Source organism: Oncorhynchus mykiss, chromosome 2 (assembly GCF_013265735.2).
Source record: "Oncorhynchus mykiss isolate Arlee chromosome 2, USDA_OmykA_1.1, whole genome shotgun sequence".
Lineage (NCBI taxonomy): Eukaryota > Metazoa > Chordata > Actinopteri > Salmoniformes > Salmonidae > Oncorhynchus > Oncorhynchus mykiss.
Genome location: NC_048566.1, coordinates 64,462,791 through 64,569,352, shown reverse-complemented (window position 1 = coordinate 64,569,352; position 106,562 = coordinate 64,462,791). Strand labels below are relative to the sequence as shown.

At 43.2% G+C, this 106,562-nt stretch overlaps 3 protein-coding genes across 14 annotated transcripts in view; all 3 read left to right on the top strand.

Annotated features, from left to right (window-relative positions):
• Nucleotides 1-28,961: 28,961 nt before the first annotated feature.
• Nucleotides 28,962-40,279, top strand: wu:fa25f02 (cell wall protein DAN4). Of its 5 annotated transcripts, XM_036952982.1 has the most exons (6): nt 28,978-29,169; nt 30,438-30,495; nt 30,634-30,771; nt 31,783-32,018; nt 38,232-38,357; nt 38,559-40,279. In XM_036952982.1, exons 4-6 carry the CDS (start codon nt 31,880-31,882, stop codon nt 39,497-39,499), a joined length of 1,206 nt encoding a protein of 401 aa, XP_036808877.1. In that variant the 5' UTR covers nt 28,978-29,169; nt 30,438-30,495; nt 30,634-30,771; nt 31,783-31,879; the 3' UTR covers nt 39,500-40,279. The 5 variants fall into 5 exon arrangements, with proteins under 5 accessions (XP_021423884.1, XP_036808877.1, XP_021423902.1 ...); XM_021568227.2 differs by lacking the exon at nt 30,438-30,495; XM_021568209.2 differs by lacking the exons at nt 30,438-30,495; nt 30,634-30,771 and having other exon boundaries at nt 28,962-29,169.
• A 2,692-nt stretch (nt 40,280-42,971) lies between these two features.
• Nucleotides 42,972-94,051, top strand: lrp5 (low density lipoprotein receptor-related protein 5). Of its 2 annotated transcripts, none has more exons than XM_036952969.1 (24): nt 42,972-43,255; nt 47,886-48,080; nt 48,329-48,545; nt 53,170-53,367; nt 57,213-57,409; nt 58,297-58,428; nt 60,867-61,263; nt 61,540-61,711; nt 81,751-81,967; nt 82,174-82,463; nt 82,664-82,890; nt 83,489-83,673; nt 85,456-85,779; nt 86,503-86,699; nt 86,992-87,206; nt 88,853-89,043; nt 89,868-90,077; nt 90,234-90,359; nt 90,485-90,721; nt 90,888-90,998; nt 91,149-91,388; nt 91,536-91,678; nt 91,882-91,979; nt 92,095-92,356. In XM_036952969.1, exons 1-24 carry the CDS (start codon nt 43,171-43,173, stop codon nt 92,354-92,356), a joined length of 4,866 nt encoding a protein of 1,621 aa, XP_036808864.1. In that variant the 5' UTR covers nt 42,972-43,170. The 2 variants fall into 2 exon arrangements, with proteins under 2 accessions (XP_036808864.1, XP_036808861.1); XM_036952966.1 differs by having other exon boundaries at nt 42,984-43,255; nt 91,149-91,397; nt 92,095-94,051.
• Nucleotides 94,052-99,519: 5,468 nt separating this feature from the next.
• Nucleotides 99,520-106,562, top strand: part of ppp6r3 (protein phosphatase 6, regulatory subunit 3) — an 18,532-nt gene continuing 11,489 nt past the window's right edge. For 4 of the 7 annotated variants that reach the window (XM_021568158.2, XM_021568149.2, XM_021568140.2 and 1 more), the window contains exons 1-7: nt 99,773-99,940; nt 103,742-103,891; nt 104,024-104,257; nt 104,522-104,708; nt 104,841-104,978; nt 105,071-105,136; nt 105,217-105,329. In XM_021568158.2, coding sequence (XP_021423833.1) covers nt 104,031-104,257; nt 104,522-104,708; nt 104,841-104,978; nt 105,071-105,136; nt 105,217-105,329 — 731 coding nt within the window. In that variant the 5' untranslated portion in view covers nt 99,773-99,940; nt 103,742-103,891; nt 104,024-104,030. Of the gene's footprint in view, nt 99,941-103,741; nt 103,892-104,023; nt 104,258-104,521; nt 104,709-104,840; nt 104,979-105,070; nt 105,137-105,216; nt 105,330-106,562 lie in introns of all 7 variants that reach the window. The other 3 variants (XM_021568187.2, XM_021568177.2, XM_021568168.2) reach the window with 3 other exon arrangements.

Here is a 106,562-nt window from a genome sequence, read left to right as displayed (position 1 = left end):
CACCTCCACTCTACCTGACACCCTAGACCCACTCCAATTTGCTTACCGCCCCAATAGGTCCACAGATGACGCAATTGCAAATACACTGCACACTGCTCTAACCCATCTGGACAAGAGGAATATCTATGTGAGAATGCTGTTCATCGACTACAGCTCAGCATTTAACACCATAGTACCCTCCAAACTCGTCATCAAGCTCGAGACCCCGGGTCTCGACCCCGCCCTGTGCAACTGGGTACTGGACTTCCTGACGGGCCGCCCCCAGGTGGTGAGAGTAGGTAACAACATCTCCATCCCGCTGATCCTCAACACTGGGGCTCCACAAGGGTGCGTTCTGAGCCCTCTCCTGTACTCCCTGTTCACCCACGACTGTGTGGCCATGCACGCCTCCAACTCAATCATCAAGTTTGCGGACGACACTACAGTGGTAGGCTTGATTACCAACAATGACGAGACGGCCTACAGGGAGGAGGTGAGGGCCCTCGGTGTGTGGTGTCAGGAAAATAACCTCACACTCAACGTCAACAAAACAAAGGAGATGATCGTGGACTTCAGGAAACAGCAGAGGGAGCACGCCCCTATCCACATCAACGGGACAGTAGTGGAGAGGATAGTAAATTTGAAGTTCCTCGGTGTACACATCACGGACAAACTGAAATAGTCCACCCACACAGACAGCGTTGTGAAGAAATTAGGCTCGTCACCAAAAGCACTCACAAACTTTTACAGATGCACAATCGAGAGCATCCTGTCGGGCTGTATCACCGCCTGGTACGGCAACTGCTCCACCCACAACCGTAAGGCTCTCCAGAGGGTAGTGAGGTCTGCACAACGCATCACCACAGGCAAATTACCTGCCCTCCAGGACACCTACACCACCCGATGTCACAGGAAGGCCATAAAGATCATTAAGGACAACAACCACCCGAGCCACTGCCTGTTCACCCCGCTATCATCCAGAAGGCACTGGTATCGAACAGTGCCATGTGAGTTTCTGTGTACTTCTGAAGGTACGTTGTGTACCCGTCACAGTTTAATATGAACCCCTTTTAACGCCACCCAACACAGGATTTAATGTTCGAGCACACAACCAACACAGAAGACCAGGACAGGTAAGTATACTCAAGGTAAGTTTTATTTTAAATTCGTGGGCATAACATGGATCAGACCCCGTTACCCCACCTCCCACAGCAGACTGCACGATTTCCAGGACTTTTTCGACACAGAGCTTCCCCTCAGGTAGGTTACCCTCCCCCTTAATCCCTCAGGTAAGTAGCAGGCATGTGAAAGTGACCCTGCAACACACAGAATTATTCTGATACAGCACTGCAACAATATGGTAAAAAGCACTAAAAATCTCACTCACACTGAATTATTCTGATATGGCACAGCAACAATAGTTATTCGAAGGGAAGGCACTGCAAACAATAATGTGAAAGGCACTACAATTTCACTCTAGTGCTGCACACAATATGGGACCAACCCTTGGCCGTGCTCTACTCCGCCAACCCCTCTAAAGGACCCTCTACTGCCAATGGACAAAACAGGCAGGGAGAAAGCCAGCAACATATAAAGAGGCTGGGGATAGGTTATTGATGTCTTTTCTTTTTTTTTTACCCCAATTTCATAGTATCCAATTTGTAGTAGTTACAGTCTTGTCTCATTGCTGCAACTCCCTTTCGGACTCAGGAGAGGCGAAGGTCGAGAGCCATGAGTTCTCAGAAACACAACCCAACCAAGCCGCACTGCTTCTTGACACAATGCACATCCAACCTGGAAGTCAGCCGCACCAATGTCTCGGAGGAAACACCGTACACCTGGCAACCTGGTCAGCGTGCACTGCGCCCTGCCCGCCACAGGAGTCGCTAGTGCGCGACGAGACAAGGATATCCCTGCCGGCCAAACTCTCCCTAACCCGGACGACGCTGGGCCAATTGTGCGCCACCCCATGGGCCTCCCGGGCGCGGCCGACTGCGACAGAGCCTGGGCTCGAACCCAGAGTCTCTGGTGGCGCAGCAGCCTTGGACCACTGCGCCACCCGGGAGGCCCCTGGTTATTGATTTCTAGGGCCCAGCGAGAACCATATCCCCACAAAAATAAAATGCATGTCTATGTCTGGAGACTTTTATCTCCCTCACCAACTTTAAACATCTACTATCTGAGCAGCTAACCGATCGCTGCAGCTGTACATAGTCCATCGGTAAATAGCCCACCCAATTTACCTACCTCATCCCCATACTGTTTTTATTTATTTACTTTTCTGCTCTTTTGCACACCAGTATCTCTACCTGCACATGACCATTTGATCATTTCACTCCAGTGTTAATCTACTAAATTGTAATTATTTGCCTACCTCCTCATGCCTTTTGCACACAATGTATATAGACTCCTTTTTTATTTTTCTACTGTGTTATTGACTTGTTTATTGTTTACTCCATGTGTAACTCTGTGTTGTTGTCTGTTCACACTGCTATGCTTTATCTTGGCCAGGTCGCAGTTGTAAATGAGAACTTGTTCTCAACTAGCCTACCTGGTTAAATAAAGGTGAAATAAAAAAATAAATATCCAGATCTGTACAGTTCCCTGTCCTGGAATGTGCCCTGTCTGAGACTCTGCTCGGTGACGTCACCGATAGCCCTCCGGTGCTGAACGGGTGGGAGACAGACGCCAGGGAAACCTGCCGACATTAGTGGCTTTCAGTGGCATGGCAAAATGGCCGAGAGAGAGAGTAGTGTAAGGGGATCACAGGAAGAATCACGTCCCTTACTTGGCGGAGCTAAAGCTACTAGATGTGCATTGTACCAATGCCCCTCTCGGTCCTCTGCTCTCGGATCACCACTCGGCTCCGCAGCCCCAGTTCGTCGTCAGCCCGGCCGCCCACTTCCTCACTCAAATTCGTCAGTAAGACTTCTCATCCTGCAGACAATGGTCCAGTGCAATCACAGCAAACACCCAAGACATGGCAACTTATATAGGGGCCCAATCCCAACGGAGAGACATTCTCCGCTCAAGTCCCAGCAGACAAACAACAAAGAATGGGGCTTTTGAAGGAAATGACAGCCAATCCTCAGCTACCTGTATGATTAGCTAACTCCCTGAAGGTGTGTCTGATCACACCAGTTCCGCCACCCACTTATCCACTGATCTACCAATCCATCTCGTGACATATCTTAGACCTTTTTTACATACCAGGGAACAACACTGTACGAAAACCATACTCTTATTTTTGAGAGTATTTGGATATATGTTCTTGGTAAAACATAATATATATATATTTATATTTATATAAATAACATCTGGAGGCACTGCTAAGCCATTAAGGCACACGAGACCAAGTTTAAATCCAGAGAAAATGTATGAACACTTGGGGCTTGATTCTATCATATCTGCGCTAACGGACTCCTCTATAGCGGTTGTTTCGGAGGTGGAACTGCATTAGAGCAGACAAATCTACAAGTGTCTCCCGACATTATACCTGAAGCGGAAAATGCCATTAGCTGCACGAAGCTGCATTAAGTGAAATCCAATGCAGCCTGGTTTAAAAGTTGGAACACTGTAATGTGATCTACACCTCGATAAGACTGATAGAAATCCACATTATTTTCTTATATTGTAGTGGTAACCTACATGGTAACACTTCCTTGTAAGTGGTCCTTATTACATGTGTAATTACACTGTAACAAGAATTGCAGTTAACTGTAACAACTCATAGTTACAATGCAATAACAAGATGTACCTGGTTGTAATTCAAATCAAATCAAATCAAATTTTATTTGTCACATACACATGGTTAGCAGATGTTAATGCGAGTGTAGCGAAATGCTTGTGCTTCTAGTTCCGACAATGCAGTAATAACCAACAAGTAATCTAACTAACAATTCCAAAACTACTGTCTTGTACACAGTGTAAGGGGATAAAGAATATGTACATAAGGATATATGAATGAGTGATGGTACAGAGCAGCATAGGCAAGATACAGTAGATGGTATCGAGTACAGTATATACATATGAGATGAGTATGTAAACAAAGTGGCATAGTTAAAGTGGCTAGTGATACATGTATTACATAAGGATACAGTCGATGATATAGAGTACAGTATATACGTATGCCTATGAGATGAATAATGTAGGGTAAGTAACATTATATAAGGTAGCATTGTTTAAAGTGGCTAGTGATATATTTACATCATTTCCCATCAATTCCCATTATTAAAGTGGCTGGAGTTGAGTCAGTGTCAGTGTGTTGGCAGCAGCCACTCAATGTTAGTGGTGGCTGTTTAACAGTCTGATGGCCTTGAGATAGAAGCTGTTTTTCAGTCTCTCGGTCCCAGCTTTGATGCACCTGTACTGACCTCGCCTTCTGGATTATAGCGGGGTGAACAGGCAGTGGCTCGGGTGGTTGATGTCCTTGATGATCTTTATGGCCTTCCTGTGACATCGGGTGGTGTAGGTGTCCTGGAGGGCAGGTAGTTTGCAACTTTCAACAACAAATTGGCAACTAAAAATCATAAATCCGTCCACACTGACCTTGTTCTCGACCCTGTTCTTTGTGAATTGTCACATGAAATCAGTGTCAACACAAGGGGACATACTGCGCATATGGGAAGACATGCCTTAATTTTTTGTCATTATGCCTTAATAAATAATTGCACCAATGCAAAAGTGTGCAAAGCTGTCATCAAGGCAAAAGGGTGGCTACTATGAAAAATCTAAAATATATTTTGATTTGTTTAACCTTTTTTGGTTACTACATGATTCCATATGTGTTATTTCATAGTTGCGATGTCTTCACTATTATTCTACAATGTAGAAAATAGTCAAAATAAAGGAAAACCCTTGAATGAGTGTGTATCCAAACTTTTGACTGGTACTGTATATACAGTGCCTTGCGAAAGTATTCGGCCCCCTTGAACTTTGCGACCTTTTGCCACATTTCAGGCTTCAAACATAAAGATATAAAACTGTATTTTTTTGTGAAGAATCAACAACAAGTGGGACACAATCATGAAGTGGAACGACATTTATTGGATATTTCACACTTTTTTAACAAATCAAAAACTGAAAATTGGGCGTGCAAAATTATTCAGCCCCCTTAAGTTAATACTTTGTAGCGCCACCTTTTGCTGCGATTACAGCTGTAAGTCGCTTGGGGTATGTCTCTATCAGTTTTGCACATCGAGAGACTGACATTTTTTCCCATTCCTCCTTGCAAAACAGCTCGAGCTCAGTGAGGTTGGATGGAGAGCATTTGTGAACAGCAGTTTTCAGTTTCTCACAGATTCTCGATTGGATTCAGGTCTGGACTTTGACTTGGCCATTCTAACACCTGGATATGTTTATTTTTGAACCATTCCATTGTAGATTTTGCTTTATGTTTTGGGTCATTGTCTTGTTGGAAGACAAATCTCCATCCCAGTCTCAGGTCTTTTGCAGACTCCATCAGGTTTTCTTCCAGAATGGTCCTGTATTTGGCTCCATCCATCTTCCCATCAATTTTAACCATCTTCCCTGTCCCTGCTGAAGAAAAGCAGGCCCAAACCATGATGCTGCCACCACCATGTTTGACAGTGGTGGTGGTGTGTTCAGGGTGATGAGCTGTGTTGCTTTTACGCCAAACATAACGTTTTGCATTGTTGCCAAAAAGTTCAATTTTGGTTTAATCTGACCAGAGCACCTTCTTCCACATGTTTGGTGTGTCTCCCAGGTGGCTTGTGGCAAACTTTAAACAACACTTTTTATGGATATCTTTAAGAAATGGCTTTCTTTTTGCCACTCTTCCATAAAGGCCAGATTTGTGCAATATACGACTGATTGTTGTCCTATGGACAGAGTCTCCCACCTCAGCTGTAGATCTCTGCAGTTCATCCAGAGTGATCATGGGCCTCTTGGCTGCATCTCTGATCAGTCTTCTCCTTGTATGAGCTGAAAGTTTAGAGGGACGGCCAGGTCTTGGTAGATTTGCAGTGGTCTGATACTCCTTCCATTTCAATATTATCGCTTGCACAGTGCTCCTTGGGATGTTTAAAGCTTGGGAAATCTTTTTGTATCCAAATCCGGCTTTAAACTTCTTCACAACAGTATCTCGGACCTGCCTGGTGTGTTCCTTGTTCTTCATGATGCTCTCTGCACTTTTAACGGACCTCTGAGACTATCACAGTGCAGGTGCATTTATACGGAGACTTGATTACACACAGGTGGATTGTATTTATCATCATTAGTCATTTAGGTCAACATTGGATCATTCAGAGATCCTCACTGAACTTCTGGAGAGAGTTTGCTGCACTGAAAGTAAAGGGGCTGAATAATTTTGCACGCCCAATTTTTCAGTTTTTGATTTGTTAAAAAAGTTTGAAATATCCAATAAATGTCGTTCCACTTCATGATTGTGTCCCACTTGTTGTTGATTCTTCACAAAAAATACAGTTTTATATCTTTATGTTTGAAGCCTGAAATGTGGCAAAAGGTCGCAAAGTTCAAGGCGGCCAAATACTTTCGCAATGCACTGTATAATGTTGTTTGTGCTGAAAATAGTGTGTTGGGATTCTATCGGCAGTGGTGTAAACTAAAGTACCAGTACTTAAAGATGCACTCCAGGATCTTGGATAATTGGATACCTAACATATTATACGAATTGCACAACAAACAAACAACAACAAAAATACTTTTTTATCTAACCGCTCTCTCAATTATATGTTTTGCAGGACGTAACATATCATATGAAATGGATGATATAGTACACAAAAAATGGGGACCACTTTTGGCTCATGAGCATCAATTTTAAAACTAGCTGAAATTATACAAAAGTTTGAGAGTGCATCTTCAAGTAATTATTTTGTTGGTATATGTACTTTACTTTCCTATTTATATTTTTGACAACTTTTACTTTAACTCCACTACATTTCTATAGAAAATAATGTACTTTTTACTCCATACATTTTCCCTGACACCCATAAGTACTCATTACATTTCGAATGCTTAGCAGGAAAGGAAAATGGTCTAATTCACATACTTATCAAGAGAACATCCCTGGTTATCCCTACTACCTCTGATCTGGCATTTGTTGGAGTGTGCCCCTGGCTCTCCATAAATTAGAAAACAAGAAAATTGTGCCGTCTGGTTTGGTTGAATGTGAAATTATTTATACTGGGTGACTAACTTTTAATTCAGTCATTTTCTATTAAGGTAGCTTTACTTTTCCTCAAGAATGACAATTGGGTGATTTTTCCTCCACTGGCTATCGGTACACTATAATTACAAGTACCCCTCAAGATACACTTCATTTTAACTAGCAAATCCTGTGTAACACCTAGTAATTACATGGTACTTAGGTAAACATTACATGTACTATGCTTTACAATAGTGTCTTATTCCACATCTGGGATGACACTCGTATTAAATAGATCTGTTTTTGTAAGCTTTACCATGTTAACCCAGATGATACACTTTATTTTGGGGGCAAGTGCTAACAAAGTTGACTGGAGATATATTTTGAAGAGGGCACATTCATGGGTAAGTCTTTAGAGCCTACTGAGCATAGGCTATAATCTCTCAGACACACAGTGGATCAACAAGGGATGCCAACCTTTGTCACAGTTGTTAATGAATCGGATGCAGCTGAGAAGAAGCAAAAGTTGGTAAATTTAGTAGAAACCTGCCCATTTGTAACAAGCATGGTAACACGCATTCGTTGTTACACTTCTGTAATTACAGACCGCAATTACTACCAGGTACATCTTGTTATTACATTGTAACTATGAGTTGTTACAGTTAACTACAATTCTTGTTACAGTGTAATTACACATGTAATAAGGACCACTTACAAGGAAGTGTTACCATGTAGGTAATTCTTGCCAATAAATCTGTGGCCGATCTCTGCCATGGCCTCAGCCCTGGTGAACAAAGCAGGACATTCAGGTTGATGTCATCTAAGTGTGCTAACCAAAGTTGAGGTCAATTTCAGGTACAGTTAATTAAAAAAAGAAACCTAATTCCTAATTATCCTGACTACAGTATGATGTTGTATATTTACTGAAAATACAGTTCAGCTGTAGAAGTCCATTAAAAGTTGTTTTCACTATGTTCACCCCAACCCGGTAGCCGGTAACTTACTATAAAATTCCAAGAACATGTGAAAACGTGTTTTTTGAACACTTCACATGTGACTGCGTGTTTTTGAAACACAAACGTGCAATACATGTATTATCGCTGTTCAGCTAAAATATGATCACGTGAAAGTGTTCCAAAATCACATGTTTTTTCTGTAAGGGGTGTGAACGCAGTCAAGAGCATTGGAGTGTGGTACATCGGAAAACGCTTACAGAAGGTCTATTGCTTTATGAGAATTCTTTCCTGTATGACTCTGCACATTTAATCTAACCACTCTCTCGACCTTTGATATCTTTAAAGATAGATACCCATATCTATCTTTGTATCACAGGAAGATCCTATAAGATCCTATATATCTACTGATGTACACACATTTTCTGTTCAAATATTGTCTGTACACTCCATTATTTGTATATATATATATATATATACATATGTCCAGTGCCTTTAGAAAGTATTCACACCCCTTGACTTTTTAAAAATGTTGTTGTGTTACAGCCTGTTTTTAAAATGGTTTAAATTGAGATTTTGTGTCACTGTCCTAAACACAATACATAATGTCAAAGTGGAATTATGTTTACACTGTCACGCCCTGATCTTAGTATTTTGTGTTTTCTTTATTAATTTAGTCAGGCCAGGGTGTGACATGGGTTTTGTATGTGGTGTGTTTTGTCTTGGGGTTTTTGTTAGGTATTGGGTTTCTAGCATAGTCTATGGCTGTCTGGAGTGGTTCTCAATCAGAGGCAGGTGTTTATCGTTGTCTCTGATTGGGAACCATATTTAGGCAGCCATATTCTTTGAGTGTTTTGTGGGTGATTGTTCCTGTCTCTGTGTTTTGCACCAGACAGGGCTGTTTTTGGTTTTCCACGTTTGTTGTTTTGTAGTGTTCGTGTTTATCCTTTTTGTTATTAAACATGAATCAATATAATCACACTGCTTTTTGGTCCGCCTCTACTTCACCACAAGAAGACCGTTACATACACATTTTTACAAATGAATAAAAAGGAAAAGCTGAATTGTCTCGAATCAATAAGGATTCAATCTATTTGTTGTGGCAGTCATAAGTAAGTTCAGGAGTAAAAATGTGCTTAACAAGTAACATAATAAATTGAATGGACTCACTCTGTGTGCAATAGCAGCATTTAACATGACTTTTTAATGACTACCTCATCTCTGTACCCCACACATCTGTGAGGTCCCTCAGTCGAGCAGTGTATTTCAAACACAGATTCAACCACAAAGACCAGGGAGGTTTTCAAGTCCCTCACAAAGAAGGGCACCTCTAACTAGATGGGTAAAAAAATAAAAGCAGATATTGAATATTCCTTTGAGCATGGTGAAGTTATTCATTACTCTTTGTATGGTGTATCAATACATCCAGTCAATTCACCGATGCAGACATCCTTCCTAACTCAGTTTCCAGTGAGGAAGAAAACAGCACAGTTTAATACCAAGTTTAAAACCCGTGATTGGAGAAATCTGAGGATGGATCAACAACATTGTAGTTACTCCACAATACTAACCTAATTGACAGAGTGAAAAGGGGTAAAAGAAGCCTGTACATAATACAAATATTCCAAAACATGCATCCTGTTTGCAATAAGGCACTATAGTAAAACTGCAAAAAATGTGGCAATGTGTTGGATTTGCCCCAAACATAACACAACACATCACTGAGTGGTGGTGGCTGCATCATGTTATGGGTATGCTTGTCATCGGCACGGACTAGGGAGCTTTTTAGGATAAAAAAAATTGAATAGAGCTAAGCACAGGAAAAATCCTAGAGGAAAACCTGGTTCAGTCCGTTTTCCAACAGACACTGGGAAACAAAGTCACCTTTTAGCAGGACAACAACCTAAAACACAAGGCCAAATATACACTGGAGTTGCCTAGTTGCAGTTTTGATTTAAATCGACTTAAATCTATGGCAAGACTTGAAAATGGCTGTCTAGCAATAATCAACAACCAACTCAACAGAGCTTTTGTAAGTGTGTGAACTGTCGGCAGAGAAGTCAGACGCAGGAGAGAAATAACTGTTTCCAACGGCGCAGTTTATTTACAAAAAAAACACTGGAAAACAGAATAAAAATCAATGGGTAACATAACCCGACGCACACCAGTACAGACATACACATACACTTACAATAAACAATCACCGACAAGGACATGAGGGGAAACAGAGGGTTAAATACACAACATGAAATTAATGGGATTGGAACCAGGTGTGATGGAAGACAAGACAAAACCAATGGAAAATGAAAAATGGATCAGTGATGGCTAGAAGGTCGGAGACGTCGACCGCCGAGCACCGCCAGAACAAAGAGAGGGACCAACTTCGGCTGTAACGGTTTTCTTGATGAGAAGGAGAGTCGGACCAAAATGCGGCGTGTCTATTGCAATCCATGTTTAATGAAGTAACACACTAAACACAAACACTATCAAAACAATAAACTTAACGAAAACCGAAACAGCCTATACTTGTGTAACCTAACACAGAACAATGACATCAGGACACTAAGGACAATCACCCACGACAAACTCAAAGAATATGGCTGCCTAAATATGGTTCCCAATCAGAGACAACGATAAACACCTGCCTCTGATTGAGAACCACTTCAGACAGCCATAGACTTAGCTAGAACACCCCACTAGCTACAATCCCCATACATACACACCACATACAAAAACCCATGCCACACCCTGGCCTGACAAAATACTTTGACCAGGGTGTGACATCGGCGGAAGTCGTGACAGCTTTAAGAATTCTAAAAAGAATAATGGGTAAATGTTGCACTGTCCAGGTGTGCAAAACTCTTACCCAGAAAGACTCAAGGTTGTAATTGCTGCCAAAGGTGGTTCTAACATGTATTGACTCAGGGGTGTGAATACTCATGAAAATGAGATATTTCTGTATTTAATTTTTAATAAACTTTGATTTAATACGAAGATATGGTGGGAAGATATGTACAGTATCAGTGCTACATGAGATTAGACATTTACCTTTCAAAATAAACCTTTAACATATTTTATTTTGGGAAGGGATTTGACCTGGTCATAAGGTATGGGCTTTCAGATCATGGAAACGGTTTCTCAAGTTACGTAAATGCCTATAATTCTCTGGAACCTTAGGCCAAATGAGGTCAAAGCTGGATAAAATGTGAAAACCCTATTGCCCTCCTCCCTCCCCACCCTGAAACAGTGTATTCGTACATAGAAGGCGAGGGGAATATTTTCCACAATGTTACTCTTTACTGCTTGTTGTCAAGGGAAATCTGTATGGAAGATGTAAGGTCTGACGTTCAAATTCCGTATTATCTTAAAAAGCAACAGGGACCTGACTGGGTGAAAAGGCACTGCAGCACTAAATGATGTGCTAATGATGAGCTATGACATCATCTCTTTCAATGTAGCACTCAGCTGTATACATCCAAAGGTCTGAGGATGATGGTTTATATTTTGTCCAGTATATGTAATGACTTTCAAAAAAACCTGTACACACATCAAAGTGTTGCTGAATAACAATCCTTAAAGTTAGCTGTAGAGTTTCGCAATCACATACATACACACATACTCAAACGCCATTAATTAGAGTAAGCAAAAGTAAAAACATGAAATGTATCATACAGTCCCTATCTTCATAGGTGCCAACTGACACCATTTGCAGACGTTTGGCACTGGGAGTGAAGGCGGTCCCCCTCAGATAGACGTGGACAGGAACAATGCTGTCAGAGTTTGATGCTCTGTTCCCAAGCGATTAAATGTACTTACAAACTATTGAGAAATGCCACTATCAGTACAACGACTGCACAGCCACTGACTACAGCACTGATTGCCCTTGTTTGGGTAACAGACTGGACCAAAATGTGGTCATTGCGTCAAATTGCTATGTTTCTAATAGCCATTTGCAGTAAACTACTTTGGCTGTTGCCCTTAGCCTGCCAGGAGCTCAATAACAAATAGCCTCTAATACAACCGTAGTGTTACGGTGCGTGAATGAGGACCCAAAAGCGAATTAACGTAAACAGAGCTTCTTTAATAACAAACAAACGTAGGCTCAGATGGACCGGCAGATTCCGACAGGACAGGACAAGGTTGCAGCAAACATGACGATAGTCTGGTTCAGGCATGAATAACACAAACAAGAATCCGACAAAGACAGAAACAAAAACAGAGAGAGATATAGAGGACTAATCAGAGGGAAAAAGGGAACAGGTGGGAAAAGGGGTGACGAGGTAGTTAGGAGGAGACAAGGAACAGCTGGGGGAAAGAGGGGGAGAAAAGGTAACCTAATAACGACCAGCAGAGGGAGACAGGGTGAAGGGAAAGGACAGAAACAAGACACAACATGACAATACATGACAGTACCCCCCCACTCACCGAGCGTCTCCTGGCGCACTCGAGGAGGAAACCTGGCGGCAACGGAGGAAATCATCGATCAGCGCACGGTCCAGCACGTCCCGAGAGGGAACCCAACTCCTCTCCTCAGGACCGTACCCCTCCCAATCTACTAGGTACTGATGACCACGGCCCCGAGGACGCATGTCCAAAATCCTACGGACCCTGTAGATGGGTGCGCCCTCGACAAGGATGGGGGGGGGGGGGGGGGGGGGAAGACGAGCGGGGGCGCGAAGAACGGGCTTGACACAGGAGACATGGAAGACCGGGTGGACGCGACGAAGATATCGCGGAAGAAGAAGTCGAACTGCGACAGGATTAATGATCTGGGAAATACGGAACGGACCAATGAACCGCGGGGTCAACTTGCGAGAAGCGGTCTTAAGGGGAAGGTTCTGAGTGGAGAGCCAAACTCTCTGACCGCGACAATATCTAGGACTCTTAGTTCTACGCTTATTAGCAGCCCTCACAGTCTGCGCCCTATAACGGCAAAGTGCAGACCTGACCCTCTTCCAGGTGCGCTCGCAACGTTGGACAAAAGCCTGAGCGGAGGGGACGCTGGACTCGGCGAACTGAGATGAGAACAGCGGAGGCTGGTACCCGAGGCTACTCTGAAAAGGAGATAGCCCGGTCGCAGACGAAGGAAGCGAGTTGTGGGCGTATTCTGCCCAGGGGAGCTGTTCTGACCAAGACGCAGGGTTGCGAAAAGAAAGACTGCGTAAGATGCGACCAATAGTCTGATTGGCCCGTTCTGCTTGACCGTTAGACTGGGGGTGAAAGCCGGAAGAGAGACTGACGGAAGCCCCAATCAAACGGCAAAACTCCCTCCAAAATTGAGACGTGAATTGCGGACCTCTGTCCGAAACGACGTCTGACGGAAGGCCATGAATTCTGAAAACATTCTCGATGATGATTTGTGCCGTCTCTTTAGCAGAAGGAAGCTTAGCAAGGGGAATAAAATGAGCCGCCTTAGAGAACCTGTCGACAACCGTAAGAATAACAGTCTTCCCCGCTGACGAAGGCAGTCCGGTGACAAAATCTAAGGCGATGTGAGACCACGGTCGAGAGGGAATGGGAAGCGGCCTGAGACGGCCGGCAGGAGGGGAGTTACCGGACTTAGTCTGCGCGCAGACCGAACAAGCAGCCACGAAGCGACGCGTGTCATGCTCCCGGGTGGGCCACCAAAAACGCTGGCGAATGGAAGCAAGCGTACCCCGAACGCCAGGGTGGCCGGCTAACTTGGCAGAGTGAGCCCACTGAAGAACGGCCAGACGAGTAGGAACGGGAACGAAAAGAAGGTTCCTGGGACAAGCGCGCGGCGACGGAGTTTGAGTGAGTGCTTGCTTTACCTGCCTCTCAATTCCCCAGACAGTCAACCCGACAACACGCCCCTCAGGGAGAATCCCCTCGGGGTCAGTGGAGGCTACTGAAGAACTGAAGAGACGAGATAAAGCATCAGGCTTGGTGTTCTTAAAGCCCGGACGATAAGAAATCACGAACTCGAAACGAGCGAAAAACAGCGCCCAGCGCGCCTGACGCGCATTAAGTCGTTTGGCAGAACGGATGTACTCCAGGTTCCTATGGTCAGTCCAAACGACAAAAGGAACGGTCGCCCCCTCCAACCACTGTCGCCATTCGCCTAGGGCTAAGCGGATGGCGAGCAGTTCGCGGTTTCCCACATCATAGTTACGTTCCGACGGCGACAGGCGATGAGAAAAATACGCGCAAGGGTGGACCTTGTCGTCAGAGAGGGAGCGCTGAGAAAGAATGGCTCCCACGCCCACCTCTGACGCGTCAACCTCGACAACGAACTGTCTAGTGACGTCAGGTGTAACAAGGATAGGTGCGGATGTAAAACGATTCTTGAGGAGATCAAAAGCTCCCTGGGCGGAAACGGACCACTTAAAGCACGTCTTGACAGAAGTAAGGGCTGTGAGAGGGGCTGCCACCTGACCGAAATTACGGATGAAACGACGATAGAAGTTCGCGAAGCCGAGAAAGCGCTGCAGCTCGACGCGTGACCTAGGGACGGGCCAATCAATGACAGCTTGGACCTTAGCGGGATCCATCTTAATGCCTTCAGCGGAAATAACAGAACCGAGAAATGTGACGGAGGAGGCATGAAAAGAGCACTTCTCAGCCTTCACAAAAAGACAATTCTCTAAAAGCTGGCTGTGCCTTAATAGACTCTGGGGCGGAGGGCTGTTTTATGGACGAGACCTGGGCTCGGGAACATGACATTCCTCTCAGACAGTTAAGGGAGTCCACGGCCTTGTTCGCCCTGGATGGTAGTCCTCTCCCCAGGATTCAGCGTGAGACGCTACCTTTAACCCTCACTGTTTCTGGTAATCATAGCGAAACCATTTCTTTTTTAATTTTTCGTTCACCTTTTACACCTGTTGTTTTGGGCCATCCCTGGCTAGTTTGTCATAATCCTTCCATTAATTGGTCTAGTAATTCTATCCTCTCCTGGAACGTCTCTTGTCATGTGAAATGTTTAATGTCTGCTATCCCTCCTGTTTCCTCTGTCTCTTCTTCACAGGAGGAGCCTGGTGATTTGACAGGGGTGCCGGAGGAATATCACGATCTGCATAGGCTCAGCACCCGAGCTGCATAGGCTCAGCACCCGAGCCGGCAGAGGAAGATGGTAGTGATGCGGAGAGGGGGGCAACGGAGAACGCGAGCTCCTTTCCACGAGCTCGGTGACGAAGATCAACCAGTCGCTCAATGCGAATAGCGAGTTCAATCAAGGAATCCACGCTGGAAGGAACCTCCCGGGAGAGAATCTCATCCTTTACCTCTGCGCGGAGACCCTCCAGAAAACGAGCGAGCAAAGCCGGCTCGTTCCAGCCACTGGAGGCAGCAAGAGTGCGAAACTCAATAGAGTAGTCTGTTATGGATCGATTACCTTGACATAGGGAAGACAGGACCCTGGAAGCCTCCTCCCCAAAAACAGATCGATCAAAAACCCGTATCATCTCCTCCTTAAAGTCCTGATACTGGTTAGTACACTCAGCCCTTGCCTCCCAGATTGCCGTGCCCCACTCACGAGCCCGTCCAGTAAGGAGAGATATGACGTAGGCGACACGAGCAGTGCTCCTGGAGTAAGTGTTGGGCTGGAGAGAAAACACAATATCACACTGGGTGAGGAACAAGCGGCATTCAGTGGGCTCCCCAGAGTAACACGGCGGGTTATTGATTCTGGGCTCCGGAGATTCGAAAGCCCTGGAAGTGGCCGGTGGATCGAGGCGGAGATGGTGAACCTGTTCTGTGAGGTTGGAGACTTGGGTGGCCAGGGTCTCAACGGCATGTCGAGCAGCAGACAATTCCTGCTTGTGTCTGCCTAGCATCGCTCCCTGGATCTCGACGGCTGAGTGGAGAGGATCCGAAGTCGCTGGGTCCATTCTTGGTCGGATTCTTCTGTTACGGTGCGTGAATGAGGACCCAAAAGCGAATTAACGTAAACAGAGCTTCTTTAATAACAAACAAACGTAGGCTCAGATGGACCGGCAGATTCCGACAGGACAGGACAAGGTTGCAGCAAACATGACGATAGTCTGGTTCAGGCATGAATAACACAAACAAGAATCCGACAAAGACAGAAACAAAAACAGAGAGAGATATAGAGGACTAATCAGAGGGAAAAAGGGAACAGGTGGGAAAAGGGGTGACGAGGTAGTTAGGAGGAGACAAGGAACAGCTGGGGGAAAGAGGGGGAGAAAAGGTAACCTAATAACGACCAGCAGAGGGAGACAGGGTGAAGGGAAAGGACAGAAACAAGACACAACATGACAATACATGACACGTAGGTCATCCATTAGACCTGCTGTAGCCCAGAATGTGGCTCGAGCAAAGCTACGCTTCAGTTGATTACAATTACACCCATGCCGTATGAAAACGTGTGTTTAACAACATCAATGCTGCATTGTCAATGATGTTTCATCAATCATGATAAAATATTTTAAAAGTATGTTCCATTCCCAGTAACAACATTTCTGTCTGAATTTTCATGGGCTGCTTTGTTCACATATTGCACAACATGTTCATGTTAATATAAGATCAACTTAATTGTAAGCAAAGAGAAGCTTGGCAATTTGATGTTGATGTTACCAGAGGATTTCAGAGGAAGGCCCAAGAAATTGTCAAACACTCCAGCCACCAAAGCCATAGACTGTTCTCTCTGCTACCGCACAGCAAGTCGTACCAGTGCACCAAGTCTGGAACCAACAACACCCTGAACAGCTTCTACTCCCAAGCCATAAGTCTGCTAAACAAGGCTGCTAAATAGCCAACCAAATGGCTACCCGGGCTACCTGCATTGACCCTTTTTTGAACAAACTCTCTTGCACTGACTCTATGCACACACACTCACACATACTTACACTGACAACCCAACTCACACACACACACACACACACACACACACACACACACACACACACACACACACACACACACACACACACACACACACTCACACACACACACACACACACACACGTTCATACTACATACGTCCACACAAAAAGTTTTTATAAAAATGTCTCTCCAATTTCGTCGCTATAACTCCCCAACGGGTCTCATCGCTATAACTCCCCAACGGGCTCGGGAGATGAATGTCGAGTCATGCAATGTCCAAAACATGACCCGCCAAACCGCACTTCTTAACACCAGCCAGCTTAACCCGGAAGCCAGCCGCACCAATGTGTCGAAGGAAACACTGTTCAATTGACAACCGATGTCAGCCTGCAGGCACCCAGCCCTCCACAAGGAGTCGCTAGAGAGCGATGAGCCAAGTAAATCCCCCCGACCAAACCCTCCACTGACCCGGACGTTGCTGGGTTATTTGTGCGCCGCCCTATGGGACTCTTGATCACGGCCGGTTGTGATACAGCCCGGGATCAAACCGGGGCTGTAGTGACGCCTGTAGCACTGCGATGCAGTGCCTTGGACCGTTGCTCCACTCTGGTGCCCCTACGCCCACACAAACTTAACATGTGCACACAGGCATACTGGCGCCACTCCCACTCTTTCCCACTCACCACATACACTGCTGCTACTGCTCCACATACTGTATGCTGCTGCTACAGCTCAGTATATGACCTATCCTGTTGCTGAGTCACTTTACCCCTACCTATATGTACATAGTCTCCTCAATTACCTTGTACCCCTGCACATCGACTCAGTACTGCTACTCCCTATATATCCATGTTATTTTTACTCCTTAATTATTCATTATTCACTGTGTATTTATTCCTCGTGTCACTATTTCTATTTTATTTGATATTTCTTTATCTTTAGCTCTGCATTGTTGGAAAAGGACCCGTAAGTAAGCATTTCACTGTTAGTTTTAAACCTGTTGTTTACGAAGCATGTGACAAATAACATTTTATTTAATTTGATGATTTGACCAATATGGCTATTGCGAAGGAATTCTAGAAGCTTCATGTTCTCCACTGCAGATACTGTTAAGGATGGGGCATCTGACCATCCCTTGAGAAACAGAAAACACTCTAGAAAGTTCATTGGCATCATTTTTGCAAAAGGGACATTTGCTTACGCACATAACCAGAAGACAATGAATATAAAAGAGAGACATAGTAGATGTTTGTCATTCAACAAAGATTTCTGTAAGGCACTGTGACCTTTGACGCACTAAAGGTTTTATGGCTTTCTGGAACTTGAATTTGTTGTCCAGTAATGTGATACTGACTGTATAATGCAGCAGCATCACACCTGGTCTTATCATCACAATGCTCTAGCTGCGCATGTACCAGACAGGCTAAAGAGGTGTGTCAAGGTCCACATCTGTTCTGCACGATTTCAGCAATGAAAAGCCAAGGCCAAGAGGCTCAACAGCATATATAACTAAATAACTGAACTTTGCAACCCTTGTTTTATTATCTCGACCATGAGTTCAAAAACAAGCAGCTATGTTCTTCTTTCAAAAGTGTGAAAACAGTATGAGCAGTGTACTTTTTACTAATTCACTTTACCAAATTGGTGTTCTGTTAGCCCTCCTTATTATCCCTGGTTACTGTAAATTGTATAGTGATCACTGAACAGTAGATACAGTATATATACTCAACTCCTGATAAATGCAATGTCTTGGGACGCTAGTGGATGTAAGCACTAAATTGGAGCATGCAGATATCCAAAGTAATTATAAAGAATGTTCTAGAATTGACAGGACATACAGTGCCTTCAGGAAATATTCATAACCCTTGACTTATTCCACATTTTGTTGTGTTACAGACTGAATTCAAAATGGATAAAATTGACGTTTTAATAACATAATAACAAAGTGAAAACATGTTTTTAGAAATGTTTGCAAATTGATTGAAAATTAGAATACAGAAATATCGAATTTTCAGATCTTGCCATAGATTTTCAAGTAGTTTTATGTCAAAACTGTAACTCGGCCAATCAGGAACATTCACTGTCATCTTGGTAAGCAACTCCAGTGTATATTTGGCCTTGTGTTTTAGATTATTGTCCTGCCGAAAGGTGAATTCCTCTCCCAGTGCCTGAACCAGGTTTTTCTCTACGATTTTGCCTGTGCTTAGCTCCATTCCATTTATTTTTTTATCCTGAAAAACTCCTCAGTCCTTAATGATTACAGGCATACCCATTGCATAATGCAGCCACCACTATGCTTGAAAATATGGAGAGTGGTACTCAATACTGTGTTTTATTGGATTTGTCCCAAACATAGCACGTTGTATTCAGGACAAAAAAAGTTAACTGTTTTGCCACATTTTTTGCAGTATTACTTTAGTGCCTTATTGCAAACAGGATGAATGTTTTTAAATATTTGTATTCTGTACAGGCTTCCTTCTTTTCACTCTGCTATTTAGGTTAGTATTGTGAAATAACTACAATGTTGCTGATCCATCCTTAGTTTTATTCTATCACAGCCAATAAACTCTGTAACTGTTTTAAAGTTAAGTGGCATTGTGAAATTCTTGAGCGGTTTCCTTCCTCTCCGGCAACTGAGTTAGGAAGGAGGCCTGTATCTTTGTAGTGACGGGGTGTATTGATGCACCATCCAAAGAGTGAGTCCATGCAGCTTATTATGTGACTTGTTAAGCAAATGTTTACTCCTTAACTTTTTTTAGTCTTGTCATAACAAAGGGCTTGAACACTTATTGTTTCAAGACATTTCAGCTTTTCATTTTTTTATTTTTTTTAAACATTTCTAAAAACAGTTTTCCACTTTGACATTATGGGTTAATGTCTGTAGGCCAGTGAAGAAACAAACTCAATTCAATCCATTTTAAGTCCAGGCTGCAACACAACAAAATGTGGAAAAGGTCAAGGGGTGTGAATACTTTCTGAAGGCACTGTAGGTTATAATCTTCATTGAGTTATTCACCATTTGAATATTACCTTTCTACATTAAAACCTCTACGGGATCGGTGTCCACCCCGCGGGACGGTTGAGCTAACGTAGGCTAATGTGATTAGCATGAGGTTGTAAATAACAAGACCATTTTCCAGGACATAGACATATCTGATATGGGCAGAAAACTTTAATTATTGTTAATCTAACTGCACTGTCCAATTTACAGTAGTTATTACAGTAAAAGAATGCAATGCTATTGTTTGAGGAGAGTGACAGTTAGTGACAGTTAACTTGGAAATGTATTAATAAACCAATTAGGAACATTTGGGCAGTCTTGATAGTGGCCAAAATCTAAATTGCGCCTAACCTGGAGTAGAACATTATGGCCTTTCTCTTGCATTTCAAAGATGATAGAAAAAAAATAAACACATCTTTTTTTTCTTTGCATTATCTTTTACCAGATCTAATGTGTTATGTTCTCCTACATTAATTTCACATTTACACAAACTTCAAAGTGTTTCCTTTCAAATGGTATCAAGAATATTAATATCCTTGCTTCAGGGTCCTGAGCTACAGGCAGTTAGATTTTTTAGTCTTTATCAACTGTCTCTCCAGAAAGTTAATCTCCTGTTTTGCATAATGGTGACAGACTATTGGGGGTATATTGAAGATTAAACAGCTATGAATATCAATGCAATATTATCTACAAGTAATATTTATTATAAAATGGCACTGAATAGTGACACCAGTAGACAATTGCAGTTGATACAGTTAGACAATAGTTACATTTTTAATTAAACCAATGCAGCACCTTGATACTGACTGGTGTTTTTGGTATTTTTAGAAAACTGTAGAAATTTGTTTTTTAAATCACTCTTACAATTGTTCCAGTATGCCAGAACTTTATTTATGAAACATTGGTTAGACTTTATTATGATAATAATAGATTACACTTGTGTAATATCACACTGTAATTAAATGAAACAGAAGGTTACAAAACATCAAGTTGCCTAACGTAGTGGGGCCTAGCTTTAGTATTTGTGTAAAGACATCTCCAATTAATTTAATTTGTACTTTTACAAATGAAACCGAGTAGGAGGAGTAACATTTCTGTCTGCTGGACATTACACATTCTTAAGGCTTTTGCACCACCTGGTGGGATTTGAAGCTTTCTGCACAGAACCCAATTATGTGTCATCAATTATCAATCAGTGCCATTGAGTAAACTAAACATTTTCTTTTAACTAAATTGTAGCTGAAAATTGTATTTTTGTTGCAAACAGATTAGGCTGTGTGAAGTCATTTCACTTTGTTTGTTTTCTGGTTGGAAGCTCTCAGCATTCAGCTCAGAGTTACGTCCACCATCCCAAGTTTAGTTCATATTTCTTTAATTCAACTAGAAAATGTTTATTTTCTGATTATTCAAGTTTTTGACAGACATCTACCAATTGCTTTGCAATGACTCCGTGTTACAAATTATGTCTTCTATTGATTTTGCAGCATACTCTGGCATACCCTTGAGGTTTGGAAACACTGTTACTACCGATAAATCCACAATAATTGATCATTTCAATAAGCATTTTTCTACTGCTGGGCATGCTTTCCATCTGGATACCCCAACCCCGGTCAACAGCCCTGCGCTCCCCACAGCAAATCGCCCAAACCTCCCCCACTTCTCCTTCACCCAAATCCAGATGGCTGATGTTCTGAAATAGCTGCAAAGTCTGGAGCCCTACAAATCAGCCGGGCTAGACAATCTGGACCCTCTCTTTCTAAAATTATCTGATGACCTGATGACCTCGGCAGCTTTCTCTTTGCTCGCACACTCTTTTTCAGTTCTGCCCACATATTTTCTATAGGATTTAGGTCAGGGCTTTGTGATGGCCACTCCAATACCTTGACTTTGTTGTCCTTCAGCCATTTTGCCACAACTTTGGAAGTATGCCTGGGGTCATTGTCCATTTGGAAGACCCGTTTGCGACCAAGCTTTAACTTCGTGACTGATGTCTTGAGATGTTGCTTCAATATATCCACATAATTTTCCTTCCTCGTGATGCTATCTATTTTGTGAAGAGCACCAGTCCCTCCTGCAGCAAAGTACCCCCACAACATGATGCTGCCACCCCCGTGCTTCACGGTTGGGATGGTGTTCTTTGGTTTGCAAGCCTCCCCCTTTTTCCTCCAAACACAACAATGGTCATTATGGCCAAACAGTTAAATTTTTGTTTCATCATACCAGAGGACATTTGTCCAAAAAGTACGATCTGGCATTTTTATGGCAGTGGCTTCTTCCTTGCTGAGCAGCCTTTCAGGTTATGTCGATATAGGACTCGTTTTACTGTGGATATAGATACTTTTGTACCTGTTTGCTCCAGCATCTTCATAAGGTCCTTTGCTGTTGTTCTGGGATTGATTTGCACTTTTCGTACCAAAGTACGTTCATCTCTAGGAGACAGAACGCGTCTCCTTCCTGAGCGGTATGACGGCTGCGTGGTCCTATGGTGTTTATACTTGCGTACTATTGTTTGTACAGATGAACATGGTACCTTCAGGCATTTGGAAATTCCTCCCAAAGATGAACCAGACTTGTGGAGGTCTACCATTTTTTTTCTGAGGTCTTGGCTGATATCTTTAAATGTATTTGGCTAAGGTGTATGTAAACTTCCGACTTGAACTGTATAATGCTTTACATTTAACCTTTATTTAACTAGAAAACTCAGTTAAGAACAAATTCTTATTTACAATGACGGCCTACCCCAGCCAAACCCGGACAACGCTGGGCCAATTGTGCACCGCCCTATGGGACTCCCAATCACAGCCGGATGTGATACAGCCTGGAATCAAACCAGGAACTGTAGTGATGCCTCTTGCACTGAGATGTGGTGCCTTGGACCGCTGCGCCACTCGGGAGCCCTCAAGCTGTTTAATCAGCTTCTTGATATGCCACACCTGTCAGGTGAATGGATTATCTTGGCGAAGGAGAAATGCTCACTAACAGGAATGTAAACAAATTTGTGCACAAGCCTTTTGTGTGCATGGAAAATTTCTTGGATTTTTTATTTCAGCTCATGAAACATGGGACCAACAGTTTACATGTTGTGTATATATTTTTGTTCAGTGTACAAAGAAATTTCAATTGAAAAACACAACATAAAGCTAGTTTGCTCTCATTCCAGTTTCAATTTGAAGTGATTGTGTTTGCTGTCTAGTTGGCTACCTATCTCTTCTGAACAGTGGCATGGCGAGAGAACAAATGTTCGATGCCAGGCGAAAATGCACATCATTAGCTCATTGTTATGGATGTATTCCCCCCAAAATCACTAGCAAGCAATCAAGGGATAAGAACACTGCCAGCCATCATGGCAACAGAATATTTACAATGAACGACTGGGTCGCAAGTATATAGATTTACAACAAAAAGTCTTAACAACTGGATTGCGTCTCTGGCAACCGAACCGATAGACTGACGGACCAGCCGGCTTGGGTAGCAACCCTAGATTTGTGTCGGGACTGTACAGTTCATTGGGAAAGTATTCAGACCCCTTGACTTTTTCCACATTTTGTTATGTTGCAGCCGTTTTCTTTTCTTTCTGTTAAAATTATCAATCTACACACAATACCCCATAATGACAAAGGGAAAACAGGTTTTTAGAATTTTTTTGCAAATGTATTAAAAATAAAAACAGAAATACCTTATTTACTTAAGTATTCAGACTCTTTGCTAAGAGTGTCGAAATTAAGGTAAGTTGTATCCTGTTTCTATAGGTCATCCTTGAGATGTTTCTGCAACTTGATTGGAGTCCACCTGTGGCAAATTCAATTGATTGGACATGATTTGGAAATGCACACACCTGTCTATGTAAGATCCCAAAGTTAACCGTGCATGTCAGAGCAAAAAGCCATGAGGTCAAAGGAATTGTCCGTAGAGCTCCGGGACAGAAATGTGTCAAGGGACAGATCTGGGGAAGGGTACCAAAAAAATTCTGCAGGATTTTATTTATTTATTTCACCTTTATTTAACCAGGTAGGCAAGTTGAGAACAAGTTCTCATTTACAATTGCGACCTGGCCAAGATAAAGCAAAGCAGTTCGACACATACAACGACACAGAGTTACACATGGAGTAAAACAAACATACAGTCAATAATACAGTATAAACAAGTCTATATACGATGTGAGCAAATTAGGTGAGATAAGGGAGGTAAAAGGCAAAAAGGCCATGGTGGCAAAGTAAATAAAATATAGCAAGTAAAACACTGGAATGGTAGATTTGCAATGGGAGAATGTGCAAAGTAGAAATAAAAACAATGGGGTGCAAAGGAGCAAAATAAATAAATAAATTAAATACAGTAGGGAAATAGGTAGTTGTTTGGGCTAAATTATAGGTGGGCTATGTACAGGTGCAGTAATCTGTGAGCTGCTCTGACAGTTGGTGCTTAAAGCTAGTGAGGGAGATAAGTGTTTCCAGTTTCAGAGATTTTTGTAGTTCGTTCCAGTCATTGGCAGCAGAGAACTGGAAGGAGAGGCGGCCAAAGAAAGAATTGGTTTTGGGGGTGACTAGAGAGATATACCTGCTGGAGCGTGTGCTACAGGTGGGAGATGCAATGGTGACCAGCGAGCTGAGATAAGGGGGGACTTTACCTAGCAGGGTCTTGTAGATGACATGGAGCCAGTGGGTTTGGCAACGAGAATGAAGCGAGGGCCAGCCAACGAGAGCGTACAGGTCGCAATGGTGGGTAGTATATGGGGCTTTGGTGACAAAACGGATTGCACTGTGATAGACTGCATCCAATTTGTTGAGTAGGGTATTGGAGGCTATTTTATAAATGACATCGCCAAAGTCGAGGATTGGTAGGATGGTCAGTTTTACAAGGGTATGTTTGGCAGCATGAGTGAAGGATGCTTTGTTGCGAAATAGGAAGCCAATTCTAGATTTAACTTTGGATTGGAGATGTTTGATATGGGTCTGGAAGGAGAGTTTACAGTCTAACCAGACACCTAAGTATTTGTAGTTGTCCACGTATTCTAAGTCAGAGCCGTCCAGAGTAGTAATGTTGGACAGGCGGGTAGGTACAGGTAGCGATCGGTTGAAGAGCATGCATTTAGTTTTACTTGTATTTAAGAGCAATTGGAGGCCACGGAAGGAGAGTTGTCATCTCATATTCATCTCATATGCATACGTATATACTGTACTCTATATCATCGACTGTATCCTTATGTAATTCATGTATCACTAGCCACTTTAAACTATGCCACTTTGTTTACATACTCATCTCATTTGTACATACTGTACTCGATACCATCTACTGTATCTTGCCTATGCTGCTCTGTACCATCACTCATTCATATATCCTTATGTACATATTCTTTATCCCCTTACACTGTGTACAAGACAGTAGTTTTGGAATTGTTAGTTAGATTACTTGTTATTACTGCATTGTCGGAACTAGAAGCACAAGCATTTCGCTACACTCGCATTAACATCTGCTAACCATGTGTATGTGACAAATAAAATTTGATTTGATTTGATTTGGCATTGAAGCTTGCCTGGAGGGTTGTTAACACAGTGTCCAAAGAAGGGCCAGAAGTATACAGAATGGTGTCGTCTGCATAGTGGTGGATCAGAGACTCACCAGCAACAAGAGCGACCTCATTGATGTATACAGAGAAGAGAGTCGGTCCAAGAATTGAACCCTGTGGCACCCCCATAGAGACTGCCAGAGGTCCGGACAGCAGACCCTCCGATTTGACACACTGAACTCTATCAGAGAAGTAGTTGGTGAACCAGGCGAGGCAATCATTTGAGAAACCAAGGCTGTCGAGTCTGCCGATGAGGATGTGGTGATTGACAGAGTTGAAAGCCTTGGCCAGATCAATGAATACAGCTGCACAGTAATGTTTCTTATCGATGGCGGTTAAGATATCATTTAGGACCTTGAGCGTGGCTGAGGTGCACCCATGACCAGCTCTGAAACCAGATTGCATAGCAGAGAAGGTATGGTGAGATTCGAAATGGTCGCTAATCTGTTTGTTGACTTGGCTTTCGAAGACCTTAGAAAGGCATGGTAGGATAGATATAGGTCTGTAGCAGTTTGGGTCAAGAGTGTCACCCCCTTTGAAGAGGGGGATGACCGCAGCTGCTTTCCAATCTTTGGGAATCTCAGACGACACGAAAGAGAGGTTGAACAGGCTAGTAATAGGGGTGGCAACAATTTTGGCAGATCATTTTAGAAAGAAAGGGTCCAGATTGTCTAGCCCGGCTGATTTGTAGGGGTCCAGATTTTTTTGAAGGTCGCTAAGAACACAGTGGCCTCCATCATTCTTAAATGGGAAAAGTTTGGAACCACCAAGACTCATCCTAGAGCTGGCCGCCCGGCCAAACTGAGCAATCCTCTGTGGATATGGGAGAACCTTCCAGAAGGACAACCATCTCTCCAGCACTCTACCAATCAGGCCTTTATGGTAGAGTGGCCAGACATAACTACTCCTCAGTAAAAGGCACATGACAGCTCGCTTGGAGTTTGCCAAAAGGCAACTAAAGGACTCTCAGACCATAAGAAACAAGATTCTCTGGTCTGATGAAACCAAGCTTGAAATCTTTAGCCTAAATTCCAAGCGCAATGTCTGGAGGAGACCTGGTACCATCCCTACGGTGAATCATGGTGGTGGCAGCATCATGTTGTGGGGATGTTTTTCAGTGACAGGGACTGGGAGACTAAGGAGGATCGAGGGAAAGATGAACGGAGCAAAGAATAGAAAGATCCTTGATGAAAACCTACTCCAGAGCGCTTAGGACCTCAGACTGGTGTGAAGGTTCACCTTCCATCATTACAACTACCCTAAGCACACAGCCAAGACAACCTAGGAGTGGCTTCGGGACACGTCTCAGAATGTCCTTGAGTTGCCCAGCCAGATTCCAGACTTGAACCCGATCGAACATCTCTGGAGAGACCTGGAAATAAATTCAGCAAAAAAAGGAATGTCCCATTTTCAGGACCCTGTCTTTCAAAGATAATTTGCAAAAATCCAAATAACTTCACAGATCTTCATTGTAAAGGGTTTAAACACTGTTTCTCATGCTTACAAAAATGAATAAACATGCACCTGTGGAACGGTCGTTAAGACCCTCACAGCTTACAGATGGTAGGCAATTAAGGTCACAGTTATAAAAACTTAGGACACTAAAGAGGCCTTTCTACTGACTCTGAAAAACACCAGAAGAAAGATGCCCAGGGTCCCTGCTCATCTGCGTGAACGTGCCTTAGGCATGCTGCAAGGAGGCATGAGGACTGCAGATGTGGCCAGGGCAATAAACTGCAATGTCCGTACTGTGAGATACCTAAGACAGCGCTACAGGGAGACAGGACGGAGAGCTGTTGCCATCGTCCTCGCAGTGGCAGACCATGTGTAACAACACCTGCACGGGATCGGTACATCTGAACATCACACCTGAGGGACAGGTACAGGATGGCAACAATAACTGCCCGAGTTACACCAGGAATTCACATTTCCTCCATCGGTGCTCAGACTGTCAGCAATAGGCTGAGAGAGGCTGGACTGAAGGCTTGTAGGCCTGTTGTAAGACAGGTCCTCACCAGACATCACCGGCAACAACGTCGCCTATAGGCACAAACCCACTGTCGCTGGACCGGACTGGCAAAAAATGCTCTTTACTGACGAGTCGTGGTTTTGTCTCACCAGGGGTGATGGTCGGGTTTGCGTTTATCGTTGAAAGAATGAGCCTTACACCGAGGCCTCTGGAGCAGGGTCGATTTGGAGGTAGAGGGTCCGTCATGGTCTGGGGTGGTGGGTCAAAACATCATCGGACTGAGCTTGTTGTCATTGCAGGCAATATCAACGCTGCACGTTACAGGGAAGACATCCTCCTTCCTCATGTGCTACCCTTCCTGCAGGCTCATCTTGACATGACCCTCCAGCATGACAATGCCACCAGCCATACTGCTCATTCTTTGTGTGATTTCCTGCAAGACAGGAATGTCAGCATTCTGCCATGGCCAGCGAAGAGCCCGGATCTCAATCCCATTGAGCACGTCTGGGACTTGTTGGATCAGAGGGTGAGGGCTAGGGCCATTCCCCCCAGAAATGTCCGGGAACTTGCAGGTGCGTTGGTGGAAGAGTGGGGTAACATCTCACAGCAAGAACTGGCAAGTCTGGTGCAGTCCACGAGGAGGAGATGCACTGCAGTACTTAATGCAGCTGGTGGCCACACCAGATACTGACTGTTACTTTTGATTTTGACCCCCCCCCCCCCCCCCCCCCTTTGTTCAGTGATACATTTCTGATTGTCAAGTCAGTGGAACTTGTTCAGTTTATGTCTCAGTTGTTGAATCTTGTTTATGTAATTTTGTTTGACCTTTTGTTCTATTGACATTTCCTTGTATATATATTCCTTATATATATATATATCAATAAAAAAAATATGTTGATCCATGATTTCGACTGGTAAAATATGATAAAATATGTCAATCTCTTCCTGACACGTTCATTTTCATTAGGACAGTGAAGATCGAATTTCAATATTGAAACAATGTTGCAAAAGTCGAGAGACAGACAGCAACATTTGTACAAACCCCTGTTGTTGCAAACCAAATGTTAGGCTAGAAGCAAGGCGAAATAATGTCTAGACAATTTTTACAGTGGAGACCAAGTTAATGATTTCAAGATGATTATTTTGAGTCAGGTTTATCATGCTAAACTGTTTTTTTAGTATGGCTTAGAACGCTTCTCAACCAATCGCAATGCTTGTTTTGACCAACCCGCTGTAGACATATATTGGCATATTTATGTTATTGAAAGCCTACTCGTGAAGTGCGCGTGTGCAATAAGTCAATTCGCCCTTGCACTCCTACTAAACAATAAAAAAAAATTGGAAACTTTGGCAAAGGGTATAGTCTACCAAACTTAGTCCACTCTGTTCGCAATAGATTTTAGTTTTGGGAACAGAAAACTGTATTGTGATCAATTATTTCATCGATGAGAGCATTTGCAGAATGTCGGCCAAAATTCCATCTCGTTCCATCTTCTCCCACTGCCGGCAACTGGGCTTCCCCTCACCGCCATATTTGGTAGTGAGTGGACGCCAGGCGGATGCTTCACAGTTATACATCCGGTGAAATGTCTTTATCATTGTTCTCATCTATGAGGTTAATGGCTAGCTAAATAGTATGTGTTGGGAAGGAGGATGTGTTTGACTGCGTGTCATGACATAGCTTTTTAGCCCATACGTAGATCGTTAACTACTACGGTGTTAGCTACAAGAACAGAAGTTGGCTAAAAGTTGTGCATTTAGCCTCCTCCTGCCTGGGTGAGTGAGTTGGTCTTTGGCTAACGTTAGCTAGATGGCCGCTAGCTACTACGTTAAAACTAGGTAGCAAATAGTGGGGGTAGTGGCTAGACTACCTACGGTGGTTTTGATGGTATCTATCCTGATTTGCAAACTGTTGCCGGTCTAGAAACGCTGGCCTGTTAGCTACACAATCAGACACATGGACAGCTAGTACAACACAGTGAAACTGTCTCTTAATTTCAGTAGCGTAACTACAACCAAAAGGTGAAGTTAATTGTAGGAAGCACAATGTTGTTAGCTAGCTAATAACTAACTCCATAACTGTTGGCTTCTAGCTAAGTTAGCAGCTATCAAAATGACTGGGGGAAGAGGTCTGAAGACAGATATTTGTTGAGTGTTCAGGAAACTGTTCTAGAAAATATTAGATCAAATACTTCTCAGATACAGGAGCTTGTAAATTCAATTAGACTTTATTACAAAAGTAACAGAAGCTGAGCAATTCCATGGAACAACTGCCTTATTCTTAGTGCTGGGCTTTTATACAGTTTTACCCTTACATAACATTGTCACTCCACTTTACGAATAATGTTGTCTTACTTAGTTTCCATTCTCTTATTGGTTCAGATATTGGGGCATATATTCTATTGGGGGTGTGACATGCATACCCCTTAGCTAATGTTCCTGTCCAAAGGTCTTTACAAGTTCAGGCTGATGTTGTCTGTGTGATTAACTCATGTGCGTGTCCAGTATCCTTCACCTGATCAGATATAGCCCAGACCAGTCACGTCTTGTTAGTTTACCTTGCCTCATCTACACAGATTCTGCTTACGTTTTGTTTTTACATGTCCAATGGTGGATTCTATGTTGATCCAGCTTTGTACACTCACATGGGCTTCAGCCTTCATTCTGCTTACACATGTCTAATATTTAAACTTATATTGATTATTATTTCTACTTCAAAGAGAACAGTATAGGTACTGAGAATCATCAGATGACTGGAAAATCTCCTACAAAACAAATATAGCTAGCTAGCGTGGTTTGATGATGGGATGTTAAGGTTAAACCATATTGCCAATGCTCATTGGTAATAAATACACAAAGCCAGACTTCCCTGGTGTTTTTCATACACATGTAACTAGTTAACTACTCTGTAAACTGTCCATTTGTGCAATGAAAGTTGGGTGGAGAATAGAGTGGAGTGAAATCTGTTCATCACATGATCACCACGTTGGCACGCATACAGTGGACTATGGCAATTTGTTCAGCTAAGTGGTGTTTACATTTAGGGCAGAGCCAACAAGAGGTCTGAAAAGGTGTAACCATTATATCTTAAGGACAGCAATGGTGAGAGATTTTGTTTCTTGTAGAATGTATGCATGTTCCTTTTCTGGGTGTTTGACAATGGTATGATATTTGGGTTGGCTTCTTACTACTGTATAACATGATACAGAATAGTCAACTGTCATCTTACTCTATAAACAGTGAGTGTCCTCAAGGATTTAACAATATTCTGGAATGCTAAAACCGCTGTGAGGGCCACGGAATTGTTGAACAACTGAATTTTATACAACACCGCATTCCAGCCGGTGTCTATACCACAAATGACCTCCGGCTAAATCTGTGAGTTAAAGTGCCTTTTTACTGTTCCATCTCACTGCGCAATCCACTGTCTCATCAGCCCAGCCAGGCAATTTATAAACTTGATCTCCACTATAAAAAGCATCTAGACATTATCACATTTTATTTTAGACTAACATTTAGTTTTCAACAGTGGAGATTTGTATTAACCTTGTATTGCTGTAATGATCGAGACAGACAAGCAGACAGCGTTTCTTAGGCAGTCAATCATGAATCAACTGGCATAATTTTAATGGATATATACAAAGAAATGAAAATAAGTCAAAACGAAGTGCAGGTAGTTTGCAGTCTTTTCAGCTTCAGTTTGAAGTGATTGTGTTAGCTAGCTCCTCTGAACAACAGTGTCTTGACGAGTGAGCACATTTTCTATGCCAGGGGAAATAGCGCCTTCATCATTAGCTCATTGTTATGGATGTATCCAAATATACGTGTATGATAGCCTATTTATGGTATCAGAATTGTGATGGTATCAGAAATAACTACGCTGCCCAGTACAATGGTGAAATATGTGTTCTGCTACAAGCATCTATCCCTCTGTCTATTCTTTGTTAACTAGGCTAGATCGAAAAATCATTATACATATCCTCAGATGTTACATGAAACTTGAACTATATCATCAATTTGTAACAGGCAATATAATTTTAAAACAGTTGTATGTTTTGTAGTAATCCCGCTAGATGCTGCTCATGAGTCAAACTTGCAATTGGTCTCTAAACAGCTCATGGCACAGACATTGGCTACCTGGAGCCAGAATCAAACATGTTTTTGTCTTTTTCGCTACAAATGTGAAACTTCACAATTCATTATTTTAATGGCAATGCGTGTCTTGAATAACATTGAGATGGAAGTGATCCATCAACCATGGCTTTATGGAAGATAAAAGTACAACATTAAAATGCAAACACGTCTGTAAATTATATGCAATTCTATGGGATGATGACGGCTGCAAATATCTTTAATAAGACCTTTTTCAATTTCTGTGCCCTCCTGTAGATGTTAGAGCTGTGATGGTGGTGTGTCCCCTGCCTTCATTGTGACTCGTGTCCACCACCTTCCTCTCCCTGCCCAGTGTGTGTGCCACCATTTCACCATGACCCTGCATCTTCTCCTCGTCCTGTCCCCTGTCCTTGGGCTGCTGGTGCTACCTTGTCTGTCATCCCATGTGGCCAGCCAGTTCAGCATTGTGGCCAGCCAGACAATGACAGAGCAAACCCATTGCTCTGAAGCATGTAAGTTTTGAATCAGAAAATCAACAAATCAGGTGTGTTGCCACAGGTGAAAAGTGAAAACACACACAAATACTATATCTTTGCTCCAACTCTATTTGACTGAAAACATATCAAATATGTTCTGGTTGTGGAATGTACACCAGTCCACTAAAGCTCACCAATGTTTGATACATTGTCTTACTACTTCTCGTATAAACGTTAGTCACTCATAACCTGAAGGAAGCTCTTATAGAAAAAGATAAGCTGCATGCTACCTACCTACCTACATCTCAAAGCTTACCTCTTGGATAAAGCAGGAACACTGCCGATATGGGAGTAGCCATAACGTTATTTTTTTCCCCCCAAATCACATCTTTCTACTGAAGGACATATAATTTTAAAGCAACCATGTGTTTCAGATTTAAGATGAAAGGGATTCTTAGGCCTTGCTGTGTTGTGTATGTGCCTGGCGCTGCTTTGGAGAGCCTTACCCCATGAGTGTAAAGGCTGCATTTACATAGACAGCCAAATTCAATGTATTTTTTCCACTAATTTGTGTTTTGCCCAATCACATCTCTTTAAATCAGATATTTTTTGGATCTTATTGTTCAAAAGACCAATTAATGGGGGAAAAAGATCAGAATTGGGCTGCCTGTGTAAACGCAGCCTTTGTCATGACAGGTTCTTCTTTAAATTAGATCTTACAATACTTCTTGCTGCACCACCTGGTCAGATTTATGCAGCAAATGCATCGCTACATATAACCCAAAGGCAGTTATCTCCATGGGAGGAGTTAGTTGTAACTGGCCCAGCCTTCTTTCAGTTACACCACATGATCCACCCTAAACACGCGACAGGGTTTCCGAGAGGCAATGTGGGTTTGAAAAGTAGTAGGGCATGAAAACAAGGTCGCCATTACCATCTGGAAGCATGTAATGTGTGGTATGACAGAGAGCTATAAATACATAATCATTTAGCATTCCAGCTTAGAGACCTGTATGTTTGGGACACGTCATGCCCCTAGCATAGGGTGACCTCCTAGTAACTTAAGAGGAAGGGGAGGGAGGGGCCATCTGCAACATTGATATTCTTACCCCCTCTCCCTGCTTTCCTCAACTTCCAACTCTCCACACTCTTTTCCCGTCCCATTTGGAACAGCTGGGGAATCATTAAAAACACAACGCATCTGGCCTTCCAGTTAGTTTGCCATCACTGACCAGGAATGGCTCTCTAGGACAAACTTTTTTTCTCTCTCTTCTTGCTCGATCATCATTTCACCTGAAGTTTTTAACCACAAAGGAGTTTTGATTCCTCGGCGCCTAGCAGCAGCTTTAAAATAAAGCAGGAGAGGAGACAGACTTGAGGTCGCACAACTCGCTCTGCCTCCTCTCACATTGACTCCCCGGTGGGGCCGGCTCCTCTCCTCGGTGCAGGCCCAGGGCCGCCTCCGCTCTTCTGCTTTTCCCCACCTGTTATCCTCATCAGTAGGTCTGCTCTGCAGTGGGAAGAGAGCCATCAGGCGTGCACGGCTGGATGTTGAGGCAGAGGTGTGTAACTGAGAGGATAGCTCCAGCACACGAGTTTGGAAGGGATCAAAGGAGGCGTAAACAGGCCTGTTTTTCTCCCATCTGTTTCTGTAATGGATCCCAGATCTCCTGATAAACACGGACGGTGGTTGCTGAGACTGTTTTTACTCTATTTTTCAGTACTACTCTTATTTCATTTCACGCTGACAACCTTAGTCCCTGTGGTGAACATTTTTTTTAAGGAATTCCCAGGCGTTTTTGCGGCAACCTTTTGGGAGACATGTTTGGATAACTCCTGAAGTGTTATTTGTTGACCAGCTATATTTATGTTGCCTGCATAACTATGCTCTTGGTATGTTCCATTCTTCAGTCTTGAGTTAATATACAGTACCAGTCAAAAGTTTAGACAAGCTTACTCATTCCAGGGTTTTTCTTTATTGACTATTTTCAACATTGTAGAATAATACTTAAGACATCATAACTATGAAATAATACAAATGGAATCATTTGTAAAAGACCAAGTCCGTATTATGGAAAGAACAACTTAAATAAGCAAAGAGGAATGACAAGTCCATCACTACTTTAAGACATGGTCAGTCAATACGGAACATTTGAAGAACTTTGAAAGTTTCTTCAAGTGCAGTTGCAAAAACCATCAAGCGCTATGATGAAACTGGCTCTCATGAGAACCGCCACATGAAAGGAAGACCCAGAGTTACCTCTGCTGCAGAGGATAAGTTTGTTAGTTACCAGTTTTGTAGGGATTCATATGTTGATGATGTAAATAATATTTGCTGGTCTGGTGTGTGATGAGGAGCAACCAGACGCTGCACATGACTCACTTATGAAACTACTTATTCCAGTTACTAATTAGCACGCACCCATTTAAGAAAATTACTGTAAAAACTGTTAAATCCCCTTGTATTGATGAGGAATTGTATGGTTGTGAGGGATGAGGCAAAAGGTATGGCAATTAAGTCTGGCAGCTTTGGGGCACCTTCAATTAAATTTAGGGGGGAAAAAAGCTAACTTGGCTCCTTCATTCATTTAATCAGATGGCTCATTCATCACAAAGCCCACTGATTTTGCAAACTACTTTTATGACTTTTTCATTGGCATGGTAAGCAAACGTAGGGATGACATGACAGCAACAAACGCTGACATTACACATCCAAGTATATCGGACCAAATTCTGAATGACAAGAAATGTACTTTTTCATTCTGTAAAGTCAGTGAGGAAGAGGTGAAGAAAAAAATTGTCTTTCAACAATGACAAGCCACCGGGGTCTGACAATCTGGATGGAAAATTACTGAGGATGATAGCAGATGATATTACCACTCCTATTTGCCTTGTCTTCATTTTAAGCCTACTATAGAGCATGTGCCCTCGGGCCTGGAGGGAAGCAAAAGTAATTCCCCTACCCAAGAATAGTAAAGCCCCCTTTACTGGCTCAAATAGCTGACCAATCAGCCTGTTACTAACCCTTACTATCTTCTGGGGAAAAAACTTGTTTAACCAGATACAATGCTATTTCACAGTAAACAAATTGACGACAGAATTTCAGCATGCTTATAGGGGAGGACACTAAACAAGCACAGCACTTACACAAATGACTGATGGAAGGAGAGAAATTGATGATAAAATAATGGGGGGGCTGTCTTGTTAGACTTCAGTGCAGCTTTGGACATTATCGATCATAGTCTGCTGCTGAAAAGACGTATGTGTTATGACTATACACCCCCTGCTATAATGTGGATAAAGAGTTACTTGTCTAACAGAACACAGAGGGTGTTCTTTTAATGGAAGCCTCTCAAATATAATCCAGTTAGAATCAGGAATTCCCCAGGGTAGCTATTTAGGCCCCTTGCTTTAAAAACATTTTTTTTTACTAATGACATGCCACTGACTTTGAGTAAAGCCAGAGTGTCTATATATGCGGATGACTCAACACTATACATGTCAGCTACTATAGTGACTGAAATGACTGCAACACTCAACAAAGAGCTGCAGTTAGTTTCATAGTGGGTAGCAAGGAATTAGTTAGCCCTAAATATTTCTAAAACTTAAAGCATTGTATTTGGAACAAAACACTCACTAAATCTTGTAATAAATAATGTGGTAATTTAGCAAGTTTAGATGACTGAACTGCTTGGAGTAACCCTAGATTGTAAACTGTCATGGTCAAAGCATATTGATGCAGTAGTAGCAAAGATGGGGACAAGTCTATCAATAATAGTGCAATGCTATGCCTTCTTAACGACATCAACAAGGCAGGTCCTTCAGGCCCTAGTTTTGTCACACCTTGACTACTGTTCAGTCGTGTGGTCAGGTGCCACAAAAAAGGACTTAAGAAAATTGCAATTGGCTCAGAACAGGGCAGCACGGCTGGCCCTTGGATGTACACAGAGAGCTAATATTAATAATATGCATGTCAATGTCTCCTGGCTGAAAGTCAAGGAGAGATTGACTTCATCACTACTTTTATTTATGAGAGGTATTGACATGTTGAATGCACCGAGCTGACTGTCTAAACTACTGGCTCACAGCTTGGACACCCATGCACACCCCACAAGACATGTCACAAGAGGTCTCTTCACAGTCCCCAAGTCCAGAACAGACTATGAGAGGCACAAAAGAAATCAGCCAAGACCTTCAGAATTTTTTGTTGTTGACCTGAAGTCAATCTGGTTCATCCTTAGGAGCAATTTCCAAACGCCTGAAGGTACCAGGTTCATCTGTACAAACAATAGTACGCAAGTATAAACACCATGGGACCAGGCGGCCATCATACCGCTCAGGAAGGAGACGCATTCTGTCTCCTAGAGATGAGCGTACTTTGGTGAGAAAAGTGCAAATCAATCCCAGAACAACAGCAAAGGACCTTGTGAAGATGCTGGAGGAAATGGGTACAAAAGTATCTCTATCCACAGTAAAACTAATCCTATATCGACATAACCCGAAAGGCTGCTTGCACTTAACAAAATAGATGGCATCATGAGGAAGCACAATGATGTCGATATATTGAAGCAATTTCAAGACATCAGTCAGGAAGTTAAAGCTTGGTCGCAAATGGGTCTTCCAAATGGACAATGACCCCAAGCATTCTTCCAAAGTTGTGGCAAAATGGCTTAAGGACAACAAAGTCAAGGTATTGGAGTGGCCATCACAAAGCCCTGACCTCAATCCCATAGAAAATGTGTGGGTAGAACTGAAATTGTGTGTGAGCAAGGAGGCCTAAAAACCTGACTCAGTTACACCATCTCTGTTAGGAGGAATGGGCCAACATTCACCCAACTTATTGTGGGAAGCTTGTGGAAGGCTACCTGAAATGTTTGACCCAAGTTAAACAATTTAAAGGCAAAGCTACCAAATACTAATTGAGTGTATGTGAACTTCTGACCCACTAGGAATGTGATGATGGAAGTAAAAGCTGAAATAAATCATTCTCTCTGATATTATTCTGACATTTCTTAAAATAATGTGGTGATCCTAACTGACCTAAGACGGGGAATTTTTACTAGGATTAAGTGTCAGGAATTGTTAAACTGAGTTTAAATGTACTTGGCTAAGGTGTATGTAAACTTCTGACTTCAACTGTATGTGGTGGAGTAGGGGCCTGAGGGCACACAGTGTGTTGTGAAATCTGTGAACGTATTGTAATGTTTTTAAAATTGTATAAACTGCCTTAATTTTGCTGTACCCCAGGAAGAGCAGCTGCTGCTTTGGCAGGAACTAATGGGGATCCATAATAAATTCAAATACCATTCTCAGAAATTCCAGCCCAAATAAATGCTTCACAGAGTTCAAGTTACAGACGCATCTCAACATCAACTGTTCAGAGGAGACTGCATGAATCAGGCCTTCATGGCAGAATTGCTGCAAAGAAACCACTACTAAATTACACCAATAAGAAGAAGAGACTTGTTTGGGCCAAGAAACACGAGCAATGGACCTCAGACCGGTGGAAATCGGTCCTTTGGTCTGATGAGTCCAAATTTGAGATATTTGGTTCCAACCGCCGTGTCTTCGTGAGACGCAGAGTAGGTGAACGGATGATCTCCACGTGTGTGGTTCCCACCATGAAGCATGGAGGAGGAGGTGTGGGGGTGCTTTGCCGATGACACTGTCAGTGATTTATTTAGAATTCAAGGCACACTTAACCAGCATGGCTACCACAGCATTCTGCAGCGATACACCATCCCATCTGGTTTGCGCTATTATTTGTTTTTCAACAGGACAATGACCCAACACACCTCCAGGCTGTGTAAGTGCTATTTGACCAAGAAGGAGCGTGATGAAGTGCTGCATCAGATGACCTGGCCTCCACAATCACCCGACCTCAACCCCAATTGAGATGGTTTGGGAGGAGTTGGACTGCAGAGTGAAGGAAAAACAGCCAACAAGTGCTCAGCATATGTAGAAACTCCTTCAAGGAAAGGTATTCCTCATGATGCTGGTTGAGAGAATGCCAAGCGTGTGTAAAGCTGTCAAGGCGACTTTGATGAATCTCAAATATAAAATAAATGTTTGTTTAACTTTTTTTTTTTTTTTTTTTTGGTCACTACATGATTCCATATGTGTTATTTTATAGTTTTGATGTCTTCACTGTTCCACAATGTAGAAAATAGTCAAACTCATAGGTGTGTCAACTTTTGACTGGTACAATTTCTGGCTTAATTACATTTTTTTGTGTGTTTTATTCCACAGGCTCACTCAATATGACATGTGATCATGCTGTCTTTTGGAAAGAGAAGTCCACCTGCTTTTTCTTGACATGTCCAAATTGCACCAACTGTAGCAGTATTGCCGTCGCTGACCTGATAAGGGAACACGGTGTGTACACAATGCTTGGGTGGATAATGTTTATTAGCTTCTTATTACCAATATTAATATTTTTTTGTTGATTAATCTAGTTACTGAATCTTTTGGTTTCCAAGGGTTGTAAATTAACCATCAATTTTGTGATCGAAATGCATGTCGTGTAATGCCTTTACATTTGTCACAGTATTTTAAATCTGTTTTTCCGCCCCCCAGAAACAGACATCAGTGTTTTTAAGAGAGACGCTAAACATGTCCCTCAGTCTTCAAGTTCCGTAACTCCGTCAGAAAGCCAACATAAGAACCCTACTGCGCATAAATTGACAGTCAGCAATAATGCCAATCAAACTACACAAACCTCTGCCCTCAATGAGACCGGCTCTACCTCACAGCACAGCGATGCTGGTCAGGCTCCAACTGCTGGAGACTCTCCTGATGTCTTAACTGCATCTATCATGAATGCAGCACCTTTGGCAGCTCCCAAGAATGACACAGCAACTACACTATCTGAGACATCCCACAAGTCAAAGGTCCAAAGTCCAGTAACCACCACAGCCACTTCAGTAAAGCTGGAATCTACTACTGTTATGACTCCACTAGCCATCACACAGATAATGACAATAACGGAATCAGAAACCACAGCAACCACCACTATGACTACTACCACCACAACAGCAATGCCATCTACTACCAATACCACCACAACACAACCAACTACCACCAAAACAACAATACCAACAACTGCCACCACAATAAAAACAACAGCATTACCGTCAACTACCACTCCAAAAACAACCACCACCGCAGACACGCCTACAGATGAGGAGAAGAAGCCGTCACCAACCATTCCGGAGGCCCCCAGCTCTCAAGCTACCTCCGGAAACGCCATGGTTCCTTCAACCGCCACTGCTGAGGTCAGCACAAAAAGGCTGGACGAAGACACCAACAGAGCCATTATAGATGTTGTTGCCGGCGAGATTCTGACTCGCCAGTTGGTGGACACAAGCGCTCTATTGGCTGTTCTGTTGTTTGGCCTCCTCTTCTTCCTAGTTACAGTTGTTCTCTTCCTCACACAGGCCTATAAGAGTTACAGGAGGAAAGACTACAACCAGGTGGACTATCTCATCAATGGAATGTATTCTGATTCAGGCGTTTAAAAGTGATAGTTGAGTGTTTACATTTCAACATGGTTCGGTTATTTCTATTTTTACATTTTCTTTATCGGAAATGGTTCATAACATACATGAGTTAAGAGATTGTCAATGTTGCAGCAGCCTTTGCCCTAGTATTGTGTAACATTTCTGTCTTAAAGGTACTCCAGCATACAGAGATTGTTCAAATATAAGTTGCCCCTGCTGTTGTATCACCACATTGGTTTGTTAGTCCTATATTTCTATGTCTTACATTTCTATGCAGATTAGTATTCCACCTCAAACCAATAGGATTATGGCCATAGACTTGTGTTCTGTTTTTTTAAATGGTGAATATCATTCTGAGTTCTGTGGAAAAGGGGCTGAAAAGGTTTATTGATGTAGCTTTATTTACATCTCTGGTATTTCATTTATTGTACATTTTTCACTTGTATGTATCCATTGCTTTGTGTACGTTTTTGTAAATTTTTTTCATGCTATTTTCCTTTGTTCACGACTTGCATGTTTCCTTTGTTTACCATTCCTGTCCTTGGATAAGATTGAAGGCCAAAATGATCACTGAAGCACATTAACGTTAAAGCCAAGGGAATTGTCTAGCCATTTATGAACTCCATTCCATGACGAAGAAGAAGGAACGGTTATATGATAACCAAGAGACTTTCCAATGTGGAGGAACTTCTGTCAAGGTTGGAAACGGGTCTGAAGGCCTGTTATGTGCCAATTTAAATCTTACTAATGTGCTATATGATGTTATTTCCAGTAAAGAAAACAATTAAGAATTAAATTGATTTTTCTTTCAACCCCCCCCCCCCCCCCCCCCCCCACAAAAAAAGTTCTGTAATGTCAGTAAGGATTAATCAGCGCTTCAGTGAGATGCATTAGTAGTCTTTGATTCTCTCAACTCTTGTAAGACTCTTGACATGTCTGCACGACTGTGTATATGCTGTGTTTCAGGGAGAGATTCAATGTGTTTTTAGAAGGGCATATCAATCAGCTGGGGGTGTAACAACAGTAATAGCTTCCTGGGAATATGATGCACATGTAATGTGTGTTTTTGTAGCGAAGGTCTGGACTAGGAATTAATTGGCAGAGAAGAAAATGAGCGTGGAGGTGGTCCGACACATTTACAAAGCACACGCCAGGGCAGCATTTATTTTGAGGGGGGAAAAAGCTGAAAAGGGAGAACATGGATTCCATTAGAGTAACATTTAGGAGAGAACTGCCTTGAGGTGCCAAAGGTTGTTAAGTTATGTTTCTCGTTTGCTTCTCTGCTGACTTCTCTCTTCATGCCAATGCTTTCTAAAAGTTCTTGTTCCAACAACCGTTACTGTGGACTTTATCCCCGTTCCCCACACAGTTTTCCAGTGAAAGTCCTGGTCCACACAGGGTCTAGTTTCTCAATTTCAGAGAATATTTGGCAATAAAACAGCCTTTTTGCCTCATGCAACGTCACTGCCAAAGAACATTGCTTTTAGTAGAAAAATAACTAACAATTGGTTACTATAGTATCTGCCATACCCCAATATATTGCTGCCAATATGCATATATTTGGTTTACTTCAGTGTTTGGGAATGTTGTATTTGCTCTAGTTGTGGGTGTTTTGTTCTCAGTATTGCGCTGTAACTGTCAAATCAGAGAGCTCAGGAAATCAGAGCCTCCAGTACATGCGTCTGCAATATCTGCAATATGAATACCTGGTAAGAAGCTGGTAGCTAGGGGTTTAGTGATAAGCTCACTGACATGAAGCCTTTTGTTTTGAGAGGGCCTGTCCCTCATGGACTTCATTACTGTGTGAGGGGTATTTGTTACACTGAGGCGTGGGTATATTACTGCAAACCCAATATTTATAAGCAACAAAGACCAATGGAAAGGCAGATTTTTTTTATTTGTGGATAGGGCCCAGTGGATCAAAGGGAATGCCACAGGCTATATGGTGCAGGTGACTGTAAAGGCAGGTTTCATTACAGCATATTTCTCTGGGCTGGGAATGGTTTCCTGCCTCACTCACACGCACTGAGAGGGACATATGCTTCTACTTTCCCTCTTTCGAGTTCAGGCCAGTTGGAGAACCTTAGCATTCAACCAGAGGAGTGCTTTTTCTGCCAGGTCTATGGCCTAATCCTGTTTGCAATGCCTGGAGTCTTGTGAAAGAGCGAAGAGCAAATGGTTTCTCATAAAAGTACTTTTCTGTTATTGCATTATATATAATATGGAGAACATGGGTAGAAGTAACCTAGTAGTGACCAAGTGCGTGTGCCTTGTTCAAAATGCCTTGTTTACATTCTGCGGCCTCAGACACATTATGGGCTAAGTGCAGTGTCAGCTAAGCAAATCAAAGTCCAACGTGCATTTGGAGACTGATAGAGATAGATATAGATAATATAGGTTAATCTAATAGTAAAGGGTTATTCATGCCAAATATCCTCTGTGCTGATGCAGTATAGCCTACTGGCCATTTTCTGTAAGGAAGTGTATACCCTTCTATAGCCTACTTTTCTTGAGGAGCAGATGTTGTAGATAAATCATCCTGCACTGGACCAAGATGGACTCACTTTGTCACTGATGTTTTGACATCCACTGTAGCCTACACAATATATTTTACAGGTCAAAATTATTCTCACTGTCACATACAAATGTACTACATTATCTTTGATTCTAAGCCTAAAAACACCAATCATTTCAATACGAGCTATGTTTGTATGCTACAGATATTTGACGGACACTTTATAGAAACATAGCTTGTTATGGAAGTATATTTATTGGAGCTGTCAGGTGATTTAAAAAAAAATCTAGTTTTAAATTACAAAGACTGTTAAATCACCAGGAAATCAGCTCAAAGTGGTTTTAATGTAGGAAATTTGTACCCAATTATTCCCATGCATATATAGAGAAGCATTATGTGATCACATCCAAATGTAATCAAGATTTGAAATTATGTTTTGTACTATATCTGTTTGCGCTTCTTGCGGTCAATATGCAGTACACATTATTTATAATTATGTTCCTGGTGGGCTCCCGACCTGCCGATCAAGAAAACTGAATGTAATTGGGCACCCCTGGCACAAAGCACAGATGATCCATTACATGGAGCAGATACTCCAGTGTACACTGTAACAATGAAAATAAACGTCTTCAGAAATGGAAGGCAGTCGGGAGGCAAGATCAGGTGGGACCATTCTAGCCAATGAGAGGGCAGATACGCTTGTGAACAACAGACACAAGTCCGATATAAGGTGTTCTTTCTCAAAGTTGCCGGGATGTCAAGTGTCCTACTTATATCAGTACAATTGTAAGAAACTACGCATTACGAAACTTATGTTCGATCAAATAAGCCACACGTTGCAAATAAGCAATTACATTTTTTGTCAGCCAAATTCGGCATTCATTGACCTCCATACCAAAACTCCTCGCTTGGTGAGAGGAAAAAACGCCACCTGCTAGAGAAGATAGATATTGTGCCCAGTTACTCCTCTCGCTTTGCCTCTTCCTCTCTGCATAAAGTAACTGTATGTCTAGTGACGTCATCTAATTTCCGTTTCCATTCTCGTCAGTGCCTCTGCCTATTAAGGCAGACTGGAGTAGCTTTCCAACAAGAGTATAAAAAGTATCGATTAAGACTCCAGCTCGAATTTTTAACTTTCTTTTGCACAAATAACCCGAATAATGGAGTCGGGGTTATGGAATTAAAGCCACGACCACTAGCAATGGACGTTCTCCTTGTGGAATTACTGTTTTATAGCAGCTTGCTCTCTCTGGTTCGTGGTAAGTAGCGTGTTTCTGCTTGGACTCTGCAAAGTTCTGGGAAGCAATGTGGCTATAGCTACGTGATATGTGAATGTATCTCGCTAGAGGTCGGTAGTTATAGTAGCCATAAGTTTATATTTTAATATTTTAGAGTTTAATAGACTCTAGCATGTCTTGGCGTGTATTTTCTTTTAAATATTATACGTTTGAGTCTTTTCTTTCCAAGTTGGATACTGACTGTGTGGCAAGACAATCGCAGGAGTTCACTCAAGCCGAAACTGTCTCTTGCTTTCAAAATGTATCAGCAATAGTGAAACGTTCAAAACCCAAAATATGAAATTAGACATTTTTATTTTGCCCAACTTTACTTAATTAGTGAGGGGAACTGCAAAAGTTCATTTTAGAGCCTATACTCCGAGGCCTCAATGTACTGCGATTGATCGCCGGTGTCGGGTGTCATTTGGGAGTCCTTGATTTTCTGCTTGTAAGTGCGAGAAAGTTTGTGGGAAAGTGAAGGACAAGTTGTTTCTCTTTTTTTTTTTCAAAAACTTTTTGAAGTAGCTAACCACAAATACCCAATGAGATGGGTGAGACAGTTTTTCTGATGGTGCCCAAAAAAATCCTTAACCAATGAATAGGAAAACACATTTTGTAAGATCGTCAAACCACTAACAAAATGCATTTGACCATTTTACTGACATATTTTTGTAAATACTAGAAATTACACACAAACATCTCCTAAAAGTCTACAAGTGGGTTTAGTTCTATAGATGTTATTGTTTTGTGTGTACGTTATTAGCCAGCTGTTTCCAATAGGTTGACTAGGGCTGAATGGACTATATATAGATTAAATTATTAGTTCACCTTTTATCGAATATAGGCTGGCTATGCCTAGAAATAAATCAATACAATATTTCTGTATGCAGTTTAGCTTGATTGTACACAATTAGAGTTTGAAAGAAGTAGACAATCTTTTTGGGTTTTATGGCCATTCTTTTAAATGGAAAATGGCAGAATAATGCCCACTTAATTTTAAAAATCATTTTCCCCAGCATTGATTTGGGCAAGTTATCATATACAGTGCCTTCAGAATGTATTCACACCCCTTGACTTTTTCCACATTTTGTTGTTTTACAGCCTGAATTGAACATGTATTAAATTCAGTGCGCCACTTTTTTATTTGTATAAAAAGAGACTGAATGGAGCTAAGCACAGGTAAATTCCTAGAGGAAAACCTGGTTGTCTGCTTTCCAACATGAATGCAACATGAGTCTTCTACTTTGACATTATAGTATTTTGTGTTGATGACAATTGAAATCCATTTGACAATTAAATCTAAGAGGTGTGAATACTTTATGAAGGCACTGTAATCCTATATTACCCTCTGACTAGTGTCAATCAAAAATAAACTCATTATTTTATGTATGATTGTATTCAGTTAAACTACGCTCGCATTATACATCCAAGGTAAGATTCAGCCCTTTAGTCACTTCAGTGTTTAAAATGTAAAAACTAAGTTTGACCATGTTCAGTAACTGTTGCTTTCTTGTGACTGCATATCATAAATCAATCCCTTCAGATCTATTTTTCCAATAGATCTCAGTTTTGGCTAATTGTTCTGCTGTGAAAATAAAGCCTTGCAGTGTATGGGAAGATTTGCACGACTTGAGGCGTGAATGTTATTCCATTCCATGGGTGAAGAATGTAGTCTATAGATTTCATCTTTTTCACACATCAGTTTTAGAAATATGAGTAGGTTATTTGTTTAATTTCAGCTGGGGATGTGGAGAGGACGTTTAGCTGAAGTCTGTACACTGTAACAGGCAGTCTAGATTCCCCATGGGTCCCCCACTCCCTTTTCCTTAACACCTACTCTTCCTCACAACCTCAGACACCACACACAGCACAGCACTCTGATAAGGCTTTGGAGCCAGGGAGCTGTTCTTCCTCCCAACCAGAACAAGAAAATAAGTGGGAGGGAATCACTTCTCAAGCTGAGCACAGTGCTAGAGCAATGGAGGCTTTCTGCCTTCCTTCCTTTCAGGACACTTCTGAAGCTCGTAGAGTAGACACCCCCTTCCCTTCACCCCCTGTCTCTCCTCCCAGTGGAGGGCCAGCTAATCCTGGTGACAAGCTCAGACTCCTCAGCTGTTCCTTTGTGCTTCCTCTTCCACAAACGATCCAGGTGTTCCTAACTCACCCCCTTTTCAAATGACTGACTGGAAAAGCTGGTATGATGCAATGTTGATAAGTCATTTGAACTGGCAGAGAGAAATGGCAGGGCAGCTATTGACTTAGTTAGACTTACTAAGAAATAGGTTTAGGTTTTTTGGACCCTGTGCAAAAGTAAAACAGAGCAGACTCTGGTATGCATCTTATCCCAAGCTGTGTGCCCTTGAGCAGAATTGAGTTACTTATTCAGGTAGTAAGTAGCCTATCTGATAGGCTGTACTTTCCTCTCTCTTTGAGACATCTTTTTTTTTTAAAGCTTTAAGTGTAAATTTCATGTGAGGTAGTGCATTTTAAGTTTCTGAACCCTATATTTTTATATACCCAGTCATAATTTCTCTCTTCACGGTGGGCCCATCTTCGGAGAGTGCATTTCTCCTGAGTGCCAGAGCTTTCATTGTGTGTTTTCAAGGAAGTTTCCAGGTTCCTCCTGCTGTTTTATACAGATGGAAAGTTCTTCATTGAGTGTTGCTGAGAAAGAAAATGAAATACTGTCGAGGGGCGACAGAAACATAAGCTTTGAAGATGGACCTGAATAGGGACTAGCACTATAGTGTTTTTGTTTAGGGTCAGCCATTTTGATATAAACTAGCCTTCCAGTGTATAGAGTTGCTGATTGCCTCACCGGCAATATATTTTTCATGGTGGTTAAACTATATCCTTATAGCTACATCCCCTAATGAAAATGTGGCCTATAGGCTGTTCGTTTCTATGTCTGTATTAGCTGGCTTGATAATCCAACTGTTGGAGCCACTTGACCATGATGATAGGCAAATAAGGAACCACATTCTTGTCAGTGAAGGATCGTGCCTGGGAGCCAGTCATGGATGTTTAGGAAAGAGCTGGCATTGTTTGGTAGACTGGCTTCTGGCCCTGCCTCTTGGGATTGTGCATTTGGGGCAGAGACCTAGAGCGACTGCTTTGCAGCATGTGGAGTGGACAGGCCTCTGCTCAGATCTCATAAAAAGTGCAGCTGTTGAGTTTTGTAATCCCCACTGTTATGTATCCACTGGGGGCTGAGGTGTCAAGAATCCTCCCTGATGGCTTTTGGTGGTCCCTCTCGCTCTCTCTCTGGGCCTCCACATTCTGCTATCTTTTTAGGAATGCCTTTGGATTACCAATGGGGCGTATTTGTTTTCAACACTCCAATGTCCAATACACACGGCCACTTACTTCCAAGCTACATCCTTGAGATCTCATAAGTATGTAGTCTGCTTGTTGTATGCCACATGTTGACTAGGCCTAGTTTCTAGAGACTTTCTCTGATTGTGGCATTTTTGTAGCCGAGTTCTCCGTACCTTTAGGCAGTGATAGTGTTCTGTTCCTCTCCAGGTCACAACTCTATTGACCTATGAACCTTGTGATTCAGGGAAAGAGAGACACACTTGGCCTTATGGGATAATTAGGCTGTGACTTGTGGCTTTAAAGCTTCTTCATCTTTATTTCTCCACTAGTACCAGTGTGATAGCCATCTTCTGTATTTCTCACTGCACATAACCTTTCTTAGACCATGATTTTATGTTGGACATGTAGGCCTAGATATGGGGAGGACGGGGTAGAAACTAAAGTATGAGGTCTCCCATCACATTTAAATGTGTAGCTCATCTCAGTTCATTTGCCTCACAGCCCTTTTGTAGTCAATGAGGAGTTGTGTTCTGAGGATGTGTAGACAGGCAGTAAATTGTGGTTAGTCTGGGTTTTAATCCTGTTCAGGGGGAGGAAGTTCTCCTTAGCAGCAACAAGCTGATGTCCACGGCAGCTTCACAACAGCTCCAACATGGTCTATGATTAGTCGGTTAGGCCTACAGGTTTGGACTGAAGGTTAAACAAGTGAAACAAGGGAAAGTTGGAACATGTTTTGACAACGTTTTATGTAAAACATTGCTGACGGAGGCATCTTTTTATTATATTTTTTATTTAACCTTTATTTAACTAGGTAGTTCAGTTAAGAACAAATTCTTATTTATAGTGACGGTCTACTGGGGAACAGTGGGTTAACTGCCTTGTTCAGGGGCAGAACAACAGATTTTTACCTTGTCATCGCTGGGATTTGATCCAGCAACCTTTCGGTTTCTGGCCCAATGCTCTAACCACTAGGCTACCTCTCTCCTCTCCGCAAGCATTGTCAGTGCTTTCTGCCAGTGATGACATCAGTCTGTGTGTATGCATCCAATGCCCCCATCCCAATCAGCAGTCACTGAGTCACCACTTGCTTACTGGGTGGCACATTATGCAATCCAGCTTTTGCTATTGGCTTTCACTCTCCTTGTGGAATATGTAACTTGATTCTAAACATAACTAACATGAAAGGTCATGGGCTTCTCTTCGTCACATTTCAACCTAAATGAGAGTAGGGTGTAATGGCTGTGTACCTTAGTTTTTTTTTTTTTTTTTTTAAATATCTTTTCATTTTCCTCAGGATCTCCCTTGCTGCTGTTTGCTAACCGGCGGGATGTGAGGCTGGTGGAGGTGGGGAGGCCAGAGTCGGCGGTGGTGGTCAGTGATCTGGAGGATGCTGCTGCCGTGGACTTCCTCTACTCTGAAGGACTCATCTTCTGGACCGACGTCAGCGAGGAGGCCATCAAGCAAACCTACTACAATCAGTCCACCCACTGTAAGCGTTACAGCGCCGCATGCCAGTTAGGGACTTATGTTGTGTTCTCTTCCATTTGTAAGTGTTTTTAAGTTGGTTGCAAATATAATTAAGCATTTAATATATTCTGCAAAGCATAGATGAACTGGAAAAAAGATACAACCTAAGCTAAATCTAGCTAATCGCACAAGAATGTCACTATTAATGGAGGGATGTTGATAAGTGTAGACCTAAGTGTTCCCACTGAAATATTGGCATTTTGTTTCTAGCTGTGAAAGAGGCCATGGGGACAGGGCAGACTGTTGTCGTGTCGGGCCTCGACTCCCCCGACGGACTGGCTTGTGATTGGTTGGGCCGTAAACTATACTGGACCGACTCGGAGACCAACCGCATTGAAGTAGCCAACCTGGATGGCACCTCTCGGAAAGTGCTCTTCTGGTTAGACCTGGACCAGCCCCGGGCCATCGCCCTGAACCCAGCCCACCGGTGAGTCTCTGGCCTGACCTCGTTCTCTCCCCTGACTGGGACATGGTTCAGGGTGGGTTCCTGGGTCATGTATCCGCACTAGCCTCCCCTTCCCTCCATGTGTATTTCTGGTTCATACATGCATCCGTTGGTTGAAGAGCGAGGGTGGAAAACCTTTTCAGTTGGGTCTGTTTCCTGTTGTGTTGCGTAGATCCTCTGGAGTTGACCCCTTTTCTCTCATAGGGCACTGTTTCTAATTCTATGTCAGGGACTAAGGTTGTGTATCCGTTGTTAGCATTGTTGAGTCAGTGAAATTCCACCTCAGTCAGTGGAAATTAATGCAGGAATACCTTTTTAGTTGATGGATTTAGTGCAATTCAGTGCTATTTTTGAATGTGTATGGCTTATTAACATTTGGACTTTAAACCCCAATAACCTGTTTTTTTTTTTTTAAATAATATATTTTTAACTCTTTAGCATAGCGATATAAAAACTAAAACAGATTATGGTGTCAAGAGTTTAACTCTCTGTACAAAGTTGGCTTCATACAGTTCAAATAAATATATCACTGAAATACTGTACGATAAACCAAGTAAGATTTGAGTTATTCGTTTGTTGAATTCTTTCTCTGAAAGACATTTGTTCATCTTGAAGAAGCACAAAAACACAATACATTAGCCATTTTTAGGTTCTTGCAGTCTTTCTGTTTTGAGATCTCTCCTTTTGAGTACAGCTCCTGCCGCCTTCAGTAGTGTTTTTTTTGGGGTGGAATAGTGGGGCCCGGGAGAGAGGGAAGGTGTTCAGTCCTTGGTAGGCCAGGATCCAGTTATAGCCTAGTTCAGCTAGCGCTGGTGGATTGTGTGTTTAAGCTAACATATATTTTGATTTGCACAACGTTTACTTACTGTGATGAGCTGAGGTGGTGCCGGGTGGAAGGCTGTTCTCAACCACATCACCTAATATGAGATCATTATTTAGAGGTGCCATTTATGTCCCATGTTGATACGGATTGATTATTAGTTTAGAAGCAACTCTAGATTAAACTTTTTTTATTTCACAAATACTATCAATTATATGTATACCTAATAACCATTTATGCATAATAGGCTGTCTTGAATGTGTCTCAAATGCGAGTTGACATGTGTTGCTTTCCCTTCTGTCCTTGCTTTGCCCTCATGAGGCTAAGAGTTTAATTCCTAGACAGCACAGCCATTGTTCTTCATGCTCTTTGTTCAACCAATAACTTAATTCTAGTGGAGGTATAGGAGCAGGGAAGCTCTTAATTGTGAAAAATGTGCTAGCTGAGTTTGGCACCATTGGCAAACTAATATGTTAGGTCTCTGGGGAGGGGTGGGGGGGGGGGGGGGGGGGGGGGGGGATGTTCACGCTTGGTCTCCCTGCTGGCATTAGGTTTAAGAGTTTCCGATGGTGGGTGACATGCTTGCTGTCGTACCACATGCTAAATGAATGAATAATCGGGCTTCTCCAAACTCCCGTTTCCTGACGCCTTAATTGTATTTTCTACCCGGCTGGACAAAGGAATGCTGTTTTATGGCTGTTCACCGTGTCAGTTGGTGCACAGTGTTACATTCTAATCAGCTACTGGGTCCCTGACACGTAGGCGATCCATTCTGGCACAAATCTACATGTCAGACTTTTCCTATCAAAAGACATGGAATTTAAAAAAGATCTTTGCTTTTATTGGCTCTTGTTGGAACGTGATGTCTGAGAGTTAGTTGCTCGTACAGTATATCCATTTTTGGGGGTGTTTAGAATGCAAGTGAAACCCACAAGGTGCTCTGCTCTCACAGGGCCTAGAGTTAAGGAATTCACATCATCCTGACTAATGCGCGTCAGGGGGGCTCTGGGAACATGGAGCTATCCCTAATGTTACAGAAGTATACCAAACACTATGACCCTCCCATTCCTGGACCTTTGGACCTTTCTTGATTCACACACTAAACTGTTGAATGTGGAAAAACCCAGCAGTGTTGCAGTTTGACACAAACCGGTGCGCCTGGCACACATACTATCATACCTAGTTCAAAGGCACCTAAATATTCTGTGTTGCCCATTTATCCTTTGCGTGGCACACATACACAATTCATGTCTCGAGTCTTAAAAATCCTTCTTTCACTTGGTCAGTCTGTCATGGAAACGGCAGTTAATGTTTTGTATACTCAGTGTATCTGCTTTCTAGCTGACCTTGTACAACACTGGAACAACACCGATGTTATTGACCCAAAACTGACCTCTGAGTGTCTGTCTTCTTATTGCGAGTAGCCTATGAGTAGTAGTAAGACAGTCTACCACACCCAATACTTTCTCTAGCCAGTTTGTTAAATGGAAAAACAGAGTAAGCCATAGACCAGGACAACCGGGAAACCTGGAGGCAGCTCATACATTGTTCATAAAATTCTGCATGTTTGTGCCAGGTTATTTTACAACAGTTTTTCAGTTCTAACACCATTTTGATTCTGTCCATTTTAACATGCGCTACACGGCCAAAAGTATGTGGACACCCCTTCATATTTGTGGATTCTGCTTTTTCAGGCACACCCGTTAGTGACAGTTGTTTAAAATTGAGCACACAGCCATGCAAACTCCATAGGTGGCAGAATGGCCTTACTGAAGAGCTCCGTGACTTTCAACGTGGCAGCGTCATAGGATGCCACCTTTCCAACAAGTCAGTTGGTAATTTCTGCCCCAGCTGTAAGTGCTGTTATTGTGAAGTGGAAACGTCTAGGAACAACAATGGCTCAGCCGCAAAGTGGTAGGCCACACAAGCTCACAGAAAGGGGCTGCAGAGTGCTGATGCATGTAAAAATTGTCTGTCCTCTGTTGCAGCACTCACTACAGAGTTCCAAACTTCCTCTGGAAGCAGCGTCAGCACGAGCTGTTCGTCGGCAGCTTTATGAAATGGGTTTCCATGGCCAAGCAGCCGCCAGAAGCCTAAGATCACCATGCGCGTCGGCTGGAGTGATTTAAAGCTCACCGCAATTGGACTCAGGAGCAGTGGAAACGTGTCCTCTGGAGTGATGAATCACGCTTAACCATCTGGCAGTCTGACAGATAAGTCTGGGTTGGTGGATGCCAGAAGAATGCTACCTGCCCGATTGTATAGTGCCAACTGTCAAGCTTGGTGGAGGAGGAATAATGGCCTGGGGCTGTTTTTCATGGTTTGGGCTATGCCCCTTAGTGCCAGTGAAGTGAAATCTGAATGCTACAGCATAGAATTACATTCTCAACAATTCTGTGCTTCCAAGTTTGGGGAAGGACCTTTCTTGTTTTAGCATGACAATGCCCCAGTGCACAGAGCAAGGTCCATACAGAAATGGTTTGTCGAGATCGGTGTGGAAGAACTTGACTGGCCTGCACAGACCCCTGACCTCAACCCCATCGAACATCTTTGGGATGAATTAGAACACCGACTGCGAGCCAGGCACCAAACATCAGTGGCACCAAACCTCACTAATAATACCCTGGTGGCTGAATGGATGCAAGTCCCCGCAGCAATGTTCCAACATCTTGTGGAAAGCCTTCCCAGAAGAGTGGAAGCTGTTATAGCAGCAAAAGGGGGCACCAACTCCATATTAATGCCCATGATTTTGGAATGAGCTATTCGACGAGCAGGTGTCCATATACTTTTGGCCATGTAGTGTACGTAGGATAATTTCTATTTGCTGGTGGGCTAACCTGTCCATCCACCACCTCAGCGGTCTATGAATAGAAATGTAACATGCCTAATGTAGCCTCCATTCAATGCAGTGCACATTAGAGCCACTGCAGGTATTCTGGGAACAACATGCAGACTACGACTTGGAGATCTGCCAAGTTTTAAGATTTCTATCAGGTGTTATCAGAGGACATGAGAACGTGTGTGTGCGTGTTAAAGGTGAACGTTGTAAACGAAATTGGAATCCTAAACGTTAAGAAAAATCCCTAACTCAAATTATTTTATTCACACAACTATTTTTTATGCGGCAGTGTTAGTTGGAGGAAAAAATATACTTTTTTTTTTTCTTTAGATCGAGCGGCTCTAAAGTGACGGGGAGCAGAGATGACAACCAAGTCGACTTATTGCTAGTTTTCATTGCATAGTACCTGTCTTGTCTTTATCAAACCGAGAGAAGCTAGTTAATGTTAGCTAGGCTAATTGAGACTTCATAACTTCGACTGTGTGTGTTCTCCCTGTCCGAATCCTACAGTAAATAACTCCATTCAGATGACGTAGCAGCCTCCTTGTTGGCTCTTGGTGTTGTAGCCTGTCTTTCTCAATTAACTTGTAGTTCTGTCATTTTAATTCAGTCTTCCATTAATTGCCTAGATATATCTTGCCACATGGAGGCTCTAGCTCGGACTGTAGCCTAGTGCCGGTTTGATGACTTTCACGACAACAGGAACAAGCTACACGCACTACTCTCTTGTGAAAAGCAAGAGTGCCAGCAGCATAAATGATAGTGGGAAGTGCAATGAAGATGTGTACTGTTGGGGGTGCTTGAGGACACATTTTTATTGAAACCCTGGACAAGCACACCTGATTCAACTCATCAAACCCTCATTGAGTGGAAAGAGGTGTGTTTGTCAAGGACCATTGGGTGTGTTCGGGTGCTGTTTACTTATTGACTCTAATTTTCCTCCTCAGCTATATGTACTGGACAGACTGGGGGGAGGAGCCTCGCATCGAGAGGGCGGGGATGGACGGCAGCAACAGGAAGATCATCGTGGAGGTGGACATCTATTGGCCGAACGGTCTCACCATTGACCTGGACGAACAGAAACTGTACTGGGCCGACGCCAAGCTGAGCTTCATCCACAGAGCTAACTTGGATGGCTCCTCACGGTCAGTCTGTTCTCATTATTAGTTTGTACACTCTTTGTGCAAAAGCAGCCAGGGATCTGACTGAACCGTAGCGCTGGACTCAACTTAATTTCAGAGGATGAGACGGCTGAAACCTCCAATCCAAACACATTTGACTCTGGAGGTCCCAATCCAAACATTGGCTCTGCATGTAGGCCCAGTTGTGACCCCCTCCCTCTGTGGTTCTCTAAACTGGAGATTACCTCTGCCATACTGTTGAAACCCTATCTGACTTGGCATTATAGTTGTGATTGGGGCCCTCGGGGCATGGGTTGACTTTCCTTTGTGTAACTTGGATTTAATGGCCATGTTCATAAAGAGATGTAGGGCCGGGTGGTATACCGTATTTTACTATATACCGGTATTGATGGATGGACCGGTTTGGGTTTTTACTTAAAGTTTTATAACCGTGTTTTCATTGTTTGATTTGTTAAATGTGATGCTCAACTCCAGCACGTGTAAAATCTGTTTTTATAGTTGACTCTGTTTGCTATTTAAGTATTTGTGCTCCTGCTGCATGCTGCTTCCCACACCAAGCACTGCCCCCTGTCACTCAAGGAGCGAGCAGCTACTCGACCACAGTCGGAGCACTTTCTTGCTGTTAACTCGGCACTGCAGTCTGCATGGTCAGATGGCGGCAACGAGATGTTGGTGACATGGTGCTTTCCACAAGGGTTCTCTAATTACACTTAGTTTATTTTCTGCAAACTGTCTTAGCAAGTTGTGGCTGAAATAAATATTGTAAGCTGCTAATATAGCTGGATAGCTAGCTTGCTAAATTTCCTAAGTCAGCGCAAACGTAGCTATTTAATACAGCATGTTGCCAGTGCTTGTGTAGGCCTTTACGATCATGTTTGTGCAACGGTATCTTCTAAATCAAAGCGGAATAGGTGAAGCATGAATATTTTAGCTAGCTATATGAGGTAATAAAACATGTAATTTAACATCTAATTTGGGTCACCTGGAAACACTGACCAACACTTTGGCACCTACCCTGTGAATAATTCCTCCCCGTCTTATTCTTTCGTTGTCATGTCAAACAACAATGCATTCAAGGTGCTGCCCACTATATTCCAAGTATATAATTTGAATAATCATTCATGCTGAGCGATTAGTGCTTATTGAGGTTTGTTCGATTTATTTATTTTTTTAAAATCAATTTTTGGTTACACTTTTTTTGTGAAATAATGGCATTCAAATGATTTGAGCTTTTTAATGGAACTCCAATGCCAAAAGTAGTTAACATTCAATCACCAGAACATCGAAAATATTGCATTGTCTCAGGTCCGCATTGGGTAGACGTCAATAGAAAAATGGCAAATTACTATGAAATAAAATATTTCCGTTGTGGATATTACTTTGTTTTTTAATTGATTACTTAATTTTTCATTTCTTGAAGTCATGTCATCTCTGCTCGGGCAGTAGCAGTCTGCCAGCCAGACAACGTTCTGTGCTCCCCATACTGTATTGTCTTTAGTCATCCTGTTTAGCTAGGCTAGCCTGACTAAGCATGCTGCAGAGCTGTCTGACTAAATCATGTGACTAGTTCTTCAAAATAGATAAGGCATACTTTCACGAACTGTCTCTATCCTTCTCGTTGTGTATGTTCCTCTCATGCAGTCTGTGTGCTAACATAACAGGAGTAAAAGTGTATCCATCTGTCTGAGACGGATAAAAATGGGCTCAATAGATTATGGTCATTGTTCTTGCTTTTAACTAGGTTGAATATTTGCTTGGTAAACTACACTGCCGTTCAGCCCAGCGTTCAACACAGTTCTTGACATGATTTCTCTCGTGAATGATTTGATTTAATTCTAGAGAGACGGCGCCTTGGGCTCACCAAAAAAACAAACTAAATGTAATTCATGTAATTGAACCAACTTTGGTCAATTAAGTGTTTAATAACAAAAAATGACATGTTGGTCAATCGCTCAGCGCTAATAATCATATTTCCAAGGTTCCAACAGTTCACCTATTAACGAAGCCTATGTATTTTTTGCCCATATCATGTGGCACAGTGTGGAAATGATAACGGAAATGCAGAAAATTGAACACTAAAACAATTAGAATGGCGAAAGCCCCATTTTTGAAATCATGTATAATTTATGCGTTGCCACCCTAGGGTCATGAACTAATCAAAGCATATTTAGTATTTTTATTATTCAAAAACTCAAAATACGGTCAAATGTGAAAAATATTGTGCTAACATTTTGGCCATATTGCCCAGCCCTAAAGAGAGCCCTTCTCTCGTGTGAAGACTGCTTTCTTCAGGGTGGAGAGTGGAAGCCGGTTTTCTCAAGATCAATGCAGTTGCAATACCCTCGTTTAACTCCCTCAGGACCAGATTGCCCAGTGTGTTATGTCAATTTGAAATGAAGTTGTAATGTAGAACTTGAGGATAAGATGCACCATGGTGGAACTGTTTTTTGCCAACTGTAATCTAATTGCATGCCTCCAGTAATGGTACTCTGAATTATCATAAGCACTCTTACAGAGGAAAGTCAACTTCACCCCAGAAGTAGTTTCTGTTAGCGTTTACCTCTAAAAGCGAGACGTTTTTGCCTTTCATGTGCAACACATTCTTGACACGTCTGATTAATGGAGCAGTTTGTAGTATGTTTTCAACGGCGGCTTCAAACATGCACACGTTCCAACTTCCAAGTACGTCGAATGCGAAATAGCTGTGAAATCTGTAATTATATATTATTATTATTCTCTCCCAACCCCTCGTTCTTCACACGCTATTAACGTTTTGGAGAAACATGCTGTCGCCCTCCTCGACCCTACCCCTCTGAAAAGGTCATCCATGTACCTACCAGCCAACCCTCCACAGTCTGGTGATTGATGAGGGCCTCAACAGAATTCTGCTTTCTGTATCGGGATTCTTAACACTTGTGCAATGGCATGCCACGCTTTGATCCTGCATTTTTATTTATGTCCTCACAGAGCTGACTGGCTGTTGGCCTGACTGTGTGTCGTCTGGCGGTGCGAAGGGGCGCCCTACTGGATGAGGCTGCGCTCGGTGCTCTGTGCTGCTCTGGCTTTGATAGACTACTGCGCTGACTGACTTCCCCACTGAATCAGGACCGTTAGTACAGGGCCGTGGCTACCGTTCCCCTGTTAAATAGTTTACCATATGCTGCATTAAAGTCTGACAGGCTGATTTGTTAAATTTTCCCTTGGAAAGGGCTTGGTGCGGCTCCTGAACTGTTCCATGACGTCACTACGTGTTCCAACGCATCCTCTTTAGGGTCTGACTGAAATCCCAACCAGGGGGCTCTCGCTTGTTGTTAACTCATTTCCACTGCCACTTGTTTATTTTGGTATGAATTTATTGCTACTCAGACAGTCTGGGTTTTTGCTATGGCCAGGACGATACCTGTTTCGCAATACTCGTTAGTATCGTAACAAGAAAACAAAACACTGAACTTCTTTAAGAAAACGGCTCTAATATTGGAAACAAACATTGTCATCCAGTGTCAGTTTATTTTCCAAGCAATAGCACACTATTTTACATGCAGCAGGTTTCTGCTTCGGGTTAATTTTTACCATGGAAGAAGTATTGCTGGTTTTGTGAAGGCCCTAGTTTTTGCCATGGAAGAAGTATTGCTGGTTTTGTGAAGGCCCTAGTTTTTGCCATTTGCTGCTGTTTGGTGTCATGACATTCACACTTGTAGAACGACTGAGACGCACAACTCAACATCTCAACTGATACTCCTCTTCATTGCTTTCCAATTTTACTCTTTACAAATATACCGTCTAAGCATGGATTGGTACTGATGGTTAAAAAGGTGTGCTGATCCATAAATGATGTTTTGAATTCACAGGGAGACTGTGGTGGAGGGCACCCTCACCCACCCGTTTGCCCTCACCCTGTCAGAGGAGACTCTGTACTGGACAGACTGGCAGACCCGCTCCATCCACGCCTGCAACAAACACACTGGAGACAAGAGGAGGGAGATCCTCAGTGGAATCTACTCCCCCATGGACATCCAAGTGCTGGGTCCAGATAGACAGCCAGACAGTAAGTAGTGCTGGGTCCAGATAGACAGACAGTCTGTAGTGCCTTTTCAGTTCAGTCTGCATGTGTAACAGCCTGCAACGTGTTTCTTGAATATCTCCATGGTACTCATAATGAATGTTAGAGAGCACAACATAACAGATTGTCTGCGTTATGATTCCCATCTGTGTGTTGGGAGGTAGTGAAAAATGGATGACTTTGGTGGCAGTATGTAAACATTGGCACCCCTGTGTTTGGGGAGTGAATGATGACGAACGCCACCATTATGGTGGGTTGCGTCTCGCAAGGAGTTTGGGGAGGGCAGGTGATATAGAGAAAGGTAGGAGGCTTAGATAAGACACTTTAGAGAGGACGACATTGCTATTTAGGAGGTAGGACATTTAGATAAACATTCACCAATAAATCCCCTAACCTGTATATCAAGCCGCCATAAATTCAATCCAAAAATGAGTTGGCTTAGACTTTGTGAGAGGAGTTTGAGCAATTTGGCCTTTGACTGTGGCCTGGTTGTAATCCTCCGTTAGTGCTGTGAGAAAGGGGAGGGTTGGTGTTTGCTGGTCCACTGTGCCAGCCGCTTGGGCTTTGTAGCTCTGTAGTGCCCTGCTGAGATTGGCAGAGCGTGACCCAGTAGACAGGGAAAATCACGCCACAGGACATCAAACTTTGTGGCACAGCTATTGTCTGAGCAGCGACCTTTTTTATTGTGGAACAAAAATATCACAGTTGGTTTAGTTTGAAAAATGTTTTTTCTGTTCAAGTTTTTCATCAATTGTTATGTTGTCAGAATGGTTCTCTCGACAGAAGACGCTCGCAGTGTGGCTTTCAGTTTTAGGGACAGTTTCACTGACTTTCAGTGTTATCTCTACTGACTTTGCTCTTTGCTCCCTCAGTCCAAACTCCCTGCAGTGTGGACAACGGAGGCTGCTCCCACCTGTGCCTGTTGTCCCCCATGCAGCCTTTCTACAGCTGTGCCTGCCCCACTGGAGTCAAGCTCAAGGAGGATGGGAAGACCTGCCGCCCAGGTAAGAGACTAGGCGCTGTGGCCACTACCCTAAGCTGGTATGGATTTCTCAGTAGCGAGCCCCCTTATTGAAAAGACTACACAATGGGTGTATCTCAAATGGCACACTATTCCCTATATGGTGCACTGATTTTGGGCTCTGGTTAAAAGTAGGGCACTTTAGAGGGAATAGGGTGCCATTTTGAGAATCAATTCCCCCTCAGTGATGACGTCCTCCTAATGCTACTGTAGATGTGTCGCGGTTTCACATTAGACATTCCTATCTGGTGTACGGGACATTATTGGCATTCCTGAGGTTATTTTATTTATGCACTCTTGAGTTATTCCTATTCAACTGCAAGCGCTGCCCTTAATCACACAAACCAAAAGTCATATTGTCCCAATTTCTTTAAACCGATTAGGAAATATGCCAAGCTCTATTTTTCATTTCATAACGACGTGTACAGTAATTAAGCATCAAATTCAGTTAAAATGTTAGATTTTCATTTTTGTAATACAATTATTCAATTAAGATAATTTTATTGGGTGTATTGGCATCCTGTTCCTCAACCAAAACATCAAAATGCCTAACGAGAGAGCCATTAAAAGGGCCTAATCTCTGACAGATGGCTGCTACACACGGCGAGCTCTTCAATGCACAATTTACCCTGCCGTTTGCTCTTAATTTCTATTGCCCCAGACATACAGACAGCTACATTTAGCCTAGAAGCCTACTACTCCACCCCCTCCTCTCCCCACATTCCCTACTTTCCAGAGTTTACCAAAGGCCACAGATGTGACTGACTGAAATTCAGGAAGGTTGGACCTCCCCTGTTTATGCGTTGTGTTGCTGCTGCGGTCATTTCCCTTGCCACTCCAATCTCCTCGCCTTACTTCTGGGCAGAGAGCAATTACGTAGGAAGCCAGGCCTAATCAGGTCACTGTGCCGTTTGTGTGTTTAGTGGACACAGCCCGGGCCCATCCTGCAAAATGAAACCTGTTTGTTTGACTTGCCCCAGGGTGTTTACATTCCCTCTGGTCTCTCTCTCTGGAGGGCCTGATATTTCCCCCTGCCTGCCCATGACTAAGGAGAGACCCACCCCACCCATAACCCTCATAAAGGTGACAAATACTTGTCTAGAGGGGAAGAAAAAAAATTCTGGGGGATTTCTTGGCATCAACCCTTGTTTGAGGAGTGACAGCCCTTTGCTTGTTTAGTTGCTGGAGGCTGTTTTGACCTGGGATACCTCCTTGTTGGAATGAAACAGTTCGACGTCAAGCCAAGGTCAGTGCTGATTCTGAAATCCGAGTTCAGTCCTGGCCGTCCTGGTTCTCACCCCTCTCTCTGGTGGACAGAAAACACCATTGTCTCTGTGCACCAGTCCTGTTCTTTGCCTCAAAAAGACTCCTCTCCCAGGCCAGGGATGCAGCAGATCCTCTATTTGAAATTGAGGCGGTGTATTCCCAGGCCAGGGAACAATGAGTTGTATTCTTCTAGCCCTCATTCCAGAGAAGTAAGTAAAACCATAGTGTATGTGTGTGGGGGGGGGGTTAGTTATCCAGGCCTGATAGAACATGGATGTATTCAGAATGACTATAGGATTAAGCCAACCTCCAGCAGTGTTGACAACTAAACAGAATGTAAAACAATACCCCATTGTATCAGCTCCGATTAGGGGGAAAGCAGCAGGACGGGGGTGGCTGTGTGAAGATTAAAGAGAGCTAGTGTCCACGCTCCTCATTTGTTTAGCTTGGGTGGCTAAATTGAGGGCGTTTGTGGTTTTAGGGGAAGTCTTGTCACTTTGTCAAATGTGAAGCAGACCGAGGAGTGAATTTAAATCAAAGGCGTGGCGTTCTCTCCTTGATGGAAAACGAAGAGCCGTTTTTTCACTGTCATTACTGATTGGTGTCACCCTTGATTGATGCCCTCTTCTGATTGGGCGTCGGTAGTCTGCAGCTGGTCTTGGGAGCACTGGAGCGTACATGGCTAAAACGTGAGATTAGGCAAGGAAAAAGTTGGACCTAATTGCCTCTGCAGAGTGTGGCTCTAGTGAGCAAATGCAGCTTCTATTTAAACCAGGCTCCGTGGCAGCTAGGTGTCCCCTCAGGAAAACATTTATACACAACAGTTTTTTGATAGGCTGATATTTAAAAAGCATAATTTAGTCTTTTGGATTTGTTTCAATCTAATCTAAAGCCTGTTCTCACTTTTTGTTTGGATTAAAGTGAACAAATTGCCTATTCATCAACTAAAAACCGAGTAAACAAATAGAATACAATAATTAAGTTACCACTATAAATTGTCCTCTGAAGGTTCGTCTTTACTAAAACATATTAATTTATGTTTGTCAGGTATGTCTTTGTAGGACCTCCAGATAGGTCTCCAATGAGCTCTGTTATGTCACATGCCAGTTGACTGGCATGCTCTCTCCCCACTAATGTCCACTTCTACCTCCCCAGGTGCAGAGCAGGTTCTGCTGCTGGCCCGGAGGACTGACCTGAGGAGGATCTCTCTGGACCTCCCAGACTTCACCGACATTGTCCTTCAGGTAGATGACATCCGCCATGCCATCGCCATTGACTACGACCCTGTGGATGGATACGTGTACTGGACTGATGACGAGGTCAAAGCCATCCGCCGCTCCCGTATCGACGGCACCGAGGCCCAGACCCTGGTCACCACGGAGATCAACCACCCAGATGGCATCGCGGTGGACTGGGTGGCCCGGAACCTGTACTGGACAGATACTGGCACTGACCGTATTGAGGTTACCAGGTTGAACGGAACCTCCCGGCGTATTCTGATCTCAGAGAACTTGGATGAACCAAGGGCCATTGTGCTGGACCCTGTCAATGGGTATGTGTGTGTTTTATAGATTTATGTATTTTTCTTATTTGATCACAGCAATCAAGTTCAACTCATCAACTCATTTCAGCAACAACAAAAATTATGTATTCCTCCTTCATTCCATATGTATTCTACAAAACACCTGTTGAATGATTTCACTTCAAGTTACACTATAAATCAAATGTTATTAGTCACATACACATGGTTAGCAGATGTTAATGTGAGTGTAGCAAAATGCTTGTGCTTCTAGTTGAGTTTGAATTTTGTTCCCGTCTCTCTCCACAGTTACATGTACTGGACAGACTGGGGGGAGAAGCCCAAGATAGAGCGCGCTAACCTGGATGGAACTGAGCGTATCGTGCTGCTCAATACCTCGCTGGGTTGGCCAAACGGTTTAGCCATCGACTATGACGCAGGAAAGCTGTACTGGGGCGATGCCAAGACGGACAAAATTGAGGTAAGTTTGGTGCTTCTTACGTACCAAATAGTTGTCTATGGCGTAACTACAATATTCCCATCATGGTTTGCTGCTTTTGATTGTGGAAGTAGTTGAGTCGACGTCTCCCTCGGGAATTGTGTTTTCATTCATTCGCTCCCCTCATTTGAGGTTGTCTGGTGTGTTTGTGTTGCCTGTGGATGTTGAGAAGTGCTTCAGGAGCACATTCTTGGATGAGGCGAGGCAGCCCAAACCTGAGAATATATCTGACCTATGGCTGGCACCATTACCCTATAACCATGTTATGGATGAAGACCTGTCATGGAAATAAAATAACCGCCAAAACTGTTTTTTATTTTATTTATTTTTTTAAATTTCAAATGTACATGTCATTGTGACAATCATTTCCATGCTAATGTACAATGATCATTCAAATTGTTCACTTCTTATGGCTGGGGGGCAGTATTGAGTAGCTTGGATGAATAAGGTGCCCAGAGTAAACTGCCTGCTCCTCAGTCCCAGTTGCTAATATATGCATATTATTAGTATATTTGGATAGAAAACACACTGAAGTTTCTAAAACTGTTTGAAGGATGTCTGTGAGTATAACAGAACTCATATGCCAGGCAAAAACCTGAGTAAAAAATCCAACCAGGAAGTGGGAAATCTGAGGTTGGTTGATTTTCAACTCAGCCCCTATTGAAGTTACAGTGGGATATTGGTCATGTTGCACTTCCTAAGGCTTCCACTAGATGTCAACCGTCTTTAGAAACTTGTTTGATGCTTGTACTATGAAGAGGGGCTGAATTTGAGGGGAATGAGTCGGAGGTCTGCCAGCAGTCACGCGCTGATCACGCGCATTTCACATGAGGTAGCTCCCGTTCCTTTGTTTTTCTGAAGATAAAGAAATTCTCAGTGTGGAATATTGAAGATTTATGTTAGCATCCTAAAGATTGATTCCATACATTGTTTGACAAGTTTCTACGGACTGTAACGGAACCTTTTGACATTTCGTCGTGAGTTTTGATTTGTTTACCAAACGCGCTAACAAAAGTAGCTATTTGGACATAAATGATGGATATTATCGAACAAATCAAACATTTATTGTGGAACTGGGATTCCTGGGAGTGCATTCTGATGAAGATCATCAAAGGTAAGTGTAATATTTATAATGTTATTTCTGATTTCTGTTGACTCCAACATGGCGGATATATTTGTTCTCTGAGCACCGTACTCAGATTATTACATGGTTTGTTTTTCCGTAAAGCTTTTTGGAAATCTGACACAGCGGTTGCATTAAGGAGAAGTGTATCTAAAGTTCCATGCATAACACTACTTTTATCAACATTTATAATGAGTATTTCTGTAAATTGATGTGGCTCTCTGCAAAATCACCGGCTGTTTTTGGAACTACTGAACGTACCGCGCCAATGTATACTGAGATCTTTTATATAAATACATGTATTGTGTAACATGAAGTTCTAAGAGTGTCATCTGATGAAGATCATCAAAGGTTAGTGATTAATTTGATATTTCTGCTTTTTGGGACTCCTCTCTTTGGCTGGAAAAATTGCTGTTTTTCTGTGGCTTGGCTCTGACTTAACATAATTGTTTGGTGCTTTCGCTGTAAAGCCTATTTGAAATCGAACACTGGTGGGATTAACAAGATGTTGTTTGAGGACTTTTAGTAATGAGATTTCTGTTTCGAATTTGGCGCCCTGCACTTTCACTGGCTGTTTTCATATCGATCCCGTTAACGGGATTTCGGCCCTAAGAAGTTAACTGATGTGGCTCATGCAATGGAATGTATTTTTTGTTATGTCAGTTGAATCAACAAACCACGGCGCATATTTTAGCACATACAGTATTTTACTTTTTGCCTTGCTCCTATGGGTACACTTGCAACGGCCATCAGTCCACCCATTATGCCACCATTGACTTGAATGGGGACGCCCGTCTTTTTCATTTCTATGGCAGCACATGCAGTCAGAAGTGGCGGAAAAGAGAAAATGGGTTTTAAAAAATGATTGCGGTTAACGCGGTCATTTGGCTGGCCAATTACGTCGTCTAATATTCCATGACTGTTACAGCCCTAATCTGACTGGTGATCCTGTGTGAGCTACAGAGGAATGTCAGAGCTGTTATAATACCTGGACAAGCAACTCTAGATTTCCTGTCAGACGCATTGCAGTATTAGAATCCAAAAAAGAATAACAGCTAGGACTTTATCCTGTACTTATTTCCTGCTTGCCTCTGTCCAAAGCCAATTTTTTTGAAACCCTGATATTACCCAATTTCCCACTCTTTATATTGCTCAATATTGTGTTATTTTATCAGGGAGTGGGGGGGGGGGTCATTTTACATGTGAAAGACCGAATTATTTTGAGGCTAGAAACTGTGCTAGGCTGCTCCTTTGTTAGCTTGCGGGTGATCATATCTTTAGAGGAAGAGCTGTGTATGTGTGTGTCTTCAAGGTCTGACTGTATTTTATGATTTATCGTCTGTCTACCTGCATGCACAGGTCCCAGGGTGTTGAATACCACGGTGGCCATATTTCTCCAGTCACATGCTCCATATAATATGTAAACACAGGAAGAGCTGGAGCCACCTCCCAGATGAGCTTTAACACAGCGCTTGGTGGGAATTAGTTTGTTTTCTTCCCCCTTCTCACTCTTTCTCTTCTCTTTCCCTGTGACTGTGTATGTTGGTTGAATATTCCCCTGCTCATCATAACTATGCCTTTACCCGTGGTTAGTGAACTCACTTGGGTTTCTGTTCGTTTAGGAGCAGTTTGTCTGACTGGCCTCATCAGCCCTGGGAAGTTTCCTAACCACTTTTTTTTAGCTCGCCTCTGTTGCCTGGCACCCTGCAGGGGCATTGTTCAGTCTCAGAAAGCATAAAGTACCCTTAGGGGGGAGGTAGGGGGAAGACTATCCATTTACAAATCCACTCTAAAACTCTTGGTTAAACTGTAAATCATTTTTACCTGCCTAGCTAGAATGCTCTGAAGCTGGCTTGTTTGTGGCCAAAGTGTTGATTATCATTAATGGAGTCGGGCATGCAGGCTGGGATGAATGAGCAGGGAATAGGGAGCTCCCACTAAGATATTGAGCTCCATGAGAGGCCACAGACGTGTCAACATGTAATGTCCCTGTCTCCCCTTTCCCTTCGCCTTAAACCAGGCATCTGTCCCTCGCTGGGGCTTTGGCTGGCACTGGATTTGGCTAGCACCAGGTTCCAGCGAGCCTTGGGTTTTGTCCAGGGGCACAGTGAAGAAATGTTCTCTCCTGTCTGAATCCGTTGTCAACTCAGAGCCGTGGGGCGAAGCTTTCCTGAAAGAGTGACTGCGTCGTCTCTCGAGCCCCACAGCAAAGGATTCAGGGCACACGGAGAAGTAGAAAGAGCCCTTTGTCAGATGGAGATGTCCAAAATGTTGAATCCATCTGTGTGCAGGTCCTGAGAGTGGGGAGTGACCAGTTCTGGGAATCATATGCTGGGTTTATTTCCAGATGAATACTTTTAGTGATTACCGGATAATTTAGGTGAAAAAAAAATTGCTATTGGCATCATACAATAGTGTTTCCAGAAATCGTACATTCCCTAACTTTGTGGCCGGTGAAGAGTTGTTTATTTGCTCTGGAGTCTGGACCCAGCAGCCCAGAGTTCCTTGCCTGACTCTCTGTCTGTGTAGAGCAGATGGAGGAGAAACCGAACAAGGGTAGTGGAGCGATTCAAAGAGGGGGTTGGGCAGCACTGCCTCTTCTCACAGCACAGCACGCCTGACCAATGTGCTGACTGACAAGGGAAGCCCCTAGCCCGTGTTTTCTGCTGTGACCCTTGCCCTGGACCTTACAATGGGTGCATAGAATGGTGGCGGGCCAGCCCTTGTAGAGTCCTTCTCAGCAGCCCCCACTCTTGCACCAGATGCCCACTTTGGTGGCAGCCCTGCTTCCAGAGGCTCCCAGCAGCTGACAAGTGTGTTCTGTTCTGCTCTTTTCACAAGGGTTCTTCAGCTTCACCTAATGGAGGCCCTGGCCATTCTTCCATGGACCCACTTAGCTGCTGAAGGGGACAGAACTGCTTGAAGTGCTAATGGGGAGAAATCCCAGCGCTGCTCAGACATCAGTCATTTCTCATTAAAGTTTTTGAACATAATTAAGCATTTTTGTTTTGAGGGCCCCCTTGTGTTTTTGTAATGGCTGTTTGAAATTCCGAGACTATCTTTTCCTTAAAGAAGGGTGCATTTAGTTGCTACTGCCTACCTTTTTTTTCTTTTTCTTTTTTAGATGACAACAGCATTAGGTCTTGAATTAAATGTTTTTGAAAAGTGCCTTCTGGCATTTGGAATGCGTCAGTTCACTGGCTGAATGGTTATAAATAGAGGTCTGGAGGCTTTTTAGCCCTCCTCCCAGCGCCCCCCCCCCCCACCCCCCCACACACACACTTTTTCTGTGCTGGTGACTGGGCCTGTCTGAATTCTTTATTTTCTATTGCGTTGTGAAATGCCTTTTGGGTCCGAAGACATTTTTCAGTGTGTGAGGGGATAGCTCTTCACTTCCCTAAATGTTTGTCATCTTCACACTTTGCATATAGCTATTATGCATGTGTGGCTTAGGGATGTGCGCTGTTATTTGAATATATGAATTGACATTATTTGAATACTTGTGAGTATTCATTCTTTGCAAGGGGAAAAAACATATATCATTAACACTGGAAATAATTTTTGAAAATTAAAATATCCATGTGACATTGTTATACACAGATACGACATTTCAAATTTTTAATTTAATGAAACACATTTCAATATACACTGCTCAAAAAAATAAAGGGAACACTAAAATAACACACCCTAGATCTGAATGAATTAAATATTCTTATTAAATACTTTTTTCTTTACATAGTTGAATGTGCTGACAACAAAATCACACAAATGATCAATGGAAATCAAATTTATCAACCCATGGAGGTCTGGATTTGGAGTCAAACACAAAATTAAAGTGGAAAACCACACTACAGGCTTATCCAACTTTGATGTAATGTCCTTAAAACAAGTCAAAATGAGGCTAGTGTGTGTGTGGCCTGCACGTGCCTGTATGACCTCCCTACAACGCCTGGGCATGCTCCTGATGAGGTGGCGGATGGTCTCCTGAGGGATCTCCTCCCAGACCTGGACTAAAGCATCCGCCAACTCCTGGACAGTCTGTGGTGCAGTCTGGATGGAGCGAGACATGATGTCCCAGATGTGCTCAATTGGATTCAGGTCTGGGAAATGGGCAGGCCAGTCCATAGCATCAATGCTTTCCTCTTGCAGGAACTACTGACACACTCCAGCCACATGAGGTCTAGCATTGTCTTGCATTAGAAGGAACCCAGGGCCAACCGCACCAGCATATGGTCTCACAAGGGGTCTGAGGATCTCATCTCTGTACCTAATGGCAGTCAGGCTACCTCTGGCAAGCACATGGAGGACTGTGCGGCCCCCCAAAGAAATGCCACCCCACACCATGACTGACCCACCGCCAAACCGGTCATGCTGGAGGATGTTGCAGGCAGCAGAACGTTCTCCACGGCGTCTCCAGACTCACGTGCTCAGTGTGAACCTACTTTCATCTGTGAAGAGCACAGTGCGCCAGTGGCGAATTTGCCAATCTTGGTCTTCTCTGGCAAATGAAAAACGTCCTGCACAGTGTTGGGCTATAAAGCACAACCCCCACTTGTGGACGCCGGGCCCTCATACCACCCTCATGGAGTCTGTTTCTGACCGTTTTGAGCAGACACATGCACATTTGTGGCCTGCTGGAGGTCATTTAGCAGGGCTCTGGCAGTGCTCCTCCTGCTCTTCCTTGCACAAAGGCGGAGGTAGCAGTCCTGCTGCTGGGTTGTTGCCCTCCTATGGCCTCCATGTCTCCTGATGTACTGGCCTGTCTCCTGGTAGCGCCTCCATGCTCTGGACACTACCGTGACAGACACAGCAAACCTTCTTGCCACAGCTCGCATTGATGTGCCATCCTGGATGAGCTGCACTACCTGAGCCACTTGTGTGGGTTGTAGACTCCGTCTCATGCTACCACTAGAGTGAAAGCACCGCCAGCATTCAAAAGTGACCAAAACATCAGCCAGGAAGCATAGGAACTGAGAAGTGGTCTGTGGTCCCCACCTGCAGAACCACTCCTTTATCGGGGGTGTCTTGCTAATTGCCTATAAGTTCCACCTGTTGTCTATTCCATTTGCACAACAGCATGTGAAATGTATTGTCAATCAGTGTTGCTTCCTAAGTGGACAGTTTGATTTCACAGAAGTGTGATTGACTTGCAGTTACATTGTGGTGTTTAAGTGTTCACTTTATTTTTTTGAGCAGTGTAGATTTTATGCCATGCACGGTGTGCCCCATTAAAGACCAGTATCTAACCACTCGCCTTCACATATGTAGCCTGTTTTATGTTGGCCAATCAAAGTGGCAAACGGGCTCGAGTTTGCTAACGCAATGCAAGATTGAACGGAATGAAGTTAGCGAAATAAAGAGGTCGGCTACAACGAGCAACCAACAGGTAGGATATATGAGATGATGAATAACTTTGTGGCTGCCTCAAGTTAGCTAGCCGTGACTGTATCCGCTGCTTGCTACACACTCTGCCCCAAATGACCTCAGCACCTGCAGCAATAGTGCCAGCCTCCCAATCGCACAGGAGTGCTCTGGTTAAAACCGTATGTTTAAAAAAACACATGTATTTCGAATATCCGACCAAAGATGACTGATACTATTCGAATAGCAAAATTATTTCAAACTCCCATCCCTAGTGTGGATCTGACTCAATTTATATTATCAGATGTTTCTGGGGATGTTTAATGCTATTATACCACTTTTACTCTGGTGTTTTTAAGAGTTCTGGTTTGAAAGTCCCCTAAGCCATCTCCAGAGGTACCTTTCACATTCATTCAAAATGGGAGAAATATTTTTAGATGGCATTTTCCATTGCTTGCTTGTTGAGCAAATGGAGTAAGTCCGGCACTTTCAATTAAGTAAATTAGTCCTTTGTTTTCCTTTGTCCATATCAGTGTTCTGAAGTGAAGTTGCAATACTATTAGGTTAATTATTATGAGTATTTATTAAGACAAAATAGTAGGGACAAAGTTTTCTTTAATATTTTTGAAGAAGCTTTTCATTACTGACGGCTACCAAGTAGGCCTTTTGCTGAGATACAGTGGAGTTTGAAATGTTGATCTGAGTCCACTGCCTCCTCTTTTAAATGTGCTGTTGAAAGCTCTGTTTTGAATACAGTCCAAGAAGGTCCTCTTTCATCTCGGGACCCGCACGTCTGAAAGAAGGCTAAGTTATTGGCACTCGGATTGGAAGGTTTTTCCTTAAACAGTAAAGGAATTGTGGTCTTTTATTTCAGTCTCTCGCCATGTGTTTTAGCCTCTTTGAGGAATCTGACTCCCCCTGCAACCTCGCCCCCCCCCCCCCCCCCCCCCCCCCCCCCCCCCTGTGAAATCCTCTGATGTTGCCGCACCCCCTCGTTCACCCAATAACTGGTGAGATCCTGAGGATAACTCATTTGACTGATGTGCTAGTCCTCTATACAGAAACTCATGCTTTGTTGTTCAATTATGCAGATTCTCCTTCCGTGGAGCGTTTAGTCACTCTTCATTGCCTTGTGTGTAGAGTGTGGTTCCATATGGTACATTTTGTGAGGTAGAGGAAAGTAAATGGTATGGTGATCGAATTTCTACCAGAAAAATATGAGCGGAATGAAAAATATGAGCTTCTCGGGAACTGGGTGTTGGTTCTCAGAACTGAACCTCAAAGACCTCCTGTGATCTCAGCAGCTGTACCCAATACCCATCTATGTGTTGGTGAGAAAAGAGTCGAGGCAACTTTGAACCCATGTGTGAAAATAACTTGTTTTTTTTGGTCTATGGCTTACTGCTGAGCCATGAATCTCATTAAAATAACTTGGGCAAAATGAACAAAATAAATGCTGACTTGCCTGTTTGTCAAATAAATCATTATGTGAAGTGGTCTATTATTTCTATAAAAAGTGGAGAAAGAGCACAAACAACAATGAATAGCCTTACGTGCATCTGATTACTTTAGTTTTTTCGGTACATTACAGCCAAGGTAGTGGCAACCAGGGCTGTTTTCACCACCACAATGAAAAGCTTTGCTGTGAAAGAAAGTCTTTATTTAGGCCTGAGATCTGAGTCTGACCAGCTGAAGGCCCTGGTGCTGATGGATGCTGGCTGAAACCCCTCGTCTGAAAGGGATCAATAATGTTTTCTTTAATGTTCCCCCGAAGCGTCGCTCAGATGCCCTCGCCACATTGTTGCCGTCTTGAGCCGTGAAACTTGATTTGCAGAGGATTTTCCAACAAGGGGCCCCTCTCTAAAACATTGGCCATGCTAATGACAGCTTTAGTCTCAGTATAAGTGACCCGTTCAAGCCTCTTCACATGGAGGACGGTGGGGGGGGGGGGCAGCAGCAGAGTAAGCCATAGAGCACTCAGCCACTCAACAGACAACCCCGCACACACAGCCTTGTGGCCGATCAGTCTTAACAGCTGAGTTGAATCACACAGACTCGCTCTCTTAATCCTTGTCCAACCAACTTCACAGTCAGTAAGATCAAACCACCTCGAGTCACAACTCAAATTGTAGGAAATAAGTTGAATCCATAGCGGAATGGGAGTTTATCTGCCATTGCCATTTCTGTGCTTTCATTCGGTCACAATTTTCTGGAATGAAGTCTGCTGAATGCTCTGCTCTTCTTACAGGTTATCCACACGTTTACTGTGTTTTATAAAGGGGGATGATGACATGCATCTCATTTTCAGAGGTGTCCAGTGTAATTCTTTGTACAAGCTTGTTGTGCTGGCCTTGTTGGCTGGTTTGTTTCCACTGCTACGTTTTATATCTCACTTAGCCAATCAGTTACTTGCCTGGTAACAACTGTTTGTTGCTGTTGCCTTCTACATTGAGGTCTTAAACTTTTGATGTGCCAAGCTCTGAGGAAGGATACACATTTGAGGGGAATAAAAGACACCTGAGTTTCGTAATATTTTCCACCCCCATCGGCCAGTACTCTCATGGGCAAAGCTGTATTCGAAAACACATCTAGGTGTCGAAGACTCATTAGTAGCAAGTGTTGCTTTTTGCCTTCAACAATGTTAGTAGTTTTAAAGATGTCTGCTCAGGCTGATGGTAAACAGCGGTGTTAGACCTATTAAACTCCAGGTTCTCCAATACATTAAGTTAATCAAATGTTTTGCCGGGAAGAGAACTATTAGCCTAAGTGTTTAGGTGTCTTGCAATTTTCCAGGAGACTTCGCCGGTAACCGCTCATCTTCTTGATGGCTCGTGGCGGTACACCTTTTGGAAATAACAAAGGAAAGGGAAAGATGAATTGGAGAGTCTTGAATCAACAAGAAAGTCTGTTTTTCTTTTTGACGTTTACAGCCCTGCTAGAGGGGAGGATGAGATCGGTGTCTTCAAAGGTTAACAATAACCTTTACAGAGTGCTGTCTGGCTCTCCTCCCTAGCTCCAGCACTGAGACTGCCTGGTCTAGTAATATTCAGCCAGAGAAGCAGCCTTAGTCCCAGCTCCAGCGCTGCGCTGCACGACAATGTCTCATTTCCTGAGGGATGTGCACTGCTGTCCCACATCTGTCAGCAGGCAGGGGGCCTGCGAGCTCCTCTGCTCCTGTTCTGGCCATGTTTGTGGCTTATTAACATGATTGTGCTGTGTCTATCACTCTTCTCCATAGCAGTGTTGCGGTGAGGAGTTGCCAGCAGCTGTCGACTTGTCTGTTCGCAATGCATCCCATATGTATCCCAAAGACCACATTGTGTTGGAATTTACAGGCAAATAGGCCTGCGTGGCGTTCAAAGACATCGCTGGGACAGCCAACCTGTTCAGACCGTCCTTTCTAAACCCAGTTGAGAAGACCGGAAGCACCTGTTATAGTTCCTAGCTACATTTACAGTGCCTTCAGGAAGTATTCAGTCCCCTGGACTTATTCCACATTTTGTTACAGCCTGAATTCAAAATGGATTCGTTTTTTTTTTCTCTCTCTCAAACATCTACACACAATGCCCCCAAATGACAGTGAAAACTTGTTTTTATACATTTTTGCAAATGTATTGAATTAAATATTGTGTTTTATGTAAGTATTCACATCCCTGAGTCAATACATGTTAGAACCAACTTAGGCAGTGATTACAGCTGTGAGTGCTTCTGGGTGAGTGAGCTTTGCATACAATATTTGCCCATTAAAAATAAAAAAAATAAAAAATATTATCTAGATATAGAGATATAAGTCATATCTATCTATCTCTGCTACTCGAACATTCACTGTCTTCTTGGTAAGCAACTCATGTAGATTTGGTTTTGTTTTAAGTTATTGTCCTGCCTCTAGGGCTTTGCCTGTGCTTAGCTCTATTCGGTTTTATTTTTCATCCTGAAAAACTCCCCAGTCCTTAACGATTACAAGAATACCCATAACATGATGCAGCCACCGCTGTGCTTGAAAATATGGAGAGTGGTACTCTTATGTTTTGGGGCAAATCAATACTATGTAGTCAAGACAAAGTGAATTGCTTTGCCACATTTTTTTGCAGTATTACTTTAGTGCCTCATTTGTAAACAGGATGTGTGTTTTGGATTGTTTTTATTCAGTACAGGCTTCCTTTTCACTCTTGTCAATTAGGTTGGTATTGTGGAGTAACTATTGTGGAGTAACTCCATCCTAACTCCACATTGATCCATCCTCAGTTTTCTCTTATTTCAGTCAAACTGTTTGTCACATTGGCGTCATGGTGAAATCCCTGAGTGGTTTCCTTCCTCTCTGTCAACGGAGTTAGGATGGACGCATGCATCTTTGTAGTGACTGGGTGTATTGATACATCATCCAGAGTGTAATTAATAACTTCCCCTTGCTCAAAAGGATATTCAATGTCTTATTTTATTTTTTTACCCATCTACCAATATGTTCCCTTTTGAGTTATTGGAAAACCTCCCTGGTCTTTGTTTGATTCTGTTTGAAATTCACTGCTCGACTAAGGGACCATACAATTATCTGTATGTGTGGGGTACAGAGATGAGGTAGTCATTCAAAAATCATGTTCAACACTATTATTGCACAGGATGAGCCCATGCAACTTATTATGACTCGTTAAGCACATTTTTATTCCTAAACTTATTTAGGCTTGCCATAACAAAGGGTTTAAATACTTTTGACTCCAGACATTTCTGCTGTTCAGGTTTCATTAATTTGTAAACATTTCTAAAAACATAATTCCACTTTGACATGAGGTATTGTGTGTAGGACAGTGACATAAAAAAAATATATATATTTCATACATTTTAAATGCAGGCATTAACACACAATGTGGAAAAAGTCCAAGTGTGAATACTTAAGGCACTACATTTTTGTTTACATTGTCCTTGAATATGGTGCTTGGCGGGTTGATTTTTGTTAATTTTTTTCCCCCCATCACTTTTGCATCTCGTGTGTGTGCAGGTTGGCTCAACGATTGACTGACGTAGTAGATAAAGGCAATGTTTTTGTATACTGTTTACACTAGTCTTTGCTTTAACTTCTTGACGCTACCAATCCCTGTAGCGGGATAATTTCCGTCTGCAACCGCTGAATAGCATAGCGCAACAGTCAAATAATATTACTAGAAAATATTCATATTCATGAAATCACAAGTGCAATATTTTGAAACACATCTTAGCCTTTTTGTTAATCACCCTGTCTCAGATTTTGAAATTATGCTTTACACAGAGAACTTACACAAACGCTTGGATTGCTTATCGATAGCCTAGCATAGCATTATGTACACTTAGCATCAGGAAGCTTGGTCACAAATCAGAAAAGCAATCAAATTAACCATTTACCTTTGATCTTAGGATGTTTTCACTCACGAGACACCCAGTTACACAGCAAATGTTCCTTTTGTTCCATAACGATTATTTTTATACCCAAAATGCTGACGTTATGTTCAGAAATCCACAGGAAAGAGCGGTCACGACAACGCAGACGGAAAGTCCAAATAGTTTTCATAATGTCCACAGAAACATGTCAAATGTTTTTTTTATAATCATTCCTCAGGTAGTTTTTAAAATATATATTCAATAATATATCAACCGAGTGTGTAGCTTTTTCCATAACAGCGGGAGAAATAATGGCCGGTTTACTCAATTGCGCACAAACTCACTCAGAGCTCCACCTCTCCACTTATGCAATGTGATCCTTCACGCTCATTTTTCAAAATAAAAGCCTGAAACTGTCTAAAGACTGACACCTTAGGGAAGCCACAGAAAAATTAATCTGGTTGATATCCCTTTAAATGAAGGACAGGCATGCATAGGAACACAGATTTCAAAACAAGAGGCACTTCCTGATTGGATTATCTTCAGGCTTTCGCCTGCAATATCACTTCTGTTATACTCACTATGTTTTTACAGTTTTGGAAACTTTAGTGTTTTCTATCCTAATCTGTCAATTATATGCATATTCTAGCATCTGGTCATGAGAAATAGGCCGTTTTACTTTGGGAACGTTATTTGTCCAAACATAAAAATAGTGCCCCCTAGCTTCAAGAGGTTAACAGTTGTGAATGAACAGCCTAAATGAGCCCCAAGCTCTTGTTACCCAAGTCGTGCGTTTTACTGGATCAGCAGGATTGTCTTTGCGTGTGAAAGCCGTTCCGCCATGTAAATGTAATTATGTTTTGGCTTAACTGGACCTACTGTTGGCAGGCCTGGTTGGAGAATACTTCAATGTTTATAGACTGGTGGGTGAGATTTATTGTCCGTGATCCTCTCCAGACACCAGCTCCCCATATTTCCTGGGGAGTTGCAGGGATCAGGAGAAGATGGCGTTCCATGGATCAAGAGTTCAGCTAAAGCTAGACCCTATCTGGTTCTGTTGCTCTGTCTGGGTGTGTGTGTGTGTTGGAGTATGACCATATGGAACAAGAATTGTTTATATTGCGATAAAGAAAATATGGACTTTGTGCAATGCACTCCATCACAATACATCAACTTGAACCTGTGGCGCTAATGAGTCTCCTTCAGCTAGGAAATAACTCCATCTACCTTTTTGAAGGTACACCTTTATAACCAAATGATTGCTAGAAAATGACCGTTTTATAAAATGCAATCCACAATTGAAACTTCTCTGGTTACTGTACTATGTGGAAAAGCTGTTTGTGCTGAGGGTGTGTTAACAGCTGCTGCCGCGCGATCACTAATCTTACCGAAGTCTCAAGTATTTGGTTGCCTGAGTTGGAATACCTCATAAGCTGCTGACTTTACTATTTACCAAGAGTTTATATTTTTAGTAGCCGTCTATTTCCCACCACAGACCGACGCGAGCGCTAAGACCACACTCAACGAGCTGTATAGGGCCATAAGCAAACAAGAGAATTATCATCCAGAGGTGGCGCTCGTAGTGGCCTGCAATTTTAATGCAGGGAAACTGAAATACGTTTTTTCTCTGTCTTCACCAGCGTGTCACCTGTGCAACAACTGTAGATCAGCAATAGTCCACACACAGAAATGCGTAACAAGGCTTGCCCCCCCCCTTTGGAAAATCTGGCCTAGTCAATGACACATCTGCCATGCTGACCCTAAACACAGGGATGCATGCTTACTCCCCTCCTGTAGTCTTTGTTCCCATGAGTGTGTGACCTCGCATGACTCCAGCACCATAATTTAAGTTTGCTGATGACACACGTGGTAGGCCTGATCACTGACGATGCTGCCTATAGAGAGGAGGTCCGTGATCTGACCGTGTGGTGCCAGAACAACAACCTCCACGTCAGCAAGACAAGTGAGCTGATCATGGGACAACAGGAAACGGAGTGCCGGGCGCACCCCGATCCACATCAACGGGGCTGTAGTGGGAGCGTGTTGTGAGCCTCAAGTTCCTCACAGTAGTGAAGAATACATGACCCCCCCCACCCCACCCCAGTAGGCTGAAAAGATTTGGCATGGGCCCTCGGCTCCTCAAATTTTAGAGTGGTATGGCAACTGCTTGGCATCCGACCGCGCTACAGAGGGTAGTGCGTACGGCCCAGTACATCACTGGGGCCGAGCTCTGTCATCCAGGACCTCTATACCAGGCGGTGTCAAAGGAAGGCCATAAAAATGGTCAAAGAATCTAGCCACCCAAGTTACCCCGCTCTTAAGTTTGATTAGTAAAAAGTCTTTATTTTTAACATTACATGCATCATGTGGGTTGAACGCATAATGGTAGTGACTGCCCATGACTATTGATCCCTTATTAATCAGTTATTCGCATGACCTTACTTTAATAAAATATTTCAGTTGTGTGTTATTTGATTACTTAATTTTTTAATAATTTCTATAGAACTGCTGTCTGACGATAACTGTTTAAGTAGTACATAACGCGTACTTTCATGACTGCTGAATAGCTCTCAAAGCAACTGCTCTCTGTATCCCTTGATCGCGCATTCTTAGTAGGAGGCGTGAAAGAAACCAAGACCGGCCAAGTAGCTGCAAAATGGATTATGGTCATTGTAGTTAATTATCACGTTTTCTGCATCACTTAATTCTTACGTTAACATGTAGAACATTGGCCTGTTGGAAACTACAACCCCTTAATACATTGCACAGTTCGGGCATCTATCTCTAGAGAAAATGCAGTACAATGTGCGCATTGAGCTCACAGGGAGAAAAAAATCTGAAAATGGAATTTAAATAATTGAACCGAAGTCGATCAATTAGTTTAAATACCAAAATAACTGTTTTGGTTAATCACTCAGTCCGAGCAGCTATTTTAACTATTAGTGCTATCTGCATGAACCCTCTATGCACCAACGTTTTGACTCTTCACGCTACTGTTTTATTATCTATCCTGTTGCCTAGTTACTTTACCAATACCTATATCTACCTCCATTACCTTGTACCCCTGCACATCGACTCGATACTGGTACCCCGTGTGTGTCTAGCCACGTTAGTCGTCATGTATTTATTCCTCGTTATTTTCTTTCTGCATTGTTGGGAAGGGCCCGTAAATAAGCTTTTCACTGTTGGTCTACACCGGTTCTTTACGAGTCGTGACAAATAACATTTGATTTGAATTGTGTTCTGCATCACATTAGACTCCTGTTGAGTTCCAGAGGACGGTTCCAATTATGATACTAGACATTTGAATTGCGGAATTGATATTTAACTTTTCTATTTAGATATTTTGTAAACATGACAACTCAGGTCCACCATTTTTGTTTTTAAGATAGTCTTCAGACCAAACGTCAACATGTATAAGCAAATTAAAATGTTCAGATGAAGTCTTATACAAGAATTTGATCATATGACCAATAGGAGTCCATTAAACCAGATTTTGTTAAAGGCTTCAAACAGAAGCATAACTTTGCATATTGGGTGACACAATTCAAATGTTATTTGAGAATATAGCATTTCTCCTCCTTTCCTGCTTATTTCCTGTGGAGGTGGTCAACCCTCATAAGGGAGGTTGAGTGAGAGAAAGGCTTGAAGGGGGGGGGGGGGGTATAAAGGAGAATTGGAGGGGGAAAGAAAAGCAGTATGGACATTCTGTTTGAATTAAGGCAGCGCTGTTCTTGGCCTTACATAGAAAACGGCAGATAAAAAGATAATATCATTTGTTGCCGAGTCGGGCCTTCAGAAGAACTGGCCAAACCTCAAGCGAAACCCTATAATATTTCAAAGCCAATGGTGAATAGGGAGGTTGTTTCGTGTGAAGCGGCCTGAGGGGGGGCTGTATTCGGGAGTGGGGTAATTGGTCAGATCTGGCAGGTAAGAGGTGGGGAGGGGGGGGGGGCTCGCTCATGTGGAGATTTGAATTTGTGCAATTCTCCTAGACTTCTCCATATAATGCAGTCCACAAGGTAATGCATCTTGATGGTGATCCCAAAGCTGAGCCAATAATATGATGGGTAGGTATAAACACAGCAACAAACCCAGGAAAACGCATCCCAGCTCCCACTACTACAAATCTATCTAACTTCGGCAGAACGCTGGCTTTATAGCCTAATTATTTAAATTAGAATAAACTAGTGCTTGACATTTTAAAGGGCCAGGGTCTGTAGGGAATGATGGTTTGTAATTCAGAGACTAAGTGGTAAGAAATAAATGTGTCACTCCTGATTTTGTTAATCTAGTGTAATGTGAGAGTGAAATGGCCTGTTCTGTGTTGGTCAGGCCTCGGTCATACTCGAGCAGCTTTAGGCTCACTAGTAGAGACTGGTCTTTGGAGGCCATGTGGCCTGTTGTCACACTGCCCCTGCCCACAGAATTTGTATGGCATCTGTGACACTAAGGCACAAATAGGATATTTAAAATCGGCTGGCATTGAAGCCCGCCAAGCAGGGACTGCCGGGTGGCGCAGTAGTCTAAGTGACAATCTCAGTGCTAGAGGCGTCACTACAGACCCTAGGTTGTATCACAACCGGCTGTGGATGGGAGTCCCATAGGGCAGCGCACAATTGGACCAGCGGCGTTAGTTTGGCCAGGGTAGGCCGTCATTGTAAATAAGAATTTGTTCTTAAATGACTTGACTAGTTAAATAAATAAAGTAATTTTCTCTGACTTGCTGATGAGACTTTCATATTTTGTTTTCCTCTCAATAAAATAGTTTTCTAATTTTTCCAAGGGTTGGAAAAGATTTCTGCTCATAAAGTGCCATCAATGTGTTTTCTCTGTTGCTCCTAAATCCTGTGGAATCCACATTTCTAGATCTAGCATAATAAGATCCAGATCAAACTTATTTAACAAACCTTGTTGTATTGCCAACTCTTTACCTTCATTTTTTTGTTTAGCAAAAGAATGTGTGTTTGGGTGTTGAGTCCATTTTTGTTTGTTTGCAAGATTTTTCCTTTTTTGGTGGAAAGGGGAGGTCAATTCCTTCAACACTTTCTTCACCCTGTGGCATATGTTTGAATGACCTCAGAGGCCTGCTTAGGTTTGTTCTGGGCTAATTTACCTAGGCAGCTGGCACGTTTTTAATAACACAAAAGGCTCCAGTATGCACTGGCAGCCATGCGTTTACCCGAGCCTGCTGTCTAGGGCCTCCCCTCCCCTCCTCCACTCCCAGGCCGGCCCCAGAAGGAGTTAACCTGGAGAAAGTGTGGCCGTGCCGCTGGAATCCAGGGCCAAAAATTGATAAGCTGCGCACTTACACCGCTCGCCTTGCAGCGCATCAAAGGATTATGTGGAATTGTCAGGATAGGGAGGAACATGACTCCAGAGCAGTAATCCTACCTGGATTAGACTGCGGGGGGAAAAGGTAGAGGGGAGGAATCATCCCAGAGTTGTGGCGGTTTCCTCCATTGCTGGGATTTTGATGGTATACGCGGGTGAGCGCCTGAACAATGTCCTGTTGTCCACTGAAGACAAAAGGGGGGAAACAGACGTTCTGAAAGGTATGCCATCCAATAACATGTCTAATTACACCAGTGGAAAGAATTCATGCCAAACTCCTAGGAAACCATGAGACAAACATCAACCCCATCCTGTGTTCAACAACACTCCCAGTGTTCTGTACAGATTGTTAGAACCCAAAGTCAAAAGTCTGCTTCCAAAGCAAAACTGGTCATCCATATTTGAATTGGGACAAGATAACGCACTAGTAAGGCCTAACTACAGAATAACAAATATTTACATTCCAAAGACATGAAAAACATTTAAAATCATCTGTCTCCCTCAAACAGGGAATCATAACATTCATGGAACTTGGAATACCACACACGTTGTGTGAAGCTTCCAGGAAAGTTCAGTTGAGGTATTATATCTCTGCTAGCTGTGGCTGTTATAGAAACCTGTTTGTTGAGCGTCACGTGACCCACCCCAGAGATGACCCACCCTCTCCCCCACAGTGTTACTGCACTTCAATACACTGTTCAACTTCAAAGACAAGTTGGCGTGAGGTGTGAAAAATAACTTTCTGCTAGTTCCCCTTTAAGACTTTGCACTCTGAGTCTTATTGGGTGGCTTGAGTTGCGCTTTGCCCCTTTAAAAAAGGTCTAGCTGCAGTTTCTACATCCATTTTTGGACTTACAAATTGATATGTACCCATTGATTCTTAAAGAATATAACATATACATTCCTCATCTTAGCTTAACTGTAGTACCCCATCAGAACTTAAAATATGAGCTTGTTTTACGCCAATGTTTGTTTACAAACACTGTATAGGCTCAACATGATTAACTATCATTTTGATGTCATTCTTTACATCCCTAGCTCTGTCTGTGAATTTGACTTAACATTTCTCCAGCCTTATCGCTCAGCTTTTTACTGAAACAGTGGTGGGGACAACCTAGTCACACGGTACAAATGTCCAATAAAGAATGCTGGGTGTAAAGTGAACCCAATCCACCCCATGAGTTTGTCAGCCATGTGGTCAGAGCAGTTTAGTGAACCGGATTATCTTCCATCTCACCTTTTTCTTCCTCAAAAGCGACACCATTTCTCTGTGGTGTCAAATTCTGCCAGTCCCCCTCAGTGTGCTGCCTGCAATGCGCCCAGTTTTTCTTTATATTAGGAGAGGGAGGAAGTCAGTCGCTCCACCAGCTGTAGGAAGCGAGGGACTGAATTTCAGGAATGAATCAAGTGGACTCCCCTCCAGGGCAGCAGCCCCAATCCCTAGCCCTAACCCAATCTCCGTCTGCACGCTCTGCTCTCTGCTCCACGCAGGAAGGGGCCTGCTGAATGGGCCTAAGTTTGCCTTAACTCGAGCAATCCAAAGTCATCTGGAAGAGCACAGGATCTTAGAAGTATAAGTTGCCATTATGTTAAATACTTTCTTTGAACAGGACATAAAGGTGTACTGGTGCCTTTTGTGCTCAATTCCTGTAGGGTTGTGTGCTTGTGGACAACATCTTGTTTTCATCCAGAGCAGGCCATTTAAAAACATTTTTTGATACTGCGTGTCTGAACCACTTCAGTTTGTCTCTCACCAAAATGAAGACCTAGGGTGGGTTGGTTGGTTGCATGGACTGAATTACACCCACGTGAACCCACTGATACCTCCATGCAAGCTGATCTGCGTAGCGTTTGGTTTCTCCTGGAGCAGAATATGCTCACCAAGTCACGTAGTAGTGGCTGCCATAAGATGCCACACTCCAGAATTTTCGGTCAGACGGAAATATATCCTGGAGCTGACACCAGTTTGCGGAGAAAAAAAGAAAAAGGGGAAAAAAGGCTCTATTTTCAGAGGCACAGTTTTGTGTAATGGTAATGCCGGGTAGTCTAGGATTTGTCGAGTGTAATTGCAGTCTTTTCTGAAATGAGCACAGTTCACTTCCCAGGAAGGAACATTCGGTTTCAGTTCTCTCTTTCTGCACCGTAAAAGAGCGAAGCATGCTTTGGCACCACTCCTTATATCCGTGTACTGTTTCCTCCCTCTCTGTAATGCAACACTTGTGACAGGAATCGCATACTGTCACATTCATTTTTAAACGTGATACAAATAAGGATTTATTTGTGCTGTCTCCCACAGACGTTTTTCCTAGATGGAGATATTCAGTCATGCTCCATGGTTAATGGTAATCTATGAAAATCAATAGTTTGTCTGTTTGCAGTTTGGACTTCTCTTGGTTTGAAATGTCTCCATGATTTTGGCTTCAATACACGCAGCAAGAATGTCTTGAAATTAGTACTCACTTGGTGAACTCAACAAATATTATGTGAGGGTCACTGTCAGTGCAATGTATCCAGTTGTGTCAGAAACCTGGTCTCACCTGTTATTTTTTTTATTTACCCCAGGTTATCAAGTACTAGATTGCATAACTCTTATTGATGCCTACAGCATCTATGGGGTGTGAGTGGATTTGTGTCTAACAGAACAAGAGCCTGAGGATAAATCAAACTCTGTTGCTCATACTTGGCACACTGAGGATGCCTATTAGTTGCCAGTTCCTACCATTTTGCCCTTGAGCAAATTACCCTACTGCGCCAGGTGTGTTGAAATAAAACTGTTTATTTTCATACATGGCACAGGCTACCGCTTGGGTTGCCCATTTTTTACGGTTAAACCCTCCTCCTTGCTCTCCCTCAGGTGATTGACGTGGACGGCTCCAACAGGGCGACCCTGCTGGAGGACAAGCTTCCCCACATCTTTGGCTTCACGCTGCTGGGCGACTACATCTACTGGACGGACTGGCAGAGACGGAGCATCGAGAGGGTCCACAAGACCGACGCTATCCGAGAGATCATCATCGATCAGCTGCCTGACCTTATGGGTCTCAAGGCCACCAGAGTCACAGAGACCTCCGGTAGGAGACAGAATGTTAATGTTTGACATGAGGATGCACACAGCTTTTTTTAGTAGAAGTAGTATACAATAATTAAGAATACTCATGTAAATGTTTTCTAATTTTCATGTATGGATATCCACAACTGTCCACACTTGAAGAGAACAGAACTCTGTCTACTGCAGAGAAACTGACAGTGTCTCTCTCTCTCTCTCGCTCTCCAAAAGGCACGAACGGCTGTGCGGAAGACAACGGCGGCTGCAGCCACCTGTGTTTCCACCGGCCCCAGGGCCTGCGCTGTGCCTGTCCCATGGGCCTGGAGCTGCTCAGTGACATGAGAACGTGCGTGGTGCCCGAGGCTTTCCTGCTCTTCACCAACCGGGCTGACATCCGCTCCATCTCTCTCGGCACAAACTCTAACGACGTGGCCATCCCTCTCACCGGGGTCAAGGAGGCCTCCGCCCTCGACTTTGACGTCTCCGAGAACAGGATCTACTGGACTGACGTTAGCACCAAGGTGAGGATGACTGCTTTTCTGTCATTCTATTCTAGTCATTGTTAATTTGAGTTACCATGTATAATTTTGGGTGTTTGTTTTGGGTTGAATTAGCCACCAGGTGTTTATTTGTTTAGGCTCCAGGCTTTTTTAAATTCCTATTGAGCTCTGTGCCTGACTGTTCAAGTGTCTGACTCTACTCCCCTGTTCTGCCTCCCCAGACCATCAGCAGGGCCTTCATGAACGGCAGCTCTGTGGAGCATGTGATAGAGTTTGGCCTGGACTACCCAGAGGGCATGGCAGTGGACTGGATGGGCAGGAACGTGTACTGGGCCGACACCGGGACCAACCGAATCGAGGTGGCCCGGCTGGACGGACAGTACCGGCAGGTCCTGGTGTGTAAGGACCTGGACAACCCTCGCTCCCTGGCCCTCGACCCCGCCAACGGGTAAGACTGACTGACTGAGATTTGTCCCATCTGCATGACGCAACATGTCTGACTGACCTTAGCCTGGTCGCTGATCTGTTTGTGCGGTCTTGCCAACTTCGAACATGTGACCGTGACCATAGGAGTGAGAAAAAACGTACAAAGCTCTGAAGCCAGGCTAGACTGTCTCTTCACCAGTACTGATAGAGATGTCTGGCTGGGTGAATCCCCACACATTATCTTTTTCCTCTCAGGCAGTGAGTGTAATGAGAGGTTGCGTCAGTGGCACAGCACTGCGGCTAGTCCTCCGTGTGAGGAGTTTGTCGACACTCTTGTGCCAACCTGCCACGGCTTCTACATGTCACTCTGCAGTATGAAGTAATTCCTGTGGTTTCTGATGCATTTTTACCACGTAGCTTCACCCATTGGCATTGTTTCCTCTCTGAAATACAGCACTGAGTTATTCCACAGTGATTGTCCCCGTACTTGGGGCCGTGGCCATTTTTACAAATGTACAAGTTCTTATTGAATTAGTTTAAGAATGCAGACATGGTCTTGGCTGGCAACAAGTGTTTGGGGGGGATATAAAAAGCAGTTCTTTGTCTCTCTCTCTCCTCAGTTACATGTACTGGACTGAGTGGGGAGGCAAGCCCAGGATCGCCAGGGCCCACATGGACGGCAGCAACATAGTGACCCTAGTGGACAAAGTGGGCAGAGCAAATGGCCTCACCATCGACTACATTGACCAGAGACTGTACTGGACCGACCTGGACACCTGCATGATAGAGTCAACCAACATGCAAGGTAAACGCATACTGTCGTCAATCTCTTTTCCAACACTAATGTTAATGACGACAGCACATGATATGGCAGCAGGTAGTCTAGTGGTGAAGAGCGTTGGGCCAGTAACTGAAAGGGCGCTGATTTGAATCTCCGAGCCAACTAGGAGAAAAATACGCTGATGTGCTCTTGAGCAAGGCACTTAACCCTAATTACTCTTGTACAGTGGCTTCGGAAAGTATTCAGACCCCTTGACTTTTTTTCCCCCACATTTTTGTTACGTTAGACTTATTCAAACATTTATTAAATTGTTTTTTTCCATCAATCTACACACAATACCCCCATGACAAAGCAAAAACTGTTTTTTAGAAGAAAAAAATGTTAAATGAAATGTCACATTTACATAAGTGTTCAGACCCTCCTAATCTCTGTTGAATCGTGCTCTGGCTGGGCCACTCAAGGACATTGAGACTTGTCCCAAAGCCACTCCTGCTTTGTCTTGGCTGTGAGCTTAGGGCCATTGTCCTGTTGAAAGGTGAACCTTCTCCCCAGTCTTAGGTCCTGAGCGCTCTGGAGCAGGTTTTCAAGGATCTCGCTGTACTTTGCTCCATTCATCTTTGCCTCGATCCAGACTAGTCTCCTACTTCCTGCTGCTGAAAAACATCCCCACATCATGATGCTGCCACCACTATGCTTCACCGTAGGGATGTTGTCAGGTTTCCTCCAGACATGACGCTCGGCATTCAGGCTAAAGAGTTCAATATTGGTTTCATCAGACCAGATAACCTTGTTTCTTGTGGTCTAATAGTATTTGGGTGCCATTTGGCAAACTCCAAGCAGGCTGTCATGCGTTTTACTGAGGAGTGGCTTCCGTCTGGCCACTCTACCATAAAGACCTTATTGGTGGAGTACTGCAGAGATGGTTGTTCTTCTGGCTCTTAGACTTGGCACTCAGGTACCGCTTGCCATGCGGTAGTAGAGAGAACAGTCTATGACTGGGGTGGCTGGTGTCTTTGACAATTTTCAGGGCCTTCCTCTGACACCGCCTGGTGTAGAGGTCCTGGATGGGAGGCAGCTTTGCCCCAGTGATGTACTGGGCCGTACGCACTACCCTCTGAAGTGCCTTGCGGTCGGAGGCCGAGCAATTGCCGTACCAGGCAGTGATGCAACCGGTCCGGATGCTCTCGATGTTGCAGCTGTAGTACCTTTTGAGGATCTCCGGACCCATGCCAAGTCTTTTTAGTTTCCTGAGGGGGAAATGGGCTTTGTCGTGCCCTCTTCACGACTGTCTTGGTGTGTTTGGACCAATCTAGTTTGTTGTTGTGGACACCAAGGAATTTGAAGCTCTCAACATGCTCCACTACAGCCCCGTCGATGAGAATGGGGACGTGCTCGGTGCTCCTTTTCCTGCAGTCCACAATCATCTCCTTAGTCTTGGTTATGCTAGAGGGAAAGGTTGTTATTCTGGCACTACCTGGCCAGGTCTCTGTTACTTAAACTCTGATGCATTTATTTGGGCTACAATCTGAGGTGCAGTTAACTCTAATGAACGTATCCCCTGCAGCAGAGGTAACTGGGTCTTCCTTTTTTGTGGCGCCCCTCATGGGAGCCAGTTTCATCATAGTCCATCTCTTTTTCAACCCCCCCCCCCCCCCTCTGCTGTTTCGTTAATGATACATGGTGTATATTGATATACTTATTTTCATATTACTGTACAATATTACTTTCATATTGCTGTGGTTTAAAACCATACCCTCACCCATACATTTTCATTAGTCCACATTGATAATTATATATTTCCCCCAGGTCTGCAGAGGGAGATAGTGGCTGACGACCTCCTCCACCCGTTTGGTCTGACCCAGTACCGGGATTATATCTACTGGACAGACTGGAAACTGCGCAGCATCGAGCGGGCCGACAAGCGCAGCGGCCTCAACCGCACCATGGTCCAGGGACACCTGGAGTACGTCATGGACATCTTGGTCTTCCACTCCTCCCGCCAGGACGGTGCCAACGACTGCTCCCAGAACAACGGCAACTGTGCCCACCTGTGCCTGGCGTCGCCCGCCGGCGCCCAGTGCCGCTGTGCATCCCACTACACCCTGGATTCCAACGGCAGGAACTGCAGCTGTGAGTTGAGAAACGGGGAGCGTGAGGGCTCTTGGCTGGGGGTTGTTTTTGGTTTAATAAACTAAATGTAGTTTTGTTCAGTGTTGTATTGAACAGTCATAGTTTGTGTGTTTGGGGAAGGAGAGTGATTTATTTTGGGTTTAAGCTCCTGAATGTCTAAATCTAGATCGAAATATGTATAAATTAGAATGGATCTATACCTTTTCAAATTGCTTTTGACAACCAAATAAGTCCCCCCCCCCCAAAAAAAAATTTGTGGTCCTCCACTGAATTTTAAAAAATCCCGATATTGCCCTCGATCCCTCCGCCCGCTGTAGATGGATGTATTGTCTAAATCAAATGCACGTCTGTCTACAGCCCTCGGCCATGCAAAACCCCAAACACATGTCTGTCTGAATCATGCCATGAGCAAACCTCAGACTTTCACTGAGGCCTGATGTGGACACAAGTGTTAGAAAGGAGGTTGCTGTGCACATATCCCAGCTCGAACATTCCTCTGCACTTGGCAGGGGATGAAAGCTCTGTCTTTCTACATGAGTCTGTTTTTCTTTCTTACTGTTGCATACTTCCCTGGCCTCTGGGGATCACTGATTACTGCATTCTAGTAAGCTGATTACAGTCATGGAGAGGTTGGTAGGAGAAGGGGGAATGAGAAAGAGATTTGTTTGGATTGCGCCTGCTGACCTCTGCCCCCCCCCCCCCCCCCCCCGGCTCTCTCTCTAGCCCCCTCCAGCTTCCTCCTGTTCAGCCAGAAGGCCTCCATCAGCCGCATGGTTCTGGGGGAGCAGAGCCCCGACATCATCCTGCCCATCCATGTCCTCCGCACCGTCCGGGCCATCAGCTATGACCCCCTGGACCACCTGGTCTACTGGGTGGACGGACGGCAGAACATCAGGAGGGCCCGCGACGACGGCACACAGGTGCGAGAGCATTAACAGGCCAGAATGTTAACCTGCTCGTACCAACAGCACATTTTAAGATACTATGTCATGTGATTTCCAACAGGCACTATGCTTTTCACCTCCCAGTTGACACACAGCAGGCTACTGTATCAAGGCTATGACTGAGTTATAGGACTTCATTTGATTGACATCAGTACAGCCATCAGCCACACAAGAATTTGTATGAACACTGGAAATAACTTTGACAGTGTGAAACTGTTGTAGGCCCCTTTCTCTGATGTGTATCGGTTTCTCCTTTCTCCTGTTCCAGTCATCAGTGGTGGTGTCCACCACTTCCACCCACCAGCAGCAGCCTGACAAGCAGCCCCACGACCTGAGCCTGGACCCCTACAGCCGTACTGTCTACTGGACTTGTGAGGCCACCAACACCATCAACCTCCAGCGCCTAGACGGAGATGCTGTGGGCGTGGTGCTGAGGGACGAACACGACAAACCCAGAGCCATCGTTGTCAATGCAGAGAAAGGGTGAGAGGGGAGGGTATCATGGTGGAGACTGGCTAAAACAAAATACTGCTTCTTCATACTGTCACACTGGTTGAGGCAACTGTGAAGATGGAGGCAGACTGACTCAATAACTGCGTTTCTATTTGAAATCTACCCCATAAGTGGTGAACTTGGGAATGGAAAACAGGGGGAACTCACTCGAAAGCTTTTGAAAAGAGGCCAGGCAGGACTTCCAAAATATATCAGGGACAGGGTGTGGCACGCCTCCAAGCAGCAGAGTAATTAGTGGGTGATCAGGTGTTTAGTGATGTGGTGTTGACAATTTGACTTGGACACTCTGTGGAGCTCTGTTTAGTTTCCTTCCATAGGGCAGGGAAGGAACCACAGCCCTAAGTAAGTACGAGGCTGAGATGTCGGGCCATGTGTGCAGCAGAAGGTTGTGTATATTGTGCTCTTCTCTCCTCACCTCTAGCCTAGTGGAGCAGTGGTATGGTCAGGCCCTGGCAAGCTGCACTGTAATTGTGATGCCCATTGTTCATGCGGCTGCCCTCCATGTTAGCTTCTATTTTGGGCTCTTTGTGGCTTGGCCTGGATGTGACAGAGGGGACTTATTCTATAGGAGCAACCCAAAGTCAAAGAAGTAAACGAATCAACATGAGACGTGTTTATTATCTCAACGAGCATGGCCAGAAAGGAACAAATTTAAAACTTATGGCAACCAGCTGACAATTTTGAGAATTTGACATGGTCTTGTAGTTTGTATGTTAGGGAATCAAATGCAACTTTCAAATGTCTCTCTCTCTGGGCCTGGAAAGCAGTAGATAAACATTGAAGATATTTTGCTCAGTAAAGGCTACATACAGGCAGGTTGAGAATCTGTCAGGATGAATTTTTCTTCCACTTTCCTTTTGAAGTGACATCTTCCAGATTTACTCGAAGCATTCTGGTGTTAGATTAATATGTCAATTGATTATGCTCACAGACTGCCATTTAACCATTTTTCCCTTGAAGAAGCAGAACCAAATTACAAACAGATGAGCGTTTGAGCAATAGCGTTTATTTCTCTAAGTCTTCTGTCCAACAAGTGTTAGGGAGGTTCTTATCAGAGCTGATAGAACCTGGCGTGAGACATAACAAACAAGGGAAGGCCCACACAGACAGACAATAGCTTCTACTCCGCCAGGCTTTCAGAGAGAGGGAGAGGGGGGCTAACTGAACAGCCCTGCCCTGCCCACCCATCAAAACACATACCATAGTATTATACTATCCATCATCTCTAGCTGATTTCAATTGTTTTGTGATTTTTTTAAATTTATTTTACATTTAACTAGGCAAGTCATTTAAGAACAAATTCTAATTTTCAATGATGACCTAGGAACAGTGGGTTAACTGCCTTGTTCAGGGGCAGAATGACAGATTTTTTACCTTGTCAGTACGGGGCTTCAATCTTGCAACCTTTCGGTTACTAGTCCAACGCTCTACCAACTAGGCTACTTGCCGCCCCAATGTGATAACGTTGATAGATACTGTATATTAACGTACATCTAAAGTACTGTACACAGTTGGGGTTTCAGGGTTAGGCTAGAAACTGATCAAATGTCTGGCAGTATGCTTTTGTTTTGGTCGTTTTAGTTTTCTAACCTCGGACTGGCTCATCTCTCCTATAGGTACATGTATTTCACCACCATGCAGGATCGCTCTGCTAAGATCGAGGGAGCGTCTCTGGACGGGACGGAGCGGGAGTCTCTGTTCACCACGGGTCTGATCCGGCCTGTAGCCCTGGCCCTGGACAACAAGCTGGGGAAACTCTTCTGGGTGGACGCTGACCTGAAACGCATCGAGAGCAGTGACCTCACTGGTGAGTCCCAGGGCTAAAGAAAAACAACCATTCTAGATCCAGAGCACCAGCACTTCTAAACACTCAGCTGAAAATGTATTGTTCCCTTTTCATCTGCTTTGACGGTATTTATTTACAGCTCTCATTCTCAATAGTCACTGAAGTACACCGCAATACTACAGAAAATGACACGGAATGTTCCTCCAGTCCAAACACAGTTTGTGGTCAAATAGGGGGGAGCTGAGTTTGATCATAGGAAAATAGTAGGTAATCAGAACGGATGTGGGCCTTTTTTCAATGTAATCCTTGGTCCCTCCTAGTCCCTCCCTCACACGAGCAGACACATCAAGGTTGTCTGGTTAAGCTCTATCATTGTCAGACAGCTGCTAGCCAAGGCCTTGTGATCCTTTCCGGTCCTGGTGCAGAGAGAAAGGTTTGATGTCTGCCTGGTGGCTGATGAGCTCACCTTTATCTGACTGTGCACATACATGTTTAGCTTCACTCCCTCTGCCTGGCCTCTGAAGTCTGGAATGGATAAGAACAGGCACCCAGACTGATTTATCCAGGCCATTTATGCACCATCGAAGACTGTCGAGTTATATAAGAGTGTGTCTTTACTTTGGCAGACCATGTTTGGTCAGAGATATTGAATATTATTCAAACAAACTTGTTTTAGTGATGGCGTCTGAAGTTACCTATATTTGGTATGATGAAGGTTAGAGCTTCTAGAGTAAGCCCTAAGGGTCTGGAAAGTAAATACGTTTGAGAGAATGCACGGTCTTTGATGATTAGGATAGTGTATACGACCCTGCTTCTGATGAGGTCATTTCTTTTCCTCCTCCCAGGAGCCAATCGGATCGTCCTCCAGGACTCTAACATCCTGCAGCCCATGGGTCTGACGGTGCTGGGAGAGCACCTGTACTGGATCGACAGACAGCAGCAGATGATCGAGCGTGTGGACAAGCTCACGGGGGAGAAGAGGACCCGCATCCAGGGTCGCATCTCCTACCTCACCAGCATCCACGCTGTGGAAGACATGGACCCTACCGAGTTTGGTAAGGCAACAGGACTTTGTTTAGTCACTTCCATTGCCACAGTTTATAACAGTACCTTTGCATATGTAGTGCTGTATGTTGTACATTAGAGTTCGGTTTACACTCTCCAGTGGCCAAAGCTAACCGTCCACGTCTTCTCCTTTCTCTCCTCCAAAGCTTCTCATCCCTGTTCCCGTGACAACGGAGGCTGCTCACACATCTGCATCGCCAAAGGAGACGGGACGCCTCGCTGCTCCTGTCCCATGCACCTGGTCCTGCTGCCCAACCTGCTTGTCTGTGGAGGTACAGCACAGCTGCTGCTTTAACAAATCCAATAAGGCTTTGAGTGAACCATATCAGGTGCATTATTTCCCCCACCAGGCGTTTTGCTGTGAATCTAAACGTCCTCTGCTCCTCTACCACCTCAGAGCCGCCCACCTGTTCCACAGAGCAGTTCACCTGTGCCACAGGCGACATCGACTGCATCCCCATGGCGTGGCGCTGTGACGGCTTCGCCGAGTGTGACGATAACAGTGACGAGGAGAGGTGCCCAGTGTGCTCGGCCTTCCAGTTCCAGTGTGACAAGGGCCAGTGTGTGGATGCTCAGCTACGCTGTAACGGAGAGGCAGACTGCACAGACAACTCCGATGAACAGGACTGTGACAGTACGCTCACTCAACTCAGACTTTGTGTACTACATATTGACACTGGGCCAGTTTAGTGAACATGGACTAATGGGGTTGGGATTTAGACTGGGAACAACAGCGACCTTGTGTGGATTGTGACGATAAACCTTGAAACGAGGACTTTGCTCTGCTCTCCTCCCCTCAGCTATCTGCCTGCCCAACCAGTTCCGCTGTAACAACAACCAGTGCATCCTGAAGAAACAGCAGTGTGACTCCTACAGCGACTGTGCTGACAACTCTGACGAGCTCTTCTGTGGTGCGTTTAACTTCACTCACTGTCGCGAAAATCAAGGGAGTTTAGAATTGTCCGTTCAGAATTTACATATACCTGTATTTTGTGTCATTTTGCTCAGAATTGACAGCGGTCCGTTAAATGTATAGTAATGTCTTTGCCTGTCTGTTGTAGAATTCCTCACCCCCTCGTCAAACGACATTCACTCATCTCACACCAGCACCATCGGCCCTGTCATTGGCATCATCCTGTCAGTGTTTGTGATGGGAGGGATGTACTTTTTGTGCCAGCGGGTCGTGTGCCGCCGTTACAAAGGTCCCAACGGAGCCTTCCCCCACGAGTACATCAGTGGCACCCCCCACGTACCCCTCAACTTCATCGCCCCTAGCAGCTCACAGAACGGAACCTTCACCGGTAAAGAAGGTCAGCTATTACACAACACTGAAAATTGCAGGTCAATTGAATGAGTGTCTAGAGATCGCCTGTACTGTGACGGGGTTGTTTTTAACGTGCTGAAGCAGGTAGTTGTTCTGACAGACGGTGTTTTGTTGTTTCTCTTAGGTATCTCGTGTGGGAAGTCTATCATGAGTTCTGTCAGTTTGATGGGGAGCAGCAGTAGTGGAACTCCGCTCTATGACAGGAACCATGTGACAGGGGCCTCCTCCAGCAGCTCATCCAGCGCCAAGGGAGCCTTCTATCCACAGGTATGTACCCACCTTCTCCACCCTCTTTTACCGGCACGTAGGGGACCCACCTTCTCCACCCTCTTTTACCGGCACGTAGGGGACCCACCTCGTCTGTCCTCTCAGATGGCTCTCATACATAATTCCCATACTGAAGAAAAGTAAACGTTAAATTACAAATGTTTAATGGCTAAAGATATGCATTTTATCCTCTGTATTTGCAGATGCTCAACCCTCCTCCCTCTCCAGCCACGGATCGCTCCCTGTATAACGCAGATGTCTTCTACTCCTCTAACAGTCCCTCCACCACCAGGTCTTACAGGTAAGAGATCAGTTTCTCTCTTTGCATTATGCTACAGTCAACTTTGTAAATTGGCACCTGTTGTAAAATAAAACAATGTTGTCTTCTCTCTTCTCTTCATGCTTGCTCCTGAAAGGCCTTATCTTATGCAAGGCGTGGCACCCCCCACCACCCCCTGCAGCACTGACGTCTGTGACAGCGACTACACCACAAGTCGCTGGAAGAGCAACAAGTACTACATGGACCTTAACTCAGACTCTGACCCCTACCCTCCTCCCCCCACCCCCCGGAGCCAGTACCTATCAGCAGAGGAGAGCTGCCCCCCTTCTCCATCCACAGAGCGCAGTTACTTTCACCTCTGTCCCCCGCCCCCCTCACCCTGCACTGACTCTTCATGACACCCGGGGAAATAGCCATGTCTGTAAATAATTTTAAATATGAACAAATTAGATCATTCTATTTTATTCATTTCCACTGGTTGCCATGGGTTAAAGTGGGGATGGGATGGAATAGGGCCAGATCAAGTGTGAAATTGTTGTACAGTGTGAAATGTATCACTTTTCTTTATCTTTCATGTTTCCCACCCTCGTTTCAGATGGAGTGTCGTCCTAATTTAGAGAATACCTTCAATTTGACTCCATTCTATTGGCCTTTGTTTTTTCAGCTAAATACTTCCTTCAAACAACATACCTATTTACGGTGACATTTTTAACAAGCGGACACCAATATTGGTTTGAGGAAGTACTCCATTCAAAAATATTAAGCTGGTAATGTGGCCAGCCAAAATAAAAATAAAATAAAAAAATAATTATATTGTAAATATTTGTAATTAAGTAAATAATTGTTTTCATAACAGCCATATGTTCTTATTAATGATTTTATTTGTGATTTGAAATTGTCCCAAGTATATGTTTATTTTACAATATACCAAAAGTGTGTTTGCTGCTACTGTACATATATACTGAGTTATAAAAACACTTTTTAAAAAAAAGCGCCCAACCAAACAATTACAATATATTAAGACTGACAATAGATCATGAAGCTATTTGACTTTTAATTATTTGTCTAGGAACATTGCAATTCTTTTTTGTATGTAGAACAGTATTCACGTGTGCATTTGTGAAATTGTGTTCATTGTTTTGAAGGAGTCTGTATGAAATAACTCATAAGAACGGCTTCATCATTGATGCAGTTGTCACCCAGAAATGACAAGGCTAGACACAACCTTTTAACTCTCTCGTGAATCTCTTCACTTTATCATTAAACTGATATGCCATGTCAGTGTGCCCTAATTACATATGACATATTAGACTGACTGTTCCTTAAAAAAAATATATATATATATATATATATATATATATATTTAAAAAAATGCCAATAAAGTTGGTATTTCAGCTTTTGTCAATTTAGTTTAAAAAAAAAAGCTGTTCCATCCTCTTCTCTAAACAATTTTACTATCCTCACATACCATTTAATTCATTCAATTTAATTCTATAGATTGAATTTCATCAGTGGTGAATATCATGCACCTGTAAAATCATGGCTCTATTATATTGTCTTGTTTTGAAGGTTTATGTGCACGCTCAGCAAGCTGTCAGTTGCCAAATTGAGCACTTACTTAAAAATGAACTATCCAACCAGTTATGAAATGTGAATGTAAAATGACTGTGGGACGTGCAGAGGGAAATGTATATTAAATTCATACCTCTTTTAAAGCTTATTTCCAAGCTTTTTCTCTTGTCATTTGGATATTTGTGTATAAGCAATTAACAATGGCGCTGACATAAGAAGTGAAATTAAATCATGTTCAACATTAGTGCTATGATATAGTGTCAGGCCTCCATCTTTATGTTGAACACCTCTGGCTTTTACCAGAGAGGTTGTATAGGTTCCTCAGACCACCACATGCTGCCCTGCCCATTTTAAGCCATTTTGCTGGATAGGGAAAACTTCAGCTCTATTTCAATGTGCCAGTATATAGATGCTCCCCGAACAAACTCTGTTTTGTGTTTTAAATGCCTTGCGTAATTTACACTTGTGATAATTTTTGTATCCAAAGCATTTTTATATAATAAAGGTTATATTTTAAGGAATACTTGTGTGCCTAATCTATTAAGTTAGTGGTGTCATTGTTTTATATAGTCACATGAAATGTGATATTAATTTCCATGTTGGTGAGCCAAATGGAGTTCACATTACTGTTGAGATGCTTCTGAATTGGTTATTCAGCACAGCCAGAAGAGGACTGGCCACCTGTCAGCCTGGTTCCTCTAGGTTTCTTCATAGGTTCCTGCGTTTCTGGGGCGGTTTTCCTAGCTGCTGTGCTTCTGCATTGCTTGCTCTTTAGGGTTTTAGGCTGTATGGCTATTTTGTGATAATTAATGATGTAAAAAGGGCTTTTTAAAAAATACATTTGAATGACTTGTAGCTAAATGCTGCCACCATATGGAGAAAAGTTGGACTGTCCTTTTTATATGTAAATAAATGCTTAATTTGTCTCATTTTCACTTTTCACAAGTGAACATCCATGTCCAAAAATCATATCAATCTACCCTAATTAAAGAATAGGTATGGCACAGTATTTTGAGTGAGGGCTGAAAGAAGAATATGCAGCAGGTGTACTCTGACTGTCCTAGAAACACACCTGGAGCAATTGCTGCTGCATACACAGTTCTTCAGCATAACACATCAGTCTGCAGTTCAAATAAGATACAGTATGTCAATATCTGTGTTCCATTGCTGAGCCAGTGTGGTATGTCACCCTCATAAACACAATAACAACCCGTGTAAACTACTCTGTGACCCTATATTAACAAGGATTATAGACTGTTATTTTGAATATGGACAACTCCTTAAAACTTCAACTCTCATCCCTTGGGTATATAAAACTGAAGGAAACTTCATATGAGGAAACAAGTTGCTATTTAATATATTTTATGTTCGTTCTCATTTTGCTCTACGTTGCAGAAATAATTGTGCATACATGAAAGATTCCTGGGAAACTTTTGAGTAGGTTGGTTGAGAAGAAACATATATGTAAGACTTTAGCATTTGGTGCCTGGCATTCGAGGTTACTAACAGTGAATGGTAGGGGCACATTAGGAAACTGCTAAAGTCTCCAGGTGAAGTTACTCAAGTACAAGCATGTAATGACAGGTCTAAACTGTTTGTTTTGCTCATTTGGATGTCTTCCATCTCTGCTCAATGATGACAAAGGTATACTTCTCCTTTACAATATCCCTGATGTTACCAATGATAACCCTATCACTGTTTTAGGGAGTAACAGCATCAAACGGGTGGCCAAGGAGGTCCACAGTGTCTGCAGGATTTAAACATGACCACACCTATAGGTGGTCTGCACTCTGTTCATGTCTCCCTCTGCATTTGTAACATAACATACTGAAGGCCTGCAATACATCACCAGATTAAGGTCATTTCCATTTTCAGTCTCTAAAGTTACAGGTCGGTATGTCATAATAAGAGAAAAACATTTCAGAGAACAAAAAAACTGAATACTCATGACACACACACTTTAACCACGGGGACAACATCAAATCAAATGTATTTATATATCCCTTTTTACATCAGCAGATGTCACAAAGTGCTTATACAGAAACCCAGCCTAAAACCCCAAACAAGCAATGCAGATGTAGAAGCACGGTGGCTAGGAAAACTCCCTAGAAAGGCAGGAACCTAGGAAGAAACCTAGAGGGGAACCAGGCTCTGAGGGGTGGCCAGTCCTCTTCTGGCTGTGCACAGCGGAGATTATAAGAGGACATGTCCATTAAGGCCAGATTGTTCTTCAAGATGTTCAAACATTCATGACCAGAAAGGTCAAATAATAATCACAGGGTTGTAGAGAGTGCAACAGCATTGCACCTCAGAAGTTATGTAAGTTGGCTTTTCATAGCCGAGCATTCAGAGGTCAAGACAGAGAGAGACAGAGAGAGAGAGAGAAAGGGGGTGGGAGAGGGAAAGAGAGGGTCGAAAACAGCAGGTCCGGGACAAGGTAGCACGTCTGGTGAACAGGTCAGGGTACCATAGCCACGGGCAAAACTGGATCAGCGGCACGACCAGGTGGACTGGGGATGGGGACAGCAAGGAGTCATCAGGCCAGGTAGTCTTGAGGCATTGTCCTAGAGCTCAGGTCCTCCAGGAGGGGAGAAAGAGAGAGATGGGAGAATTAGAGGGAACATACTTAAGTTCACACAAAACATATTTTTCCAAAAGTCAGGGCGGCAGGTAGCCTAGTGGTTAAAGCGTTGGACTTGTAACCGAAAGGTTGTAAAATCAAATCCCAGAGCTGACAAGGTAAAAATCTGTCCTTCTACCCCTGGACAAGGCAGTTAACCCACTCATTGAAAGTAAGAATTTGTTCTTAACTGACTTGCTTGGTTAAATAAAAGTGAAAAATAATGGATGTACATGCTGCCCTAACGCATATTTGCCTAAACTCATAAATGTACAGAAAAGTATGTTTTCAGGGCACGCATTTGATGCCACCAATCCTCTGACTGTCGCAGTGATGGACATGAGGAGGGATTTTAGACCGATGGTAACTTTTTTTAAATATTTTTTTTTATATATATATATATATTTTTTTTTTTTTATTAATAGCAAATCAATACATAAAGCACATGAGGGAACACAAGCATACATAGATTACAAACAATAGACAATCGAGCTAGGGGGTACAATATCACATTACAATTACACAAGGACCTTAAGGGACATGCATATACTTACAATTCTAACAGCTTTTTTTGTTAGTAGAGCATTTAACCGTCCTAAAATACAGTTCAATTTATTTTTGTAGGGTACGAAAATGTGGTTTTCTGTTTGTAAATTTACATTTGTGTATATAAAATTTGGCCAAAAGAATAATGAAATTAATTACATAAAAATGATTCCGCTTATTTCTATTGTATGTTTATTTCACCTTTATTTAATCTGTGAGCTGCTCTGACAGTTGGTGCTTATAAAGCTAGTGAGGGAGATAAGTGTTTCCAGTTTCAGAGATTTTTGTAGTTCGTTCCAGTCATTGGCAGCAGAGAACTAGAAGGAGAGGCGGCCAAAGAAAGAATTGGTCTTGGGGGTGACTAGAGAGATATACCTGCTTGAGCATGTGCTACAGGTGGGAGATGCTATGGTGACCAGCAAGCTGAGATAAGGGGGGACTTTACCTAGCAGGGTCTTGTAGATGACATGGAGCCAGTGGGTTTGGCGACAAGTATGAAGCGAGGGCCAGCCAACGAGAGCGTACAGGTCGCAATGGTGGGTAGTATATGGGGCTTTGGTGACAAAACGGATTGCACTGTGATAGACTGCATCCAATTTGTTGAGTAGGGTATTGGAGGCTATTTTGTAAATGACATCGCCAAAGTCGAGGATTGGTAGGATGGTCAGTTTTACAAGGGTATGTTTGGCAGCATGAGTGAAGGATGCTTTGTTGCGAAATAGGAAGCCAATTCTAGATTTAACTTTGGATTGGAGATGTTTGATATGGGTCTGGAAGGAGAGTTTACAGTCTAACCAGACACCTAAGTATTTGTAGTTGTCCACGTATTCTAAGTCAGAGCCGATTTGACACACTGAACTCTATCAGAGAAGTAGTTGGTGAACCAGGCGAGGCAATCATTTGAGAAACCAAGGCTGTCGAGTCTGCCGATGAGGATGTGGTGATTGACAGAGTCGAAAGCCTTGGCCAGATCAATGAATACGGCTGCACAGTAATGTTTCTTATCGATGGCGGTTAAGATATCGTTTAGGACCTTGAGCGTGGCTGAGGTGCACCCATGACCAGCTCTGAAACCAGATTGCATAGCAGAGAAGGTATGGTGAGATTCGAAATGGTCGGATAATCTGTTTGTTGACTTGGCTTTCCAAGACCTTAGAAAGGCATGGTAGGATAGATATAGGTCTGTAGCAGTTTGGGTCAAGAGTGTCCCCCCCTTTGAAGAGGGGGATGACCGCAGCTGCTTTCCAATCTTTGGGAATCTCAGACGACACGAAAGAGAGGTTGAACGGGCTAGTAATAGGGGTGGCAACAATTTCGGCAGAAAATGTAAAGAATCCAAACAGTACATCTCTCCACAATAGTGTAAAATCTTCATAAATGTGTTAAATTATAAACCTACTGATGTCTTGCCACAGTTTTCTTACATGCATACAATGGCAAAAAAGATGCACAACTGTTTCTGGGTGGTCATTACAAAAGGAGCAATTTGAGTTGATGTTTTCCTTAAACTTCTTCATATATTGGTTGGCAGGATAATATTTATGAATAATTTTAAAGGAAACTTCCTTAATTTTGTTAACAAGTAGGTATGTGTGTGGCAACATCCAAACTTTTTTCCAACAGATATTATCAATAAATCCATTCCAATAAGGCATGACATAAGGTATAGATACAACATCCTGCTGAAACAAGGATCGTATCGCTCTGTTGTTGAATGGACCAAAAGAGAAACAAATCTTTCCTACTGATGAGTCAACAGGGTCAATAGAAGGTAGGCTCTGAGGGTCAGGTCTTGACACGTTCCTGAATAACATAGCAACACCTGAGGGAATGGCATCTAAAACAATTGCAAAATCTTTAGGTGTTACAGGGACCTTGTAAAGTGATAAGAATTATTTATAACTGAGTAAAAGACCCTCTGCATTTACCAGTTGGCTCACCAATAGGATATTATTTCGGAACCAATATTCTAAAAACAGAGAGGTATTTTTATACAATATATCCCGATTATTCCATATATAATATCTGTGTGGAGAAAAATTGTGTTTATAAATTAAGGACCATGACAAGAAAACCTGCCGATGAAAAGCAGAAAGTTTCACTGGAACTTTGTCAATATTATAATTGCAAAACAACATGAAGTTAAGGCCACCAAAAGTAGAGAAGTCATGATGAGGAATACAATTCCACATAGAAGTGGGTCTTCTTAGGAATTGTTTTATCCAATTGATCTTAAAAGTATTATTTAAAGTAGTAAAGTCCAGAAAATTCAGTCCACCATTCTCATAAGTGTTCATTACAACAGTTTTCCTAATGTAATGGGTACGGTTTCTCCAAAGAAAGTTGAAAAGCATCTGGTCTATCTCCTTGCTTATTTTACGGTCAAGATATAAAGATAGAGCACCATATGTTAGTCTAGAGATACCTTCAGCCTTGGTTATTAGGACTCGACCTTTTAAAGATAAGTCCCTCTGTAGACCGATGGTAACTGACCCTGCTCTATCTGCGGAAAATGGGAGTTTCTCGACGCGACGTTTTTTTTAACGTTTTACGCAATGGAGTGGACGCAGTTTAATGACGGTCAGTGCTACCCGGATTCAATGGGACGTCCCTACCCTAAACCCGAACCATTTTACTTCTCAAGTTCAATGGGATAGGGACGTCCCAAGCACGGACCATTTAATGACTTGCACCGTACCAAATCACAAGACTGAGCTCGCAAGAAATCTGATTGGCGTGATTAATTAGCCAATAGAGCTCAATCGGTCAGTTTGATTGACTGGTAGTTTAGTTGTGGCAAAAATACTGTTGTCACTAGCACATCCACACCAATTAAAACAAAAATTTGCTTTTTGGTCTTAATTTAAGGTCAGTCGTGTGGTTAAGGCTATGCTTAAGGTTAGATTTAAAATCAGATTTTAAGAAGACAAATTGTAGAAGCAGGCGTGGTTTAGCCGTGATGAAGTCTCTGCGGCTGTGGTAACTAGTGACGACCAGAAGACCTGGTAACCTGCTTATCTGCCTGGTTATGGTGGTGGGGGAAGGGTCGTTGGAGCTGATGATGCCGCCATCTTGAAAAGTGCCATCTGACAGTCTAGCTACATTTTCTCGCCTGTCAGAATCCGTTGAAAACACTTTTTTTTTTCCTTCTTAGGATTCGTGGCTTTTTTGTTGTTGTTGACACTTTAGGCTAATGGCCCAATAAGCTACATGCCGGGGACTCACCATTTACCGTTGTTTGTTGGTACGTACTTGCTAGCTGGTGCATGCAGTTCAGGAGACAGGAACAGCTACTGAGCTAGCTAGCTAGAGCAACATTAACTACCCATTTCTCTTTAGCTACCGGTAACTTAGCTACACCGATGTATTTATAAGTACGAATCGTCTTGTTATATTGTACTCGATAGATAGCTACGATACGTTAGTCTTATTGTGTGTGAAAAGCCACTGCACTGGGGTCCATTGAAATGCACTATGTTGCTTGCTAGATAACGTTAGTTAGCCGTATTTCAGACCAGTGTTGTCGACACGGTTTGGCCTGTCTGCGTTGGTTAACTGGAAAATGCTAACTGACGTTATCCAGCATGCGCCCACCGTTTGGATATTGATGTTAACGTTATACGGTTAGATGTTGGCTTCGGTATTTTTTTGCCAGTTAACGTTAGATAGCCATCTAGAGGCGTCAAGTTGTTGACGGGAACTGGCTAACGTTAGTCAAATATTTTTGTGTTCGCTAACGTTAGTTGGCCACCTAGGAAGCGTTAGCATTTTGGGTAACGTCAAAGTAGCTAGTTAATGTTAGTAGTTTGTGAAAACCACGTCAGCTGTAACTACGTTACTTCGATAACTATCTGGTAAACGAACGTTAAGATAGTTGGCCGCAGCGAACCTACCTAACTAGCTATCAAGCAGCTGTCTATTGTGCTAGTTAGCTAAACTCGGCAAAGAAATAAACGTCCTCTCACTGCGTTTAGTTTCGGCAAACTTAACGTGTCGATATTTGTATAAACATAAGATTCAACAACTGAGACAAACTGAACAAGTTCCACAGACATGTGAAGAGCAGAAATGGAATAATGTGTCCCTGAACAAAGGGGGGGTCAAAATCAAAAGTAAGTCAGCTGCATTAAGTACTGAAGTGCATCTCCTCCTCATGGACTGCACCATATTTACCCGTTCTTGCTGTGAGATGTTACCCCACTCTTTCACCAACGCACCTGCAAGTTCCCAGACATTTTGGGGGGAATGGCACTAGCCCTCACCCTCCGTTCCAACAGGTCCCAGACTTGCTCAATGGGATTGAGATCCGGGCTCATCGTTGGCCATGGCAGAACACTGACATTCCTGTCTTGCAGGAAATCATGCACAGAACAAGCAATATGGCTGGTGGCATTGTCATGCTGGAGGGTCATGTCAGGATAAGCCTGCAGGATGGGTACCACATGAGGGAGGAGGATGTCTTCCCTGTAATGCATAGCGTTGAGATTGCTTGCAATGACGACAAGCTCAGTCCGATGATGCTGTGACACACCGCCCCAGACCATGACGGGCCCTCCACCTCCAAATCATTCCCGCTCCAGAGTACAGGCCTCAGTGTAACGCAAGACAAAACCGCAACTTGTCAGAGAAGAACACTTTTTGCCAATCCTGTCTGATCCAGCGACGGTGGGTTTGTGTCCATAGGTGACGTTGTTGCCGGTGATGTCTGGTGAGGACCTGCCTTACAACAGGCCTACAAGCCTTCAGTCCAGCCCCTTTCAGCCTATTGCGAACAGTCTGAGCACTGATGGAGGGATTGTGCGTTCCTGGTGTAACTCGGCAGTTGTTGCACCTGTCCTGCAGGTGTGATATTCGGATGTACCGATCCTGTGCAGGTGTTTACACGTGGTCTGCCACTGCGAGGATGATAGGATGATCAGCTGTCCGTCCTGTCTCCCTGTATAGTTCTGTCTTAGGCATTTCTCAGTACAGACATAGCAATTTATTGCCCTGGCCACATCTGCAGTCCTCATGCCTAAGGCACGTTCACGCAGATGAGCAGGGACCCTGGGACCCTGTTCTTTTGATGTTTTTCCAGAGTCAGTAGAAAGGCCTCTTTAGTGTCCTAAGTTTTCATAACTGTGACCTTAATTGCCTACCGTCTGTAAGCTGTTAGTATCTTAACGACCGTTCCACAGGTACCTGTTCATTCATTTTTTTATGGTTCATTGAATAAGCATGTGAAAAAGTGTTTAAACCCTTTACAATTAAGACCTTTGGATTTATTTGGATTTTTACAAATTATCTTTGAAAGACCGAGTCCTGAAAAAGGTGCTGTTTTTTTTTGTTGCTGAGTTTATGTACTGTTAGCTTGGTCGTTTTGGCATAGTTTCAGGATTCTCCGGGTCAGGCTAAGTGTTGAATTTAGCTAGGTAGTTTGGTTTCTGACCCTTATAACCACAACTAACTTGGCTAGCTAGTTAGTCCCAGGCTGTCCTGAGACATGACTGTTGGTTACTTAGCTTACGTTAGCTAGCTAACGCACAAAAGTATGTAGTCTAGCTAGCTAATACAGTAAGAACAACACTGAACAGTAAATGGGGCTGAACGGCAATGTAACCCTTTGCTCCCAAGGCAGTGCATTACATTTGACAAACAATAGTGTACTAAAAGAAGGTAGGCCTATACAAAAATACATCAAGTTATGACACATTCTGGTTTAGTTTACATGAAACAGAATGTTACCTTGGGCAACCCCTGGGTTTCAGTTTTACACTGTCACTGGAATAGTCATACGTGTATATTTGCGTAACCAACCATACATTACTGTGTTGTATGGTTGTGATTTAGTTGACAAATTGTTTTTGTCTTCACCCACTGGAGATTGGCTATTCAGCATTTGTCATATTTTTGTCAATTGAGACAGATGGGGCTATTCCTTAAATCATGGAATTAAGTGTTCATAAGCTTTCTCAGTAGCTGGTAGAGCAAACACTTCAGCACCAGGCCATAACCAGATAAATAACCATATAACCAATGTAAACCAGCAGCTGAAAGTGCTTATTTTTTGTTAGTGACACAGGACTTTGTTCAGGCTAATGTTGCGCTCTTGGGTGGTGATAAAACAGTTTTTTTCCTGTTATTTGGTCACCTGTGGTAGACAATTTAATGCCAGACAACAATTCAATGTTTTTCCATGACATTCATTTTGACATCTTCAATTTATTATAGTATTTTATAGAGCAATGAACGAGGTGCACACTTTCATCAGAATGTGCCTGGACAGGGACCAATGTCAGTGGTCCCTCAGCACAGCCCCGATGCTCAGTCTATTAATACACTTTCTTTTCTCAGCCATTCAGTTGTCTGAGGTGCTGGTTTAGCATAAGCCAAGATGGCTTCACTGTAACCTTTAACCCTATTTCTCCCAGGCTTCCCCACAAGATGGGAATTCCTAGCAAATACTTAGACTTTTATTTTTACCTGAGGGCCAGGTGTACACAGTGGGAAATTCTGTTTATCTTTTGAGGCATATGCCTAGTGTGTGCACTGAACATGTTTCACTGCTTTGTTCCTACGGTGAGTGAGTTGTTGACACAGTGTTCTATATTGCCACTTAAGATGTGGCACAAGGTGATTTGACTAAGCACAGTGTTCTGAACTAGCAATGATCTTGCCAGTATTTGAGTGTGGAGCGGTTAGCCCAGTAGTGCTTGTCTTAATGCTTTGAAGTTTAGACTGATTTTGGGGAGAGTTGTTGGGATGCTGACATGTCAACAAGGAAGTGAACTCTTTTCCTATGATGGAAAAGCTATGGTTTACTGGCTCTTTGCCAGAGATTTAAAGTTTGTCTCATGACCTAGATTAAGTATTTGTTTTCACCTGGTTAACACTTATTATTTAGAAGGTAATGTGACAAAAAAATGTTTTTATATTACTACTTGTTTACTTGTTTACTACTTGTTTCAGTAGCATGTGACCTTAACGTAAGAAATGTTACTGTTAGTAAGAAAATGTTGTTCCATTACAATGAGTAATATGCTAATTTATCCTTTGCTTGTTTCAGGTGTGCGTTGATCTGTTGAGGTGGTCGTTCTGCTGCATGTGTCAAAAAGCCTGTCTTGTCACTGCTGCCTGTGGAGCCTGTAATGGGCCAGAGCTCCCAAAGAGCACTATCATTATTTTATTTTTAACTTCTGGACTCTATCCCAGTCAGGTACATTTGTGAAGCTGTCTGTTTGACCACCACCTGCTTTCTATTTGACCACCTCATCTCAACCCACATTGTGTACTTTGTGTCACTGTGAGTGCTTTCCCATTGTCTTATGAATGTTTTCCTTCCTTGTAGAAGCATCATGTTTTGGAAGTTTGATTTACACACGACGTCCCACATCGACACCCTCCTGGAGAAGGAAGATGTGACTCTGACAGAGGTGATGGACGAGGAGGATGTCCTGCAGGAGTGCAAGGCCCAGAACCACAAGCTGGTGGACTTCCTGGTACGGCCTCAGTACATGGAGGACCTGGTAACTTACATCACGCAGGAGCCAAGTGATGATGTGGAGGAGACGATCAAGTACAAGTAAGTGGGATTCACACACACTAGGCCAGGATATACTTACCTTACCTATACTTATACTTATATGCCAATTTTGAGAAAGATTTCATGTTTTCTTTCAGTTTCCCTTGCATTTGTTTAATTCAAGGTAATTCCCCCTACAATCACAAGGGGGCAAACATGACTTGCTAGACAGTCAATTATATAGGACCTTTGATGTGCTCTTTTGTGTGGTAGTGGTACTGTATTAATTGATCATTAAATGTTGGACTTCTATGCTATTTTCAGGTACCCCAACATATCGTGTGAACTCCTTACCTCGGACGTTGGACAGATCAATGACAGACTGGGAGAAGATGAATGTTTACTAATGAAACTTTATGGCTTCTTGCAAAATGAATCTCCACTCAACCCTTTACTGGCCAGTTTCTTCAGCAAGGTCCTGAGCATCCTCATCGGTAGGAAACCGGAACAGGTGAGATCAATACAAAACGCTTGTATAAACCACACAGGTTTTAAAAAGTGTATGACCTGCAGGGTTTCATGAATGCTCTGGGAGAAAAGATTGTCCTTTGACACATCCTTAAACTTCAACTATCTTTTGCAGATTGTGGAGTTTCTGCGGAAGAGGGAAGACTTTGTGGACTTAATGATTAAACACATAGGGACATCCGCCATCATGGACCTGCTGCTCAGAATGCTGACCTGCGTTGAACCACAGCAGCTCAGACAAGATGTCTTAAATGTCAGTGTTGTTATTTGGTTTACTTCGCGTTTTAGCATTTTGGTCTTTTTTTTGTGTGTTCAATTACCGACCTCCATCTTCTCCTCCCACAGTGGCTGAACGAGGAGAAGGTGATCCAGAGGCTTGTTGATATGGTCCAGCCTTCTCAGGATGAGGATGTAAGTCACATTTCATCAGCAGTTTGTTGGATGTTCTGTTGCTCTCTTAGTGTCTTAAAGTCTCTCTGTTCATCATCCAGAGGCACTCCAACGCATCCCAGTCTCTGTGTGAAATCATCCGCCTCAGCAGAGATCAGATGTTCCAAGTGCAGGGCTGCTCAGAGCCTGACCCATTACTGGCCACACTAGAAAAGTAAGTCTCTACAACCTGTTTGTTTTTTCAAGGAGGAATACTCATTATTACTGTCATCATATTTTATTGTTGTGCCAAAGTCATTACTAACTTACACCTACTCATTCAAGGGTTTTCCTTTATTTTTACTATTTTCTTCATTGTAGAATAATAGTGAAGCCATCAACCATGAAATAACACGCATGGAATCATGTAGTAACCAAAAAAAGTGTTAAACAAATCAAAATATATTTGATATTCTTCAAAGTAGCCACCCTTTGCCTTGATGAACTTTGCACACTCTTGGCATTCTCTCAACCAGCTTCACGAGGTAGTCACCTGGAATGTATTTCAATTAACAGGTGTGCCTTAAGTTAATTTGTGGAATTTCTTTCCTTAATGCGTTTGAGCCAATCGGTTGTGTTGTGACATGGTAGGGGTGGAATACAGAAGGATAGCCCTATTTGGTAAAAGACCAAGTCCATATTATGGCAAGAACAGCTAAAATAAGCAAAGAGAAACGACAGTCCATCATTAATTTAAGACATGAAGGTCACTCAATCTGGAAAATGTACAAACTTTCAAACTTTCTTCAAGAGCAGTCGCAAAAACCATCAAGCGCTATGATGAAACTGGCTCTCATGGAGACCGCCACAGGAAAGGAAGACCCAGAGTTACCTCTGCTGTAGAGGATAAGTTCATTAGAGTTAACTATACCTCAGATTGCAGCCCAAAGAAATGCTTCAGTGTTCAAGTAAGAGACATCTCAACATCAAATGTTCAGAGGAGACTGAGTGAATCAGGTCTTCATGGTCGAATTGCTGTAAAGAAACCACTACTAAAGGACACCAATAAGAAGAAGAGACTTGCTTGGGCCAAGAAACGCGATCAATGGACATATTAGACCGGTGTAAATCTGTGCTTTGGTCTGAGTCCAAATTTGAGCTTTTTGGTTCCAACCACCGTGTCTGTGAGACGCGGAGTAGGTGAACAGATGATCTCTGCATGTGTGGTCCCACCATGAAGCATGGAGGAGGTGGGTGCTTTGCTAGTGACACTGTCTGAATAATTTAGAATTCAAGGCACACTTAACCAGCATGGATAACACAGCATTCTGCAGCGATACACAATCCCATCTGGTTGCGCTTAGTGGGACTATCATTTGTTTTTCAACAGGACAATGACCCAACACACCTCCAGGCTGTGTAAGGGCTATTTGACTAAGGAGAGTGGAGTGCTGGATCAGATGACCTG

Excerpts from the sequence above, each read along its gene's own strand:
- lrp5 (XM_036952966.1), top strand. The coding sequence starts at position 43,171 with ATGGAATTAAAGCCACGACCACTAGCAATGGACGTTCTCCTTGTGGAA. Across the intron at positions 81,968-82,173 it reads CAGAGTCACAGAGACCTCCG|GCACGAACGGCTGTGCGGAA; the intron begins GTAGGAGACAGA and ends GCTCTCCAAAAG. Across the intron at positions 83,674-85,455 it reads AGAGTCAACCAACATGCAAG|GTCTGCAGAGGGAGATAGTG; the intron begins GTAAACGCATAC and ends TATTTCCCCCAG.
- wu:fa25f02 (XM_021568209.2), top strand. The coding sequence starts at position 31,880 with ATGACCCTGCATCTTCTCCTCGTCCTGTCCCCTGTCCTTGGGCTGCTG. Across the intron at positions 32,019-38,231 it reads AACCCATTGCTCTGAAGCAT|GCTCACTCAATATGACATGT; the intron begins GTAAGTTTTGAA and ends TTTATTCCACAG. Across the intron at positions 38,358-38,558 it reads TGACCTGATAAGGGAACACG|AAACAGACATCAGTGTTTTT; the intron begins GTGTGTACACAA and ends TCCGCCCCCCAG.